The sequence below is a fragment of the Ptychodera flava genome, chromosome 11 (genome assembly GCF_041260155.1).
Source record: "Ptychodera flava strain L36383 chromosome 11, AS_Pfla_20210202, whole genome shotgun sequence".
In the NCBI taxonomy this organism is placed as follows: Eukaryota; Metazoa; Hemichordata; class Enteropneusta; family Ptychoderidae; genus Ptychodera; species Ptychodera flava.
Window position 1 is genome coordinate 32,768,986 of NC_091938.1, and position 144,179 is coordinate 32,913,164.

At 38.0% G+C, this 144,179-nt stretch overlaps 6 protein-coding genes across 6 annotated transcripts; 4 read left to right on the forward strand and 2 right to left on the reverse strand.

Annotated features, from left to right (window-relative positions):
• Nucleotides 1-17,594: 17,594 nt before the first annotated feature.
• On the reverse strand, nt 17,595-25,030 carry LOC139144117 (uncharacterized). Its single transcript, XM_070714786.1, has 8 exons — nt 24,605-25,030; nt 23,658-23,819; nt 22,484-23,405; nt 21,662-21,902; nt 21,139-21,235; nt 19,582-19,890; nt 19,121-19,375; nt 17,595-18,293 (listed from the first exon to the last, which is right to left on the reverse strand). Exons 3-6 carry the CDS (start codon nt 22,645-22,647, stop codon nt 19,610-19,612), a joined length of 783 nt encoding a protein of 260 aa, XP_070570887.1. The 5' UTR covers nt 22,648-23,405; nt 23,658-23,819; nt 24,605-25,030; the 3' UTR covers nt 17,595-18,293; nt 19,121-19,375; nt 19,582-19,609.
• Nucleotides 25,031-42,419: 17,389 nt separating this feature from the next.
• Nucleotides 42,420-43,187, reverse strand: LOC139144490 (piggyBac transposable element-derived protein 4-like). The gene has a single exon (XM_070715189.1). The coding sequence runs from the start codon at nt 43,185-43,187 to the stop codon at nt 42,420-42,422; it is 768 nt and encodes a 255-aa protein (XP_070571290.1).
• Nucleotides 43,188-63,746: 20,559 nt separating this feature from the next.
• LOC139144491 (tigger transposable element-derived protein 2-like) lies at nt 63,747-64,178 on the forward strand. The gene has a single exon (XM_070715190.1). It carries the CDS (start codon nt 63,747-63,749, stop codon nt 64,176-64,178), a length of 432 nt encoding a protein of 143 aa, XP_070571291.1.
• A 180-nt stretch (nt 64,179-64,358) lies between these two features.
• On the forward strand, nt 64,359-65,348 carry LOC139144492 (jerky protein homolog-like). The gene has a single exon (XM_070715191.1). The coding sequence runs from the start codon at nt 64,359-64,361 to the stop codon at nt 65,346-65,348; it is 990 nt and encodes a 329-aa protein (XP_070571292.1).
• Nucleotides 65,349-73,038: 7,690 nt separating this feature from the next.
• On the forward strand, nt 73,039-104,630 carry LOC139144495 (uncharacterized). The gene is made up of 11 exons (XM_070715192.1): nt 73,039-73,237; nt 79,512-79,757; nt 83,987-84,120; nt 95,699-95,830; nt 96,757-96,900; nt 97,085-97,187; nt 97,341-97,420; nt 101,682-101,915; nt 102,208-102,637; nt 103,717-103,826; nt 104,151-104,630. Exons 1-11 carry the CDS (start codon nt 73,039-73,041, stop codon nt 104,229-104,231), a joined length of 1,893 nt encoding a protein of 630 aa, XP_070571293.1. The 3' UTR covers nt 104,232-104,630.
• Nucleotides 104,631-108,281: 3,651 nt separating this feature from the next.
• Nucleotides 108,282-111,049, forward strand: LOC139143121 (uncharacterized). Its single transcript, XM_070713274.1, has 3 exons — nt 108,282-108,796; nt 109,885-109,994; nt 110,317-111,049. The coding sequence occupies exons 1-3, from the start codon at nt 108,439-108,441 to the stop codon at nt 110,395-110,397; spliced, it is 549 nt and encodes a 182-aa protein (XP_070569375.1). The 5' UTR covers nt 108,282-108,438; the 3' UTR covers nt 110,398-111,049.
• The last annotated feature ends 33,130 nt before the right edge of the window (nt 111,050-144,179 follow it).

Here is a 144,179-nt window from a genome sequence, read left to right on the forward strand (position 1 = left end):
CTACCAGTATTGTCAACAACATCTTAGACTAAAACTTTAATAATACCTGCATCATACCAAGCTCTGAAAAACAAAGGCTTTTTGTCTGCAGTGACGATATATTTATTGAACCACAATGGTTCATTAAGGATTCTTTTTGGTATTTGGCGTTGATGAGTGGATCTGACTATGATATAATAACATCTGTTTATAAAATAAAGGCAAATCTTTCTCATGAAAGTCTTATCAAGGTTTGAATGTACAAAGTCTTCAAAAGAAATATACGGAAAAAAGCTTTGCAAGTAACATTTCCACCTTCCGCTCGGATACCCAAGAAACGTTTTATCCAAGCAACTTTCAAAGCTTTTACATGACATTCAAAATCGATCATATTTAAACCACCCGACTCTTTCGGGCTTGTAACTATTTCTCTTTAATTTTGTCTTTTTCCCTGACCACAGAAAATTAAAAATAATAGAGGTTACCTCTCTGATTATATGGTCAGGAACAGGTAGAACTGAGGCAATGTAGATTAGTTGTGGTATGGCAAGTGTTTTGATGATAGTTACTTTGCCAATAAGGGATATGTTTCTCTGAGACCAAATAATCAAAATCGTTTTTAAATTTGCCACTCTGGGTTCAAAGCTTAAGTTATTCTTTTCCATAATGCGATCGTTCTGGTGAACCACACGCCCAAAGCATGGACTGGACCATTTGCCCATTTCAACCTAAACGGTTTCTTAAGAAGGTATTTAGGTGGCTTACCAAGCCACAGTGCCTCTGTTTTACCTGGGTTCAATTTGAGGCCAGCTCCCCAATAGAAGGCAGTCAATATATTAAGCGCATGTTGAATGCTTATACAATCTTTCAAAAACAAAGTCGTGTCATCTGCAAGTTGCGATATTTTGACTTCTGAACTATTGATAAGTAAACCTTTTATGTTTTAGTACTACGGATTTTAATTGCTAAGGTTTCAACAGCTATAACAAATAAGAGTGCACTAACAGGGCACCCTTGTCTAATGCCTCTACGTATAGAAAAGAAAGCTGTAGTGTGACCGTTATTTGTGACACAACTACTAATGTTATTATATAAAAGTTTGATCCAAGAACAAAAGGTTTTGCCAAAATTGAAAGCCTCTTAAGAGCGGTATAAAAAGGGCCATCTAATAGAGTCAACGCTTTCTCGAAGTCGACAAATAGTAGAATACCGTTGATATTTTTAGTCTTGCATGAATGAAGCACGTCACAAATTAAACGTATATTCTGTCCAATGTATCTACCTTTAATATAACCACATTGGTTAGTATCAATGATTTCAGAGACGACACGTTGTAGCCGGTTTGCAAGGAGTTTGGCAAGAATTTTGTAGTCGGTATTTAATAACGTAATGGGTGCCGATTTTTTAATACGCGAATGTCTTTATCCTTTTTTGGGATCAAGGTGATTATATTCTTCTTTGTTCTATTGAGAGCTGTTTGTTATTAAATTAGTAGCGAAAACTATCATACACTAGATTTTTAATATCGTCCCAAAATAATTGTAAAAATATGTGGTAAGACCGTCGGTGCCTGGTGATTTCCCAGTCGGTAAATTTCTCAGGGCCTCTGAATATTCTTCTAGAGATATTTCTTTTTCGCAAAGAGATTTGTTAACCTCATTAAACTCGGAATATTTTGTTGATTGAGAAAGTTACTTTCGGCTTCAGTAGTGTTTTCGTAGTCACTTGTATGAATTTCTTGCTCAGAGTAAAGGTTATGATAAAATTGAACTCTTCCTCCAGAATGTCATTTGGATTAGTTAGGATATCCCCATTGTCTTTAATTAATGTTCTGATATTCTTAAAGAAGCGTTTCGCTTTTCGAGTGAAAGAAAGTATTTAGTGCAGCGTTCGCCCTCTTCTACCCAGCGAGCACGTGAACGAATCATGGCGCCTTTTGTATAATTACTATTTATCATTTCTAACTCTCTACGTGTTGTGTCATACATTTTACTTGTGTTCTCATCAAATTTTCAGAAAGTAGATGCTCTAAATCAGTTAATTTCTGATTTAACTGGCTTTCTTCTTTTTTCAGACGTTTTGACGAGTAATTGCATAAGAGATTGAACACTGACGGATATCGCATTTTATCAAGTCCCAAAGTAAATTCTTATCATCTAAGTTACTGTAGAGCGTCTTGCTATTGTTTATTGTGTGACGAAGTGCCGTGATGTAATCTTCCTCGTTTAATAGAGCTGCGTTGAATTTCCAATAACCTTCCCTCTTGTTTGAGGGTGACTATGTTTTAATTTTAAAACAATTAAACTGTGGTCTGTTTTAATTGCGGATTTTATGAGACAATCACTTACTAGGTACATAAGATGCGTTGATACGAGCCAGAAATCCAGTCTACGTTGTATGACTGGGTTATGTTGTCGCCAGGTGAAACGTTTTAAATCTGGGTTCAATACACGCCAAATGTCACACATATCATACGACTCAATCATTTCAACAATCTCTTTAGCATAACTTGATTGCTTATCTGAAGTACCACCTGATTTGTCAATCGGAGGAAACATACTGATGTTAAAATCCCCTCAATAACGACAGGTGTGTCTCCACAGTTACTGAGCGAATTTCGTATCTTGCTAATGAAAGCTTTCTGTTCAGACGATTTGTCTTGAGTAGGGGCATAGACATTTATATTAGTGTAGAGCATCGAGCAGGTCATCTATTGTGACTTCAAGAGGAGACAGCGACCGTTATCATCAGTTTTTTTTATTATGCAAGGTATAACCTAGATTAGGAGGGAACAGGATAGCAACTCCTCTTGCGTTTGAATCGCCATGTGACCAAAATATGTCACCACTCCACTCATTTTGCAATACCTTTCAATATTTGTTGTTGAGTGTGTTCAAAACCTTCAGACTTGCTGGTATTTGGGTGGGCGTGCTACTAAACTGAAATCAACATTATCTAAACACCCAGTGATTGAAGCTTTATAAGAATCAATAATGGTGTTAACATCCGAAACCTACGAAATGATACTTCTGTCAAAATTTTACTTAATATTGTTCCTTAATGCCATTAATGTCTCTCTCCGTGTAGATTTTTATGGCAAAAATTTCAACATGTAATAAAGAAAGCAAAAGCAGATATGGGACAACCCTCCAGTAAACCTTTTCCAAGGAGAAGATGATTAAAGAAAATGGTTCGAATGAAGTTGATAAAATTGTCCCTAAAGTTAAACATTTCAAGAACAATCAACATGAAATTTAACTCTACAGTATCAAAATCTTTGTTAAAAAATAATCGAGAAACACCTACCTGGCAAATTTTCAGTTTAGTGTACACTCGATATCATCACAGATCGACCTAATATTTTTGTTCTGTAAAGCGACTTTTCAGGTAGTCTGTTTGATCGTTATTGACATTTCTATCGAGAACAGATTGTAATCAAGCAGATAGCCAAAAGAAGTTTTCCTGCCAGGGAGACTTATTGATCTAAAATTTTCAAGATACCCTGTCACTGACACTTGTCTGAAATTAAAGAAGAAGAGTGCTAGCTTGACGTGATTTCTAAGATAATCTTTCAAATTTTATTACTGTGGTGTTAATATGGCCAACATAGTGCCACAATTCCTTGTAACATTGTGCTGCTTACCAATCCACGAGCTCCCATGAGCTTTGTCATATCTTAGCTTAGCGAAATATTTCGTCTATGCGTCATTGAAGAAAGGCAAGTCGAGCAATTTTTTGTGGACATCCAAACTGATTTGAATAGTCGCATTTTCTTAATTATCATTATACTGTCACTTGAAACTTCATCTGGGGAGTAAGATTGATCATAAAACCCAGGAGTAGCTTACGACTCGAAGTATATCATCTGAATTTTACAACGTATTTGTCATTCTTAAATTTACAATATAATTCACCATTATTACGACACTTTTCATCTAGATTTCAGAAAAATTCTTACTCTCGCTCTGGCTCTTACTGTACCACCCTTACCTAATCAGCATTGAGTTGCTCAATCTCAAATTTCACTTTCCCGTACACATTTGTACACCTTCTAGTCAAGTTCAGCACATCTTTGCTGTAACACAGGTATGAAATTACGTGAACTTTCATTAATTTTAGATTAAACTTCAAGATAATCCTAAGGATAATCTTTAATAATGATGGAAATATCGCATCGCGGCTATCGCAGACTAGGAGACAACTGGCCACTTATATTAATACTCATAAGTTTACATTACCGATCAGCTAGCATAAACAGAAACTAGTGATGACGCCTGAAGAGTTACGGACCGACTATTACGTTAGATTAGTAACCCTTTAAACTGAAAACAATGTTTGAATAACTATAAGTCACTGACGTGTGTAAAAAGATGATTTGGTAAATTTGTAATTAAATGGCATGTGCGGAATACGGGTTTTTCAATCTGTGGTGTCTACGCATCGAATGGTGCTGCACAATAGAAAGCGTTGTTTTGTTAACCTAAGATCATTTTTGATGTTAAGTGCATGTATGAACGCCTAATAATAGCTGGCGATTTTAATTGTTCACTTAATAAGAGTTTGGAAGACAGCTCGGATTGTAACTATTGATAAATAAGTCCCAACCTTAGGAAAAGTGCTGCAGTACTTCAGTTTGGTTGGTATTTGGAGAGTAAACGATTGGATATTGTCATAAAGTAACAAAAAATTCAAACTCCCTCATTCCGGAGTTCGAGAAGCATTTGCGTACTGCTAAACAAACATGATCGATGAGCCGTCTGACTCTAACATTTAGGCTTATAGTACAATTGAACAGCGTTTGGAAGATCTTTTCACCGTTCGAGCCGAAGGTGCGCAAATACGTTTCAGGGCAAGCTGGTCCAAAAGGGAGAAAGAAATACTAAGTTCTTTTCAGGTTTGGAGAAGTCAAATGCCTCCAAAGGAGATGAATGTTCTCCGTACAGCCCATGGTACCTATGTAACTGATGAGGAGCACATTCATGAGGGACAGAAGAACTTATATCACAATTTATATAAAGCTAAGCGGAGAGATAGTTGCCTTGATGAACTTTTGGAGGATGCACCTGTTCCACAGCCATCCAAGAATCAGTCGGATGTTTGCGAGGGAGAGCTAACAGAACGAGAATGCTTTAAAGCAATGTGTGAGGGGCAGGAGACAGAAGTTGCAACAGAAAATGACCTGAGGGCACCTCAGAGGGGAGTAAACATGTGCACAACATTCGATGACGTCACTGCACTATGCATTATGCAATGATGTGTAAGGATAGGAACTGTATGTCTGCCCTGAGGACAGTTCAGATATATTGCGGCCAAAGGGCAGCTTGATTGCTATACACTAATATACTTTCAGGATAGGAAATGTATGTTTCCCTGAGGGCAGCTCTGATATATTGCTGCCCTCAGGGCAGATTGATAGATATACACACTAATATACGTTTCAGGATAGGAAATGTGTGTTTGCCCTGAGGGCAGCTCTGATATAGTGCTCCCCTCAGGGCAGATTGACAGATATACAATAATGCAATGATGTGTGCGCATAGAAAATTTATGTCTTCCCTGAAGGCAGCTCAGATATATATGCTTCTCTCAGGGCAGATACATTTCCTATCCCTAAAGGAACATGCATTTTCTCTCCTTAAAGTATTGCATATTTTTATCTACCAATCTGCCCTGAGACCAGGAATATGTCAGAGCTGCCCTCAAAGCAGACTACATTTCCTATCCTATCTGCCATCTGCCCTGAGGGCAGTATTATATCTTATCGACCCTGCCCTCAAGGCAGACATGCAGTTCCTCGGTGTCGTAATTGAATGTTGTGAACATGTTTATTCCGCTCTAAACTGCCCTGGGGCAGCGCTGCCCTCAGGTCATTTTTCAGTTGCAATTTTTACCGCCTGCTGTGTAAGATGGATCCCTACACATATCCAGGATCTGACGGGTTAACCAGAGAATTTTTTTCTGGAATGATATTATGTGAATATGTATTGGTATTTTTAAATATGAGTTACAGGTGTGGTTCGCTATCCTTATCCCAGAGACATGGTGTACTTACACTCCTGTTTAAGAAGGGCTCCGAGCACGATTTAAAAAACTGGCGTCCAGTGTCTATCTTATAAATACCGATTATAAAATCGCTACAAATTTGATTTAAGAAAATGTAATGATAGAGTGGGCGATATTAGCCGGACTGACAATCCTGTGAAAAACTTTAGGAGTGTACGTTGGATATGATGATTCTCTCTGTAAGAAGTTAAACTGGGATGATAAGTTGAAATCATTAGGAAAAATATGGAAGTGTGGCGAGGGCGGCAACTTAAGATTTGTGGTCGTATTCTCATCAACAAGTCTCTCTCTGTTTCAAAAATTATGTATCTGTCATCAGTAATTGTTTTCCCAATGATATTCTCTGTGTAGTACAACGTCTTGTTGATAGTTTTGTAAAGGGTAAAAGAAGAATTTGGAACAAAGTTCTTGAATGCCTGGCCACAAGCTGGGAGGAGTCAAGCATATTCATGTGAAATGCAAAGTTAAAGCAACGATGGCTCTTTGGGTTAAAAGATTAATAATGTGTAACGATGAGACATTGGCGATTTTGCCCTGGTCACATTGTCGTTTAGATAATTCCACCAATTTATTACATCAGCATACAATTTAGCAAAAGATCTTTGTTTTCACCACTACTATACTCCCAGAATCTTATGTAAATGTAATGAATGCCTGGTATGCGTGAAACACAATGCTTATCATGTAGGTAACCGTACACTACTTAGTGATCTTTTAAATTCAGGAGTTTCTATGCAGTTCACTCTGCGGGTAATGGCTATGATGCGATACTTAGCGATTCTAGGATTTCAGTTTACAAATTAACTTTCAAGGTGTTGTATGCTCATCTCATACAAAGAAAGGCATTCACTATATGCATGTGATGAACTCTTGAAATGGTTTTCTAGTTTAAATATTTTTCCACAAAGTCAGAGAGTGACTGTAACAAAATTTGAATGCGAGTGTACAATCTGACAAAAGAAACTTAAGCTAAGAGAGTTTCAATGGAAACTTGAACAATGATTAATACCCTGTAACAAATGTTTGTACTTTAGGACTTTATGATCTGTCCAAACTTTGTCATCAGATTGATTCTTTGAATTTAGATTTATCTATTTTCATATCGATGTGAGATGTTGGGATAAGCTTAAATACGTCATCTCCAGATATTTAGATTTTTATATTGAAATAACACCATCAAGCATGATAACATTTTCACAAGCTTGTGAGAACATCAACCTAAAAAAGGCTTGTCTTTCAACTCCTAATTCGCCATGGTAAATGGAGCATCCATAAAAATTGGATGACCTATGAAAATATACCGATTGAAGTTATAGTTAAAATGAGTGACAACATAGATAAGCAGCTGGGTGCAAAGGCTGATGTATTGGAAAGTTTTCAGAAGATAAAGAGTTTAATGTAAATTGAACCTTCTACAACATGTCCATTTCACATTGTATTAACTGTCACTTGGATATTTGCGTATCCATATCACTGTAATATTACTTATCCATGTATTTGATATGAAGGCTCAAAATAAACGATAAAAAACCCTATAAGTCATTGTTAGGATGATCATTAAACATGGATTTTCCTGTGCCTAGCAAATCAAATCGCGATTCCGCAATACTAGCCCGGGGCATGCAGCATTTTAGCAAAAGTTCTGACGAACAAGTTTAGCCCTGATGAAACATAGAGCAATGATGCAATGAGAAATCCGAAGTTTGCTCTTTTTATTCACCCTTTCACAGTTATTGTAATTTTTCCAACCTGCAATGCGACAAGAAAATGACGCAAGAAACTTCAAGTAACCATGCATGGCCAGATTTCTTTCGGCGAGGAGCAATGTTCAGTAGTACCAGTACACTTAGACGTGGTTTAAGTCTGTGATTAAAAATAATTCAGTGAATGCACTGCATGAGAGAAATTGTTTTTCTCACCGCGAGATAGTTGAGTTATCGCTGCTTTAGGTGCCCGGACGTGATTCCGGAGAAACTTACTGCCGTTCGCTTTCTCTTAAGTTCACACACGCAAATGCACTGCAAGTTCAGATACAAAGACAGCGAAGTTCTGATTTGACTGCGATCAAATTCACTAAAGAGTTTCAAAGAAGTATCATCAATGACATCCGCCTCTTTAAATGACTTAATTTAACACTTCTCATGCCAGCGTTCACATTTGGATAATGAGCGCTAGCGAGTAAAGATTTCGCGGTCGCAAGAGCACGATAAGATATCGCGATTGCAGTTCAGTGCGGAAACGTTAGCGTGAAGTTTTGCGTCCTATGTTGGTTATGTCGGGTAGAGACTTCTTGTCTGCACCAGGTTTTTTTTTCGCATTGACAATTAGGCTTTCGACGCCAATGTTATGTTTTCGATGAGGAAAAACAGATTTAACAAATATATAGCTTATTACTAACACTTCGATGACCAACGTTTCCGATTCCGCACAGAGGATCTCTTCCAGGGATATAAAGAGAGAAAAATAACAGTTGAAAATAAAAGATAAATTAAATCTGAAAACTGTTACATTAATCGAATCATAAAATCGTTGTGATAAAAATCAGGCTAAAAAGGGGATGGTGTAAAATTTGATGACCTCACAAAGTCAAAGAAAAATGTTTAAAGGACGTAACACTGAATAAAATGTGTGGCAGTTGGGTGTTAAAAACACAACGAAAACTTACTCAGCAGTAAAGTTTGAGGTAACGACGTGAAGAGTTGGCCTGAATAGTGGAAATCAAAACAAAAAAAAAGACTCGAGCCATTGTTATATTTCAGCATCACCCTAATTTCCTCATAAATTGTTAGTGTTTCGTAACGCGGACTGGTATTTTGTGGCCGCATAAGAACGGGTTTGAGTTCTTGTTGTCGCATTTGAAGTCACCGCTAAAAGTTATGTTGTAGCCGGATGGTAATCTTCGAAACTTTTTATTTTCTAACTATATGTTTTTTCACGGGGAAATAGTTGTCCCGAGGGGTCCCTGAATGACTTTCCGTAATTTAAAATCATAATATCACCAACTTGAACCAAGTTAGAGAAAAACAATTTTTCCTCTGTACAGAGGAGTTGAATGCATAAAATTAGAAAATAGAGCTTGTGGCAACTTTAAAAAACACAAACGGACACCTGAAGCCCTTCCTGTAGTATTAGAACAATGCATGTGGGGAACATTTTGTACTCAAACGCACCCACTATAATATGGAATGGTGTAATACTATGGAGTTCAACTTGCTATGTTTTATTCAGCCCAGCAACGTTTGTTGCAAATTTGATTGTATTTTTATCATTCTTGAATTAATATGATCATAACCAACTTTGCACAATTTGACAGTGATTTGTTATGGTTCTGTAGGCCCAACTCCCCAGACGATTTCCCTCTATTCTCGCAGCGGAACATCCGGGTTTTTATGTCACGATGAACGATTGAGTCATATTTTTGCGTCAAATCAAATTATCGAAATGCGAATTTTTCGACTGAGATACTCTACAATATGTTCAACGTTTCAATGTACATGAACGTTTAGTTCTGTTGTATGTCAAACAATTCAGGGGAAAGAAATCAGTCCCCTGGGTGGGGAGGGAGGGGTTATTGTGCAACGGTTTACTTTATTTGATTTTATTAATTTTGACTGTGTTATTTCAAATAAGAGTTCAACTCCAAACCGTCTGACTGCTTTCTTTATTACTACAAGTAATTTTATTAATTTTGATTGTGGTATTTCAAATAAAGATTCAGACTCCACACCGTCTGACTGCTTTCTTTACTACTACAAGTCCATATCACCTTACAAATCTGTGTGTAAATCATTGCAATTGCTCCAAAAACATTGCCAACTTGCTAATCCGCTGTCCGTATCAGAGGATTAATTGATTAGCCGAACACCACAGCCGTCCCACACGCAGTAAAATAAGAAAAGGGTTGAAGATCACAGACACAGTGTCACGATGGCGTCAGTAAAACTAGTGGACGCTTAAAATATTCATGAATTCGTAAGTAAATAGGAAGGTACACAACTTATTATTCATCATAAACATTAGGGGCCTAAAGGAGCTCTCTAGTGACCGGTCTTTGAGAGAAAGTAATGAAAAAAGTCAGAAACCTGAAAGCCACAACCTCGCGACCGGTCGTGCAGAACAAATGTTGGCAAAAATTCAACACTTTACACTTACAACCACGACCTTACGATCGGTCGTGGAGAAAAATTACCACCTGGGAAAAAGTCAAAGCCTGAAAGCCACAACCTCATGACCGATCATTGACAAAATGTCGGGCTAAATTCAAGACATTACAGCCACGACCTCACGACAGATCGTCGAGAAAAATTACCAGGAAAAAAGTCAAAGCTTGAAAGCCATAACCTCATGACCGGAAAAAGTCAAAGCTTGAAAGCCATAACCTCATGACCGATCGTTTAGAAAATGTCGGCCACGGTCGTGGACAGAAATGAAGTCAAATACCTGAAAGCCACGGTCGTTGAGAAAAATGTCGTGAAAATTCAACACTTTACAGCCACGACCTGGCGCGATCGGTTGTGGAGATAAAATTTTGGGAAAAAAATCGGAAACCTGAAATCTACGACCGTAGACGCTTAAAATATTCTCGTGAAGAGAAATTGAAGCTTCTTGTCTGTGATGAAATTTACTAGGCTACCGTCCAACCGATCAGGAGAGAAAATGTAGAAAGTTAAAAAGTCACTAACAACAGCCATGTGAAGAGACAGCTCAGAACAATTGAAATACATCTGGATGGCCTGAAGCAGAACAGCAGCGTGACAACATTTTTGATGACAGAGATTACGTTCCCGACTACATTTCCTACCCTATGACTTTCAAAAGCTAAGTCCATGCTTTTAGCTCATTTATGTGCTGCCGTCGTGGAGTTGCATGTTTGAAGAATGAAAATGGTGGAAAGTGCAAAACAATACAGCGAAAATATATAAAAGTCAGCATGGACCCTCTGTTGTGCCGCGTAACAACCTAAACGCAGCCGCTGACGTTTTACAGACAGCACCTTAACAAACAAAAAAATGAATAAAAGTTGATGATTCATCTATCTAGTTCTCGGAAACTGAAGCGAGGGCTGTCCGTCTTTTGGGAAAATACTATAACTTACGCTAGACATAGACGCGGAAGAGAAAAACACACTAACATTTTAAAACGATAACGGGCAAGCAAATGTCAGCAAATTCGTAAGCCTTGTAATAGTCGCGCCAGCGGCTTACTGACTACGCATGCGCATATTTATAATATACTATGCGAGTAACCGGAAGCGTACACCCTTCTTTCGTGGGCGCCGCCATGTTTTTTTTTTGAGTGCTTGTTAATAAACAAATTCGAAACGTGCAAATTATTATTTTATAACATGCCATTTATAAAACATATCTCCCTTATTAGCCAGTAAGTATTATTATCCACCTTGTCGCTGATACAAAATATCGTTGATATCACGAATAAAAAGCACAGGCGACCCATTAAGTATTACTGAGTTTTTCACAGTTTTCTCTATCATTTTCTCTTCTTTCTTCATGCTCTCAATGATCACAGTAAATAAAATAAATGGTTATATAACCTAACCTAGCCTCTGTGACTCTTTATTTATTTTACACTCCATTACAAGGACGTATATCTCTCATACACACATGTTGTGATTAATTAGTCAACACAACTAATTATGCTAATCCGTGGACTTATCAGGGATTTTACGGGTTAGTCAACATCGCGAAAGATAGGAATGGTTACTAAAATTGGAAGGTAAGAAGCTCTCCTGAAATGTTTTCAGAAATTACCAAATTGCAGCCGGTCATGACCATTTATCCAAAATCTACTGCAGCCAATGTATTTCGATGGCCGAGGAAAGCCAGCTACTCTAATTTCAAGCGTGTATATGGTCGCGAACAGTGCAAACCCTACCAGTGCCTTGCCTGCGGCTCATGGCATGAGGACGTCCGTAAAGCAGGAAGTCGGAAGTTGAAACCTTTGACCTTTACGTTGTTTAGATGTGGGCAAACTTGTAAACATATTTCCCAGGGACCAGTCTGCTTTTGATTGGGGTCAAAGTTCGTGTTGTGAAGCGTGGTTCTCTCGCTCGATCGATCGCGTTGTGTTGCCAAGGTTTTGTCTGCCATCCACCGCAATAAACAGTACTAGCCAAGGTAAGCCCATGTTTAATCACACTATCTATGGTTTGAGTATGACAAAAGTGTCTGAAAAAATCGATTAAAACTGATTCAGTTCATTTTCCCGTGGTGTGCGCGAATCGTTTGACATTCACAAATGTACATTGTGTCCACTCACGGTCCGCGGTTTGATAAGGCACTTGTATCTTAGCTACAAAATTGTAGCTATACGGTGCACTGTGAGGCGGTCGGTGAGTTTGGTATTTTGCGACCTCGCTCACCAGTAGAGCTACAATGCTAAAGGCCCTGTAGCGTTCAAAAACACTTCTAGGACGCAATTACCCACCTCAGGTAATGGCGGCTCACAGAAACACGCTCAATGTTGCACAGTTTTTGGGAACGCGATCGACGTGTTTGAACAAATACCAAACCCCATAACCGTGATTTACATCACAATAAGTTCATATTTTCTCAAATAATACAATTAGCTAATAATGAACTGGGTACATTAAAATATAGTACTGAAGTTGTTCACAAAAAGACAACTCTTGCTTGTTTAACCCTTTCACCCCCAGTTCCCTGTATACAGGTCCAACTTTACCATAGAAAACAATGGATTGGGACAAAACATAGTGGGGAAAGGGTTAATAGAGAAATAAGCTCAATAAGCTGATTTTTCAGTTGTATCATTTGGGAGATTTATTGTGCTGAGGACTTCATTTCTTTAACATGTTGTCATAATGTATTCTGGTTGTTCCACAGGTTTTAGTGATGGAAACACTTACAGCAGATTATATCAAAGTACTGAAGTGGACTGTGGAAAGAAAAAATGTTTTCTTCTGTGGAAGTGCTGGTACAGGAAAAACAACTCTGGTGAAAAAGATCATAAGGGCCTTACCAAGAAGAGCAGTTGTCACTGCTGCAACAGGCATAGCTGCTAGCCAGTATGACAATGCATTTACAATACACAGTTTTCTCGGCATCGGAACCAAGAACAATTCGCTTTCAACAGTTTTGTCGAACATCAACAATAACCCAGATATTCATCATCGTATCAACAACATAGATGCTATCATCATTGATGAAATATCCATGATAAGCAGTCAACTGTTGGAGCTTATCAATAGCATTTTGCAGAGTGTTCGTGAGAATGAGGAATTATTCGGTGGCGTCCAATTGATTGCCTGTGGTGACTTTAAACAGTTGCCACCTGTTCCTTCTAAAACTGACATCGGTGATTATGCTTTCAACTCCGAACTGTGGTCACTAACATTTAAGCACAGTGTGTATTTGACCTGTGTTTTCCGTCAGGAAGATCATGAATTTGTGGACATTTTGGAAGACATCTCTAATGGAAAGTGTAGCGAGAAAACCATCCAGGTCCTTTCAAATCACAGAAATGAACTTGATCCTCAGAACTTCAACATGGAATTCATTCCAACAATATACACTCACAATGTTGATGTTCGGCATCACAATATGAGTAAGTTACTGGAACATCCAGGTGAAATCCACACGTTTAAGGCAACTGATACAGGCAGCAGAACAGTCATCAACAAGCATGTACTTGCAGAAGAAAAGTTGCATCTGAAAGTTGGTGTACCAGTAATGTTGATTTATAACTGCTCAGCAAGTTACGAAATGGAACCACAGGCACGGTAGTTGGTTTTGAAGAAGGCTTGCCAGTGGTCTGTTTTCCAGCTGCCAATCAATATGTTAGGGTCGGCCGAAAAACATGGAGAGTTGAGGCTGGTGGCATTGGGAGTCAAGTGTGTTCCCGTACTCAAATACCCCTCAAGCTAGGGTGGGCATTCACTATACATAAGTCACAGGGATTGAGTTTAAACGCAGCTGAAATACACTGTAGAAACGTGTTTGCTCCTGGTAAGTAGAATCATTGTGTTTGATGTTACCGGTCTTTGGACACTTTACCTTGATAGAAACAATAAACTTGCAAGTGATATTATTTCTTTGTTTTCATTGCAACATTTCATGTTTCTGAAAAAAGAAGGAAATTTCATTCATACTGATATCAGTTTCACCCCTTGAGTGCTGTAATTTTTCCCGCCAAAAGTTAGGTGCAAAATTTAATAACTTTTGGGAATTGTTCTGTAATCTTAAAATAATCTTTGAAAAAAGTTGTCTGGTTGAATTTTGTAAAGGCAACAAAAATCAACTTTGGTGCTCAAAATTTGTTTCTTGCAACCCCCCCCCCCCCCCACCAACAAAAATGTTTCATGGTATAGTTGCAGGCGATGCCAATTAAAAGATAGAATAAGAGTCTACCTAAAAATGTTGGAGACATTTGAAGCTTTACTGAGTAATTTTATTGGGGTGCAGCTCATTTAGCTTAACTTTGTCAAAAAAAAAGATCTTGCCTCAGAGAAACTTATCAACAATAACAATTGTTATTCAAGAAAGTAGAGGATAGATAATGGACTAGATGTTCAAAGGTATAGCTACTATCAATTTAACATGGAGTACATTTCATTAACCCCTGACAATTATTAGAACTATGTTTTTGCTTGGAAGAAATCATCATTTTTTTCACTTTTCACAGGGCATCTGTATGTTGCACTGTCCAGGGTGCGTACACTCCAAGGTCTACGTCTCGTAGGTTTCAGCCGTAGCAGTGTAACAGCACCACCTCCCGAAGTGTTAGCTTTCATCGATAGCATCCAAACTGGCAGCCAGTATGTTCCCAGCCATCGAAGAATCAATTTAACCACCGGTGATGATGCTGATGATGCTGATGACTGGCATGATGTCAATGATGATGAAGTCAACTGGGCCAACAGTGTAGAAAATCTGCTATCAAGTGACAGCAATGTTCACTCTGACACTGAGGACATCCACCAAATTCTTGACACAAGCGATAATTACTTTTCATCCCCTCCACTGCATTTCAATTTAAAGTTTTTCCTGACATCGCTGACAGACGACTCCATCTTCTCCAAAAATCCAGAGTCACCAGCTTATCAGGTCAATACATGTACTATTTTACATGACCTGCAACAACCAGGCAAGTTGATGTTGGTAAAAGCTTTCATTGAAAATCGGTGGAGACAAATATACACCATTATGAAGAAATACAGTAAAGGAACCCTTGATGAGGCAGATTCTCATCAGAGAAAGACCTTCACCATGCATTTTGAAGAATTACACCTCATGACAAATTACACATGACAAGTGAATCTGTGAAGAGGGAGTTTGAAACTGTATGCGGTGTACCCCTTACAGCCAACCACATTGACTGTATGGCCACCATGTTAATGGAAATTAACAAATTGCTGATAAAAGAAATTGCTGACATCATGAAAGCAGAAAAGCAATCAACCTATCTACTGTTGAAACACCTGACATACTAGAATCTGGAAAATTAAAATTTGCTACATTGGAGGGTGGGCAACACGAAAATGCCTGAAGAATTACCAACGTTACCTGTCACTTTACAGCTCATCTTTGGAACATAGTGTCCGCACTTCCTTGCATAGACACTATGAGAAGAAGACCATGGTAGAAAGTCTCATTTGGACATCCCATTATGCACATGAGCATACACAACATAGAGATTCCCTGTCAGTAACTGACTACAAACAGTACCGGCGAGGAGGCCTCCTCCACATCTCCGATGCAGCATTTGAATTTTATGTTGCTCTGGAGAAGGAGCGCATAATGCTTATGAGCAACAGCAACTTCAACACTCACAAAGCCAATCTACTGATCTGGGTTCGTAGTGAATTATTGAGGAACACTTCTTTAAGGGAACAGTTCATTTCAATAATGGCTCCACCAGAAGACGCTAGTCTTTTTCGGGATGGACAGTTCACCGCAGAAGGTCTGGTCCTCATACGCGAGATTTGGCAGACATAATACATCATTATGTCAATATGGGTGCTGCCCAGTTTGTACAACAGCAAAGATGCGCACTTAAATTAAAGAAAACTGAAGCCCACAGAAGAAAGTGATGCAGCGGGATCAAAAGTCTTCTGAAAAGAAAACCAAGATGTGCATCGACAAAATCAAGGAAGACTGTAGCGAAAATAAAGGCAATTCACATGCAGCAGTCTATGCCAAAGTTGTAGAGAATCCAAAATACTTCACATCCCGTTTGTACACGAAAGATGAAATAAGAATCTTTTTCGGCTTGTATGATTTACGGTTCGTTCAGCGATACAGCAAGGACAAACTCAATGATATTTTAGTGAACAGAATCAAATCCTGTGAAAGAATGCCAAAACCGAATAGAGTGTAATTAAATCACTAGGTACAAACACATGGCACTACTGCACTGTTCAGTTTTGTAGCGGTAACTTGCTGGATCCATGCCCAAATGAGGTAACAGAAAATAAGGTAATATATAGGTTATGAAAGCGATCATTTCTTTAAAGTTTGTTTGAGATCCATGTTTATCGTGAGATGGTGAAGATATCTTGAGTTTTACCAAATTTTGGGAAGAATTTTCTACATATTTGGTAAAGAAATATTCTCTGAAACTACTTGTCCATTTTTTCTCAAAATTGAGTTTAATGCATAGAAGGGTGATATCTTTCTTATATGTTCAACTTGTTACAAAATTCATTTTTGGGTTATTAGTCAAAATTAGTCAAAATTCTTTTCTCTCCATAACTAAGGGTTCTCCACAGGAATACATTTCTACAACAAAAGAATATGCAAATTATGCATTATTATGTAAACTGGTCATCCCTCTGTTTTTCTAAGCTGTGGTGAACACTGCTACTTATCAAAATGCTATGAAATCAAGGTTTGATAGATGTCTTCATTGTAGCACCAAAATATTTTGCAGGAGATACTGAAAATATTTTATTGCAACCAATTTTCATACATTTGTTACCACGTTTTGATTATTATAATGGAGCGGACAGTGAAATTTTGAAAACTTTGACATTGATTTTGTATATTTGAAAATGTCTGTGTCCTTGACAAGTCTCACTGTATAGAGAATATCTAACTGTTCATGCTTTGAATGACTCCAAACCAATACATCAGTTTACTGTAAATACTTAGTATTGGGCAATTTCGAAAGGTTTTGTACATGGAAATAATTTCTTGTATTTCACGGCAAAGAAATTTGCCTACTGTTGACTGAAACTATGCAACGTATTACATCTCATGTTAACTGATCAGTCACTGCTGTAAAGATTAAGGTGATTGTCTACATAGCTACTGCAAATTGTTTTAATCAATACAAAATGATGAGTCACACTGACTAATTATTTCAAAGCCTAAAAACACATGGAAAAAACATATTTACAACCATTATGGTCTACAGTAAAAAGGCAGTGATGCTCAACAGACCTGTAATATTACATTTGTATTTCCATAAGCTCCGTCCAGGACGTTGCAAAGCAGCACTTTGAAATGGCAAAAAGTAACTTTTACAAATTTAAATCTGACTTTGGCATGGTTCACAGAGAACTGTAAAACACCTCTTTATTATTTACAAAATAAACAGCCTTTTGTTACTGTCTAGTACAAGTAAGATTCCATGCAATGCCAGAATAGTTGTTTAATTTTCTATATTTACTGTCAGACAGTAATAAACACAGTTCCTCATCAATCATGTTCTCTCTGTTTTCTTTTCTTCCCTTGTAAAGTGGAAGGCTTAAAAAAAGAAAATTGTTCTACTTTTCCAGAATTACATTTTGTGGTACTTGCTGATTGCCCCAAACATATTGCATTGATACCTGGGCCATACTGCAAGTAAGAAGGGTTGTTATTTTGGCCATTTTTACCTCGTTGTTGGCAGAAGATATTCTCGACCAAATTGCTGTTTGCCCTTGCAGCAACAATCCCACACCCAGGATATTTTGAAAAACTTGCACTGCATATCTCCCTTAAACCTAACAACATTGAGCTAATGTCGAATCTAGCCTTGTCGGAGAGTAGCATCTTATTCTTTTCAGAAGCAGACAAACCAGAGAGTGAATAGACACTTCTTTCCCATCTTCTGAAATATTCCAATATTTCGTCATTTTCCACCAGTCTTGGGTCATGTGTTGAAAGGAGTGGGTTCCAATCCTTGAAATTTGCAATTAGCTTGCTGGTATTGCTGAGCAAAAGAATAACTGCATCTAAATCCTGCAATTCAGTGCCTGCTGCTCCCTCACACTCCCGGTATTTCTTGAACTCCTGTAGAATCAAAGAGATTAGTGAAATTACTACAAAACATATGACACAAACTGCATTGTTTGGTGTTATTTTAATGATATTGTTTGAAACAAGTCATCAATGATGACAGAGTTCACACTAGTTCTATGTTGTTAACATCTCTGGTACTTGGTGTTAATTGTTAAAAAAAGATGACTTTTTACAGATAATTGTAAATTGTACTTATTGCAAAACTTCTGGAGAGCAATTGTGGATAAGCGTCAAGAAATCATATGATTATACATGTCCAAGTACATTGGTCCTTTAACCAGTTTGGATGAAATTAATTCAGGGTGTCAAAGTATTACATTTTGACAAGAAAAAATGTGACCATAGTGACACCTGGTGGTCATTTTAACAAAGCTACAAAATATTGAAACAAACATAATGAGTGTGTACATGTCATGACACAATAACCCTGTACCATCTTTGAACAAAATTACAGTAGCTCATGGCTGTATTACTTAAGGTTCTGCAGATGAAAATTATCAAACAAAATGACTGCCTGGTAGCCATTTTGAATCATATCATGACCTAAATACATAGGTGCCCACATGAACATCATGATACAATGGCCTTGTGCTACATTTAAAAGAAATTCAATTACTGGGTCTGAGTTGGGGCTCAAAGAATGAAATTGTATGTGACAAAAGTCAGGTTTGCTTATATGTCATGACACATTAGCCTTTTGCCAAATTTGAACAACATTGGCTGATGCATGTCTGAGCAAGCCATCACCCTGGCCTGTTTGAAACATAGCGCAATAGAAAGTGACTTGCAGTATGGCTAGACTAGTCTTGCATTCCTACCTTCATTAAATATAACATGTCTCTATTCAACACATCCTCAGCCAAATGGTTGCGCATCCGAGATGCAGGGCCTAGATCTAAATGTTCCGGTGTTAACCTGTGATGCAGAGGGAGACTGTGTTTATCCTGGTCAAATCTGAAGGCATCTTTCCAGTACTTCCAAAGAATTTTGCCATTGCCTTGCTGAAGGGTCCGTGTCGACCTGCCAGTCTCCGAACTTTTCTCAATTCCATTTCGAATTTTTTTGAAGTTGTGCTGAAACATTAAAATGACATTGTGACCAAAATATCATTAACTTGCTCTACTTTTAACTTTAAGTTGGTTTAAACTTATATTCTAGCTGATTAAAGGAATTTTATGTATCACTACAAATGTATTTCAATATCTCACAGGTCTGTTGTTAAATAATGTCAAAAATGCATCTTTTAACCTAACATTTTATAGACACTAATGGCACCTACCCAGGGATCCATGTAGAAAATCATAGGTTCATGAGTGTACAGGTTTAGAGTTGTGAATTTCTCCCTCACAGGATCCTTCCCTTAAAATGCAGTTGGACAAAGGAACGGTTTGCCTGTCCCCATCCAAGCAACAGAAGGTTACATGAAAACCCCCTTTCCGCAACCACTTTACAGAATTCCAAAACTGTGTGTATAACGTAGCTGGATCCACTTCCCTTGTTGGCCAGTGAGCAATTGGAAATCTGAATCCTGTATTACCCAGGAAGACCATTTGAAGCACATGGGTTGCTGTGACAGTGGTATCCTCTCCTAAAAAAGTAAACCGATATGCATTATCAGAATTAGATATACCATATTAATTACGAAGAAATATGTTTACTCTATTAATTTGATTGATGGACACACCTACGTAGTGTATTTGAGTTTATACTTTCAATACCATTGTATTTCTAACCTTAAAGCCGCAATTTTCAATCCTACGTAGTGTATTTGAGTTTATACTTTCAATACCATTGTATTTCTAACCTTAAAGCCGCAATTTTCAATCCCAGGTTCTCGTATTAGTGGGATTCTCCTCCCAGTCAAACACTTAGCCAGTAAGAAATTTGATTTCTATAACATTAATTACACAAACTGATCTCAACCTTTTGGTGCCTTTTGTTTATCCCACAAACTGAGTTTATACAAGAGTTTGATTTACGGTCGGTTCAAATCGCCAACGGTCATGATTCCCCACCACCAACACTCAAATTTCCTAAAAAATCCTCTTCCAGACACGTTAAAATTTGAATATAACCACTGAGTTTGGTCAGTTGCAGCTTCGCGCTGACCGCTTGGCAGTCTATCTGTGTTTTTAAGGCTGGAAAAGCTAAAAAGTGGCTTTTTCTGGAGTGTGTGCCTGTTCGATGTCCACTTACACAATGAACGCAGGCATAGCTTTGCCCCCTTCTGCCTTTAACTTAACCCAAGAAGTCAAAGCAAAATCATTAACAAGCTAGAACCATGTACATATTCAGTGCTTTCGTAAGTTTTTAACAATAGGCTGAAAGAGAATATCAAGCGGCTAGTAAATGTCGCCGATAACAAGGGGAGAGCTTGAGAGGGGGATGTGCCCCTCTTGCCCTAAAAAATGTAGAGAAGTGAATGTCCTAATATATAGTGACATGGCATATTAAAGCTCAAGTAGCTGCATCTTTTCTGTATTTTGATAATGCAAAAGCACCATCCAATCTCTCAAGATATGTATTTAATTCTAAGTCATTCAGCCGAGGTACCTCAGAAATAATTACATTTCAAACAGTGGCAGGTCACCAAACTCCAAGTACACATGTGTAAAGACTGGTGGCAGCCAAATTTGGTTCGCTAGCCAAAAATGATTCTTGTGTTAAGAGCCAAGTTGTGTGTTGACGGTAGTGCATTGAAACTTTCTGTGGCCAGACTTAAATGTTTCCTTAGTTACTTTTGGTTTAAAATTATTACAATAAAAATACTACAAATTGATACAGCTAATGGTGCTTTTAGGGTTACAGTTGGCCTCACTTTTTTATTAATAATTACCTGATATTATCGTCTGCATATCATCATTTTCATCTCCAAGACAAACAAGTCCAACCACTTCTGCTCCTTCAGCAGTAAACTTTATTTGCAAATCTTCCTGCAACAGAGAAAGTGTACGAATAAAACAGATTAGAATAAACTGCATTTCCCATTTACACAATACTGGCCTCTGCTTCACCATGTTTCTCAACTACAGTCACAGGCTGCACAACTGTATTAATATTATTGAGTTTTTCTTATTAAATTATAGCTAATTGTCCCAATGCCTGCAAACATAAGGGATTAGAACTCATTTACAGTCGACAAGTTGTGAGGTATGGCAGTTACATGAAGATCACCAAGTGCCACTGTTTCTGACTAATTATTCTGTTTCTGACTGATTATTGTGATAGTGTAGCCAAGGTAATAAGATGGTAGTACAGAGTATCACAGTCAGTCATTTAGAAAAATGCTTTGAGGTGAAGTCAACTATAGTACAAAAAATGCACATTTATCCATGCTAAATGTTAGGAAGGTATCAAACCTGAATTGCCATTTCATCCAGTACTATTCCTCCATTTCTGCCTTCAATTGGTAGACATGTATTGTCAGCTTCCCGTACCATCCATTCAAGTACTGCATCATTTAATCCAGGATTCTGATCAACGCAATTTTTATACATACTTAGAAGTCTCCCCGATGGTAAAATCAGCATCCCACTTCTCTTTAATTCCTCATACGCACGAGGACTTCTCATCCATATCGACAGACACATCCGGATAATTCTGGGGAAAAAATTCATGAAACTAATGTTCTGACTTTAACATTTTGGTGTGAGCAGAAAATTAAATAAAGCAAAATGTATTCCTAATCATTACTATCACACAACAGAGTAAAATAATACTTTAGAAAAACCCTCCAGGGCTCTGACAACCCTGCTCTGCTGGCTTGTGTCCAATTTTTGTATGTCAGCAAACACTGCATATGATATATGAACAGCTGAAAAGTAAAAATAAAATATGACAATCCCTGTATACCACACAGTGATACACTGTTAGTGTTTTCATACAAATCAGACAACCAAATATAGGCTGGTGTCAAAGCTGTACCAGCATGGAGTAGGGAGGTCTTTGAGTGGAAAAATGTCAAAATGCCTGTTCCAAAAATTGAAGTCAGTTGATCTGTATGCCTATAACAAATATTTTACCTTACCTAACATAATACTATGAAGTACCTAACGCTAACTTTGTTTTATCAGGATTTTGCTAATAAAAAGTGCGAAACTGGGTTTATAATTAGGTAGCCATTCTGTGTAAACTGTACTTGGGCCGTAGACTGACATAAAGACTAAAAGATTGACACTTACTTAGGATGCCATCTCCTCCCAGTTGCACCTTTCGTCTGTAGCATTTTCTTTTGTTCATCCCAAAGTAATAACAAGTCAGGATTATTTCCACAAGCTCCAGTTTCTTGAGCTGATGTGAACAGTGTCACAAAATCTTCATGAGCATTATTTGAGAATAGAATCATTTCTTTCTTTACAGTCTCACGAAGCCTTTGTTCCCTTTTTTGTGCATTCAACCTGTCTTTCCTTTCCTCAGAATTTTGTCCTTAAGTTCTTGCTCACTCATGATCGATTCCTTCTTGAATTTTGATACCCCAGTAGGCGTTTCTCCCTCGAAGAGATCCTTCCCACAGTTTTTCTTCAGTGGGGCACAACGTTTACATGTTATTTCTGCATGTTGTATGGATAACAACATCTGACACCCAGTTGATCTGTGTATTAGCGACGATACTTCAGTGTTGTTAATGTTCTTCAGTAAGGTCTCTGTTCTACCGATAACATCACCCTGAGTCGATCGTGTTTCTCTCCTGGAACACACTTCAAAACCTGGGCAAACTTTGGATTTAGCAGCAATCATGAACAGAGATAAGAGTTCGTATTTATCGCCACTTAAAATGGTTGGTATACCATTCCATTGAGATACCTTTCTATTAAGAATATGAAGAGACCATGTCCAGTCTTCATACACTTTCAACTCCCGTATGACCCTCTGGCTACCGTAGGAGATGTTATCGTCGATAAACAACCATTCTGCCGCGAGTGTCGACGTGTCAGTTAGGGGTGCATCGCTAGCGCTGTGTCGGTTTTGAGTCTGATCATGATGACCTCGGGGAAGCCATCCAAGTTCACTCACGTCCAAAGTTTTCACGTCAGACCAACTAAGTTGATCAGGATACTTACGAAGCATCGCATTTGGGCCCTTTTGAGATTGAAGTAAACGTGACTAATACATCTGTCAAGGAAATTTTGTGAACAAAAAGCATAAACGTCTCCACGCGTACGAGTACACCACTCCACTTCGAACGCATATTAAGTGGAGGAATTGCTATAACAAACAAACACACAATGTCAAAGTTCTCGCCGTGCTACTGTGGACGGAATTAAAATGATATACCAGTCATTTCATATGGATGGAATAACTGTAATATAATTATTAAATGTTACATAGAAAATTCAGATTCAATTCAAAGGATACCATCGTTTCCCATCCACGTTGAGTTTTCTATCCTTCACTGTGTTGTGCAACTGGCGAACAATCGCTCCTTTCTGTGCCGGAGAAAGACGGCTGTCCTCAAAGGCCATTATCTCTTCGACGGGAACAAATTCCCCAATAGCCTCATGGAAATTTTTGCATAGCCTATAGGTGACGAAATGAAAATTCGGAAAGAAAAGAAAAAAGAACTACAAGTAAAAGAAAAAAATTCAGTGTACACTTCACTACACTACACTACCGCGTCACGGTCCTATATAATTCTAGCGATACAAGTGCGACAATGTACGTTCCCTTTGTCATAGATACAGAAGACATGCATGAAATACAAAAAGAACGAGGCACCTTGACGAACTGGGTACTGTCACAAGGGGTCTGCATTCAGATTAGCATTTAACCACAGTCCCTATCCTGTCTTTGGATACGAACATTCCATCGTTCGATTTGAAGTATGCTTATTAAACCGACAAACAAAGTTTTAGGCTATCCGTGCGCCGCTTATTTCGGGAAGCACATGTACGCTACACTATGTAGGCCTAAGGCGTGATTGAAAATCGATGAATTCCTTAGACGAGTGGCGACACAACTCTCTTTTATTAGGTGGAAAAAGTAACCGGCGAGATTAACTTATTGACGCTGTACAGTCATAGTCATGAGCTTGGTTTCTACCGTATGTCAGAAAACAACCGACTTTTGCGTCAAAGGCCTGTTGCTGGTACGTACTTTGAAAAAGAAAATAGCGATATGTTACCGCAAGACATATAGTGCTGCAGAGAAATGACGGTGCCTGGTTTAAAAAATTCACAGTGGGCGGCAAAAATTCTCCAGCTCGTGCTTGTGCTAATTAATGTTTCACGACGCATTGTAAATTTTACTTGGCTTATACACTCTCCGAAAACGATGACGTGAAGCATACATCTAACTTAACTTACCACGTAATAAAACGGCCACTCCGGCGATCTTTTTCTGCTTGGTCGGTCGATACTCTCTTGGTGACATTTGTTACATCGAGCAGGGCCATGTCTGCTTAGTTGTGTTTGAATTTCGCGCTTGGCAACGACACTTCCGCGTTCCTTCGATCCAACTTCCCGTTTATTTTTGAATAATGAGCAGTGTTTGTTTGCGCATATCATGAATATATAAGCGTCCACTAGGTTTACGGACGTCCTCGAGACACATTTCCCAAGATCTTCATACCTTCCCCTTTTTCATTAACATCACTATCTTTCCGATGTTGACTAACCTCTGATAAGTCCACGGATTAGCATAATTAGTTGTGTTGACTAATTAATCACAACATGTGTGTATGAGAGATATACGTCCTTGTAATGGAGTGTAAAATAAATAAAGAGTCACAGAGGCTAGGTTAGGTTATATAACCATTTATTTTATTTACTGTGATCATTGAGAGCATGAAGAAAGAAGAGAAAATGATAGAGAAAACTGTGAAAAACTCAGTAATACTTAATGGGTCGCCTGTGATAAAAAGTAGAAAAAGGGAGAAAACTTGCGCATATGAACGGGGCATACACAAAGAATGCTGGGATTGAATTTTAGAAAAGCGCCCCCTGTGTCAATAGTTAGTTAGTTAGTTTATTATAGTAACATGAGGTCAAAATTACATATTCTTTACAACAAACGTAACAATGTGAACAAGAAAACCTCCCAGCCTAATGGACTTATATGTCACTTTAAAACAAAAACAAAGGATAAAAGGGTGTACATTACACAACAGCAAAGGTATAAATTACCCTAAGTGAGCCATACAAACTTTCTTTTCTTCGAAGAAATGCTTTTTCAATATATTTTGCTGTGTTTCTAACATAATATTGTTGAAATATTAGCTTTAACTTTTCTGTTTCTGAAATATAACTAACGTGAACTTCTGTAAGACATTTCATATAAATTGACCTTAGATCATCATAATGAACAATACAATAGAAAGTGAGTCTCGTTTTCAATAGGCACGGTTTTGGACTACATCACATTTATCATGCTTTCCAAAGCCCCACACTGAAGAACAGCAGTCAAGAACAGGGGTAACGCATGCATGATATCATTTTGTGTAAAAAGCAAACCCAAAGTTTTTCAAAACTTTCACTTTTGAATTCAAAGCACCCGGTGCTCTATTGGCAGCTTGAGACAAAGTCGCAGGTTTCAGAAAAATCTAAGAATTCATTTAATACAACCCCAAGATATTTATACTTCTGAACATACTCAATTGAATTAACACCGAGATGAAAATCAAATACACTTCTTATCATTGTTTCTTTCCTGAAATGGATAACTTTTGATTTACTACAATTAATCAGAAGACGCCACTTGGAGCACCACTTACTGACATGGTCAAGCATTGTTTGCATATCAACTTCATTATCAGAAATTAAAACTATGTCATCTGCATATAACAATATACAGACATTATACTCATCAATAGAAATACCTTTGTTCAGTGATTTAAGCTCAACTACCAAGTCATTTATGAAGGATGAAAATAAGAGAGGGTGACAAATTGTCTCCCTGTCTTACACCCATTTTTGAAGCAAACCAGTCTGTGTACATTTCATTTACCTTAACACATGATGATGTGTCGGAGTACATTGCCTTAATACTATTATAAATTTTACCATCAACACCATGGATTAATAATTTATACAGAATGCAGATCTATCAACATAATCAAAGGCTTTCTTTAAATCTATAAAAGTAGCAAAAGTAGAAAGACCATTTGATAATCTATTTCTGATAATGGAAGTAAGGGAAAAAATGTGATCCTCACACGATCTGTCACTTCGAAATCCGTTTTATTCATCTACCAAAATATTCTCCTCATCAAAATACTTTACAATTCTATTATTTAATATTGAGCTATATAATTTCGCTATAACTGATTGCAAGCTTATACCCCTATAGTTTAGAGGAAGCCGTGGATCGTCAGTTGTATTTTTTGGAATAGGAATTTTAATGGCATTTCTCCAGTCAGAGGGGATTTTGCCGGAATGAAAACAAATTTGCAAGAGCTTATATAACACGTTTAGGGATTCTTCATTCTGTAATACTCCATAACGTATATTGTCAATAACAAAAGTTGTACCCCTCTTCGTTTTCATTACAACTTATCGTACTTCTTCCAAGTTAAAATTACTATTTAAATCGGCATTACAAATATATAAAGGGTCATCGAAATGTTGTTTAAGGACTTCCTTATGATGTAGCATTCTTACATAGAACTCGTCATCAAAATTTTCATTTTCTAACTTACGATACATAGAAGAAATATCTCTATACCAAACATTTAAAATATCTTTACTGTTATTACTTACAGAACCTGAATTAACATAAACCTCGTGAGGGATATTTGACATACGAGCTGGACAAAGTTTACCCACATATTTCCAGAAATCATTAGGATTACTAAAACAACACGAGTCAATCTCAGAAATAACATCCATCCTAAATTTACGTTCGTAATACCTCAACTTTTTGTCAAATGCAAGTCTTGCACTTTTGTAGTTCATCCGCAACCTGCGCATTTCAGCTTTACGCCCATGAAACCGAGTGAAATGTTTTTCTTTTTCCTTCATTGTATTCCATAAAACAGTTAACTCCTCATTCCAAAACGGTTTACGGGGACGCATCGGTTTCTTAACTTTACTGTTACTTATAACAAAGAAGGAAGTGTATTCTTCATTTCATTAACTATACAATCGCATAAATTTCTATAAATACAATCGATTTCTCGTTGAGACTCTCTACAATATTGAATCTTGTCTATTATTTCCAGAATGGCATGCCTAGCAATATCAGACGACAGAAAATTAGCAGGGACATTTGCATTTGAAGCTGTGGAATGTTGACTCTGATTTCAGGAAACATTACAAAAATGGGACGATCGCAAAAATCGAAATACAAAAGCGAATGGTCAGGAACTTTACATCTGTCATTCAGCATTCCTTGCAAATTATTTTCATTGATCAATGACAGCATATCAACGACACAGAAGTTTTCACAAAATTGAAAGCGTTCATGAGGAACACATATGTAGTCCACTACTGCTTTACCCCTTCCCGATACAGAGGTAAAATTGTCTCCCTGAATATTACATCTACCATTCAATGTACATAATTTTGCGTCTTGTAAAAAATCGCAAAAGCTACGACCATGCTGGTTCAAAACTTTATCAATGACCTTCCTCATTGGAATGTCATCAATATGCTCAATATTGTCATTCAAATTACCAAGACGCGAATTTAAATCGCCACAGATGAAAATAGAATCGACATCATTATCATATAAATACAATTGACTCAACATGTGTCCGAAAAATTCATCTGCATCTCTTCCCCAAGGGGAATTTTCAGGGGTTAGATAACAAGAAAATAAAATATAGCTGCAAGCAGCAATGCCGGGGCCAAAGCAATCTTAAGTGGGAAAAAGAAGGCAAATGTAATCAGAGAGGGCAAAGGTCATTACCGTTACACGTCTCTTTTTGCAACAAACTTTCTTTCCTTGTGTTACATCTGTCAACAAAAAATCTGAACACTAGGTTTATTGCTAGCTCAAAATTAGAAATGTGCACAATTATGAGGTACTGCATGTGGCATCATAAGGTCTAAGATCATACCAAATATGAAGGGTATAGGACTCTTGGTTACTGAGTTATGGACAAATATGTATATTTATGGAAAAAAGGTCATCGAAATTAGATATGTGCATATTTAATGAGGTACAGCATATCTTACCATAAGGTATCCCATCTTACCAAATATGAAGGATGTAGTCCTTGTGGTTACTGATTTATGGACAGGTACGTATATTTGAGGTCAAAGGTCATCGAGGTCATGTGATATTTTGTCAAAAAAATTGTATCCCATAGTTATCCCTATATACCAAAAATCAGACCTCTAGCTCTGTTGGCTTGCCCAAAATTAGATATGTGCATATTTAATGAGGCATGACCTATGGTACCATAAGGTCTCCCATCATACCAAATATGAAGGGTGTAGTCCTTGTGGTTACTGAGTTATGGACAGATATGTATATTTGAGGTCAAAGGTCATCGAAGTCATGTGACATTTTGTCAAAAAAAATGTATCCCATAGTTATCCCTATAAACCAAAAATCAGACCTCTAGCTCTGTTGGCTTGCCCAAAATTAGATATGTGCATATTTAATGAGGCATGACCTATGGTACCATAAGGTCTCCCATCATACCAAATATGAAGGGTGTAGTCCTTGTGGTTACTGAGTTATGGACAGATATGTATATTTGAGGTCAAAGGTCATCGAGGTCATGTGACATTTTGTCAAAAAAATTGTATCCCATAGTCATCCCTATAAACCAAAAATCAGACCTCTAGCTCTGTTGGCTTGCCCAAAATTAGATATGTGCATATTAAATGAGGCATGACCTATGGTACCATAAGGTCTCCCATCATACCAAATATGAATGGTGTAGCCCACTTGGTCACTGAATTATGGATAGATATGTATATTTGAGGTCAAAGGTCATCGAGGTCATGTGACATTTTGTCAAAAAATTGTATCCCATAGTTATCCCATTTACCAAAAATCAGACCTCTAGCTCTGTTGGCTTGCCCAAAATTAGATATGTGCATATTAATTGGGCATGACCTATGGTACCATAAGGTCTCCCATCATACCAAATATGAATGGTGTAGCCCTTGTGGTTACTGAGTTATGGACAGATATGTATATTTGAAGTCAAAGGTCATCGAGGTCACGTGACATTTTGTCAAAAATTGTATCCTTTAGTTATTCCTATTTACCAAAATCAGACCTTTAGCTCTATTGGCTTACCTAAAATTAGATATGTGCATATTTAATGAGGTACAGCATATGTCGCAACTTCGTGACAGGATTGGTTTACAACCGCACAGCTGTGAGATTAATGATGTAATGCCGACCCATACTTTAGCTGAATTTGACCAGGTGTCACCTGGGGATATAATTGCGTTAGTGAAACAGTCATACCGAAATCTTGTGAACTCGACATTCTACCACATGGAGTGTTGAAGAAATGTGTACACATCTTGGCACCTTTCCTTGCGGATCTATTCAACAATTCGTTCACAACTGGCATCGTTCCGAGTCATTTTACGTCAGCGATCATTCGTCCATTAATAAAGAAAGTAGATCTTGATCAGAACATTCTGAAGAACTACAGGCCGGTTTCAAACCTCCCTTTCTTATCGAAAGTCCTCGAGCGGGCTGTTGTTCAGCAATTGAACCAGTACCTCACTAGATTTAGTCTTTTCACAAAGTTTCAAAGCGCTTACCGGGCTAACCATAGCACAGAAACTGCTCTCCTCCGTGTTCACAATGACATAATGCTTGCCTTGAATAACAAACATGATGTGATTCTCATCATGTTAGATCTATCAGCGGCATTCGACACAATTGATCATGAAATTATGCTTCAGAGACTACAATTTCGTTTCGGTATAACGGGCAAATGTCTATCTTGGTTTCGTTCGTACCTCGTTGATCGCCAGCAATGCGTCAAGGTTGGATCTGCATCATCCCCATTTTCTCGCATGAAATACGGTGTTCCGCAAGGATCTGTTCTCAGCCCTCTCTTGTTTACACTCTACACTGCACCTCTTGAAGACATCTTCGTACTCCATGGGATTGATTGCATGATATACGCGGACGATACGCAAATTTATGTCATCTGCAATAGACCTGACGATATTCGTAATAACATTGAACTCTGTGTCGACGACGTCCGCAGCTGGATGAAATCTAATATGCTTGTACTGAACGACAACAAAACTGAAGTTATTCACTTCTCATCACGTTTAAAATCTGATATGACAAAGCTAGACAGTCTGAGAATTGGTCAATGCGACATAATCCCTTCAATTTCAGTCAGAAATCTTGGCATTACTTTAAGTCAGGACGGTAGCATGTCTGATAATATCAATATGTTGTGCAGAAATGGTTTCTTCTCTTTGCATAGAATAAGTAAGATTCGTAAACTTCTTGACAGATCTACAACTGAAAAACTAGTCCATGCATTTGTGACTTCCCACTTAGACTATTGTAACAGTCTTTTGTTGGGTATCCATAGAGGACAACTTGCTCGACTACAGTCTTTACAGAATGCTGCGGCGAGGTTAGTTTCTCGTACGCGCAAATTTGATCATGTCACACCCGTTCTCAAAGATTTACATTGGTTACCTGTAGAGGCCCGCATCAGATTTAAAATTCTGTTGCTTACATTCAAAATTATCCATGGAAATGCACCTATTTATCTGAGAGATTTATTAGATTTATATATACCTGCCAGAGACCTGCGATCGAGTGACAAATTATGTTTAACCCAGCCCCGTGGCAACCTTAACAAGACATATGGACAGAGAGCATTTCAGTATGTTCACCCTTACTATGGAATGATTTGCCATTTGAAATTAAGACCGCCAGAAGTGTAGATAGTTTTAAGCGCAGTTTGAAAACGTACCGTTTTACTCAGTTATATTTGTTATTTTCTGTTTTAAGTTTTTAGTGTGGTTGTATTTTCAAATTATTTTATACAGCTATGTACAATGTGCTGAGACGTATGTGTAGTGCATTTTAAACAATTTTTAATAATAATAATAATAATAATAATAAACTTACCATAAGGTATCCAATCTTACCAAATATGAAGGGTGTAGTCCTTGTGGTTACTGAGTTATGGACAGATATGTATATTTGTGGTCAAAGGTCATCGAGGTCATGTGATCTTTTGTCAAAAAATTGTATCCCGTAGTTATCCCTATATACAAAAAATCATACCTCTAGCTCTGTTGGCTTGCGCAAAATTAGATATGTGCATATTTAATGAGGCATCACCTATGGTACCATAAGGTCTCCAATCAAACCAAATATGAAGGATGTATCCCTTGTGGTTACTGAGTTATGGACAGATATGTATATTTGTGGTCAAAGGTCATCCAGGTCATGTGACATTTTGTCAAAAAAATTGTATCCCATAAATATCCCTATATACCAAAAATCAGACCTCTAGCTCTGTTGGCTTGCCCAAAATTAGATATGTGCATATTTAATGAGGCATGACATATGGTACCATAAGGTCTCCGATCATACCAAATATGAAGGGTGTAGCCCTTGTGGTTACTGAGTTATGGACAGATATGTATATTTGAGGTCAAAGGTCATCGAGGTCACGTGACATTTTGTCAAAAAATTGTATCCCATAGTTATCCCTATATACCAAAAATCAGACCTCTAGCTCTGTTGGCTTGCCCAAAATTAGATATGTGCATATTTAATGAGGCATAACCTTTGTTACCATAAGGTCTCCCATCTTACCAATATGAAGGGTGTAGTTCTTGTGGTTACTGAGTTATGGACAGATATGTATATTTGAGGTCAAAGGTCATCGAGGTCATGTGACATTTTGTCAAAAAAATTGTATCTCATAGTTATCCCTATATACCAAAAATCAGACCTCTAGCTCTGTTGGCTTGCCCAAAATTAGATATGTGCATATTTAATGAGGCATGACCTACGGTACCATAAGGTCTCCCATCATACCAAATATGAATGGTGTAGCCCTTGTGGTTACTGAGTTATGGACAGATATGTATATTTGAGGTCAAAGGTCATCGAGGTCACGTGACATTTTGTCAAAAAAATTGTATCCTTTAGTTATTCGTATATACCAAAAATCAGGCCTTTAGCTCTATTGGCTTACCAAAATTAGATATGTGCATATTAATGAGGTACAGCATATCTTACCATAAGGTATCCCATCAAACCAAATATGAAGGGTGTAGTCCTTGTGGTTACTGAGTTATGGACAGATATGTATATTTGAGGTCAAAGGTCATCGAGGTCACGTGCATTTTGTCAAAAAATTGTATCATATAGTTATCTTTATATACCGAAAATCAGACCTCAAGCTCTGTTGGCTTGCCCAAAATTAGATATGTGCATATTTAATGAGGCATGACCTATGGTACAATAAGGTCTCCCATCATACCAAATATGAAGGGTGTAGCCCTTGTGGTTACTGAGTTATGGACAGATATGTATATTTGGGGTCAAGGGTCATCAAGGTCATGTGACATTTTGTGAAAAAAATTGTTTTCAATGGTTATCACTATATACCGAAAATCAGACCTCAAGCTCTGTTGGCTTGCCCAGAATTAGATATGTGCATAATCAATGAGGTATAGGATGAGCTGGTCATGTGACATTTTGTTAAAAAACCGTAACACTGATACATGTCCTTGTGTACCAAAAATCAGAACTCTAGCACTAGTTTGAAGGCTGGAATTACATATGTGCATAATCAATGTGGTAGAGAAACATGCCAGGGTCATAGGTCAAGTTCATCCTCAAAATATTGATTTGCAGTTTGATCCCCTGTAGGTCATTGTTCAGTAGTCACTAGCCCCGGCCCCCCACGACTCTCACATAGGCCAGAATAAGCCATTGGTATAGCTTAGCTGCAGAGGCATAGGGGAGGTCAAAGGTTATTGAAAAATCAGAAAAATAATACTTTAAAAATCTTCTTCTCATAAACGGCAAGGTGAAAATTCCTGAAATTTGGTATGTAGCATCTAGGTGGTATGGTCTAAAAAGTTTCTTAACAGATTTTCGATTTTTCGATTTTTATGCAAATAAGTTGAAATTAAAATTTAATAATTAATAACAGCCAGGTCATGTATCCAATCAAAATATGAAGGGTCAGGTGCACCAGTACTCAGTATGCTTAATATGGTACAATAAGGTCTCCCATCATACCAAATATGAAGGGTGTAGTCCTTGTGGTTACTGAGTTATGGACAGATATGTATATTTGAGGTCAAAAATCATCGAGGTCATGTGACATTTATCAAAAAAATTGTATCCAATAGTTATCCCTATATACCAAAAATCAGACCTCTACCTCTGTTGGCTTGCGCAAAATTAGATATGTGCATATTTAATGAGGCATGACCTATGGTACCATAAGGTCTCCCATCTTACCAAATATGAAGGGTGTAGTCCTTGTGGTTACTGAGTTATGGACAGATATGTATATTTGAGGTCAAAGGTCATCGAGGTCATGTGACATTTTGTCAAAAAAATTGTATCCCATAGTTATCCCTATATACCTAAAATCAGACCTCTAGCTCTGTTGGCTTGCCCAAAATTAGATATATGCATATTTAATGAGGTACAGCATATCTTACCATAAGGTCTCCCATCTTACCAAATATGAAGGATGTAGTCCTTGTGGTTACTGAGTTATGGACAGTATGTATATTGAGGTCAAAGGTCATCCAGGTCATGTGACATTTTATCAAAAAATTGTATCTCATAGCTATCCCTATATACCAAAAATCAGACCTCAAGCTCTGTTGGCTTGCCCAAAATTAGATATGTACATATTTAATGAGGCATGACCTATGGTACAATAAGGTCTCCCATCATACCAAATATGAAGGGTGTAGCCCTTGTGGTTACTGAGTTATGGACAGATATGTATATTTGGGGTCAAGGGTCATCAAGGTCATGTGACATTTTGTGAAAAAAATTGTTTTCAATGGTTATCACCATATACCGAAAATCAGACCTCAAGCTCTGTTGGCTTGCCCAGAATTAGACATGTGCATAATCAATGAGGTATAGGATGAGCTGGTCATGTGACATTTTGTTAAAAAACCGTAACACTGACACATGTCCTTGTGTACCAAAATCAGAACTCTAGCACTAGTTTGAAGGCTGGAATTACATATGTGCATAATCAATGTGGTAGAGAAACATGCCAGTGTCATAGGTCAAGTTCATCCTCAAAATATTGATTTGCAGTTTGATCCCCTGTAGGTCATTGTTCAGTAGTCACTAGCCCCCGGCCCCCACACGACTCTCACATCGGCCAGAATAAGCCATTGGTATAGCTTAGCTGCAGAGGCATAGGGGAGGTCAAAGGTTATTGAAAAATCAGAAAAATAATACTTTAAAAATCTTCTTCTCATAAACGGCAAGGTGAAAATTCCTGAAATTTGGTATGTAGCATCTAGGTGGTATGGTCTAAAAAGTTTCTTAACAGATTTTCGATTTTTCGATTTTTATGCAAATAAGTTGAAATTAAAATTTTAATAATTAATAACAGCCAGGTCATGTATCCAATCAAAATATGAAGGGTCAGGTGCACCAGTAATCAGTATGCTTAATATGGTACAATAAGGTCTCCCATCATACCAAATATGAAGGGTGTAGTCCTTGTGGTTACTGAGTTATGGACAGATATGTATATTTGAGGTCAAAAATCATCGAGGTCATGTGACAAGAGATGATGTGACATTTTGTCAAAAAATTGTATCCAATAGTTATCCCTATATACCAAAAATCAGACCTCTAGCTCTGTTGGCTTGCCCAAATTAGATATGTGCATATTTAATGAGGCATGACCTATGGTACCATAAGGTCTCCCATCTTACCAAATGAAGGGTGTAGTCCTTGTGGTTACTGAGTTATGTACAGATATGTATATTTGAGGTCAAAGGTCATCGAGGTCATATGACATTTTGTCAAAAAAATTGTATCCCATAGTTATCCCTATATACCAAAAATCAGACCTCTAGCTCTGTTGGCTTGCCCAAAATTAGATATATGCATATTTATGAGGTACAGCATCTCTTACCATAAGGTCTCCCATCTTACCAAATATGAAGGATGTAGTCCTTGTGGTTACTGAGTTTTTGACATTTATGTATATTTGAGGTCAAAGGTCATCCAGGTCATGTGACATTTTATCAAAAAAATTGTATCTCATAGTTATCCCTATATACCAAAAATCAGACCTCTAGCTCTGTTGGCTTGCCCAAAATTAGAAATGTGCATATTTAATGAGGCATGACCTATGGTACCATAAGGTCTCCCATCATACCAAATATGAATGGTGTAGCCCTTGTGGTTACTGAGTTATGGACAGATATGTATATTTGAGGTCAAGGGTCATCGAGGTCACGTGACATTTTGTCAAAAAAATTGTATCCCTAAGTTATTCCTATATACCAAAAATCAGACCTTTAGCTCTATTGGCTTACCTAAAATTAGATATGTGCATATTTAATAAGGCATGACCTATGGTGCCATAAGGTATCCAATCTTACCAAATATGAAGGGTGTAGCCCTTGTGGTTACTGAGTTATGGACAGATATGTATATTTGAGATCAAAGGTCATCGAGGTCATGTGACATTTTGTCAAAAAAATTGTATCCCATAGTTATCCCTATATACCAAAAATCAGACCTCTAGCTCTGTTGGCTTGCCCAAAATTAGATAAGTGCATATTTAATGAGGCATGACCTATGGTATCATAAGGTCTCCAGTCAAACCAAATATGAATGGTGTAGCCCTCTGGTTACTGAGTTATGGACAGGTATGTATATTTGAGGTCAAAGGTCATCGAGGTCACGTGACATTTTGTCAAAAAATTGTATCCCATAGTTATCCCTATATACCAAAAATCAGACCTCTAGCTCTGTTGGCTTGCCCAAAATTAGATATGTGCATATTAAATGAGGCATGACATATGGTACCACAAGGTCTCCCATCATACCAAATATGAAGGGTGTAGCCTTGTGGTTACTGAGTTATGGACAGAACTGTGTAATTGAGGTCAAAGGTCATCGAGGTCACGTGATATTTTGTCAAAAAAAATTGTATCCCATAGTTATCCTTATATACCGAAAATCAGACCTGAAGCTCTGTTGGCTTGCCCCAAATTAGCTATGTGCATATTTAATGAGGCATGACCTATGGTACCATAAGGTCTCCGATCATACCAAATATGAAGGGTGTAGCCCTTGTGGTTACTGAGTTATGGACAGATATGTATATTTGAGGTCAAAGGTCATCAAGGTCATGTGACATTTTGTCAAAAAAATTGTATCCCATAGTTATCCCTATATACCAAAAATCAGACCTCTAGCTCTGTTGGCTTGCCCAAAATTAGATATGTGCATATTTAATGAGGCATGACCTTTGTTACCATAAGGTCTCCCATCTTACCAAATATGAAGGGTGTAGTGCTTGTGGTTACTGAGTTATGGACAGATATGTATATTTGAGGTCAAAGGTCATCGATGTCATGTGACATTTTGTCAAAAAAATTGTATACCCTAGTTATCCGTATATACCAAAAATCAAACCTCTAGCTCTGTTGGCTTGCCCAAAATTAGATATGTGCATATTTAATGAGGCGTGACTTTGTTACCATAAGGTCTCCAATCTTACCAAATATGAAGGGTGTAGTTCTTGTGGTTACTGAGTTATGGACAGATATGTATATTTGAGGTCAAAGGTCATCGATGTCATGTGACATTTTGTCAAAAAAATTGTATACCCTAGTTATCCGTATATACCAAAAATCAGACCTCTAGCTCTGTTGGCTTGCCCAAAATTAGATATGTGCATATTTAATGAGGCATGACCTATGGTACCATAAGGTCTCCCATCATACCAAATATGAATGGTGTAGCCCTCTTGGTTACTGAGTTATGGACAGATATGTATATTTGGGGTCAAGGGTCATCAAGGTCATGTGACATTTTGTGAAAAAAATTGTTTTCAATGGTTATCACTATATACCAAAAATCAGACCTCAAGCTCTGTTGGCTTGCCCAGAATTAGATATGTGCATAATCAATGAGGTATAGGATGAGCTGGTCATGTGACATTTTGTTAAAAAATCGTAACACTGATACATGTCCTTGTGTACCAAAAATCAGAACTCTAGCACTAGTTTGAAGGCTGGAATTACATATGTGCATAATCAATGTGGTAGAGAAACATGCCAGGGTCATAGGTCAAGTTCATCCTCAAAATATTGATTTGCAGTTTGATCCCCTGTAGGTCATTGTTCAGTAGTCACTAGCCCCTGGCCCCCCACGACTCTCACATAGGCCAGAATAAGCCATTTGTAAGCTTAGCTGCAGAGGTATAGGGGAGGTCAAAGGTTATTGAAAAATCAGAAAAATAATACTTTAAAAACGGCAAGGTGAAAATTCCTGAAATTTGGTATGTAGCATCTAGGTGGTATGGTCTAAAAGTTTCTTAACAGATTTTCGATTTTTCAATTTTTATGCAAATAAATTGAAATTAAAATTTTTAATAATAAATAACAGCCAGGTCATGTATCCAATCAAAATATGAAGGGTCAGGTGCACCAGTACTCAGTATGCTTAATATGCCCTGCAAATTTGAAAAGGCTGCGCGCAACGGTTTTGGAGATCTAGCTTTGCAAAGAATTGTCGGAAGAAGAGGAAAAAGAAGAAGTGATCCAGAGTAAATACAATAGGGGACAAGCCCCATAGGGCTTTGTCCCCTAAATATAGCTGCAAGCAGCAATGCCGGGGCCAAAGCAATCTTAAGTGGGAAAAAGAAGGCAAATGTAATCAGAGAGGGCAAAGGTCATTACCGTTACATGTCTTTTTTCCAACTAAACTTTCTTTCCTTATGTTACATCTGTCAACAAAAAATCTGAACACTAGGTTTATTACTTGCTCAAAATTAGAAATGTGCACAATTATGAGGTACTGCATGTGGCATCATAAGGTCTAAGATCGTACCAAATATGAAGGGTATAGGACTCTTGGTTACTGAGTTATGGACAAATATGTATATTTATGGAAAAAAGGTCATCGAAATTAGATATGTGCAAATTTAATGAGATACAGCATATCTTACAATAAGGTATCCCATCTCACCAAATATGAAGGATGTAGTCCTTGTGGTAACTGAGTTATGGACAGGTATGTATATTTGAGGTCAAAGGTCATCGAGGTCATGTGACATTTTGTCAAAACAATTGTATCCCGTAGTTATCCCTATATACCAAAAATCATACCTCTAGCTCTGTTGGCTTGCTCAAATTAGATATGTGCATATTTAATAAGGCATGACCTATGGTTTCATAAGGATCTCCATCATACCAAATATGAAGGGTGTAGTCCTTGTGGTTACTGAGTTATGGACAGATATGTATATTTGAGGTCAAAAATCATCGAGTTCATGTGACATTTTGTCAAAAAAATTGTATCCCATAGTTATCCCTATATACCAAAAATCAGACCTCTACCTCTGTTGGCTTGCCCAAAATTAGATATGTGCATATTTAATGAGGCATGACCTATGGTACCATAAGGTCTCCCATCATACCAAATATGAAGGGTGTAGTCCTTGTGGTTACTGAGTTATGGACAGATATGTATATTTGAGGTCAAAGGTCATCGAGGTCATGTGACATTTTGTCAAAAAAATTGTATCCCATAGTTATCCCTATATACCAAAAATCAGACCTCTAGCTCTGTTGACTTGCCCAAAATTAGATATGTGCATATTTAATGAGGTACAGCATATCTTACCATAAGGTCTCCCATCTTACCAAATATGAAGGATGTAGTCCTTGTGGTTACTGAGTTATGGACAGGTATGTATATTTGAGGTCAAAGGTCATCGAGGTCATGTGACATTTTGTCAAAAATATTGTATCTCATAGTTATCCCTATATACCAAAAATCAGACCTCTAGCTCTGTTGGCTTGCCCAAAATTAGATATGTGCATATTTAATGAGGCATGACCTATGGTACCATAAGGTCTCCCATCATACCAAATATTAATGGTGTAGCCCTTGTGGTTACTGAGTTATGGACAGATATGTATATTTGAGGTCAAGGGTCATCGAGGTCACGTGACATTTTGTCAAAAAATTGTATCCCTTAGTTATTCCTATATACCAAAAATCAGACCTTTAGCTCTATTGGCTTACCTAAAATTAGATATGTGCATATTTAATGAGGCATGACCTATGGTACCATAAGGTATCCCATCTTACCAAATATGAAGGGTGTAGTCCTTGTGGTTACTGAGTTATGGACAGATATGTATATTTGAGGTCAAAGGTCATCGAGGTCATGTGACATTTTCTCAAAAAAATTGTATCCCATAGTTATCCCTATATACCAAAAATCAGACCTCTAGCTCTGTTGGCTTGCCCAAAATTAGATAAGTGCATATTTAATGAGGCATGACCTATGGTACCATAAGGTCTCCCATCATACCAAATATGAAGGGTGTAGCCCTTTTGGTTACCGAGTTATGGACAGATATGTATATTTGAGGTCAAAGGTCATCGAGGTCACGTGACATTTTGTCAAAAAATTGTATCCCATAGTTATCCCTATATACCAAAAATCAGACCTCTTGCTCTGTTGGCTTGCCCAAAATTAAATATATGCATATGTAATGAGGCATGACCTATGGTACCATAAGGTGTCCCATCATACCAAATATGAAGGGTGTAGGCCTTGTGGTTACTGAGTTATGGACAGATATGTATATTTGAGGTCAAAGGTCATCGAGGTCACGTGACATTTTGTCAAAAAAATTGTATCCCATAGTTATCCTATATACCAAAAATCAGACCTCTAGCTCTGTTGGCTTGCCCAAAATTAGATATGTGCATATTTAATGAGGCATGACCTATGGTACCATAAGGTGTCCCATCATACCAAATATGAAGGGTGTAGCCCTTGTGGTTACTGAGTTATGGACAGAAATGTGTAATTGAGGTCAAAGGTCATCGAGGTCACGTGACATTTTGTCAAAAAAATTGTATCCCATAGTTATCCTTATATACCGAAAATCAGACCTCAAGCTCTGTTGGCTTGCCCAAAATTAGATATGTGCATATTTAATAAGGCATGACCTATGGTACCATAAGGTCTCCCATCATACCAAATATGAAGGGTGTAGCCCTTGTGGTTACTGAATTAAGGACAGATATGTATATTTGGGGTCAAGGGTCATCAAGGTCATGTGACATTTTGTGAATGGTTATCACTATATACCAAAAATCAGACCTCAAGCTCTATTGGCTTGCCCAGAATTAGATATGTGCATAATCAATGAGGTATAGGATGAGCTGGTCATGTGACATTTTGTTAAAAAACCGTAACACTGACACATGTCCTTGTGTACCAAAAATCAGAACTCTAGCACTAGTTTGAAGGCTGGAATTACATATGTGCATAATCAATGTGGTAGAGAAACATGCCAGGGTCATAGGTCAAGTTCATCCTCAAAATATTGATTTGCAGTTTGATCCCCTGTAGGTCATTGTTCAGTAGTCACTAGCCCCCGGCCCCCCACGACTCTCACATAGGCCAGAATAAGCCATTGGTATAGCTTAGCTGCAGAGGTATAGGGGAGGTCAAAGGTTATTGAACAATCAGAAAAATAATACTTTAAAAATCTTCTTCTCATAAACGGCAAGGTGAAAATTCCTGAAATTTGGTATGTAGCATCTAGGTGGTATGGTCTAAAAAGTTTATAACAGATTTTCGATTTTTCAATTTTTATGCAATAAGTTGAAATTAAAATTTTTAATAATTAATAACAGCCAGGTCATGTATCCAATCAAAATATGAAGGGTCAGGTGCACCAGTACTCAGTATGCTTAATATGCCCTGCAAATTTGAAAAGGCTCCGCGCAACTGTTTTGGAGATCTAGCTTTGCAAAGAATTGTCGGAAGAAGAGGAAAAAGAAGAAGTGATCCAGAGTAAATACAATAGGGGACAAGCCCCATAGGGCTTTGTCCCTAATAAAGGAGTAACCGGACACTTTGTTCGTAAAACGAACACCAAGAATAACATCAAAGGATTTATCATAACTGAAACAGTGTAATCACTATACACAGAACATTTCACAAAGCATCCAACTCTACCAAAACTTCTCCGTGCATTATGATGCACAAGTGATCCTATCCAGCGATGACCATTTAACACTGAGGCGACGGGTTCCCACAAGGCCGATCTCATGTTTCCATGTTTGTCGGTCGGCAGCTGTCAGTTTGAGCAGTTATGGTCTGAACTACCCTGAGCTGACATGTGATCTTTACTGTGTTGATGTATTCGAGGTTCGTACAGCCTAGGGAGCCGTATGTAAATGTCGAATACTATTTGCATAATAAAAATATTTTTATTACGCATTTGAGAGATTACAGACCGGGGAAATCGACTGTTAGCTACTCAGATGCATTTTTCATCGCACACCGACTCGCTCTCTGCCAAAACAGGAACTGCTCTGGCTGAGACCTTGTCTTGCGATCGTCCGATGCAATCATCGTTGTAACTCGATCTTTACCCAAAATGCAAACGTGTTAGACTCAATCATTCACTTCACAACCACACACAAAAGTACATCGTACTCACCGATAGCTTGCGAGTGAATGTTTTTTTATTTCCATGTCAACTGTGTAATAAAGGGTTGTAATACCGACAAATGTTCAGTCCGTGCATAGTCAAGTTCTGCGGTCCTCTGCAAACGGCATTCACACATTGTGCTCTCGCCAGCACGCTTGCTTGTACCGTGGGTGACACAGTGGTAACTGGCAGGTGAGGCAACAGTTGATTGTCTCATGAACACGATTGGGACGAGTTCCATGGCCTACTATCCGTCCTGCACGTCGACACATCACGCAACTACGTCTTCCGTCCGGATTGCGACCCATTCGATGACCAACTCTTTCAACATTGGTAGGAATGAGACGTGGAGCCGTCAGACTAGTTCCTCTTGGGGGACGTTGCCGAGATGAGAAATTACCGATCAGCTGTTTTGCTACTTGGGCGCGAAACATGAGCTGACGTCTGTATCTCGATCCACTTTGACCGTATCCATGAACTGATGCCATGTTGTGGAAAGCGTTCATGAGTGCCTTGTTCAGCTCGTGGTAAACACAGCTCTGTGCCACCGTGGCGATGATCGACCTGGCGTGTAGTAAGCCAGCTGTTGATCGGTCAAGTCAACACCTCTGAAGTACTGATTGTACATTACAGCAACGATCGGGCATAGTACTTCAAGTCGTTCAAAAGCACCGGTTCTTTTATCTTTACATCGGCGCCTCACTAGCGCTCGATTCGGTCTCCGTGCAGAGACTGCCGTACTCATAAAGTTCACCATTTTTGTGTCTTTCCAGGCACATACTGTCATTGCGCCGTCTTGAAATACCGAGAAACTACCACTTGGCCATCGCTCTTCGTCGTCAGCATCAGGCGGTACGACTTGTGGATCATAGTTTTCGGCATTCTTTACTTCATCGGGTAAGCCTAAGGTGTACATACTGCAGGTTCCCGTGGCAGCAATATTATGCACGTAGAGATGGTCAAACAACGGGGCAGAAGTGTAATATGAGTCCATAATGACATGATGTCCTAACTCATAGTAAGGTCGAATCAGCCGGGAAACAATTTTCCCAGGTCTATTTCCTCTGAAAACTCGGGGGTGGTCTGCAGCATCGGGATCAAGCGGGTGATGACAGTTATCAGCGACAGGTTGATGGACTTCGTCGTTGAAAACGTAACCCGTGGCGGACTCACTGAGAGTGTAAACTCTCATTCCATATTTGTGCGGTTTTGCTGGATTGTAGAGAACATTCTTTGTGTGGCCCCGGTAGGGGATGACTCCTTCGTCGATTGCCAGTTCGCACATCGGGCTCCGGTGCATTCTGCTGTTTGCATTCACTCGATCAATGACATTTCGTACTTTCAACATTCTATCCCGTTTCTCACTTATTTTTTGGGCTGTATACATGGCTGTGTTACGAGCACAGTAGGGCTGTGTGCTTTAGTATAAATATCGCATCAGTAGCTTGAAGCGATCACGGGAAAAAGTTCTCTTGACGAAATTATGACCGAAGCAAACATGGTCCGACCAATACAGCTGGATTTCAGGCTGCCAGCAAATTCCGAACAGCACCATCACTCCAATGAATGCTCTCATTTTGACAACTGTCGTCGGTGTCCAGGCCGATCTTTGCCGTTCCCTGGCATTTGCCCTTCTCCTCTGTCTAGCGTAACGATTAGTGCATCGGGTAATGAATCTTATCAGATCCTCGTCGAATATTTGCAAAAACCATTCGACTTCTGAAGCATCGTCTGGCAGCGGGTTGATAAGCCCCGGCTCTGGACCAATGAACTCCGGTAAAAGATCGAAATTACCAGTTTGTAGGTCTGTGTATGGTCTGTTCACGGTACCACCGGCAATACTCGTTTCGTAGTATTCCTGTCTACGCTCTATTTCTTGTTGCATCGTGGTTTCTCACTGCCTGTAATATACAAGCGAGAGAAAGAGATGAGCTTTACGAACCAATGTTTGACGTCAGCGGCAACAGATGTGCCGTCTAAAATTTCTAATGTTTGCGTACAGTATAAACACTTTGAGGTCACACGAACGGACGCATGTTTCCCAGGCAGAGAAACAGTAAACACCGCCGATGACAAATAACATTCACTCGCACTTCATTTTTCATATGTATTTCATGATTCTATTCAGATAATAAATTCATGAAATGCATTTTTCTTTGATATGTAAATAACGAACACCCCAGGTTGCTACACATTGAGGTATTTTCTCACTTTGCCCAATATTCATGGATCGTTCTTGAGAGAACCGATCGTCTGGTTATTGATAAAAACCAGATGTTCGCGCAATCGGACGGCTGAGCGAGGTCGTGCAAACCTTAGTAGAAAGGAAGCAGTCGCCGCAGTGTTAACTGTATGCAATTATCTCCAGACAAATGTATCTCATTTATTGAGATAATGTCCGCGTTTATACTAAATAAAATTTCACTTCTGAAGTCACTGTTCCTCTCTGTCCACCTGCCGACGTTTGATGAGCGATTCTAGTCCATTGAGTGATGTGTCCTATTCCGATCTATCTTCTTGATGTGTTACCTATCTGACACTCCTTCCGCTAGCCGTAATTCTATACTCTTTCCCATTTGGCAGCTCACTTAGTATTTTTTTTCGTGTTTAACTCGACCAACCGTTCAATATGGGTCTTGCTAGAACGAAGATAGACTTTTTATACAGCGCATTATCTTTAAGGCGTTGTTTCGCCTGAAGTACGAGTTTCTTTTGGTCAACATTTTCCAGTGCAAATTTGACAAGACCTGGCGATCCTATCCGACGACTTCGTAGTCGAACGGATTCTACAACCTTTACTTTTGTACAGATATCTTCATCCAGTGCATTTAACAGCGCTTTGACTTTATCATTTACGTTCTCTCCTCTTTCTTCCTTCAAGCCTGCAGCGATAACACTGACTTCAGCCACGTCGACAGAGTTGACAACTCGGTCATTACCCTGGGCCGGTAGAGTGTTCAATTTTTGCTCAAGCTCAATGAGTTTAGCATCAATTCTTCCAATATCAAGCAAAAAGTCATCTCTCAGGCTTTTTATCTTCAAATCAATCATGCTACACAGATCATTTTCAATTTCTCAATCTTGCTATCGATCGAGCAACGAATACCTTGTTGGCCAACCTTCAACTGACGCAACAAAACCATTACGTCAGAGTCAGCTCCAGTCGCCATGTTCAGCTCACTGTCTGTCTCAGACCCTGTCGAGCCTGGTCGTGGTCTTTTCTCTTTGTTCGACGACATTCTGACCAAATGCCAACCTGAGAAGTTAGTAGATATCTTCACAAACACTTCAGGCAGCAAACTGCTCACCGACTACTGTTCTATGTACAAAGTAGAACCGATATGCTCACTACTCCGTCCTTTGTGTTAGCACGCCCTCTAAGGTGGCGATGGTGGCGTCGGATAATATGGATAGTGTATAATACTGGCATACATGATGACATCAGTCTATATTGAGCTGCCTGCAGAGGTGTTCGTTCGGTTGATGCTGTCCGAGCCTCACTACAAGGAGAAAAAAATTCTCCTTGTCTGTGACTTGAGAAGCTACCACCTCATTGACCAAGGAAGTTTGTGTAGATGCAGAGGCAGGAAACGTGATACCTTGCCCTTCAGCTTTTTCTGTGCAGGATTTACAGAAGTTTTGGTTATATTCTCGAACTCATCGTTGGCAACTTTTGTTACAAAAAAGGATACAAATTGAATCCTTGTTTTAATTTTGTAGAATTGATTAAAACCAGTCGCGTAGCGTGTTCATGTAAAACATTTGCTCATTTTGAGCATGATGTACGAACTTTGACATTATATAACATCAAGCCCTTCATGGTGTGACTCAATCAATTATTCCGCTGATACCGACTGCGAATTAGCAAGTTGGCAATGTTTTCGGAGCAATTACAGTGGTATATACACAAGTTTGAGAGGAGATAAGGACTTGTCAGTAATACATAAAGCAGTGAGACGGTGTGTAGTCGAAATCTTTATTTGAAATACCACAGTCAAATTTAATAAAATCAAATAAAGTAAACCGTTTCACAAAATACCCATCCCTCCCCACCATTCCACACCCCAGGGGACTGATTTCTGTGCCCTGTGACAACATCGGAAGCCATGGTCCATAGGCCACAAGCACACTGTATGAAAGAGACGACACTCAGGAGAAATTGAGCCACTTGCGCAGATAAAGACCTCTTTATTGCTTGGGTCATAGACCCTCGAGGGTCTATGCTTGGGTTTAACTCAAAATTTCGTTGTTTGTCTGGAAAGATATCGCTGAATGTAAAGAAGACAGGTTTAACGTCATTAAAACCTGCACGTTCTACCATATATGCTTCAAACGCTGACTTCGAAAAATGAACAATTATATGCGTTTCGAAGATTAGCAAGTAATTACTATATATTCGTTACATAAGAGAATTCCTTTGAATGACGCTTGTGTCACCAGCTGTTGAATGCGTATATATTGGTGTAAAGGTCTTTTGTCTTCAGCCTCGGTCGAAACTTCAAGATGTCAACTCAAGTATTTTTATGTGCATATTCTCTAAATCTTGTAATGTAGTTTTATAGGTCTTGTAAGTTCGCTGCCTTTTGACAGTACGTTGTAAGGGGGAATTATGTAATAAACGTGGTGAGTTTTCAGCGTACACAGTATGCTCGTGGGGTGTGTGACGACCACCGCATACTAGTATTATCTCTGTTGTGTATCGTTTAGTTATCATTTCTCGAATTTCAGTATGGAAGAAAGATTTCGAAATGAGAAAGAATAGAATCGTATAATTTTGAGTTCAACTCTAAGGTATTTATCATATACCTCAGACTGATTTTAGACGGAAAAGTGAGCGAGCCCGAAGTACAGCAAATAACTTAGTACACATGAGCATTGCATTCGATTGAACAGCTTGATCGAGCCTGACACTGGTCTCTGGTTTCAGATAATCATTCGCGTAATTCCTTTGGAATATACGGGTGTTACGCTCTTGTGTTTTCGTTATTTTGATTATTATGTCGCAATCATTGAAAAAATGTTGATTCCATGACATTTAGTCTGCTTAGCGAGCAGTCTGCTTGAAGCACTTGACCCCCGTTTTGCAGTAAGGCATGAAAGTACTCTTGTGCTCTAGAAAGTTCAAGCGGTCGGATCTGGATATTGAATACGGACCTCCATGTTGGTGACTGAATTGAAACGCAAGAAGTCAAAGTTTTCGTCAATCGGATGTACTCTCATAATTTTCCTGATTTTCTGACAAAATTTTTCACGTCAGACACAAATTTCGATCGCGAGAGGAATATCGGCTGCGCAATCGAAGAAAACAAAATATAGTTTAAAAGCACCACACTCAAAATTGACGACTGGACCGCCGGTTAATGTGACGTTGAAAAAACAAGAGAATCCGTCCTATATTTGTGTCAAAACTTGGCTTGAACATGTGAGAATTGTTAGTATTCTCCTTTATCCAGATTTTTCCTGTATTATGGAAAACGTTTTAACTTCAAAAATAGTTAAATGTTGACCTCACTGTCAAAAAAGTTCATTGTAATTCTTTTGATTTACTGCACAGGTTGCAACACACATTTAGGTGTAGAAGCGGCCGGAACGTTAACCCCTATCATTGTATCTGCAAACACAAACAGAATGTTGCGATGAATGCAAGAGCACATCACAGTGTCTATACTGGATATACAGTGAAACTATTTGTGTGATGTACCCGTCCACATTATTGATGAAAAAAGAATCAACATATATTGGTTACAATGAAGGTAAGTATTGATTACTGTCTGATGTGCTGTTTCCATTCTTTGATTGAAATAAAATGTATGTATGTATGTATGTATGTATGTATGTATGTATGTATGTATGTATGTATGTATGTATGTATGTATGTATGTTTGCATGTCTCAGTCTATCTATCTATCTATATATCTATCTATCTATAGTATCTACCTACCTACCTACCTATCTATCTACTATACTTTGTCTTCCTTTTTCCATTTCATGGGAGCAATGTTTTTCTACAAGATGCTCAAGGAATCGGCGATCGACTTGAAACAATGTGGATTTGTAGTTTTGTAGCATCTATGGCCTTCGATCTTACAACCCTTCAACATTGGAATACCAACTTTTTACCAACTCCGACACGCTGCGAAGTAATCGGACACACCATTATAAACTTCGTCATACGTCTGCTCTGTTAGAAAACGTGCACTGAAAGTAACTGACTTAAAGAAAGTCTTGCAAATCTTGTAGATCACGTATTTTTTTAAGTTCTCACATACTTTCGATTCGTTTCTTGTGCATAGGATGACAGTATCTACTGTAATCTTAGGATATTACTATTGTTAATCTAATCTGAAATTCAAGGCTTTCACAATTGTGCGGAATCGTTGATCCGTAACAAATCGGCATTTATACTATTCTTTCAGACTCATGTTCGGACTTTCGGTAGAGTCCAATAAAGCCAACCAATGCTCGATAAAAATACATTCGCGAAGATTTATAACGCTTACAGGCAAGCCTTGCCACTTCGATGCCTGGTATGCATGTTTTTTTTACACAAACAAAACGTTTTCATATCATTAACAGGAAGGAACCTAATGACTGGATTGTTTGTACAGGATAAACAACAGAAAACCGAAACCGAAATATATCTGACATGTAAGCCTTGAGACAGATTACTATCAACAGTCTGGGGTGCAAATTAATGTATTTACGATCAGATGGCTATTGGCTCACACACATCCAAATTAAAGTCAGGCACACTATTACGTAACAGAAACATTATATTTATTATTCCCTTGTAATTGGACAAGAATGTATGTGTAGAAAGACATGCATACCAGGCATCGAAGTGGCAAGGCTTGCCTGTAAGCGTTGTAGTTAGGGAAGCAAGGAGTGTACATGATAACACCAAAGCAGATCGGGAAAAGCACAAACAGGAATTTAATGGAGATGGGTGAATCAAGAAAAAAAAGATACTGACATAGAGGATAAGGAACACATTGCCAGTAATTCTAAGATGGTTTTCGAGAAAGATTTAAAGGAAATATTCACTTCCTCAATATAATCAAGGTGCCACTAAATTATAAATAGATTAATTTTGAACTGAATTCCATAGCTGATATTCGGAAGAAAATATTTTGACAATTGAGATGGTGTCAAATTATTCTTGCAAGCCAATGATATCAATTACTTTGAAAATATCTACAACAACGTGAAGGAAAATACACGAACGACAGTATGAGTCACCGTTGAGTTATACTTAGGTAACTTGATAAGCTTCTAAATAATCGAGTGCGTGCATACAAAAATCAAAAAATTGTTTTTAAAAAGAAGGATGCGGACAACACGAAAATATTTATTAAAATTGATGAAACCTTTGCGTCTACTTATTTGAGCATTATCCGAGATCAGACGGACCAAAAGTAAGTTTTCGACTGTGTACTATTTGCAACTTGACCAAGCATAATTGTTCCTCAGACTTGCGCACACCAACACGAAACATTCACTCTAACGTAATAAGAAATACTCAAAAGTGATTGCATCAATTGACACAAGTCGTTTGCCATCATAATGATAAACGGGTTGTTCGATTCATTATCCAATCCTAGATCTGATGACATGAAACTTATATCGTGACCAAAAACTGGTGATACCATTATTAGGGAAGTTAAATGCCATTTGGGGAAGTGGTGTTAGGTGTTTTCCTCTCTTTTGTTACACACCAAAGCATAGGGGATCGTACAAATGTCCACCTCCAGGGGTTGGGGCGGGGAGTAGAGGTGCCTTGGTCACGTATTTGTCCTTTGACAATCTTACGCGAATTTTTGTCGCTATGATGGGTCTATTATTTGATGCGTTTGATTGCCTAATGCGCAAAAGCAAGCAAGGGTAAATTACTAATCTGTGGACGCTGTCACCAGATTATCACCGGATTAACTTTGACAAAGTCAACAACGAACGCGCCAGCAAGATATAACAAAAGGAAGGGGCGAAACTCTGAAAAGCTGTGTCCAGATGTGGTCCGTAAAACTTGACACTTTATATTCATGTATTCAGAAACAACCAGGAGGCAAAACAAACTTGAATATTCATTTATAAACGAAGGAAGACCTCCACTAATGAATGCATACTATGTGTCTACGCACCATGGCAATGTATATTGGGGGAATTTTCTATATACTTCAGAGTGTCCTGACGAAAATTGCGTTGGTGGACGTGTCGAACTTAATCGGTAAGACTGGTCCTCAAGTCAACCTTTCAGTGTAATTTTTATTATGGTAAGTGAACATTTACAGTTTTACTAGATTGATCGCCAAACAAACCGTGCTTTTTGCACAACTGTGGTTATTCTGTCCACAGTCGCTTTCGGTTTAATACATGGCGATGGCTGCTGTAAACGTTAACTTTGCAACCATGTAATTGCCGGCAATGCATCGACGGTCCGTTCATGAGCCTGTGTGCCACCACCATGGTGCTACCATTGAGGTAGAAAGTCTTTCTTTCTACCTCCATGGTGCTACTCCATGGTGCTATCGATATGAACGAAATGTATCCCCGATTTCAGCTATCTGATGTCGCAACGTCAAAGTTACATTTCGACAGGTTGTGCAAACCATTTCCTGGAGTCTCCAGGAAAACAGGGAAAAACAGGGAACTTAGACGTTATCGATGATATAGTATCTGCAACCAGCAAGCGCATTGGCGCAGCTCAGAAAGGTGCTATCGTTCGGCAATTATTCCCGTCAGTCCGACGTAGCAGAATGAACATAAACGGAGAGCGTTGGTATCTTTACGCTCAGTTTTTGTCTTCTGAATTCATAATTTAATTTATCTTACACTTAATATACGGACGATACGGCAATAACTTATAAATGCAAATGTACGTCCATCGTCTCGTAAGCTACGGCGTGAGTGTTGATATCGTGTCCCTTACCAAACCTTCAGATCTGTATTCAGCTGCCCCAGCTCTGATTTCAGTCTGCCACAGCTCTGTGCAGCTCAACTGCAGATCTGTTTTGGTTGTCTTGAGCTGTAGTTTGTTGGCAGCAGACTGATAATTTGAGCTGTCTACTAAGTCAATGCAGACAACTGTCAGCTCTGTGCAGACCAAATTCAGCTCTCCCTAATGTACTTCGTTTACATTTGTATAAATGGATCATTCTGAAGACTGCTTGCAGCTCAAAGAAGGATGCCATGTCAAATTGTAATGTATATCACTGTTGGCCAACAAACATTGTTGATGACCACAGTTAAATCAAAACTTACAATATAAGCATTATCTTTGTGACGAATTTGATAAACACTCTACTTGATCATTTTAATCTGCACCAAGTTTGTTCTAGTTTGGTAAACACTAATGGGATTAACACAATGATAATGGTGAAATTTGCACCCGAACATGTAGATATATGTGAAATATATATCTTGTTTGGTACTAACAAGATTTTTTACTGTCCTAAGTGTATAATGTACAGTATATTACAATGAAAGAAAGCTTAGAAATCCCAGTATGTTCGTACAAAATGATACATGATTTTTTTTAGTTTTAAATTTTTATTTTGGTTAAATTGTAATATTGCAAAATTCTCTTCAAGTCAAGTCATAAAGAATATTTTCAGGCAGAATTTAACACAGTCGTCCAATGATGAAAACAAAAGGATACCAAATATCATAATCACTCAATACATAAACTTAATCTACATAGTAAGTTATATGTGGTATGTATGTACTGTAAATACCACATAATCCTTCAGAAAAAGAAAAGTCAAAGGATTAATGATTTGAGAAATACTATTTTTTGAAAACAAAAAATTAGATAGGTCGAATGGTGTGTGGAATGCGCAAATTTATCAAACAATGCAACATTACCTTGGAATATGAAATAAATGTACTGAAAAACATCAATGCATGAAGGTTATTTCTCTGGATAAGTTTCAAAAAAGCCATGACGAATTTCTGGAAAAGAAACTACAATTTTTTGTTTGGTTTACAAGTCATACCACCGAATAGCTGCAATGTAGCCCATGGGCCCTGTTCAAGGTTTTTCTGTGTTGCCGTGTAGCACTGTGCACTAAAGGCCATTGCCCTCAGTCATGTGGCGATCAGAAAGTGAGTCCTACGTTGAATCTACATGCAAACACATTTAGAAGGGTAATTGGCTTAAAATCTGACTACTCACGATCGTTACTTGCATAATCATACATGTCGGAAGGCCATAGAGGTACACTGACTGATTTATAGTGTATAAAAGTTGGCGTAAAAGTAATATACTTCCCATTCTCGCAAAACTAATGTTTGAAAGGCTATGGCAGCAGCCAGGAGGTCACAGGTCAAACAGATCATCATGTATTCGAACTTTGACCTTACAACATCACATGTTGTAAAACAAGACTTTTGATTGGCCAATTTTGTCAAGGCTGCCATTTTGAACTCCAGTGTTGAACAGTTGAATGTGTGAGTCTGCAGGTATCATTCACTCCATTAAGCCACGGTTTTTGGGAGAAATCGTCGATTACCTCTCTCAGTGGACGATGAAGGGAACACAGAAGAGGTTTAGGAGAACAACTGTAATGTTTGAAGGGCGTTGCCTGCGTTAGACACTTAGAGTTTATGTAAGTTAAACTTCGATCAGTGGATGTCCGTTATTTACAGTGTAATTGGCCGTGGACATTTGAATTTTCCAGCCTTTTACAACTGAGAGTTTGCTACTTCGACACTTTCCACATCGTAGGGGACTATTTCAAACCAACCACTGTTCTTTGAGAAGTTGAGAACATATGGCCACAAGAAGTGATCTATGTTCATTTTGATCGTTATGGATTAGTACTTATGATAGCAACTCTACTGCATGCAGTGCATAGGAATAACATAGTATAAATCGGACATGATACAGTTTTATTCTCGTCTCAGTTGCCGACCATTCGATGTCTTAATGATGGAAGAAATGTTTTCGGACTTGATACAACTACTCTCTCCAAGTAGTGCCGGTGGTGGCTTGGTTTGTACTGTGATTCATTTCTTTTGCATGTTTTATTGTTCATTATCGCTCTTATCATGAAGGACACATACCACAGACTCAGCCTTAATCCTGATTTTTACATGTAGCAATTGAACATTGTTTACCATGATGTTTATTTTGGCTGAAACTCAACATCTAATGATAAAACATAAATCAAAGTTCTCATGTTTTCCATGTACACTTCACTTTAAGGAAAGGCATTTTGAAATATATAAAGTGAATTTTATTTGTCAACAAAGTACATGTAACAAAAGTTTCAAAGTTTTTGAATAAGTTTTTCATGGTTAAATTTCTTTTATATATGTGAATTTAACATAAATATTTTTTAACTGATCAGTTTCTATTTGATACACATTTTAAAAATTGTGATCTGTTGATCTTACCGTGGGTCTTTCAAAGGACAGATTTTACAATTTACAAAACAATCATATTCCATTATCAGATTGTTCAGAAACCAAGTCATTCAAAACAAAGCTTCAGAACAATAATTGCTATGGCCAATTTCATATCATTCAGCAATTCAAAAAAAAAAGAAATCTTTTTGTATGTACATCTGCATGAATATTGAGATAGATGCTTCCTTACTTCACTATAATAATTTTTGTCCAAAATTTTCCTGCAGTATAGCACCTCATGTAATTTTTCAATAGAAATTTTAATTCAGAGACGATGAGTAAGTATACTGATAATTGTTAACTAAACTTTAGATTTTTGCTCAGAACTATTGCAGTAGACTTTATTGTCCTTTAGGGAAACATGTTTTGATGTTTTGATATTAATATAGTTTATGTTCAAATGTGTTTAATCCCATTGTAGCTTGTTGCTGAAAATATGCTAATTTTCTATAGATGAAATTTATACTGAATTTTCTACTTTTCAGTGATTTTCATACATGATAGGATTCATTTAGTGAAAGGCAAACCGGTAGAAATTCAGTTCTCACCTTTGTGAGATTTATAGTTATGATGCAATATTTTTCATAAGTCAACTCGGCTCAGTTATTTCAGAAAGATACATTTTATGTAAACACTTTTTTTAAAAATATATGTTATTTTATTAATACAAATTTTGTTTAAAATTTATATAGCTCTCAACTTGTTTTATTTGTGTATGAAGGTGTTGTCTGCTGATTTTACCACACTTGTATTGCTTCTTTCTCCTCTGTAGAGGTCCAACTGTACCAAAGAGAATATGGACTTTGATCAAATCACTGGATAAAAAAGTTAAGGTACATTTTATCAAAGGCTGAATGCACTGGATTATTTTTTGTATGCTGAATCTTAAAAGTACAAATATGAAATCCATTGCATCAGCTTCTTTATCAGTAAAGAAAATGGCCCAATAAAATTGCATTTCCCCATGCACCATTTTTGGAGCCTCTTTGTAGGGCATTATACATATGCCACCACAAAAAGCCAACAAATTGTTGTTGGCTGCAGTGGGTGTACACTGATTTGCCGTAGAGCCATGTTTAATCCCATCTAGCTAACTACTTGTGACCTCATTGTCATGAGCTCGGCCTGTTAGCTTCCTTGACCTTTGATGTCTACCCCCTTCCCCAAAGCTGCAGGTTGTCTGTGAGAGGTCTGTCTCAGAGCTGCAAGATGTCTGCAAGAGGTCTGTCCCAGAGCTGTGGGTTGTCTGCAAGAGGTTTGTCCCAGAGCTGTGGGTGTCTGCAAGTGGTCTGTCTCAGAGCTGCAATAACTAATTATATATTCACAAAATCAGCTTAGTGCAGCTCTGTCCAGAAAGCTGCAGTGAGTCTGTTTGTGCAGATCTGCCTCAGCTATTCATCAGCTCTTTGCAGATCTGCAGGTTTCGTAAGGGGTTGCCTGCTGGCTTTGTCAACTTTTACAGAGGTGTTGGTCAATTATATCGATATTCTCTGTATGTGATCGTTAAATAACATGATTTAGCGGGTGACCTGGCGCCGTCAAACACTGGATTGTCCGTGTTTATAAACATCGCTGTGCCTGACCCATAAACTACGAATCACAAAGCATCTTGGGTAATTGTTTACCTCTATCCACACGTGACCTATATCGATCATTTCTATGGTCAAAGGTTTATTGTTCCGGCTTCCGGTCTGACGGACCACATCGGAACACTGACTCCATGGCTTTCATATTAGCGTTCACCAGCTCAAAGAAATAAACGACGAAGTCATAGGTTGGCCTGTCCGCATTTCATCATGTCAGAAAACTGTTAGCGTTCGTAAAATTGGGAAATGTTTATTATAAAGAAGGTTTCTGTGGACACGGCTTTTGAGAGTTTTGCCCCTTCCTTTTGTTATACCTTGCTGGTGCGTTCGTTGTTGACTTTGTCAAAGTTAAACTGGTGATAATCTGGTGACAGCGTCCACAGATTAGTAATTTACCCTTGCTTGCTTTTGCGCATTAGGCAATTCAACGCACCAGATAAACAGATAAATCGCCTAAGACTGTCAAAGTACAAATATGTGACACAGCGAAGCGGACCATAGACAGTATTGGCTATGAGCAGACGGAGGAAAAAGAAATCGTTATAAAACCAGTGCTAACATAAGACCAAGAGAGCAAAGGTTAGCAGTATAAATCTTTATTGGCAATACATATCATATTCAAACGTATAAAAATAAAATAAACCATAGCAAGAAGAAACATGTACAGAGACCAAGACACCCATCCCCGCCCGGACATTTCTACGACCCCTATGCCTAATTCGCCAAGAAAGCAAGGGTATATTTCTAATTTGTTGACGTTGTCACCATTTTTTCACCGGATTAACTTTGACAAAGTCAACAGCGAACGCACCAGCATATGCCTTGCTATTATACCTTATTGGTAATATACCCTTGCTTGGTGTGGCGCATTAGGCAATCAAACGCATCAGATAATAGACCCAGCAAAAGTGACAAAAATACGCGTAAGATTGTCAAAGGACAAATACGTGACACAGCGATGGAGAAAATTTAATCGTTTCAAAACCAGTGTTAACATAAGCCATAGATCCTGGAGCGGGACAAAGACACCAAAGGCAGGCAGTATATATCTTTCCTGGCAATACATATCATAGTTAAACTTGTTAAAACAAAGTAAAGCACAGCAAGACGAAACCTATGCTAAGCCCAGGACACCCCTACCCCCACTATCCCTGGGGAGGGACATTTGTACCTTGACGACCCCTGTGACAACTGATAATTTTGGACCACTTGCTATCAAAGGAACGTATAATGTTTCACAGAAAAAAGGCAGGAAAACTTACAACATGAATGTAAGATGGCAGGAAAAATTACGACATGAATGCAAGATGGTTAAGTACGTTGTACTTATTACAGATTAACATCACAGACTCTTATTTTTCCAAATGAATTGCAAAATCATTCAGTAAGCAAATATTTATCCTAGCCAACATTCCTATAAACAATAAAATAAATCACTTGTGAACAACACAAATCATTGCTGATTCATCTCATCGGAATCATATTCTGGAAGATATACTGTGTGAAAAAATAAATTATGATCGATTTTCTACGAGAAAGTAAATTCTCGTCGATTGAAGGCGAGAACCAAATCATTTTCTTGTATTCATTGCAATAATTTTATTTATCGCAGAAATAGGGCGAGGAAATTGAAATATCGTCAAATGATTGCGAGAAAACCTTATTATTGCTTATTCAGTTATGTCGGATATTTCTCCACAAGGCTTACCAAACATCGGCAGCTTATTCTAGAGGAGGCTTTAACCCTTCCGCCACCGTGATTTGAAGCAGTCCACTGTTTTGTATAGTAGAGTTGGAACTCTACAGAGGGAAACGGGGGAGAAATAGTCTATGTAAAAAATGTAGGAGTTCTACTGATGAAAATCGACTTGTGTTCTTCAACAAATTCAAAACAAAGCATTACTATAAATTCCCTCGAGAGAGAGCGAAACGGGCTGAAAGAGATAAGCTTTCAACACTTTAAATCTATGTTGTAAGTGGAGAAGTTTTATCACTGAGTACACTGATCACAATCGACTGTTGTTCTTTAATAAATTCAAAACAAAGAATAATAGGTTGTTTCTCTATAATCTAACACTTCAGACGTATACACTTAAAAAACTAAAAGATCTGTGATAAAGATAATATAATTGCTGATGCTCTATCAAGAGTGTCAAAAGTTATAGTTGAAGTCAGAGTTGTCGAATAACAGTTGGTGATGTTTCCTGTAATTCTTCGAAACGTCACTGTCAAATTTTTCTCTTCTGTGGGGAAGATGCTTTGATACCATCTCTATTGTTAATGACAGTTTCCACGTACCATTTATTTTGCGTGACCAGGTAAACATGGTTTTGCACGTTATTACGTGACCAGGTGTGTTTATGAGTTATTTATTTTTGTTATATAAATTGCACACGTGCTGCCATGTTGTTTGTCGTCTGTGAGCAGTCTGATCTGTAGAAGTCCACGGCTACACTTGCCTCTGATTATTTAATGCTGAAAGTATTATGTTGAATTATCTAGGGTCCAGACTATTCTTCTTAGAATCGCTCAAGTGCCCTTTAACGTCACATGGTGTCCAATAGCACCCTAAAGTTACCGTACTTCGTATGAATGTTATTGTAGTCTGCGTCCTCTACAACGTAACTTGCAGCATAATGAAACTCCATTGGTTACAGACGAACGTCTTCAAACACTTTATAGTTATTATATGGTCCTACCAGATGTTTCAAACAGTGATTGGACTAGTGGTTTGAACATTAAATGTCGGTGCTGATTTTTAAAAATAAATCTTTACCCACATGTAATTCTTATCACGAATGTCGGCGTTGTATCCCTCACATGGTAATATTTTTTTTTTGGAATTGTTATTTTGTTAATGTGTACGTGTGTTCGAATTACGGTTCTAGATGGCATCTATATTATCATTCTAGTAATTTATATTTTGACTTACATGGGAATCTTTTGATCTAAAGATTATTTTATTACACTCATGATACGATAAGTTGCAGAGTAAAGGGACATCATCATGACACTCTACATGATCTTCACGCAGACAAACCGTCACTGATGACGTATAATGCAACCGTACGTGCAGGAAATTCAGCGAACTTTGGTGTGAACCCGGCATGTGGAAACAAAGTATCATCAGAGGATATATCAAAAAACGAACTCGTATTTCCTTGTAACCCAACGTTTGCCCGTTACATCAGCATTGAGCAGGAACAAGAATTATATCCACTGAGAGTTTGTGAAGTTGAAATTTATGCAGGTATGTGGATTAATAGTTCTACATATTGCTAAATACCTAAACGTCGCATTCCGTACTTGCCTTTCTTGTGCTCGTTACAAGTATACAATAGATAATATAACACGCAATTCTCGAAATTTCTTTGTAAGGGCGTCTCAAATCAGAAAAGTGATGCTGCCTATTAAAACCATGTTTCACAAACAATCAAGCACAGTCAACCAGCCAGTCAGCTCTAGAAAAGTAGACAGACTGACAGACAGACAGACATACGGATAGTGAAAAGTGTGTAATGCAATCCTTGACTACATACTCAGGCCAAATTACTCGGTGTACATTCAGTATATTGAAATATACGTGGACGTCAGATTATGGCATGCGTTAAGTTGGCGATAGTCTACACCGCTGTATATTGAAGTGTGCGCTTACACTTTTACGGCCATGATACAAATTGTGGACTGTAGTAATATTAGAAAGGCTAAGGCATGCGAGGGCATGATTGCAATATGACAGAAGTCTCCAAAACCCGTATAAGCGCTGTAAACGTTTTATCGTTTTCCTTATGGAACAATAATTAATGAATTTATTGTACAAAGATTTAGATATAAAAAGGTGCTAACGACATCAAACTTATTGCAAATAGAGTTACACCCGTGGTCATTTTATATTAGTGTTGATGAAGCCCTCTAGATAGAGACAATAATTCTGCTTGTATAAAGACAAAACAGACCCTGCTAAGGGTTGTAAATGAGAGCTAACGATTGGCACTCTTTGTTAAAAATTGAGATATAAGGTACCACTTCTATTTATTAAAGACTCTACGCGATAATTAATTCATTGAGGCAACATACTTTTATAAGCTCACTGCTATATCATCAAATAAAATTGCATGTCCCATGTAGACAGTGTGTCTAGGGAAATTGAAATAAACAAGACTTGTACATGGACCAGTGCATGGTAATGTTACATTGTATCTCAATCTTGAACACAGGGTGCCAATCGTAAACTCTCATTTACAACCCCAGACAGAGCTAGTTTTGCCTTTGTACAAGCAGAATTTCTGTCTGTATCAGAGTAGCCTTCGTCAACACTAAAGTGGCCAAGATTGTAATTGTTCGAAAGAGCGTTGGCCGCACCTCATTGCTGATGGATAGACATAATTATGCCATTTATATACCTGTTATTAGTGAGTCGAGATGCCAAGCCGACCAGACCGTTTCCGGAAATCGTCCTTTGCAAAGTGTCGATTGAAGCATCGATTTTATCAAGCTTGAACTGGATAAGCCTGTTTTATGAAGGTTTTCTGTTTTCAGCTAGATTTAAATAGCAAGCAAATTTGTAGAAATATCATAATATTGTTAGAATCTACCGGGTCGCGACTTCAATTATTTAGAACGGACTTTTCTTAGCGATGGACCGGGGTGATCGAGAAACACAGGATGCGAATATATACTTTTGAGTTCTCTTCTCTTGTCTACAAAAATCCATCGACAGTTATGACAGTTACTGCATTTATATTCAGGGTCTTTGTTGAAAAAAATAGTAATCTGCTGCCAGAGCCTTAATTGGTCCCCAGAAACATTACTGCTGAAAGTTTTAGGAGTGATGTGCACAACAGAGTTGTATTGAATGAAGAATGGTGCAGACTACGTAACACTAAAACTGGATCGCACAGTAACGACTGGCGGAAACCTATCAAGTCAGTCTCGACTGATAGGAGACTGACTGAAGGCTATTTATCCTAGAATACATGTATTTCTCGATATTTCGTGATACAAATAAATTTCAATGCATTCTGATGTATTTTATCAAAACGGAAGTTGATCAACTTGTACTGGCAATGAGGCCGAGAATCGAGATTGTATATTTAATTGGGAACAAAACTATTCGATTTATTCACCAACACAACCTGAATGAGTATTTTCTTCAACATGAGAAATTAAGTCGTCGCCTTTCCTTGACATTTCGATTTCGTTTGAAAATACTCTGTCCCCAGTAGGTAAGAATGCCCGGGTTTTGCATCGGCTGTACTGGCCGACAGATCGATATTTCTTCAGCTATTTTTTCAGCATTTCTACAAGATATCGGCAACTAATCTTTTTAGTGAGCGGGGCACATCTCTCTACGTGTGCAAGGAACAAGTAACACGTGGTTTAGAACATAATATCTGACAAATTAGGAAGAATATTGATGATGAAAATACTGTGGTGGATTCACACGCAGAAAGACTGAGTAAATTCAATCAACAGCGGATGGAAAGAATTCGGAAAAGACGATTATGAGAGAGAGAGTAGGTAATCTCTTTAGATTTTTTTCGGTATTAAGATCCAAAATAAGTTCAAACGACCAGAGACTAAAGATAGAGACTAAAGAGTTTGTACTCCACACACGCCGATTAAAACTTCACGCATATTTCTGATATCAAGCTTACCAAAATCAGTAAGGTTTCCCATTCGGCGAAAAATGATCGTGTCCCAGTGGAAACCGGAGTGAAAACCAATCTGAAAGCCATTTACAAAGCCCTTGACGGTTCAACATTTATGCCTTTTTGTCTGCACTGACCGTGATTAGAGGCATTCATAAAGCTCTCTTGTTTTCGATGTTCTGAAATATCGTTCATTTACCAACTAAAGAAATTTTTAGAAGGCTAAATCATCGGATCGAATTAATAGAGATTGAGAATTTCCAAGTTTCCGTCGGTGGGTCGCAGTGATAAGGGTAAAATAAAATTATTTTTTGAGAAAAACATGTTGTTGAATAAAAACAGTGGTCGAATTGATCGGGTAAACAGCATCACAAAAACTGACACTTTATTTAACTGATTCCATTGTTTATGCAAGGATACTCAGTATGAACAATACTTAATGCAAATACGCACAGCCTGGTGTGAACGTGCGTAGTGGACAATGCCATACCCATCGAAAGATAGTCCCTTCCATATCACGTGATGCAAGGGCCGAGCTTGGTAATGATTACCCATGATTCAAATTACATGGAGTTCATGAAGCCCTGAAAATGCAACTTCCGGTGCTATTTTTATCCGTTTTTTGAAAAAATCGCGCGATTTATAAATGACGAAAAAGACCTTTCCAGAATAAGCGACCATAAAGCTAGCACATACGTAAAAATAATCCTTGGTGAACTTTCCCCTTAACGCAACGCACGTGCATAAGCAAAGAATAACACGCCAATCAAGGTGTTAGAAGATGTAAATTATTGTAAATTACATTGAAGAGGTAGCAAGAAAATCGCTTAAACAATGTTTTATGCATAATAGATAAAATAAGATAGATAACATAACCACGTACTTTGACGTGGGCGATGGGCGACCGACGGCTTGGCTCATGTAGTTCATTTTCCCGTCTTTAAAAATGGAGAGACCGTCGGTAGGGCGTTCAGATTACACTTGATTTAATAGTCGCGCCAGCGGCTTACTGACTACGCATGCGCTTATTCATAATATACTATGCGAGTAACCGGAAGGTACCCTTCTTTCTCATGATGGGCGCCGCCATGTTTTTTTTTTTGAGTACTCGTAAATAAACAAATACGAAACAAATTACTATGATATAACATGCCTTTTCTAAAATATACCTCTTTTATTAGCCAGTAAATGTTATTATACACCTTGTCGCTGATACAAAGTATCGTTGATATAGATAAACGGAGAAAACTGTCGTGCATATGAACGGGGGCATACGCAAAGAATGCTGGGATTGAATATAGAAGAGCGCCCCCTGTGTCAATAATTAGATTCAAAAATTGCAAGTTTTTAGACGGAACGCTATAGTTTTCAGCTTGCAAGTGGAAGGTGGGCAGTGCGGTACCATTGCAATGATAATTATTGCATAATACGTCCCTTGTTTAACGCCATAGGCTGTTATCATTGTAAAAATTGCCAATTTTTGTCCAAAATTTTACACGCTACAGAAAATCTATACCTGCCCTGCTGCAGGGTTGACGTCATGTAAGTACGTGAACTGCTTTCATCAGAGGGAAACTGGGCATAGTTTTCATATAAACGTTTATGAAGTAACAATTACAGTTTATCATGAATCAATACAAATAACATTGCCAATCTTAACCCCTGGCGCGACACCAAGGGCTGAGCCCTATATAATATAAGAAATATAGAAATATGTCAGAGGACACACTCGCCACTAAAGACACGTTGTTCTATTCTCGCGCTGGTTTTGTTGACGAATATTAAAATGATGTTTGCGTACGGCAACACGGTCGCGTATTACAGCGAAAACGGATTCGGCGTGGACTCTGTCGTGCCGCGCGACAAAATTAACGCAGCCACTGACGTTTTTTACAGAGAAAACACACAGACAATGTAGCAAATGTCATGATTTTTTTTTCTATCGAAAAGGCGAGCTGGTGTTACCAGGATGTACTTTTGAACGTGTTGAACAAAAACCGATGATTTTATCCAACTCACAAACTGAAGCAAGGACTTTCCGTCTTTAGCTTACGCTAAAATCGATACTGGCATTTCGATGGCAGCAATCTATATTGAGCTGCTTGATACGGTATTTGTTCGATTGATGCTGTGCCAGTTTCGCTGAAGCTACCACCTCGATTGACCAGGAAGTTTGGGTAGATGCAGTCGCAGAAAACGTGATACCGCGCCGTTCAAGCTCTTTCTGTATTTTTGGTTTTATTCTCAACTCGTCATGAGGAACTTTTTGTAACAATAACAATACGAATTGAATCGTCTGTTTGATTTGTGGGGTTGATTAAATAGGCGGTGTGCCTTTGATGATGTTTAGTTTGGGTGTTCTGTCTAAAACAAAAAAAAAAAAAAAAAAAACACGTCTGTGGCTGCGTTTATTTTGTTGCACCGCACAACAGAGAGTCCAAGCGTTTTCGCTTCAACAAGAGTGAAGGTACTACAGAAATGCTTGTTATTGCGCGTATTTACACAAAGTATTCCTTTACGCGATACGGTAAATTATTGAACATATGTGATAAGGCAGTTTACCAATAAAACAACTCAGATGCGTAGCTCGAGGTAAATGATGAGAATACGTCACGTATATTTTCGTATATGGAACATACCTTTATGCAAGTACAGTAAAACGTCGATTATCCGAACGTCAATTATCCGAATTGTTCGGTTATCCGAACCGCCACCGTGTCCCCCTGAAATAAGTCATTGTGTCCTGTCACTACAAACAGACTGCCGCCGCCCAAAGTTGCAGCAGTTCATACAGTTCTTTGTACTTTATCAATAAAGTTATTTCTTTAAACAACCTTACCGCCCATTCGCCTTTTGTTATAAGTTTTAATGTGTGAATGTTATGAACCAGTTGAGTGCGATCGCATGACGTGTGAAAATAACACCTGGACAGAGTTGTCAACGATGTGGCCACATTCATGCTTTGTCGGCCTCATTGAAAGGTCACCGCCGAAGTCGCCCAACTTGGTCGGTTTCTACGCCAAACGTTCGCGGCATTTACATCAGACCTTAGAAGTGTTAACTAGCTTGCTGGAAGGGTATAAAGTCTGGAGTTTTGAGCGATGTTGGCATTCGTAATTCCAAGAGTGATCTGGTAACATCGAATCGATAATCTCTCCGTGCTTCCGCTATAAACTTTCTGCAGCTTCTGTCAACGTCATAATGGCTACGTCATCAGTGAAACGTAAGCGTCACGTGCTTGACCTCGACACCAAGTTATCCATCATCGATCGTCTTGAAAGCGGTGAAAGTGCAACCAAACTTTCGCGTGAGTTTGGTGTTGGTAAATCGACCATTACCGACATCAAGAAAAGTAAAGCAAAGTTACGTGACTTTGCCAGCAAGATGGACACCGACGTCGGCCTCAAACGGAAGATCATGAAGACCGCGAACGACGAAACCCTCGAGAAGTCCGTCTTCACGTGGTTCACCCAGGAGCGAAGTAGAGGCACCCCGATAGCTGGGCAAATCATCACAGAAAAGGCAAAGTGGTTTGACGAACAGTTACATGGTGAGCAGTCACAGTTCAAGGCTAGCATAGCATGGTTGAAAAATTTCAAGCAGAGGCAAGATATCTGTCCAGAACGAAAGTGAAGTCAAACAATTCATCCGAAAACTCCATGAATCATCAACAAAGAAAACTACACATTTAAGCAACTATACAACGCCGACGAATCAGGGCTTTACTGGAAACTTTTACCAAGAAAGACTTTAGCTGCTTCCAGTGAAAAATCCGCGCCTGGTTTTAAAGTTAGCAAAGATAGAGTTACCGTTATGGGTTGTGCTAACGCGTCTGGTACACACAAACTTCCGCCGGTCATCATCGGAAAATCTCGCAACCCTCGATGCTTCAAACATGTCAATATGGACAATCTGTCTGTTCGCTACTATCACGAAGCCAATGCCTGGATAAGCGCTGAGTTATTCTCAACGTGGTTTCGCGATGATTTTGTACCATCCGTCCGCCATCATCTACGCCAGAAACAGCTGCCTGAGAAAGCGCTTCTCCTCATCGATAACGCGCCATCACATCCCAGCACCGATGTTCTTCAGAGTAACGACGGTTTGATCACGTGCATGTTTCTCCCACCGAACACGACACCATTGCTTCAACCCATGGATCAAGGCGTGCTGAATGCCTTGAAACGTCGCTACAAGGGGAAAATGCTGCGGAAAATCGTGAAAGAAAACTCCAACAACATATCGCTGACTGAGTGTGTGAAAACTGTCACACTCAAAGACACTTGCTACATGATCGCCGAATCGTGGCGCGAACTCACCGTTGACACTCTCGCTAATGCGTGGCACAAACTCCGAATAAATATCGCCGATACGCCAGAAACTGCTAGCACCCCCGAAGTCACCAACCCAGCTTCAGACGAAACCATCGAAGAAGTTATCAACGCACTTCCAGCAGACGATCGCGTTCAAGCGTCCGAGTGGTTCGATGTCGACGAGAGTGACCCCGGCTGTCAAACACTCGCCGATGAAGAAATCATTCAGGCTGCCCAGAAATCAACAACGGACATCGATGCATCGGAAGACGAGGACGATGACAAGGAAAACACCGAACCCAGCGTACCCATACCTACCAACGCCGAAGCAGCTGACATGTTCTCCCGATGTTTGTTATGGCTAGAGGCACAACCGAACTGTGAACCGACGCAACTTTTGCTGCTCCGTAGCATGCACCAGACAGCCGTCCGAAAGCGCCAAGAGACTGCCAAGCAGAAGTCCATCACATCATTTTTCAAGAAAATGTAAGCAGGACACTTTATTAAGTCTATGAACTCATAGAATCACAAGCTTTGTCTGTTTGAATACATGTATTTTATTGAAACGTAAATCAAGGTGCATTTGTACGTGTAATATGTTGTGAAAATTTAGGTTATTGTTTGTGTTTATATTGAGCTGCTGTTCACATTGCAAGTTTTTTTTTATTTTCTGTGATTTACTACATGTAGTTTCTTCATAGCTGTAAATTTTATTTGCTGTCTTCAAGTCTACTATTAAAGAGAAATAAAAATAAAATGAATGTAATGAATACGATGTTTTTTTGTCTTTTGATTTGGTGTGTATGATTGTATACATGTACTGTATGGCCTGAAGTGACCCAGACTCCCTAAGATTGCATATCCGAACTGTTTGCATAACCGAACAAAAATCATGTCCCCCTAGGCGTTCGGATAATCGACGTTCTACTGTATGCATTTGTGCTCATCTGAGTAGAATACAGGAATACACTTATGCAAACCTTTGAAGACTAAATGCAGAACTAATATACATATACACATTCACACCATGGAATTTGTACGTGGTTCAGAGCATTTTTTGGTTTTGATGGATATTTTTTATCTCATTTAACAAGTGCACAAACAAGAAATGTTGCAAAGACCTATTTTAGATGAGAGTGGTTTTCAAAAAATACGTTGATCACATGATTGAATTTGACCGATACAGATTACGAAAATAAAGCTTCGGCACAGTGCCTGAAGTTAAAGCCAGGTCTTTTATGCGCTATGTTAAATTGCGTAGGCTTGGTGCTATGTGATGATATTTAGAAGATGAATATGCTTATGAATTTCCGGCAGTTTAGTAAAAATGTGACGTACCTACAACAAACACTTTTTGAAAACTATGGCCTGATCGATCCCATTCCAGTACAACAGAAACATCAAGCCACCCTCATGAGACCTAATTAACAAGTGCAATATCACTCAGACAAATAATGCCGGAAATCATAATTATCTTTCCAAGAGCAACGAAATGTCAAAAACTAAAGGTACAAAACAGTACAATAAAGTGAAGAGCAAGAAAACAATGATATCAATTGCGATACAATTAAAGAAATTTCTCTCTCTTGGTCGAAATAAGAAATGATGGTGCACTACGTAGATTTGTGTAAAATTATTATAACGTAATCTAAAAATACATTTTAAGAGATAACAAATAATTGACTCTTTTAGCCGTGTTCTGACTGGGTGCAACAACATCGTCGAAATCTTAACGTTTTTGATCGGTAAACACCAACGGATTAACTCTTAACCCGTACTTGCGTCCATACGCCGTCATTTCAGTCTTTCATTTTATGTGTTTTTAAAATATAAATTTATGCCAACAAAGTGGAAAATACAAATCTACATCATGTGAATGTGTCAAGTGATGGAAAAATATTACAAAGCAACTTGTCCGGAAAAAAATCAGTCATTAAACTAAAATGAAGAGAAAGAGCAGTATACGTTTTGGGCGATACGCCGGCGTAATGCGACCAGTACAATTCAATATATGTATGCGTAACAAGGCACCGTAGGTCAAAACTGTATGGCACGAAAGTATTTCCATCTTTGATATTCCTTCCTAATTTGACTGATGAAATGTCCTAACTTATAGGCACTATTGTATTTGTTCTCGGCCAACGTTCATAGACTTGGACCGTTCGCCAAAGGGCATAGTCGACGAGATGTTTGCGAAAGAGTCAATAAATATTGGAAGCGCGACCAAAATCTATGCATTTGGGAGACACAGTGGAATGTTTAGGCGGTAACAGAGGCGATGAAACGTTTCGGACATCATATTTTTATATTTAGGCAAACACTTGTCGGTTCGATGTGCAATGGTATGTAGATGACCAGTTATTCTATAGGTCTCCAAAACTAGTCAAAACAATATTTCTACAACTCACTGATGGTGTCTCCCCCTGTCCTTGAACCCGTGGTCACGACTATTGTTTTGATGTATTCTTTTGGTTGATGAGTGCTAGATTACTGTATCAAATTTGTAGTCACAAGTGACTGAATCCTGTGATTGTTAGGTAATTGATGACGGTCACGTTGTAGGGGCGAGACGACAACAGTCTACGCCGGGGCCAAGGGAGCATCATCAGTAGGCAGTACATCGCATGCTTTCTGAGGATAGACCGCTGGTTTCCTTAGCCACCATGCAAAATCCGACTTTCAGCAATGTTCCTGTCCTGTTTCGGAGGATAACTTTCGAGCTGCGGTACCAGTACCAATGTTGAGGTGTAGATATCTGAATCTTGTGTGTTCGAAAGGCTTCGAGATTTACATAGAATACCACAGACAAATAGAAAGACAGACTAGCAACGGGTATTTTTTCAAGGTGTGAAGCGGTTACGTAACCCCTTCACGTGCGCCTCGCCTCAGGTAGCTCTCGACTCTCTTTTCCGAAGAGTGCCGACCATGCACCCTTCGGTAGTTTCGCCAAATTTTTATGCGAAATTATGCTCGGCAAAGTTCGTGTTGTTGCTGTCATTTGGTGCTGAGCGGAATTGAAGTGCTGGCGAATATGTAAAGTTTTGAGCTTCGGGGACATGACTTTTACCATTTTTAAAAGTCCTCTCACATTTTTATGAATATATTATGAGTGTGTTTGAACCCAATTCGAAGTCTTTTATCGATACTGTAAATTTTTACTCAATGGTTCACGGTCAGTCATATCCGATTTATCTTTTATAAGTTCGTCATGGTAGGACGTGTTATGAAACTGCTGGAAAATTCAAAGCTAGGTAGTCATATTTCTGCGAGTCGCTTTCACAAGTAGTCGCAATAAAAAAAATACGCAGAGTATCTGAAGTCGGTATCATTGCATCGTCATGTTTAGTATTGTTTGTACGACCAGTTTGAAAGTCATACATTTTCTAAACGGTGAAATTCATATTGTCATTCAATATTGAGTTTCGGATATGGGGTACGTGTTACAAGCTTAAATACGGATTGAGTAGACAAGTTTAGATAAATGAGTAGGTAATTTTTTTGTTATAGTTAAGTAGTAAGTCACCCGGCTTTTGATGGCATAGCTTGTTGAATGTGACCTCAACTGAGCTTTATGTAGTTATAAGAGATGGTAGAGGGTACTATCCGCAAAAGAGGGAGTAGGTCATCTGGTCATGCTCTTGGGTTGTTGTTTGCCATGCAATGTTATATACTAGATGTCCTTTCGATGACGTGTGGGTTTGATTAACGTCTGAACTCTTGTTGAAGATCAGATAGGTATGAGACCTCTTACCCCACCATGGAAGTATGTTGTGAAATATTTGACGTTCATTTCTGGGTAAAATATATATTATATATAAGTTAAAACCGTGTAAACGTTCAGTGCTTTGGGTTCGATGTATATATGTTGTCTAAGATCAACTGATTTTGTTTTGTTTCCGGTACGGTAACCCTTGACAGGGGGCCTAAATAGGCTCTTTGCATTTTCAACCTGCCATTTCCAGGTCCTGTCTCGGGGCGCTCTATGGCCTATTGCTGGAAAGTATTGATAATTGATAAAAAAGACTCTGATAAATTTATCTCAGTATCGAAGTCTTGCCCTTGGAAAATAGATGCTCCGGGTATTTTTGAATCATTCCAGGCGTTTGGATTACAGTTGGACTACGTTAAGGGCGCTCCTAGACAGTTTGGCATGTTGGTACTGCTTTAAGTAGTCTTGATATCGGTTTGGTGCCACATGGGAGAAGTTTGCCAAACCGGGTAACCTACACAAGCATGCTGGTCACTGCGACGATTAACAGAACATAAAGTGAATAAGTCTGAAATTGTTCATTTGATGAAAAACGTGAAATTGTCTGAAGTATCAGATATCGGACCCTGAAACTAGCTTTAAGTCGTGTTCAAGTTCAAAAATATGCATAATGCCAGAAACACGATTGGAACTAATTTGGGATAATTGGATATTCATATTTTTCAAATTTCTGAAAAATGTAAGGTGCCCTATAGTTGAATGTTACAACATTACAAATTACTTATAAAAATAAGTGTGTAACGTAAAAAAAGCAGATGAGGTTACATTTGTAGATAAAATCGACATTAATTTACCATCCAATTATCCCAAAATAGTTCCAATCGTGTTCAGAGTGAATGAAAGTTTAGATTATTTCACGGAATTTACTATCACCTTTCAATGATATCTCTTTACATGATCAATACTGCATGTGGATGATATCAAAAGTCTCTAAAAGTGAGGGAAAATTCTGTCTTATTTTGTGACGAGTACGTATGGGGTTTATGGATAATTTCTGAAGTCTCATAAAAAACATAGTTGACCATTTTGAACTGCCCGCTCACCCTCCCACCCTTCTAAAGAATATTGGATCATTCCGCCCAAGTTATCAACATTCACATCCCGATCAAAATACTTAGAGAGCGTTCAGTTATTATGGCCGGGGTTGGGCCCAGAAATTCTTCCTGCGCATCAGTTAAAATAAGTGAAACTCCTCTACCCATTGCAACAAAATCATTGATTACCCCCCCCCCCTTTAAGATGACAATAATTTCATGACTCCCCCATTGCTTGAGTAAAGGGGGGAACTATAGAATTAAAAAAAATGCTCAGATTTTTTCAAATTACCCTCCTTACAAACTCACAAGGTGTTAATGTTCAAATTTCCCATTCTTAGTTGCCATATTTTCTATATTTTTGAAATTACCTCTCAAAGGGATTGAACAGAAATTAGAGGTGGATTGCAATATTTTCGTGCAACCATGTGTATACAAAATTTTGATATTTGGATTTAATTGATAATTAGCTGTTGATAATGTTGATTCACTATACATGGTAGTCTATGAGAAAACTATTATGTCATACTTTTCAATACAAAACTGTATCTATGCATTTATAGATATTTGATAAATAAAATAAATGTATTTAATTGGAATAGGGTTGTTACAACTGGTATGTAGACAAAAAAATTGACTTTAGAATTTCCCCCAAAATGTTCACCCACTATACATGGGAGTCTATGGTAAAATTGTGAATAACCACTACACATGGGAGTCTATGATCAAATTGTGAATAATTTTTCCATAAAGAACGTGCTATACTTCTGCATATACAGACGTCGAATAACACAATTGTACTTCATTAGAATATGATGGTTAAAGGTGCATATATGCGTACGGTCAAAGGTCAGGTAATCAAGCAACAGGTGTGACTGAAGGTGAGCTAAAATACTCCCGAAATAACCGAGATAAATGACACAACTTTCTTACTACGTATTGCATAGGAGCTAAATAAGTATCTTATCTGTTACCGAGGCCAATATGGGCATATTTCTTGATCAATACAGACTAAAAATCGGACTTTTCTGTGTTGGTGGCCTGACACGAGGGGACAAAGACAAAATACCGGTATGCATGCAAGCCCCTTTGTTATGTAACCCAGGAAAGCTGAGCCTTGCCATTCGGATATGCTTCTTTGCATTATTGATAATCGGTAACGTGGAAGCTAACCCAGGACCTAAAACGACCCGGTCAAACACGCAAGAGTGTGCAGTCACCAGAGAAGACGTGGAAAATATATTGGAGAAATTCAACGACACTTTGAACGACGCAAAAGAAATAAAGGAGAAATTTGCAACTTTTGAGACTAGGATGAACAACAGAGAAGACACACTGCACAGTCTGGAAGGAGGAGGTAATGAAAACTCTAAAAGAATTTATGATATAGAAAAATATTGATGAACAGGGTTTAAAAGAACTAAAAGAAGAGCTGATACGTACAAGAAATGAGTTACATCAACGCAAAGAAAATGAGGACCAAAGAATATGGAGTACCACAAGACAGAGAAAATGAAGACTGGGAGACTTCAGAGACAAAAATAAAGGACATTGTTAAATATAAGCTTGATATCAATGATAGCATCTCCTTTGAACGTGTTCACCGCATTGCCAACGCACCATTGGTTCGTGGCTTCCGTCCTATAGTTGACATGTTTACATTCTTTAAAGACAAGCAACATATTCTAAGTGGGGCATCGAAACTGAAAGGGAGTAATATTTCAATAGATGAAGACTTTGCTCCTCGAACGAGAGCCACAAGAAGAAAATTATTCGCCTGTCGTCGTGAAATCCTGGAACAGGATAAGTCTGCCAGAGCATGGGTAAAATACGACAAACTGGTCGTGAATTCGGAATCTAAAGGCCGCCAAGTGTTTGCCTACGATGATCTCACTGGTCATCCAGACAGCACTATCAGAGACAGAATCCCATTCATCTCGCCCATAGGAGACTGGCCAAGCCCCTTTACAGAACGAACATAGAGAACATCAACCTGGTTACACGTCATCGATTTTACAGCCTGTTGGTAACACGAACTTAATATCCCATATTGCTTGGAACGTCAGAGGACTCAAATACAAATGGCGGGATGACAATTTCATTTCATTCATTAGAAGGTATGATATTATTAGTCTAGTTGAAACTTGGGCAACCGAAAAGGGTGCTTTTTTCTTGGAGGGTTATGTTTGATTTGAAATAATCCGTTCAAGTCTTTCCGGCAGAGGTAGGCCAAGTGGGGGTATTGTATGTTTCGTAAAACAAGCTGAGTAAACATGTCAAACAACTCAATCGAGATTTAGATTTAACTGAAGTTTTATTGCTAAAATTGGACCTTTTATAATAAAGCAATTATATTGGGTACGATTTATGTCACGCCCCAGGACTCGTCAAGATATTCCAACGATGATATATTTATTCATATTGAAAATGATATGTCCTTTTTTCGAAACCAATATGATGATTGTCAATTTATGTTATTAGGTGATTTTAATGCACGGACAGGTGGACTTGACGACATAATTTTACTTGATACAACCGACCATCTGCCATTGGATGGAAATACTTATGTAAATGATGATGTTGAAATCGACAGAAATTCTTGTGACACTGAAGCAAATGTATATGGTAAACATTTGATTGATTTATGCAAAACAGCTTCTTTGTATATTGTAAATGGCAGAGTACCTGGCGACCAAGCTGGAGATTTCACACATATGTCAGAGAGAGGTCAAAGTGTAGTGGATTACGTCGTAGTCTCATCCTCTTTTTTTTCAAGTATTGTAGAGCTTATAGTTGGCAGATGATTAGATTCTGACCACTTTCCATTAATGTTAAATATAATGTAGATTTAAGGTGTGTGGTGTAGTAGCCCAAGATTTTCAAACTCAACCCATTTCGAGCAAGACCTTCACCAAATATTCTTTTCTATTTGAAAAATCTGTGAGTGAGTGCAGCCAACCAGAACTGCAAGCCATTGTGATGACATTCCTCGAATCAGTGAACAAAGATGATGACGACGTTTAGACCACTGTTTGCATATTCAATGAGTTATTTTACAAAGTTTCAAAACCCTTGCAATATGGCAGAAAATACCATTCACCAAATTACGGCTGGTTCGAGAAGGAATGTTGTCGCACGAGAAGCAAGGTTTACGCTAAACTGAATAACTACAGGTCAACTCATAGTCACCAGGACTTGATAAATTACAAGACCATGAAAAGAGAATACAAACAGTTGATTAAAACGAAAAAGGACACTCATAATATCAACAGAATTGCCGAGTTGACATCATTACTCAAGGCAACTGATTCGTCCAAGTTTTGGTCCTTCTTTAGAAAGTCTCGTTGAGCAACGCCCAAGTCTTTTTCAAATAGTGAATGGTTCAACATTTTAATTCTCTTTTCAACCCAGAGAAGGATAAAGAGAACAAAAATTTCAGTGAGCTATGGGAAGAAATGGAAAGATTTGTCCAAGACACCATGAAGGGGGAGTTGAATAGCGCTCAAAATAGCAATCAAGATGACATTGCAAGTGAAATTATTGATCAACAAATATCAGAAGAAGAGGTTAGACAAAGTATTAATTTTCTTAAAAATACAAGTCCCCAGGAATCGATGGTATCGCAGCTGAATTCTTCAAGCAATGTAGTGATCAAATCAGTCCTCTTTGTGCAAGTTATTCAACAAAATTTTCGATAGTGGTACATTTCCAGATTCATGGTGCGAGGGGATAATATTTCCGATCTTTAAAAAAGGTGATAAGTCAAAAGCAAAAAACTACAGAGGCATCACATCACTACCCATCATTAGTAAAATCTACACACGTATTCTCTATAACAGACTTTGGTTTGGGAAGAAAACGTTGCTCCTTTGAGAGAAGAACAAGCTGGCTTTAGAAAAGGTTACAGTACAATTGACAATATTTTCATTTTACATACTCTTATTCAAAAGTATATAAATGTTAGAAAAGGGAGATTTTATTGTGCCTTCATCGATTTGAAAAGGCCTTTGATAGAGTGAATAGAACTGCAATGTTTTATAAATTGGGGAAAGCAGGACTTCGGGGTAAAGTGTTTAAGACACTTGTGTCAATATATGATACAGTGAAATCATGTGTATTGAGCCATGATGGATTGACAGAGTTCTTTGACTGTCCGAATGGAGTAAGACAAGGCTGTATTCTCTCACCTTTTCTGTTTTCGTTTTTCATTAATGACATATACGACGAGTTCAAGCAAGATTCATGGATAGATGGATGCTCTCTTTGTATGGTTGAGCTTTTCTACATTTTATTTGCAGATGACTTAGTACTCATTGCAGAGAGTGCTATTAAATTACAAAGACTTCTCAACCAACTCCAGTTATATTGTACACAATTCAAAACTAGGGTAACCTTGACAAAACAAATATTGTTGTATTTAGAAAGGGTGGACCACTACGCAAGTATGAACGATGGTTTTATAAAGGGAAACAAATTTCAGTCGTTCTTATTTCAAATATTTGGGTGTTGTATTTCATCAAGTCGTCTCTGGAGTAGAGCGCAGGAGGTCTGGGCTGACCAAGCTACAAAAGCACTATTTATGTTAAATTCAAAAATACATTTTTAAAGGTTGACGCTATTCAGGTATGTTTTAAAATCTTTGATTTAAAAATCCTCCCTATTTTACACTATGGAAGCGAGATTTGGGGGCATATAGAAGGTTACAATATTGAAAAAGTACATGTTAAATTTTGTAAACAGCTAATTAGACAAAAGAAATGTGTGATAAATGCTGCAGTGAGAGGGGAAGACCTACGCTGAGATCAATGAGATTATTCTAGATGGTTAAGTACTGGTTTCGTATATTAAAAATGAATCGTAATAGATATGTATTTCAGGCTTACCAAGAGCAGTTTAAAATGGCAGAACAAAATAAAAGATGCTGGGCAACAAGTTTAAAAGTATTCTTTTTTCATATGGGTTTGCAGAAAGTTGGCTCAGCCAGGGAGTAGGAAATGAAGTTGTATTTTTATCTCAGTTTAGACAACGTTGCAGAGATATTGATGTCCAGAATTGGCATGATCAGATAAATAGTTACAACAGATTAGCTACTTGTACTTATTTAAGAATTCGCTTTCTTTAGAAAATTATTTTCACATTTCCATGAAACCAGTCTTTTAAAATGTATTTACATCCTTCCGTATATCGTCACATTCATTGAATATTGAAAGAGGGCGACATGAGGGTCTTACCAAAGAACATAGAGTTTGTATTTGTGATAAAGTGTCAATTGAAAACGAATTTCATTTCTTGCTAGTTTGTCCTATGTACACAGAACTCAGGATAAAATACATACCTGATTGCTATTACATTTTACCAAATATCAATAAATTAATACAATGATTACAAAGTAAAAATTCTGATATTATCAGAAATTTATGCAGATTTTTGTTTTATGTGTTTAAGAGACGGAGTGAAAACTCCAAAGATACTGTAACAATTTTTGCTTGTCGGAATTGTTTCTTTTTCTAAGTGTTGACCTTTGACTGTATTATTTGTGTGGTATTTTGTATGGCATAAAGGGCCGGTGGGCTTTAGCGCAAATAAAGATAACAATTCAATTCATATTATGCGTACAAGAAATCTGATTTTGGAATTTCATTGAAAATGTTCATCCACTATACATCGGAGTCTATGAGGAAACTATGAATAATTTTTTTCAAAGACAAAAATAGGTAAACCTGTGTATTTATGTACTCTCGATTATTAATATTAATGTACTTGATTAGACAAGGGTGGTAACAAATGGATGTGTTCGCCAGAAATTTGATTTTGGAATTTCACCGAAATGTAGATTCACTGTTCATGATAGTCTTTGAGGAAACTATGAATATTTTTTTCCAATACAAAAATAGGTAAATCTGTGTATTTATGTACTCTCAATTACTCATTCACATTAATGTACTTGATTGGACTAGGATGGTTACAAATTTATATTGTGTGGAAAAAATGGGATTTTAGAATGTCACCGAAATATTTTGACATTTAATTTTTTAAATCTATTAGGAGACTGTAAATAATTTTTTTCCAAATACAAAATTGTCTAAATCTGTGTATTAACATATTTTCATTTTCATTTTTAAGTACTTAGTTAGACTAGGATGGTTTAAGGTTGATATGTGTGCAAGAAATTGGATTTTTGGAATTTCACCGAAATGTTGATTCACTATACATTGGATTCTATGAGAAAACTATGAATATTTTTTTTACAATGCTAAACTAAATTAATTTGTGCTTTTATAGGTGTTTGATAATTGATACGTACTTGATTCAAATAGAGTATTTGAATGTTCAGATGTTGACAACAATTATGATATTGGAATTTCACCTAAAGTATTTCTCTTTTCATGGTAATAGTAGTCTACAGGTAACTGTTAAATAATTTCCCTGACAAAACTTGCTATATCTCTAATATGTACGTAATAGGAATTGTTCATTGCCCTCAGTGAGCTTGATTTACAAAAGACATGCCTCAGAGTTGCCAAGTCAAGATGTTCATGTGACAGATAATTATACTTTTGTTCAGATTTACAGTTAAATGACTTCAGAGAATGAAATCATGCAGCAAATCATTTTTATCTCCCAGAATATTTCTGAACACTGAAACTGCTTTTTGACGGGATGGATACTTATGAAAATTAAGTGACCCCCCTCTGAGCTGTTTGAAAAATACATGACCCCCCTTTGCAGTTTTCAAATTTAAGGTGACCCCTGGATTTTGCCGGCCCATCCCCGGCCGTAATGACTGAACGCTCCCTTAATACAATGGTAATATTATTGAGCGGAGTGATAAGGTTTTAAATATTACATCATTGAGTCCTGACAGTTCAGTGTTAGCATAATGTATGCAGTATGTAGTGCGCCCTTTCTTGTTGACCGTTTGACAAGCTGTACAATATTAATAAACGTTAAACGTTAAACGTTAAGTATTCTCCCTAGGAATAACTAAAACTGTTGCAGCTAATTTACATAACAATTAGTTTAATTGTTGCTGTGATACGGGTTTGCGGACCGAGGTCGTACGGCGGAAGGGCCATAGCATGCAAGGGCACATACGGTCGAGGTTTTGAAATCCCGTATCAGGGCCGTAAAAGTTTTATCATATGCCTTACTGAATTATTTTGTAGCTCAAATAGTATTTAGAATAGTTTTGGACACAAAAATGCGTGCGATATCAAAGCTCCATCGCCATTTGTGTCTATGTTTCAGAAAGGTTCATAAACCGCATGACAGTAATTTAAATGTATGAATGTACCATTCGATTATGAAAATAGTTCTTCCCAGGAGATTTTCGTCTAACATGGAAATAAAGCATATATTATTATTGTCATTTGTATGTAATGAAAACTACTCAAGAGAGGCATGTAATAACAACATTATAGCCCAAAAAGAGACTATGTCATTCCAAATTTTCTCCACACAGGAACTGGTCTGATTGGGATTATAACATGTCTACGAATACTACTGGTCTTGATGTTTTTCACAAATTTTAGATCAGCCCAATGTTTTTGACACCTCTCACGAAGCACGTTCGTGATTATACATAAAATTGCGGTTCTCACCTATATCCTATTCTAAACTACAAAAAGCAGCTACACTGCTACCACTACACCGTTTCGGTCGCCCAGAAAAGTGTCTTGGATATCCAAATGAAGCAAATGTTTTCGAGCATGATCGATAATTGTTCTCAATCATGCATTACTACCAGACATGAACACTAGTCTGGATGATCACTGATGGCATCGGTGACATGGGGCCTTAGTTAGTGACCACTACCTATCTGACTTACAGATTGATATATGGCGGGTGCCACATGTGGGGCAGGATGCGCTTACTATTTTCGAAACACCTGACATCACTTCTTGGTCTTTTGGCCAGAGGTCCATATATCTTTCTTTCATGAATTTGACTTTGTTTGTGTACTGTCTATTTACTGTCTGTTCTGTGCTGTTTTGTGTCTATGTTTACAACTATTGTCTTACAAATTCTGACCTGGTGTTATTGGATTATGGATTGGTATAATTGCGATTAATTTACCATTTTACAGACACGTGTTTTCCAGCATAGAGACGGTCGGTTACGAAAATTCAATATTGCGACGGCGCAAACCGCGCGAGTATGATCACTGACGCAAAACCGTGCAGTGTAGTTCACGTCGGTGATCATGTGAAATAAATCATTTCAGCATTTGACGCATTGATGATACTTTTTGTTTGAAACTTTTTTGAGTGAATTTGATTGCCGTAAAATCAGAACTACGCTCTCTTTACATCTGAACTAGCGTTGCATTAGCGCATGCATGGAGGCGATCGGCAGTGAGTTTCTTCTGGAATCACCGGCACCTAATAAAGCGATAACTCAACTAAGTCCTGGTCAGAAAAAAAAACTCACGATTTCTCTCATATATTGCATTCACAAAATTACTTTTTATTTACAGACTTTGAACAAGTCTGAGGGCAGTGGTACATCTGACAATTGCTAACCGCAAGAAATCCGAGTGCATGCTGTTTCTTGTGTATTTTTTTATTCGCATCGCAGGGTGGAAAATATTACAATGCTTGTGAAAGGGTGAATAAAACAGCGAAGTTAGGAATTTTTTCTGCATTCGCTTTCATTAGCGCTCAATTAAAACATGAGGAAGGCTATAATTATTGAAGTAAATTTGGTATCCTCTCCAGATTTTACATAGATTACTTTTTAAGCTGCAGTACTTGTCACTAAATTGTATCATTAGACGAAGGTTAGATTAACAAAATGTAACAATAAGATCTAATTCAGATACATGTTTTAAGATATATTATTGGAAGTGTCCATATCATCGGTTTCAAAAATATTAAAATTATAATTAGGTACATAAAACAAGCTCATTAATAGGATCGAACCGCATGTCCCTGTCAATACCAAGTGCAACATTATGTAAAATTAAAGTGGTAGCCCTTTTGTGACTAGAAATTGGCTATTTCATTGCTTAAATTGATTGATTTTAATAGATTGTAAGTACATACATTAACAGGTTGCGTTTGCGAACCAAATAATCCTTTTTGCACCATACATGTAGTTAAACCCGCTTGCTGACTTAATCTTAAATTCTAGCAAGATGTTTATATAATGATTGCAATTTAAAAGAAGACAAAAGACAGAAACGTCTCATAATTTTCTAAACACCTCAGTTAATCATGATACCAGGCCTTTTCGACCCTTGCTTTAAAGGTCAAGGGAATGTTACTGATCGTATGGCCACTGCTTGCTCTAGCCACGGGCCCGTGCAGTGATGCAGTATTCCAATTAGTTGAAAAGTGAATTGCAAACTATAAGGCAATGTTCATACTAGTACAAGTAAACTTTCAATTGATACGATGAACTTGAAAGTTGTGTATGCTTTCAAAAACGCATTGCATTCAGATAATTGGATTACGACAAATCACGAATCTATTGATTGTTTAAATGAGCTAGTTGACGCCAAAGTAGGTTATCAATCAGTGTAACTAGCTGACTTCGAAGGTACTAACATGGACGATTGCTCATAGAAATAGGATTGCATTATGCCATTAAAATGAAAAAAATGTAATAGTTCTTGCATTTGTATTGAAGATTATTTCCTTTATTTTAAAAAGTGATTTTACTTCGGCTCTCTTCAAAAGGGCAGCTCGAGTTAGAAATACGTTTATTATTATTTGTAACAATGACGGTTTTCGTATTGCAGCTACAACGCTACATTAACGTCACAATACACTTGACCTTCGTTTGGTGAAGAACCGCGCGAGGATTAACTGCAGATAAAAATATGTTTTCAAAATTTTAATATCACTAGATTTGGAACCGCCAACTGCAACATGTGATGACGTCACAAGAATAACGCTGCCTGGTATCAACTACACATACATAGATTCATTTCCGATCGTCGTCACAGATAATGTGGATGAAGAAAATCTCATCAGTCGTGAGTGTACACCGACATTAAATGGTACTTTCTACGCGGGTGAGACAGATGTTAGATGTATATTCGAAGACATTGCTGGCAACAAAGCCACCTGCGAGTTCGTCGCTACTGTTGCCGGTACGACTATTTTTTAACAATGAAATTTTCCATCAAATCAACAATTCCCAATCGCACTCATTGATATCATGACGCACGATAGTGTGACGACGCGTGGAGTTGTTGCGTGCTAATTTTCTTGCAGTCTCTTTTGGTTTTTAGATCTGTGGTCTTTGCAATTCATTTCAAAAGTCAAAGTTCAAAAAAGGATCCCTTTGCTCTTTATTGAAAAGTAAATGCAGTCGATTTTAAAGTCTCGATTGATGAAACTCTTTCCGACTTATTCGTAGTTTTACTGTGATTTGCTTTATTGAAACGTCATTATGTCAAAAGTAAGAAAGGCGTCAATACAATTTCCTTTAGCCATTATATTCATTTTCAAACTACTAAACCCTGTGAAAAGTATCTTGATCCTCTAAAAGATGTTGTAAAATACTTAATTAGAAAATTATCCATTGCTATTATCCAACTACAATATATGATCCACTCAATTGCCATTGCATCATTCAGCTAGCCGAAGGCTTAAACAAGATTTATTCTATTTTCGAAACGCAAAAGATCTATACCATTCTTTAGCTCCCGAAGATATTAATTTTGGCACCAAATAAAGAACCTTAAACAAACGCGCACTTTAATAATCCAGTACGTAAAAAGAGGGCCACCTATGTGTGATAAAATACAATCAGTCATTCACCCTGCTAGTAAATAAATTCGACAAAATACATTTTCAAGGTCCTCGGCATGTGAGTTCACCCAGGACAAAGCCACTATTATCTTGGACACAATTACGATATTTAACAAAATTTTATAGTTACAAAATCACAAAATAAGAGTGAATAAAATTTAGATGTTTATTTAATTTACATGAAAAGATTACCCATCTACAGACACAAAAAAGTGCGAACAACCGAAATAAGGTTTTCACCTACCATTTAGTTCTCCGCAAGTCAAAAACACAAAGAGCTAATAAACATTATCTAAACTATAAAATACAAAGCAATAATCAAAACATACCAAAAATTATAAGTAATAAAAATGTAAAATCTGTCCAAATGATGACTGATAAAAGCGTAAAGAGTAAAAAATTTAGGTATTGCTCCGTCTAACACTTAGTTATGTAATTTTAAGCTCCTATCTTAACTGCACATATAGAAAACTTCCCTCAACATATTTCGATGCGAAATTTAGATGGTTGTAAATTATTTGTATGATAGACATTATTAATTCAAACAACAGGGATTTCAAGACAGATCATTTTGGAAGTACTATCGCAAGATTTGTAGATCTGACTGTTTACAAATATGATGTAAAACTGGTACAACAGTCATTTTCCTTCAAGGTAATACATTAAAAGGTCCATGTGACATTTGTGATTTACAAAGTAAAGGTAGTGACATACCTTATAGACACTTTATGATTTGTGTTTCTTGTTGTCAATTAAAAATGTTCCAACGCTTATAAAGTATATATTTCTGAAAGCCATTATATTGGGGAATACAACCGTATACAGTACACAGTCATTATTTTCTTAATAGTCACGTGACAAGTGTTTTGCTGAACCTTCCAAAAATCGGCATTTCTTCCCTTTAGCGAAGATGATGAAAGATTTCCAGTTTTCAAGTGTCAACACTTGGCATGTGAAATGCTTGTAACACATATGAGCAGACCAACATTTCCACAACTGTATGTACTGACTTCCTGTCATGATAGAGAAGTTATAACATTGTTGTCTCAAAATTGTAAATTGTGATGCAAGTGATTTCGGTTATTGCTGCTGAAAGGATGCTTCAACCTCACATGTCTACTGTAGGCATCACAATGAAACGAAAATATGTGGTGTTCGAACACGATGATGTGTAGAGATGGAAGAGAAATGTTTTTTTACTTCTTTTCGCAGCCCCTAAATATTGGCCAAATCTTTTAGAGCCCTTTTGTTCGAAAAGCAATTCGAAGGCTTCCCCGCCTTAATTTAAATAGAACTTTCTCGCGCATTGCGTTTGAAAGTGGCGTAGTAACGGCGAGCCTTCGCATTTTCGTAGTTATTTCACATAATCGTTTGAAATTCTGTTGAGGAGTTATTCCCTTCTCCATTCCTAATATGCACTTTGGTGGAAAATTAATCGTAGCAAACAGCTGAACCAGTCTACTGATAAATCAATCACCACAGATAAAAACATATACACAAGAAGAGTAAACGAAAGAGCGTAACAAATGTAACTCCCAATGGTTATTCTCTGATTAAAGAGGAAAACCATAACCACGAGCCAAACATAAATCCTACGTTGACTCTCTTGAACGCAGGAAATTTTGTACATAATAAATGACATTATATACATTTAGAGCTGAAATGTTTGGAGAAATCGAATTATATCCATATATATCTTGGTATATAAGAAAATGTTATAAATGGTAATCGAGAAAGCTGTCAATTGGGATCATAATATTTTCACTGTACGGGTAAACGGGCGACTTGCTATTTTATGTCCCATATAAACACCAGATATGAACTATGTTCCCGTCTTAGTATGTTTCAATAGGTTGTGACTGCATAAAATTGTCAGCAATATCACGAGCAATTCTCATGATGAATGATATCATTGATTCGTTTTAATGTCAAATAGATAATGAAATAAAAATGCAAAATTTCTTTTCCTGCTTTAAATAACATTGTATCATCACTCTTCGAAGCAGATGTGAATGCCTTTGGTAGACTTTGGTTGGACTTCTTCAAGTCTTACATGCAAAATCTTGAATTATATGCAAATTAGTAATTCTCTAATGGCTTTTCATCTATTGCAATAATGGCCCTGTCACACCTTCAAGATATAGCCAGTTTATGTCAACGTTTATGGCAAATGCGCTGGGCGTACGTCTAATACGTTATGAGAGAGTTTTGTATAACTAATTAACTAATTATAATTTTGTATAACTATAAGGCATGATAGTATATGCCGTAGCACGGCGACTTTTGTGCATGCAGGAAACTTTCGACGCATGCCAGCCTATGGCTTATATGTCCCCACACACAGACCATAAGATGTAGGTGATATCTCTTTTGCTCTGATTGGTCCTCAGGTGACTACATAGTGTATCCTGATTGGTCCATTTAAATCTACCGTGATTGGTCCGCTCCAGGATCCGCATTTTACATCAAGCTCGACCTGTATTTCCAATGTATTATTTGCATATAGAATATAAAGAGTCAACTTAGTCACGAAAACATCGTTAGTTCAGCAGTAAGCGTTTTAGAGGAATTTTGATACGTCAGCATACGTTCGTAAAATTGTCAAGGTGTGACAGGGCCCCAACATTTGTCGTCGGTACACATATTAAGTTTCATCGGCTTTTTTCAAAGTCCTTCAGTGTTACTTCAGTTATTGGAAAGTAACGAAATACGGGTTGAAATAAGTAAATCTATTGACTTTTTTAAATAGTGTCACAGTATTGTAGTGTTTTTAATATATAGTCTGTTTCATCAACTTTGGTCAGGTCAATCACGATACAAATTCCTAATTCAGAAGGTTCGTTCAACATAAAAATAAATAGGTAATTGACATGAAATATACGGACCAACGTAACTTTGTGATATGGATATGTTTCATAGACTTGAGTGTGGTGATTTTGTGCCAATACTGTCACAATACTCTCCATGAAGAACAACTTGTAGACAAATATTCTATATTCTATATGACTTTATAGTATCATTATGTAAGCCTCATCCACAAAACTATAAGTACTGAATAAAATTTGACAACATCTTTGAATTAACTACACTGAAATCGGTTCAACCGTTCGTGAGATATCTTGTTCACAGACAGACGCACTGGCATTTATAGGTACAACGTTAGTGCAAGTGTGTGAAAATGTAAGGTAATAAAACAACACAATTACCGAAAAAGGAATAACTCGTGTGAAAATTACAATTAACATAGCGTCATAGAACAAGGGAATTTATATGTCAAATTTTCTCCTTTCCTCTCTTACTGATCTAGCCGTACACTGTCAAGTTAAGCCAGCAAAAGGTATGTTATTTCAATTGTGCAGTTATTATTATTTACCTTCTTTTTGAAAAGAGTACAAATTTGTGAACCTTCCCTATTTCTTCTAATTAGTAATTTCACACTACTACTTCCAAAGTTACCTACGCAATTGATGCTTTACAAATATAATGTTGTCGGATATCTATGTTATCTTTGTCATTTGTAATTTACCACCAATTGTAGTATAATGGCAATCATTTTCAACTTCAGGTACATCACTGTTTGACATGTACAAGGTGGATTGCTACCATGTGGAACTATTGGTAGAAAGGTCATTTTGTGAGAACAATGACTCAGCTCAACTAGTTTACGCGTTGAGAACGAGCACAGGCAGTTTCTCAGACGTAGGTGACTTGATATATACATCTGCGGAGAGTTCATTTCCAAAGATGTGGTTTCCAAGTGGGAAAACAAGAAAACGATTACATCGTAGACCTCGTAGTAATTATCAGTGATGTGTGTGGAGAAATGGGAGACTTCCTTTAAATGCAACAGTGAGTTGGTATTTTATTACAATACTTCCTGATTTGTTCTTGTTTGAAACCATCCAATATGAGAAAAGGTCCGTTTGTAGTTGAACTATTCTTGGTGTAGGGGTACTTTGGCTCTCTTAGCTCAAAATGGAAGCCGGGAACCCTTTTTCCTAAGCTATGATTTTGTTCACAAAACTGACCAGGGCAACACATCTGCAAAATTAGCAATATGGCAATCGCTGAAATCATCGAAATTGCCTGGTTGTAGTTTAAACACCATCGGGTAGGTCACTTTGGAACCGTAATTCAAAACGTTTGACGCAGACCCCTTTTTCTTTAGAAATTTTGTTTAATTGATTGATTAGAAAAATAATAAATACACTTTTAACGTTGACAAGACCCAACCTTAAAGCGCCAATTTAATTGTTTCAGTATATCTGTCTCTATACAATGAAATATTGTGTTTGTGGCAGCATCATGTCCTGTACTTGCCACGCCTGTCCTGTAATTTGATGGAAGGGGCAAAAATCGGTGATATTTAGAATCTTTCTCCTTTGATTCGTATATTTTGTACGGCAAAACTAAAAGGTACACCTTGGCGGGTTAGTACGTCAGTGAAATTCAAATTGGACCAATCAGATAGCTTGTTAGACTCACAACACTATGCCAGTTCTCAAGCGACAATACCACAGCAAGATGCAGTCGTGCCTGTGACTAATACGTGTTCACAGATATCGAGACTGCAACAAAAAGAATCGTCGAGTCACTGTTCATGACAACGGATCATACTTTAAAATAATAAAGACACCATTAAAAGATGTCAAAACAATGGGAAACTCGAGTTACTTTGACAGCAACGTAAGGAAAATGACACGTTATTCCAGTACTTTCTTGATTTTTGACCCTGCTCACCCCCATCGCCTAAATAGAATAGTCTCACCATGTCAGCAATGGTTTATTTTCAATGACGACCACGGTCGATGTTTTCATTCTCTGAACATGCAGTTGCTTTTGTTTGAAGCAATTATCCTTTCATTTGTGAAGCCTTTTTCCTGGTGACTATTACAATCACTGCTATGTTGTTGTTTTCACAAGATGTATACAGTTTGATACTGGAATATTGAGTTGCCTTTCCGTGTAGGCAATATGCATGCCATTCCAGTTCACATTTACTCAGATCAGCAGCATACATGTACATGACGTCTTTGTTTCAAGTTTTTTTTTCGACGCTGAAATTTCACCAAAATGTCACTTCTGTATTCAGAGATTGTGTAATCAATTTCTTTGGATAAAGTCGATTTGGAAAGCGATAGAAACATCCAGAGGTGTTGAAAAAAATCGTGCATAAAATTAGCATAAATTAAGCGTCAGTGGCAGAAAAAAATTGGTTGCTCGAGCCCCTCCCCTAGTTTTACCGCCGTTCAGTGTTGCCGAACCGGGGGCTTATAGTAAACTCGGACGAGTACGGTTTTGTTCGTAGTTGGACGGTTACTGTCCGTTGTTTACTTTCTATAGCTAGAAAACTATCAGAATTGAACCAAAACCAATAACAACTTTTCCAGCCGCGGAAATTCAACCATGGCGACAGTCTCTCTGTATTTGTTTACTTCCGGGTTCCCATGTGTCTGCATTTACCAACATAGGCTCGTAAATCTCACGAACTGATTGGAAATAAGTGCTTCCGCACAGATGTGTAGTTGAAGTACTCTAGTGGAACCTTCTTCTCATAAGACAAAAGTGAATGTTGCGGCAGACAAAGTTGTCGTGAACTGATTCGTAAAGGCAAAAAAGAACATGGCAAAATACGCCAAAGTAAATTTATCCAGGTTCGAGCCCCACAACGGTAACATCCTCAGTTCGGGCCAAGGCAGGGCTAACAAGCTATCTGATTGGTCCAATTTGAATTTCACTGACGTACTAACCCACCAAAGTGTGACCTTTTAGTTTTGCCGTACAAACTGCGCCAATCAAAGCAGAAAGATGCCAAATATCGCCGATTATTGTCCTTGTCATCGAATTACAGGATAGGTCTAGTAAGTACAGGACATGATGCTGCCACAAACCCAATATTTCAATTGTCTTGCATTTATTTGGTGTGTTTTTCTTGTCTTGAAAATACAGATGTTGAACTCCCGGTTTCTCCCCTTGTCTGAATATATAGAGGGAGTGAATAAGTCTAACCCTAACCCTACCCCTAACCCTAACTTAAGCCTAACCCTAGCCCTAACCCTAACTTAAGCCTAACCCTAACCCTAACCATCGGAAATACATATCAACAAACAAACAAACAAACAAACAAATAAATAAATAAATAAATAAATAAACTGCTCTCTATTGACAAATATTAACAAAATAGCTTTTCGCTGTTATTTTATTAAAAATAACAAATAAACAAACACAAACACATACACACAAACAAACACAGACACAAATAAACAAGAAGCACGAGTTTCCTGTGGAGCTATTTTGATAAATGTGATGGGGTCACTCAGACTCAGCGACTTGATCAAGAACATGTTTAGTGTATTTGATCAATCTACGTTTTGACGCCCTATGTTCATTAGCTGCTGTCTACATGTACGTCGTATTCATTTCAAACATTTTAAGCTACGGTGAAAGTTTATGAGTCAAGCGGAAAGTTTTCTTCCTAAAATCAGCATTTTCTCTACAGCAACTGTAGAAATCAATACTTAAAAACAATGTTAAGAATCACTTAGCTAACTGAGGGTCAGGTATCACAGCACAAAGGAGGATCATGGCGACATTAATAAATACAGATAATTTTTTAAGATTCTCTCAGCTACAGGAGGGTCAGATACCACATCACAGAGTAGGATCATACGCACGAGCAATCCCTTTGCGCGATTTCATGTTGAATTTCCTTGACTGAAGAGAGCAAATCGTTGAAAGAACTGGATCGAGATGTTAAGCTTCCATTGGCCCTGGCATGGAAATCATATTAATAAGCAAAACTGGTTCGGACACAGACATCATCATCCTATCAGTGTTTCAATATTTCTAGGCAGTTGATTTCCTCATGTTGCTAGTCAATGTAGAAGCAATACAATTATATACGTGTCATGTTATTGCATTTAATCCTAATATGAATAATCACATTTTGGAATTACGGGAGCTACACTAGAATCAGAATCGATATGAAATATGCAAGATTTTTTTGTACGGTCAGTAGCAACTATTTCAAAATTTTATACTAAGCCACAAGTCTATTAATAGTAGATATCACCTGCCTACATGAACAAATTCGCATTCAATCAGTTCAAACTCCAACTCGTTTACCCTTCATGCCACAAAGTACGAGTTTGCCCTTTCAGGACATATAATAACTGTTCTATAATTCTATAATCTATTCTATAATCTATAATCTATAATTCTATAATACGGTAATAATCTTTACGGCCCTGATACGGCTTTTCCGAGGTCGTACGGCGGAAGGTTCCGAACGTGCAAGGGCCCGTACGCCGTACGACAAAGGGCCGCAAAAGCCGTCTCAGGGCCGTCAAGGTTTTATCATATACCTTTATGGAATGATAAATGTGTAGTTTAAATAACATTCAACATAGTTTAGGCAATAAAAATGAGTGCGGTATCAAAAAATCTTCGCCATTTGTGTCATTATTTCATAAATGTGATGGCCGCTTCCTGTCGCATATTGCCAATATAATGACGTCATTTATTCACTTGCAGAAGTCTAAAACGCGAAAAGCAACGTACATACTATAGTACGTTACCAACAGAGGCTGAAATCGTGGTGTAAGAAGGCCAAAGCGTGATGTCAACTTATTATAATGTATACTGAACAGGCACGCACTTAGTATACACAGGATTTCATTAGAATTAGAAATATCAGCCAATGTCACCGTCGCGGCTCCACTGTCGCCACGCGCAACTACGATCTGAGCGAGCAGATGTTTTCCTAATCTCGCGCTGGCTTTGTCTACGAATGGAACGTTTGCGGATATAGTACCGCGCGTAGCAACCAGAATCGAGTTAGTTCAGAAATGCACGCGTAGCAATCAGAATCGAGTTAGTTCAGAAATGCACGCGATTGCCCATATTTGGGCACGGGTCGGGGCGTGATACATAAAAAACATGCAAGGAAGTATGGGCGCTTTCCCTAGAGCTTTACACAGGCACGTGTATGTAGGTATATGATAACACATTTAAAGGCATCTAATAGTGGGTTAGATGTTTCCCTCACTTAACCAATGGTCATCTAACATCCCAGCATGAAAATTTAGCTTTGGATAGTATTCAATTTTAAAAGTGACCTAACCCAACTTTTTAGAGTAAACGTTCAATGCACATAGTTGCAATGGGGGTGTGTAGACTTCTTCCTGTAAACTGTGATCATATATAGACTGTAATAGATATTTCTAGTCGCTTGGTATTCATGCTTAAATAACACTGCCTTTCTCTCCTTCTTTCACGCTTTTCAGTTAGTGTAACGCATTCAAAGCCTGGCAAAGTCTACATAGCAAAATCATACACAGAAATGTCCAAATACAGTACAAGTATCGCATAACCTGTCGCATTTTTTCGCATCCGCATCGCATCGCATTCGCATACGCATCGCATCAGTATCACATCGTCACTTTCCTACATCGCATACGTATTGGATCAACAGGGAAAAACGTAGATCGCATTATTGTCGCAGCCCGAGGATGCGTCGCATCGTATTGCATCATTATTTTCTTGCATCGTATACGCATCACATCATTCATTGTCACAGGCCAAGAATGCGTCGCATCTCTTCGCATCGATCGACTATTTCAGGTCACTTTGCATGCCCTAGATCGCAGCGTGACAAAAGTACATACATCTCATTGAAAGCACAATGTATCCAATTGTCACGTTAAGCCGATTCGAAAGTCATAGGTGTATTTTTTTAATGTGGTAAATAAGTAGTAACGCTTACTGCTCAAGAATTATGCCGGGTAAAGTATTTGTGACATAGTGCCATGTCATTATTATTCATTAGCTATCATTGCTATTTATGAGGGCATGTATATCTGGCTTTGCCAACGTGTATGCTCGGAAGAGTCTCCAGCACGCCTCTAGATATTGTACCGTAGCCCAGTGTATAGTGGCATAAAGTAGCATTTTTAGATTACGCTCTGTCCCAATTTTCCTTACATCCCTTCAATATTGGAATACCAGCCTTGCCAGCCCGACACGCTACACAGTGACCGACAATACCATCATAACCCTTGTCATATCACAGTCTTATATTTCTGTTATGACAGTAAGTATGACATTTACTATCCCTGTACGTACATGTCTCATAATATCGTCCCTTCTTCGTGATTTTCTTTTTTTTGGGAATGAGCTTCTCAACCTTGATTATCCTAATGTTTTATCGTAATAAAGGTATCCATTTCCGTATTTCTGCAAACAAAGTTTATGGACGATGTCCGAAAAATTTGCCAATCTTTTGATGTAAGTATGCTTCCATCCAAAATGAACACATTGGTTATTCATATTCTATGTTGTGAACAAATTGCCGAAGTCGCAGTTTATATATTTGAAAAGATATAGCTTGACCAGTGTATAAGAATATTTTCGCAATAAAACCATCACGTTTTCGTCGATGTACGATGTTCGAGTACATTTACCCAAGTTACCTACACTTGTACATTTGTGAGGAAAGTATACCCTTCAACTTGGTTCACATGAGATATTATTATTCAGAACACATCTATCAGTTTTATGTGTGATGTTAGGACGGATTTGCAAATATCGCGTCATTTTTGTTTTCTTTGTTATTACCGTTCGATTTATGCTTTAAGGAACAAGATTTCCTCTTTTGCCGATATAATGTTGTCTAATGAATGAAAATAATATTTACGACCAGCTTCTTACTACCCATTCTTTGTAACTGAATTTTCCATTTTGTTATAGTATTATATGGTTTTTTTCAGTTTTATAATAGATCTGCTGATCAGGTCGACAGAAATATAATTTTGATACAGTAGCACAGTTATGCCTTTTGTGTAGAAATCAAGATAAGTTTATAGATATCGCATTATTTTCACTTTCGTCATGGTAACAAAACGCAATCTTCCTATCAGGTAGACGTACAATTATCAGTATAACACAGCTATCCTATAATGTCAGGAAAAAATAACCGACAGATATGTTATTAATCCCCTCTTTGTTCGACGTCAGTGACACCTTGTCGATATCACGTCCTTTTTTTCATTTTTGTAGTGAGAAGATACATTGCGATCAACTTTCTAATGTATTTGTTTTGTAAAACTTTTTCTCTTTATGTTTGAGAGGAAATTGGTCCCCAATGTGATGCTCTCTTGTCATTTTGTGTTGCATAAAGATGACTCCTCTTCGGTTCACAGGATACAACATGTCATTTGTTATACTCTCATGTACAAACATGGATGGACAGATTTGCAAGTGTGTCGGCCTTTTTATTTGCTAGCCCACTCAATAAATTTTCAAACATATTTACTGGGAAACGACAACAATACTTGTTAAGAATTGGGCGAAAGCCAAGCAGTATTCCGACAACAACCGTAAATCTGACTCCACTTTATTGTAAATTTCCTTACAAAGTATATATGAACAATTTGCCCTTAAACATTTTAGAATGTCTGTTGAGGTACAATTCTGTTATTTCTCTACTTTTGAATGTGTTTCTGGGAGAATTCAATCTAGTACATATGACTCGGCGTGCAAACTCTGACATGCTTTCATTTGATCAAGGTACAGGTACAACCTCGTTCTTTCCCTATAAAATGCCACTTGACATCATTGATGTGATTTTTACAAGCACGATTGATGAGTATACAATTGACGCGTACATGACAGCTTTTTCCCATACAAATTTCTGCGAGAGCTTTTGCCAGCTTAATGAGTTGGTGGGTGTGTGTGTCAATATGTACGCACTGATAACAATGAATTTTAAATTTGACGCCTGAATCAAGCATGGCCAGTGATTGGACAGAAACGCTGTTCAATTTATCAGAACACCCCCACTGTAAGTAAAACGTTTGTTTATCGGGTCCTAGACGCCACTTTTTGTACAACTTCAGACTTGAGTTGAGCACCTAAGATTTCTTACCTAAGCAGATAGTTTAATCAATTGCGATTGAAATGGATGCCATCGACATTGGAGTGAACAGCAGAGTTGAAGCACTTGACGAAGTGAAGTGGTGGCGAAAAGCAATGGACTGACTCTATAGCTTCGATACTAGACGATACTAGATTCTGTCAAATCGCAAGAATATAGATCCGATATATCGGAGATTTCACCGCCTCACAGTTCTGGCCAAACCCGATTTCCAAGGACTGACTCTAGCTTCGATACTAATCGAGACTAGATTTTGTCAAATCGCAAGTAAATAGGGGCCTATCCGATATATATCGGAGATTTCACCGCCTCACAGTTCTGGCCAATCCCGATTTCCAAGGACTGACTCTAGCTTCGATACTAGACGATATTTTCTGTCAAATCTCAAGTAAATATCCGATATAGGCTATATCGGAGATTTCACCGCCTCACAGTTCTGGCCAAACCCGACTTCCAAGGACTGACTCTAGCTTCGATACTACACGATACTAGATTCTTTTAAATCGCAAGTAAATATCCGATATATATCAGAGATTTCAGCCCTTTTTAGATCTAGCTAAGCCAATCTAACTTCAATCATTAGTGGCCGTAGCCTAAATATCGGATATCGTATAAAATTAAAGTGCAATGTCGTGGTGTCCTCTCAAGCACGGTACCTCTATACGTACGTGTGTGGAAGGACTGCAGCACAGTCAGTGACAAAATACTCAGAGAAAAAAAAAAAACAATGTTTCATCATGGATGTACTACCTCCATGGGTTAATGGGCGCTGAATGGTATGATATTCGTAGCAGTATCCATCGGAAAATTTTCACTAGCGGTTTACACGTGTCGCATGACCATAAGTTTTCTTTCTCAAAGAAGCAGGTCTTTAGTCAAGATTTGAAAACTTCACTACTTGATACTGAACGAATATGTCTAGAAATCTATTCCACAAGGAAGCAGAGGCCTTCATACGTGCAGTCGTCGCTCTCGTTGTTTTTCCCCCAGGCGAATTGGGGTTGCAACTGAAAAACCCTGAGTCGTGCAACGACAAAAAGAGTCATTGTTTTTTCCTTCGCACGTACGAGAGAAATGGCTGCTGCTACAGCGACATACAAGAAAGAATGATCATTATAGACTTTGAGTCTTGTTCGTTTAGTTTACATGTACGGACAGATGAAATAAAAAAACATTAGCATATACGCTGACCCGCATATAAACAAGACTGGTTTATGATATTGTACAACTGTGACCGTCTTTGGTTTAGACCTATTGGAGGAAAATCTATTTGCATTTTTTGGCGTTCTCTTTTATCGATTAGACTTTTCTGTGCAAGCAGCAAAAATACCGTAACATCAAAAATAAGCCACAAACTAGGAGAGAATGTTTTTAGTTGGGTTGTGGATACTTTCCCCTCGCCTGAAGAGGCAGAATGAGCCTGATGGGCACTGCTAAAGCTGTACCACTGTCAATCGCGACGTACTTGAAGTTCGCCGGCAATGTTAGCCGTGAGTTGCGTACAGCCTCCGTGTGTTCCCGGCGTTACACGGGTTAGCCGGCATGTGAGGGGTATGTGAGCATTGTTTTGTGTGTCTGTTAACATAATAATGATAATTAATAAGTCAGCATATCAAAATTAGATTACAATATATCAAAATTGGACCACATCAATATCTTACATGGATACATTATACCTACATTAGATAAAAAAAGAAAAACCCGTTTATACCCGCATGCTTCGTACAGGGTTGGGAGAGAGTTGCCGCGGCCGGTATACGGGCGGAGCAAATCTTTATGTCCGGGAACGCTTGCGCTTACAAGCAGGCGAAGTACGTCAATTTTTGTTTGAGTGTTAATCCCATTGACCGGAATGTTCTGCCCCTGTGTATGCAGGACACTTGTCCATAATAACGGAGAAAACATCAGTGTTATAGTCATTCATGCAAGTAGCCTGATCATGAACAGGACCATTGATACATGTCGTACCGATCGACATGATCGCAACCATAATAGTCGTCGCTGACGAGTAATGCCACGGTGCTACTGTCAGCGTAGAGCGGATCATACGCGAGCGCGTTCACGTATAGCCGTGGTTTTATGGGACTTTAGAGGGGGTGTTAAATACTCAAAATTATCGTGTGTCTCAACGCATTTATTTTCATTTGCGACCATAAACATGGTGACTTACATATTTTACAACAACTTAACATGCACTTTTAATAGTTTGCTAGTATCCGTTCGACTCAAGGACACAATGGACCATCGTTAGGTGAAACTACCAAAAATCTAGTTGTGGACTTGTCAGGTGGGAGTGCAGAGAAATACTTAGAAGAGCCAAGTGTAGAAATTGGGACTTAGAGGAGATAATTTGTTTGCATTCCTGCCAGCCTGATCAGAAGCAGTCTTTGTAGTTTTATCGCCCTCGTTCACGCTGAATATTCATAGACGTGGGCACTATCCGGTTCTCGGGGCCTGAACCGGATAGTGCCCACGTCAAAATTTGTATGGCCAAAAGTTGGAATGTTTGCAACTGATGAAATCCATGATGATGCGATGCTCATGGGGTCCGATCCGCGATGCGATAGGTAGACGATGCGATGCAGATGCGATCGTTATGCGATGCGGATGCGAAATGATATGATTGGTATGCAATACGCATTCTGTACATTTACAATACGCATTCTGTACAGCGCTTGTCTTTGAGTTTGGAGTTTCATTGTTTGGCACACACGGATTTCTTGACTGTAACGGACACACAACATCAAAGGATGTGAAGATTGCCGCACGTTCTCTTATAGTACCGAATATTTCTAAATTAAAAACACTGTAGTAGAGCTTTACCTCTCGAAAAAGTGACGGTTACAGTATGATACTGATTCAAGAGTATGATTTGGCCAAAACTTCGCAGCCTCGTCAACCACAGAGGGAAGCTCACAGAGCATACTACCTCACAATGGTCAACCACTCCGCAAGCTTGGTTCGACCATTTTAACAACAACCGGCATTATTTGTCCGGATAAGTCATTTTTATTGGAAACATCGACATAATGCAAACTTGGAGTTAGTATTTATGGAATTTGGTGACGAAATTACATGTGTCTTGAATCCAGAAACGTAGCTCAAGGCATGCTTCTATTTCGTTATAAGTTCTGACCGACGACTCATCAGTTTTAAAAGCAGCACTAATTTGATTGTAGCCCACGGGCCGTGTTGCCATGGTCAGTGCTACACAGCCAACACGACAGAAAAAGAGGGCGCAAGACCCGTGGGTAGCCCTATAGGACGAGTATAGCGAGAGTGTTCAGTTTGGTTACGCCGGGAGGCGGTGTAGCCAAAACCGGACACTCGCCATATCAATAGGGTGCAATTATTGCACTTACAGTTTTGATTGCTTCCTAGGAATTCAACGTCGATCAATATCCAGTGATACTCATTGTCGACGACTGCAATGCAGTAAGTTGTAGTTTCTGCAAAAACATACCGAAATGTTCTTTACTCAGTTGTTTACTGTCGATGCTGCCAATCAAAATATATTTCTTTGCCTTTTGTAAGTATGGGCTACGAAGCCAATCGCTTTATCACCATCAATGTCTTTGTATTTCGTCAACTATCAATCCCTTGAGATTACTGCTCGTTGCCTTTCCACGGACGTACGTTCTTCCATTTGTATTGTACATTCTTTCGATGGATTACCAAGGCGATAAATATAAGTTGAGCTTTGTATGGCAGAGCTGTGTTACCGGTAATACACATGAATCTGTTGCCACGCAGAGCTACATATGCGAAGGTATGACGATAACCGTTAGTCAAGTGTCACACAGATATGTTTTTATTTTGTCTTAGACTTGCTCAGAGTCATATGCATGGCTGAAGGAGACTGCGCATTTTTGACAACTCATATAACCGAAAAAAAATCTTTTTCTAGAGGGAAAAGTTCTGTTAGAGTCTTGCTAAAAAGGACTTTGTACGTATTGGACTCTTCGGTCCGGGGTTTGTTTCAACATCTCCCGAGGCACTTATCCGAAAAAGTAGCATAAAGGGTATTGCAGCAGTGGCAAATAAACCATTGTTTTCAGATACGTTCTTCGTATTAAGTTTCTGGCATGATGCTCTACACTGAGTTAAACCAGCAAAATGTCCAATTTGCTCTGTATTTATTTATTTGAAAGCCCATTTTCGTATCAGTGTACCTTGGAGAATATCCAAACACTGTGCTGTGAAAATTTACCTTCTTTCGCCAGTTGTTGCCCATACAATATTACAGAAAGGACGGGTCGAACTTCCGAAGCGACCTGCTGCTCTCTCTCTTACGACACCTGTCGTGATTATTATTCGTAATATTTATATTATTTTTCTCAAAAGGTTTACGCTGGAAATGACTTGCGATCTAGTGATTTGCAACAGTTAGTAAAGCAGATACTTAATTCAAATGACACCCAGGATTCCATAGCCGCTTTGTATGTGGTAGCCAAAACTGTTGGAAACACATCGGAGGTAAGTTGCATTACCGCATTGACATCAGTTTGATCATTTTTGTGTCTCACAGCAGACATGTGGGTATCAGGACAAAATTATCTTCTTTTGGGTTATGTGACACCAACGTTCAAGACAAAATCATATTAGTGTATAAACATTTAGTGTACTTCGTACCATCACGGGAAAGCTCCATTAACTTAGGAATACCCCGCTTCTCTACTTAGTTATCAGAGGATTAATTTTACCGACTGGATGAGATAAAGGTAACAATGGAACATTAACACCTTGGGGATTAAAAGTCTTCTGTTTGTCATCCGAGTTGGTCAGGCAAGGACCCGGGTTTCAGGTACCATGCAAGTTAATGCAGTCTTTCCCTGATGCGAAACTCGCTCAATTACATGTATACGGTGGTTTTGGTCATCATTAACGATGCACAAAATTGGTTTGCTAAATCACATTGACCCTTCATTAAGAAAACCAATATACGACTATCATACACCTAATGTAGAACAATATAGCAGGTTCCTCTTACGTTTACACAACGCTGACTCATACTTATTTCTGTTATAGCTTTCCAATTCTTATCAAATATACTAATACCGTTAATTTATTTTGATATGACTTCATGTTAAGCGGATAATCTGCTCTGAGGATATCGAATAAGACAGTCAATAACATGCATGAAAATGCATGGAGGGAGAGCGATGTGTAATTGTATCCCGAAGACAAGTGGGATGTTGTCCATTCACCTATTCTAAGAGCTCAAACCAATCTACTAAAATCGTTCACTTGGTGATGATCGAAATACCTGCTACAAACCTTAACTTTTTGATCAGTTTTGTTCAATGCTGTAAAATATATGATGAAACACGTATCCGCACAAGGTCTTCAAGCAACCACATGTAGCGATCGAACAGTGTGCTATCATTACTTTATCTTTTCAGGCAAAGGAAGAGCTAATAAATGCTCTGGCTATCATTCTCTCAACTGCAGAAGATTTAAGTGTGGACACCCTAGAACCAGCATCACAAATATTAGAAGATATCACGTCAAAAGGAGATGGTGACGGAATGTCGCTGGATACAAAGGTAGTCTCTTAGATGAAATGATATGAGATATATGATAAACAGTTTTGTGTAATGGGCGTTGCATACCAATCATATGATTCCAACAAGTAAAGACGTGTCTACATTAAGCTTGAAATTAGTTCTGATCAAAGTCAAGATTCTCATACATGGTTCTAATTTCATTGTAATTTACAAAAACAAACAGGTAGCAGTATCCTTGGCATTAAAAAACGTTACAGAAGCGCTGTTATCAACAACTGTTGACGGGACCGATATTTATACACGACAAACTCAAAGAATCGTCTCAAGTAAGTCAATCTTCATGTACTAATACCTTTTTTTTTATGTTTATTGTCAATGAAGCATTTGCATGATACAAAAACTTCAAAATCACACAAATTGAAATTAATAGTAACGCTATAATCACCTATTCTGTTTTTCACACTAATTTCTGTCTGCAGACATCGTCGACACCTCTTCAAACCTTTTTGGATCAACGATCCTTATGAAATTGCAATATGAAGAGCAAGCAAAAGATAAAGTGAGTACTAAAAGCAAATTGCTATAATTATTCCTTGAAGTACATGTTCTTTGGAAAGTTTCAACGGCAATTTTCGGCCGAGTTGAGGACCATTCACATATTAAAGATACAATATTACGTACCAAGATATAGACGAAAATATCTTTCATAAACTATTAGTCTCAATTTTCGGAGAACACACCAGACTTTTTACTCTGGTTGACAAATAGGCTGTACAAAAAACTATTACCAAAATTTTTAAAGATATGTACTAAATGCATTGAAGGCCCAGTATGGCCAATTTAGGTACAATTTGCCATACTTTTGCTTGAAACGCTAATTTAAATTTATGTACCAGGTAATGATACTGAATCGCACAATATGCCTGCCCAAGCATCTCGGCTTACAGTCGTACATGATTTAAAGTAAAATTAGTGGAAAGTTATTTCTCCTCAGGTTTTTTAGTTTGTCAGTTTGTTAACAAACGAAACGATATGTAATCACACTGTCGCGCGTGCTCAATCACAGTTCAATCAATCAATCACCAAAGTATATATAGCGCCGACTCCAAAAAAGGTGTTATGCTTTGTGACACTCAATGGCTAAACCACCACAGTACGAAAGTTATGCCATGGCGTGCACAGAAAGCCATGCTACTTCAAGTGGTACTCATTACTTATTATGAAAACATACAGCAACGAACACAAAATATCTTGCAAGCAGTACCAAGAGTTTTTGTTTTTTTCATGACATTGTATACTAATTCCAAATGAAAGAAATGTATAACATCGAACTTCACGAGTATCTAATTATAAAGGGAACTATATAACGACGGTTCGACTGGCTAGCTGAGATCAAGTTCCGATTATGTAAAAGTTAAGATGCTGTGGCAGCGGCCATGGCATGTTCGCCTTTCAAGAGTTTTCAAGAGTTGAGGAGGAAGTTTACAGCTGTTTTCAAACTGCGTTTATGTGAAGTCTCAAAAACATGCGAAGAGCCTGGCGGTCTGCGGTATCCAGGTAGCTACAGTACCTTATTTATCGCTGATATATTAGCCGTGCCATGATTGCATCTGGTCGTTCAGTTTTGACTTACGCAGAAGTTTATACTGACTGGTCTAGACTATCAAACGGCGATATCCCAACGACATTCGTGACAGTCCGCCAAAGTACGTTTCTTCAATTTGGCAATCGCCTCATCACTGATTTTTACATCAGCACCTGGACCGGAATTTTAAAATAACCGCCCAACCTGATCCACCGACCACGGCCAACGACTGTTTGCTAGCTGTATATACCGCATATAATGCTACAGAATAGGAAGCTACCCTCCACTGCAAAAGATTTATACCCTCTGAAGCAAAGTAGTACGTGTGCGAACAGAGATGTAAAATCCTAAACGCACCCTAGGTCATTCAGCCAGTCATAGCAAGACGCATAGATGTGCTGTTTTGCTTGCGTTGGCGACGTTATTATGGTCCGAGACATCTTGCTTGCTGGATGACAATTCCAACTTTTCCCCACACAGAGACTGGGCAGTTTGGATTATTCATACCTATCTTAATCCTACTGTTCGTAATGTTTATGTAGTAAAACACATCTATCGCACACTTTAACCCCTTGACTACCAAGGCCAATGTATTCCTATATACCAGGCCCCTTATGTAAATATTGATAAAATCTTGGGTGTGGTCATTGCATGAACACTGCTTAGAGTAAAAATTAAGTAAGTACCAATAAACCATATATTTTCTGAATCAGCATGAAATTTCCAACTTTTTCATACATAAATTTTGTATTTCCAGGTCACGTGACCGATCACATGACACATCACGTGACCAGTTTGCAAAGAATATGAATATTTGAAACATCAGGACGTGTTTTGAACCCATAAAATGACGCAAATTTGAATACAGTTGCAATTTTCATGGAATTGTCTTTACACATATGTAATATTAACTACCCTTTACTCTATTTATAGATGTACACCCTGTACTCTATTTATAGATGTACCTATTTAAGAGTTTTCTCAAAAAAGGCAGAGTAAATTAACCACAAACATCAGCATCTGACATGATTCTGTATTTGAAGATCAACACATTTTATATTTGTAAACACCTGCCTTATGTCTTCCTTGCAAAACAATCATTTGAAATGGTTATAATTTATCGAAAATAATTCACAATATTTAAAAATACATTTTAGGGAACAACATCTCACATGACCTAACACATGACCAGTCATGTGACCAGTCATATTGATAATATGGCTGCTATAAAATTTCACTGGCTTATAGTAAAAAATTGTATTTCCTTTAGTTTCATTCACGAATATTGCTGTTAACAGAACATATTTACATATAAATAATTTGTTTTCCATAAATAAACATTTCATTTCATTAAAAAAAACTAACCATAAACATCTTCGCGATCGTCCGTACTTCTGAAAACTGTAAACAATTAGTGCGACGCTTCTGTGATCAGTCTGACCTTTCAGGGTCGAGGTCATGGGTCACGACATTTGCTTCCGGATTTTGGCCATACTCGGACGTACGGGGGCGCAATCACATTCAGGCCAGATCGGAATACATCAATCTTAGTTGCGCTGCGTGCCGACGCCGAAATTACGGGATTTTTAGCGACAAAAACAAAGCAAATACGCCTATTTAACTGTGCCGGATATTTCCGGCACTCAAGGTATATGGTAATTCAATATGGCGCCGGATATATCCGGCGCCATAGGTAGTCAAGGGGCACCTTTCCCGGGTTCTTGAACCCGGTTGGTCAAAATTTGCTGTTCTGGCCTTTTTGATCACCCCTCTTAAAATGCTTGGATAGTTGACTTGGAAAACAATTAACATTAAAAGTTTCATTAGCAATTAAGCCAAACACCGGAGACATCATGAGACACGAACAATCGCAACAACACCAGTTCAAAGAAAAGTCAAATTGGACTCCACGAACAGCAAAAACTACAAAAACCTGAAAGCTATCTGAAGCTGCTAAACTGGCACTTCTAGAGATACCCTTTCAAACAAGGAAACAAAACATGTCGCGTGCCCAAAGAATCGCGATAAACCACCTTGCAAACAGTAGACAAATTACCATAAAAACCCTTCGACAAGGGTCGGGTTTTGTTTTGTTTTGTCAACACAAAAGATTACGTACATGAATGCGAAAGGCAATTACGCAACACTAAGTATTATACACAACTAGCCAGTGACGACACAGAACAAACAGTAAACAAAGTACACGAACTATTAAACAAAATGTACGAGAACAAGCACATCGATCATGATACTTGTAAGTATCTTGATTCAGAAAACATAAAATCCGTACCCCGCAGTGGTACGTTTATTGCCTAAAAATTCACAAACCTCGGCAAAATTCTAAAAGACACACTATTCAAAACAAAATTTACTGAAGTAAAGAAACATAGAACAAACAAATTAAACCACCAAACGGACTCACAACGAGACCCAAACATTAATATACTTGCCTCGCTACTCGAAGAGCAAGACCACTAAAATGCATTAAAATAATTTTTCACAAACACAAACTAAGGAAAGAATCTACACTGCGACTGATGAGAAACCACACTCGGGTTTCGAAACGCAAGCGTCAAAGGGCCACTCTATCAACTCTGTAACACAATAGGTCCGGCTGAGTCTCGCCATAAGCTTTCCCCACACAAACAAAGCATTACCGTACACACTGATCCAAACTTCCCTACAAATATCCGAGGCGAAACAAACATTTTTGTTAACACAAACAATCGGATAAGAATGTAGGAACATATTTTTGAAACGAATCAAACACAAACTCGACACAAAAACATTTTGGATAGTTAGGTGGGAGCCTCTTTCACACTTTTTACATTCATTGCTCTTGTGTGGGGGGTTGTCAACCTGATGTAATCGCAAATCCTCAGATTTCCATCTGATATAAGTATGTACGTAAACAAGAAAAGTAAACTAATGAATTTTAATAGACGGGGTGGCTATGACCAATTTCAAGCCAGATTGGTCACAGCCACCCCGGCTAAGTCTGTGTTGGGAAAAGTTGTCATGCGTCATCAGTATTCATGTTCACAGTCACGCGCACAAAATTGTCAATAGCCCGATCAAGCAATATTTACTGGGGCTGTAAGATAATTCAATCACACAACAAAGCCCTTATCTTCAAATAATTTGCTCTTAATAAAATATTTAAGCCTTAATTCTTTGAACGCACGTTGAAAACTATGTGTACACATATGATTTTCTTATTTTGTCAATCTTACAGGCTACGACGATTCTTGCAAATTTAGCGGAAGCTCTTGACGTTGTGCTTGATGTTGCAATGCTCACACTGAATTCTGAAGAGGAGGATAATTTTACGTTGGTGACACAATTCATTGAAGCGAGCGTAGAGAAAAGTCGGCCATCTTCCCTCCGGAACAAACAACTTACATCAAAGTTTGGAGGCTTTACTCTGCCAGACAGTCAAGAAAGCGGGAATCAGACACGATCAGTAAAGGTGACAATACGTATTGCTTCCTGTCCATCTCCACTAATAAGAACACACTACACTCATGGTATTCCCCTAATGAAAATTCAATAATTTTTTTTCCTTTTTACGACACTCAAAGCAATCGAACGGTACATAATCTTAAAACCTCCCTGTAACCTTTGTCAATGCAAACGTAAGCGACAAAACTAACCTCCGTATCTGACATTTCGATATATATAAATTATGTATAACCTTAAAGAAGTGTAAGTCGTGTTTATTTGCTTCATTTTGTAAATTATTTTTGACATTTTTGTTTCAGTTTCTGTCAACGATTGTAAACACGCATCTGTTTGACTCACCGGATGTATTTAAACATTCACCAGTCGTCTCCATGGAGATAAATGACGAATACGGCGTGCCACGTCCATTTGATGGCATCTACACAATCAATATTACCAAAACCGACGTCATGGCAGCACACAGTAACACGACAACCACGGGAGCAAGACGGGGTATATCAAAAACCGAACCTGTTGGATTTTCGTTCAACCTCACACACCCTAGCAGTATGGTTTCCATGACACTTGAATCTCACGATCCATCAGCTGTGTATGGAGTATATATTCGAGAAGGTCTGATGGCTAATGAAACAATGCACGATGGAGGATGGAAAATACCTGGTAATCCTGCTAAAACTGTGGTACACAATGCAACGCATGCTGGGACGTACTTTGTTTTGCTGACACTAGGTTTGTAAAAGATATTGTGGATATAGGTCGTGCCTGTAAAATAAACCATAAGATTACTGCATATGAGTCATAAAAAAACCACACGATTACTGCGTATGAGTCACATAAAGATTTGGCTTTTCCTTCAATTTTGTTCGAACTTCAAAATATACCAGTAGTGTATCCTGATACAATGTGCATCGTAGAGTGGGTTTTACTACAACTATAATATATGTTGTTCCGGGCAATTGTCCCTTTTTGTCAATTGTGATGAACATCTGAGACACCTTGACCGAGGGTACTTAAGATAGCAAATTAATATCAACTTAACTTAAACAGGCTTTGTCAACTTTATATGATGCATCTGCATGCTTCCAAAGTGTTATGGGCTCTTTCCTGGGGGTAAAAGCTGGTTTTGAAATGTCAGGAACTGGCATTTTCAGCCCTACTAAAGGAGCTAAGCAAGATATACTACGTTCACTTAATCTTAAATTTGTTAATTGAGTTCCTTTGAACAAAAATATTGCCACTACAATATCCTAGCATATATCCGCACCTATTGACAAATCAGTACGTCTCACACAGCAATTCTCTCCTTCATTAGCCTTGAACGGCGACATCAGAATTAAAGCACCTTGATGGTGATCGGAGACGAGAAGTTTAAACAATTTGACATATGTTCTTAGTGAATTTGAAGTGCCAGTGCCTCGACATGCTTTGTGTATTTCGAAACAATGAGACAAATGTTAAAGATGTTTTCTAGTCAGCCCCTGAACCGAAATCTTACAGAAATGCATGTGAATTAGCACGGATAGAATTGTGTTCTGGAGTTATTTTTTGTACCATTTCCCTTTCTGATGCGGGAAGTGAAGAGTGAACGGAATATTCAAACTGTTTTCACGTGTTTCTTACTTTTAACAATCAGTATGGTTACATAATACAAGCATTAACTAATATGAAGGATTTAGAAAAGATATACTTTAATGGATTTAAAATCTCATATGAAATCACTGTTTAGATGGTTTAACACTTGTCAACAAATCTTTAGTGAAAGTTTGGAGCTTATAAAAAAAATGTTTTCTGTTTTTTCGACTTTATAGAGTATCCAAGAAGAGATCCAGATCTACATGACATATGGATTACTGTTTCTGTCAATATTTGCAGCTTTTGGAATGACATCACCGGCCAATGGAACAGTGAAGGATGTTGGGTAAGACTTGTGTGTCCCTTTATTCCCCTTATTCAGACACAGTACTTGGCTACACAGTGCAATGCAATGTTGTATGGCGTACCGCGTCATTAATAGAATCAAGATCAGTTTACCTTTTTTTCATATGAACTGGCTCACTTAAATGCTACGATATACTCATTAATTTGAATACAAGACTGTTAACACTTTATCTTTTGGTTTTGAATAATACTATAGAAAGTAGAAAGTTATGCAATAATTTTTGAAAATAAGAGCCATTTATAAATGTGCACAATTCCAAAGACACAAATACAAAAAAAATATAAGGTGCGTTTCTATTTGCAGCCTGAGAGTTCAGCAGATGTCAACGTACTGATCTGCAAATGCAATGGCTTGCCATCCTTCAAGATGCCTGATACAAATTGATGCGTTAACAGAGGAAAGGATGTACAAATATTTTCTTCTACTTCAATAAATATTTTGTATTTGTGTTCTTGTGCAACATTCGGGAAGAAAATGTCGGTCGGACGGAAGACGCGAATAGTTGTCCAAGTTGATGTACACTATGTCGTTGATGTATCGTTAACTTTCATATATAATGAATCAGCATTGTGTACATTCAGCTAGTTTTAAATATTCATGACATTAGCTTATACTTTATCGAAGGAAACTTTGCATTGATCAAGGCCAATGAGGCAGAGGCGCATTTGCATACATTATTTAAGATTATTCTTCACATATTAAAACAGAAATCAGACAGGAGAAATTAAGAAAAATAAGAAAGATGAAAAATAGAGATCTTGAATAGCAGTGTAAATTAATTTAAAAAAAAATTCAATTGTAGGATAAATGTTTAAAAATTAGTTTGTGATATTTTCATGTTATTGTATAGTTAGCCATCAATGATTCATATTTTTGTGTGCTTTTCATGTTATTATACAGTGATTTTACCAAGGTAGCATTAAATTATATCAACCATCCATTAACATGCTCTTGTATTTTATCAATGAAAAGTTTTAAATGTTATGCTCAGTGTACGTGTATTTGATCAGCTTTAAAGTGTCAAGGTCATCTTTGCGCATGTCCATATATTTCGAATAACTGGATGGTATTATGGAATACAAACGTCTTATATAGGCCTGTGTTTGTTGAAGAAAATCTGATCGTACAAAATATCTAAATATATGACATAATTAATTTTAAATCTAATGTTAACTTGAAACGGTGTTAAGAATATTTCAAATATACTTAATTTTAATATCATTTTTTCAAAAGACATTGTATGTTGAATATTGTCTATTACGTCTGCATAAACTGAATTCCATACATTGATTAAAAACTGAACTCGGTAAATCTTGAGATAAATCATGCATCAAAGGTAAATATGTGCATTAAAGTAATAATGAAACAATTTTGAAAATTGACCTTTACATATTAAACAGACATTTGAGATCTAATTGCATGCAAAAATAAGTTTAAGAAAAATAGAGATCTTGAATGTCAGTGTAAATCACATAAAACAAAGTTGTTTGAAGGATAAACATTATTTAAAAACTTATGTGTGACATTTTCACGTTATTGTATATAGTTAGACATCAAGGATAAATAATTTTGCATGACGTTTTTCATAATATTATTAGTGATTTTACAAAAATTGATATTCAACTCCGCTTATAATATGTTTATTTAATCAATGATAAGTGTTTTTATCACATGAACTGGCCCGTATCGCTACCTGTGACCTACACCGATACAGATAAAAAATCTATATTACCCCTGTTGTAAGTCATCAAACTGAACTTTTTTCCTGCAATTCATACATGCATGCCGCGACACAGACTGATTTGTCGTGATCGATTGCATTTCATGGCATTTTACAAACAGTTGACCTGATAATCCAGACATGGAAACATAGAAGATATATCCAACGAAATTTCCAGTCGCTCAAGCTTTACCCATTCCAAAGAATCGAATGAGGATACCGTCGATCGTTGTAATGGCTCAGTAACATCGCGGCTCCAGTCAAGTCGTAAGGCTCAATGGTCGTACCTGGCGATCGCCAACCGACGTCGTCCCTGGCGATCCTGGTTGGCGATAAACCCGAAAGATACACCTCAATGTAAGTTCAACTAAGTAAATGAGTACCGTTTACTCTTCGGGAAAGAGATATAGAAGGCGCAAGCATAAAGTCAGTCGACAATTTTTTTTCATCAAGCTAAAAAAGTTCCGTTACATTCTCTATCAGAATCAAATCTGCAGCATGGGCTGTAGAGAAGACATAAGCTGTCGAGCTGTAGCCCTGACTCTGCAGTGCAGCGCTGTGGAATCCGATGTATTTAGAAAGTTGACTAGGACAACACTCACAATAGAACAGAGTTTCCGTCAAATAACAAAATCAGGATGTATTTAAGGGCGATATATGTGTCATTGCAAACATCTGAGTCCGTAAGACGGAAACGTTGACGACCGAGATGGGAATATTGACAAGTTGACACCGGCGGAGACCGGTGCGTCAGCGTTGTGCCCATCACAAGCGTAGTACACTCTGTGTGTCATCGAACGGAATCTTTCTGGCTCGCGAAGGTCGTTAACTTGTGATATTTTAAAAGCTACGGCATCTCTAGGAATGAGAATTATTCTTTCGATCGTGTCGTTGCATTCACTTCATAAATATATTTCTAAATATTCTAAATAACTCAAAATACTATCATAATGGCTATCCATCGCTTGCGCGGTAAAAGCTATATTGGCCGATGGCCGACTTCCCTTGGCATCGGTCCAGCACGAGACAATGATTGACACGTTCATGTGACCGAATCTGATTGGTGGAGATACCATTCGATGTATCAAATTCTCAACTTGCTCGGATTTCTGAATGAAAGTGTACCTCTGAACATTTGCACATCTCCTTGGTGACGGGCCGCTTAAATTAATGAAATGAAAGTAACCCGCGTAAATAAAAAACTAATCGCGACAAAAATCATGCAGTTTGTGACAATAGTTTTGATCCATCCAAATCAAAAGAAAATTAAGAAGACTGTTCATGTGATAAACATATGATATAAATTATAAGTACATAATTCGGGGAGCCGCACAACTTCTCGCCTTTGGCTCGAAGTTGTACGGCTCCGCGAAAAAAACACTCGTATACGATGACGTCAAACAGAGAAAAATACCATGGGATTATATATAAATATATCATACTCTGTATACGTGTATATGATCATCTTCAAAGGGCCAAGGTCATCGGTGCGCATGTCCATCTATTCCAAGTCGTATATATGTGTTTGTTAAAGAAATCAAATCGTACAAAATATCCAAATATATGATATAATTAACATTAAATTTAATGTTATTTTGATAAGGTGTTAAGAATATTTCAAAAAGCTTAATTGGAAATCAAATCGCGATCTTTCGAAAGGTAGTGTAGATTTGAATATCGCCTATTTCGTCTGCATAAACTAAATTTTATACATTGATTAAAAACTGAACTCGGTAAATCTTGAGATAAATCATGCATCAAAGGTAAATATGTGCATGAAAGTAACAAATCAACAATTTTGAAGATTGTCTTATACATTTTAACATAGACATAGTATTACATTCAACCTGCATTGAAGACGGTTGGTGATATATCTGATCAAAGTAATTATGCACTATGGATAGTGCTCTTGCGCCATTTATCTATTCCCTTTATTTTCACAATTTGTATCGACAAAATACTAACTGAACAATACCATTATCTTGACTGGCCCACTGGGCTAAATGCTTGATAAAACATTATATATACACATATACTGATTCTGTACATATGTCAAATACGTTAAGTATACGCGTATGTCAGTGTATACTAATAAAATGCATGAAGTATAGTGTACACTTGGTGTGCAAAGATCTGAACTACGTATACTATTGATCTACATGGATGTACGCTACGCATATCAACGTATTGAAATATTCGATATATTATACAAAGATATATATTGCGTATTCAATTAATATTGTGTTCCATATACGTCAATATTTATATATAATCCCATGAAATTTTTGACGTCAAACAACGAAAAATTCAGGGATTATACATTTATCACATGAACACTCTCCGAACTCTACGTTAGATAAAATGTGACAAAATAATTTCGTAGGATAGCAGAGATATTCCATCGAGTAGAATTTTTGCTGGCCGGATTACTTGCTTTCCTCTTTGCGCATAGCTAAATGTGAACGGTCGGTTACTCCTGGTGATATGCAGATTACTTTTATTCATAAATGTGAGTCAGGTTTGAAGGCTACCATCTCCACTAATAAGAACACACTACACTCATGGTATTCCCCTAATGAAAATTCAATAATTTTTTTTTCTCTTTTACGACACTCAAAGCAATCGAACGGTACATAATCTTAAAACCTCCCTGTAACCTTTGTCAATGCAAACGTAAGCGACAAAACTAACCTCCGTATCTGACATTTCGATATATATAAATTATGTATAACCTTAAAGAAGTGTAAGTCGTGTTTATTTGCTTCATTTTGTAAATTATTTTTGACATTTTTGTTTCAGTTTCTGTCAACGATTGTAAACACGCATCTGTTTGACTCACCGGATGTATTTAAACATTCACCAGTCGTCTCCATGGAGATAAATGACGAATACGGCGTGCCACGTCCATTTGATGGCATCTACACAATCAATATTACCAAAACCGACGTCATGGCAGCACACAGTAACACGACAACCACGGGAGCAAGACGGGGTATATCAAAAACCGAACCTGTTGGATTTTCGTTCAACCTCACACACCCTAGCAGTATGGTTTCCATGACACTTGAATCTCACGATCCATCAGCTGTGTATGGAGTATATATTCGAGAAGGTCTGATGGCTAATGAAACAATGCACGATGGAGGATGGAAAATACCTGGTAATCCTGCTAAAACTGTGGTACACAATGCAACGCATGCTGGGACGTACTTTGTTTTGCTGACACTAGGTTTGTAAAAGATATTGTGGATATAGGTCGTGCCTGTAAAATAAACCATTAGATTACTGCATATGAGTCATAAAAGAAACCATACGATTACTGCGTATGAGTCACATAAAGATTTGGCTTTTCCTTCAATTTTGTTCGAACTTCAAAATATACCAGTAGTGTATCCTGATACAATGTGCATCGTAGAGTGGGTTTTACTACAACTATAATATATGTTGTTCCGGGCAATTGTCCCTTTTTGTCAATTGTGATGAACATCTGAGACACCTTGACCGAGGGTACTTAAGATAGCAAATTAATATCAACTTAACTTAAACAGGCTTTGTCAACTTTATATGATGCATCTGCATGCTTCCAAAGTGTTATGGGCTCTTTCCTGGGGGTAAAAGCTGGTTTTGAAATGTCAGGAACTGGCATTTTCAGCCCTACTAAAGGAGCTAAGCAAGATATACTACGTTCACTTAATCTTAAATAAGTTAATTGAGTTCCTTTGAACAAAAATATTGCCACTACAATATCCTAGCATATATCCGCACCTATTGACAAATCAGTACGTCTCACACAGCAATTCTTTCCTTCATTAGCCTTGAACGGCGACATCAGATCATTAAAGGACCTTGATGGTGATCGGAGACGAGAAGTTTAAAAAATTTGACATATGTTCTTAATGAATTTGAAGTGCCAGTGCCTCGACATGCTTTGTGTATTTCGAAACAATGAGACAAATGTTGAAGATTTTTCTAGTCAGCCCTGAACCGAAATCTTACAGAAATGCTTGTGAATTAGCACGGGTAGAATTGTGTTCTGGAGTTATTTTTTGTACCGTTTCCCTTTCTGATGCGGGAAGTGAAGAGTGAACGGAATATTCAAACTGTTTTCACGTGTTTCTTACTTTTAACAATCAGTATGGTTACATAATACAAGCATTTACTAATATGAAGGCTTTAGAAAAGATATACTTTAATGGATTTAAAATCTCATTTTTTGCTGTGAAATCACTGTTTAGATGGTTTAACACTTGTCAACAAATCTTTAGTGAAAGTTTTGAGCTTATAAACAAAATGTTTTCTGTTTTTTCGACTTTATAGAGTATCCAAGAAGAGATCCAGATCTACATGACATATGGATTACTGTTTCTGTCAATATTTGCAGCTTCTGGAATGACATCACCGGCGAATGGGACAGTGAAGGATGTTGGGTAAGAATTGTGTGTCCCTTTATTCCCCTTATTCAGACACAGTACTTGGCTACACAGTGCAATGCAATATTGTATGGCGTACCGCGTCATTAATAGAATTAAGATCAGTTTACCTTTTTTCATATGAACTGGCTTACTCAAATGCTACGATATACTCGATTATTCGAATACAAGACTGTTAACACTTTATCTTTGGGTTTGGAATAATACTATAAAAAGTAGAAAGTTATGCAATATTTTTTGAAAATAAGAGCCATTTATAAATGTGCACAATTCCAAAGACACAAATACAAAAAAATATAAGGTGCGTTTCTATTTGCAGCCTGAGAGTTCAGCAGATGTCAACGTACTGATCTGCAAATGCAATGGCTTGCCATCCTTCAAGATGCCTGATACAAATTGATGCGTTAATAGAGTAAAGGATGTACAATTAGTTTTCTTCTACTTCAATAAATATTTTGTATTGTTGATCTTGTGCAACATTCGGGAAGAAAATGTCGGTCGGACGGAAGACGCGAATAGTTTTCCAAGTTGATGTATCACTATGTCGTTGATGTATCGTTAACTTTCATATATAATTAATGAGCATTGTGTATATTCAGCTAGTTTTAAATATTCATGACATAAGTTTATACTTTATCGAAGGAAACTTTGCATTGATCAAGACCAATGAGGCATAGGCGCATTTGCATACATTATTTAAGATTATTCTTCACATATTAAAACAGAAATCAGACAGGAGAAATTGAGAAAAATAAGAAAGACGAAAAAAAGAGATCTTGAATGGCAGTTTAAATTAATTTTTAAAAAAATTAGATTGTAGGATAAATGTTTAAAAATTAGTTTGTGATTTTTTCATGTTATTGTATAGTTAGCCATCAATGATTCATATTTTTGTGTGCTTTTCATGTTATTATACCGTGATTTTACCAAAGGTAGCATTAAATTATATCAACCCATCCATTAACATGCTCTTGCATTTTATCAATGAAACGTTTTAAATGTTATGCTCAGTGTACGTGTATTTGATCAGCTTTAAAGTGTCAAGGTCATCTTTGCGCATGTCCATATATTTCGAATAACTGGATGGTATTATGGAATACAAACGTCTTATATAGGCCTGTGTTTGTTGAAGAAAATCTGATCGTACAAACTATCTAAATATATGACATAATTAATTTTAAATCTAATGTTAACTTGAAACGGTGTTAAGAATATCTCAAATATGCTTAAGTTTAATATAATGTTTTTTGAAAGACATTGTGTGTTGAATATCGCCTATTACGTCTGCATAAACTGACTTTCATGTAATGATTAAAAAGTGAACTCGATGAATCTTGAGATAAATCATGCACACGAGGTAAATATGTGCATTGAAGTATCAAAGTAACAATTTTGAAAATTGACCTTTACATATTTAACAGACATTTGAGATCTAATTGCATGCAAAAATAAGTTTAAGAAAAATAGAGATCTTGAATGTCAGTGTAAATCACATAAAACAAAGTTGTTTGAAGGATAAACATTATATAAAAACTTATGTGTGACATTTTCGTTATTGTATATAGTTAGACATCAAGAATAAATAATTTTGCGTGACGTTTTCATAATATTGTTAGTAATTTTACAAAAATTGACATTCAACTCCGCTTATAATATGTTATTTAATCAATGATAAGTGTTTTTATCACATGAACTGGCCCGTATCTCCACCTGTGTGACGTACACCAGCACAGATAAGAAATCCATATTACCCCTGTTGTACGTCATCATATTACCCCTGTTGTACGTCATCAACCGGAATCGGAACTTTTTTCCTGCATGGTACCTTTCTACCTGCACGTCGAGACGCGACGAACACAGACCGATTTGTCGCGATCGATGCCGTGTGCTCATGACAATTTTACAAAAAAGGTGACCCGACAAATCCGCACATGGAAACATAGACGGCATGTCCAACGAACTTTCGAGCCGCAAAAACTGTAGCTATTACTGAGAATCGAATGGGGATACCGTTGATCGTTTTTAATGGCTCAGTAACGTCGCGTCGTGGCTAGGCTCCAGTCGAGTCGTAATGGCATGTGGAAGTCGTACCTGTATAGTACCTGGCGATCCCGGTTGGCGATAAACCTGAAATCTACACCTCAACGTACGTTCAACTGAATAAATGAGTACAGTATAATCTTCGGGAAAGCGACATAGGAGGCAAAAGCATAAAGTCATTCGACTAACAACGATAAATGTCCTTCATCACACAAAAAATTCCGTAATGTAGCTCGGAATCAAACCCTCAGCGTAAGGCTGTAGCGAAGATAACTCTTCAGTGCAGCGCCGTGGAACCCGATGTATTTCGAGAGTTGACTCAGACAACACACACATCAGAACGGAGTTTCCGTCAAGTAATAAAATTAGGATGTATCTACGGGCGAGATATGTGTCACTGCAAACATCAAAGTCCGTCAGACGAAAACATTGACGACCGAGATCGGGATCCGATTTGACACCGGCGGAGACCGGTGACGGCAGCGTTGTGGCCACACACAAACAAACAATACATGCGATGTGGTCTACTATATTTGTGTCATCGAATTGAATCTTTCGCGCTCGCCAAAGTCGAAAACTTGTGTGATTTTTTCAAAAGCCACAGCATCTCTAAGAATGAGAAATACTGTTTCGATCGTGTCGTTGCATTTTACTTCATAAATCTATTCGTAAATTACTAAATATTGTAAATACTATGGCTATCCGTCGCTAGCGCGGTGAAAGCCATGTCCGCCGATAGACGACTTGCCTGGCATCGACAGCGCGAGACAATGATTGACACGTTCACGTGACCGAATCCGTGTGTCTGATTGGTAGAAATACCGTTCCATGTATCAAAATGGGATTTATGAATGAAAGTATCTGCTGGGTGACGGGCCGCTTTACCCTTTAAATGAAAGTGATCCGCGTAAATAAAAGACAAATCGCGACGAAATTCATGCAATTTGTTACAACAATTTTGATTCCTCTGCGTCAAAAGAAAAATAAGAAGACTGTTCATGTGATAAATATATAATCCCATGGTATTTTTCTCTGTTTGACGTCATCGTACACTCGTTCACATGAGCTTACCCGTATCGCTACATGTGACCTACACCGATACAGATAACAAATCCATATTACCCCTGTTGTAAGTCATCAAACTAAACTTTTTTTCCTGCAATTCATACATGCATGCCGCGACACAGACTGATTTGTCGTGATCGATTGCATTTCATGGCATTTTACAAACAGCTGACCTGATAAATCCGGACATGGAAACATAGAAGACATATCCAACGACATTTCAAGTCGCTAAAGCTTTACCCATTCCAAAGAATCGAATGAGGATACCGTCGATCGTTGTAATGGCTCAGAAACATCGCGGCTCCAGTCAAGTCGTAAGGCTCAATGGTCGTACCTGGCGATCGCCAACCGACGTCGTCCCTGGCGATCCTGGTTGGCGATAAACCCGAAAGATACACCTCAATGTAAGTTCAACTCTTAGAAGTAAATTAGCACCGTATACTCTTCGGGAAAGAGATATAGAAGGCGCAAGCATAAAGTCATTCGACTATTTTTTTTCATCACGCTAAAAAATCCGTTACATTCTTGATCAGAATAAAATCTGCAGCATAGGGCTGTAGAGAAGACATAAGCTGTCGAGCTGTACCCCTGACTCTGCAGTGCAGCGCCGTGGAATCCGATGTATTTAGAAAGTTGACTAGGACAACACTCACAATAGAACAGAGTTTCCGTCAAATAACAAAATCAGGATGTATTTAAGGGCGATATATGTGTCATTGCAAACATCTGAATCCGTAAGAGGGAAACGTTGACGACCGAGATGGAAATATTGACAAGTTGACACCGGCGGAGACCGGTGACGGCAGCGTTGTGCCCATCACAACTTGACACAAGCGTAGTACACTCTGTGTGTCATCGAACGGAATCTTTCTGGCTCGCGAAGGTCGTTAACTTGTGATATTTTTAAAAGCTACGGCATCTCTAGGAATGAGAATTATTCTTTCGATCGTGTCGTTGCATTCACTTCATAAATATATTTCTAAATATTCTAAATAACTCAAAATACTATCATAATGGCTATCCATCGCTTGCGCGGTAAAAGCTATATTGGCCGATGGCCGACTTCCCTTGGCATCGGTCCAGCACGAGACAATGATTGACACGTTCATGTGACCGAATCTGATTGGTGGAGATACCATTCGATGTATCAAATTCTAAACTTGCTCGGATTTCTGGATGAAAGTGTACCTCTGAACATTTGCACATCTCCTTGGTGACGGGCCGCTTAACTTAATGAAATGAAAGTAACCCGCGTAAATAAAACACAAATCGCGACAAAAATCATGCAGTTTGCGACAATATTTTTGATCCATCAACATCAAAAAAAATTCAGAAGACTGTTCATGTGATAAACATGACATAAATTATAAGTATATAATTCGCGGACCCGCACAACTTCTCGCCTTTGGCTCAAAGTTGTACGACTCCGCGAAAAAAAAACACTCGTATAGGATGACGTCAAACAGAGAAAAATACCATTGGATTATATAAGATATCTCGTACTCTCTATACGTGTATATGATCATCTTCAAGGGGCCAAGGTCATCGGTGCGCATGTCCATCTATTCCAAGTCGTATATATGTGTTTGTTAAAGAACTCAAACCGTACAAAATATCAAAATATATGATAAAATTAACATTAAATTTAATATTATTTTGATAAGGTGTTAAGAATATTTCAAAAAGCTTAATTTGCAAATCAAATCGCGATCTTTTGAAAGGCATTGTAGATTTAAATATCGCCTATTTCGTCTGCATAAACTGAATTTCATACATTGATTAAAGACTGACCTTGGTAAATCTTGAGATAAATCATCCATCAAAGGTAAATATGTGCATGATAGTAACAAATCAATAAATTTTGAAGATTGTCTTATACAATTTAACATAGACATAGTATTACATTCAGCCTGCATTGTAGACGGTTGGTGATATATCTGATCAAAGTAATTATGCACTATGGATAGTGCTCTTGCGCCATTTATCTATTCCCTTTATTTTCACAATTTGTATCGACAAAATACTAACTGAACAATACCATTATCTTGACTAGCCCACTGGGTCAAATGCTTGATAAATACCGTTATATATACACATATACTGATTCTGTAAATCTGTCAAATACGTTAAGTATACGCGTATGTCAGTGTATACTAATAAAATGCATGCAGTATAGTGTACACTTGGTGTGCAAAGATCTGAACTAAGTATACTATTGATCTACATGGATGTACGCTACGCATATCAACGTATTGAAATATTCCATAAACGTAGATATATATTGCGTATTCAATTAATATTGTGTTCCATATACGTCAATATTTATAAATAATCCCATGAAATTTGGACGTCAAACAAAGAAAAGTTTCATGGGATTATATATTTATCACATGAACAGTCTCCGAACTCTACGTTAGATAAAATGTGACAAAATAGTTTCGTAGGATAGCAGATATAGAGATATTCCATCGAGTAGAATTTTTGTTGGCCGGATTACTTTCTTTCCTGTTTGCGCATAGCTAGCTGTGAACGGTCGGTTACTCCTGGTGATATGCAGATTACTTTAATTCATAAGTGTGAATCAGGTTTGAAGGCTACCAATCAGGGAGCCGGTGTAAGTCACTGGGCTTAAATTTTGATACAGTGCAGAGGAATCGTCTGTCAATCACTTAACTGCCGGGGTGGGCCGGTCGATTTGCAATTTGAAGAGAGCTTCGACCGTCTGTGTTTGTTTTGGTCTGTACGATTATCGCGTGAATATTTTTTAGTACTTTGTGCCCTGTGGGCACAAGGTACTAATGTGATGGCGGGGCCCAATATGGCCAACATAGTGGGCCGTATGCTGTGGACGCAGGTATCTCAGAAACGCTTCGGTAACTTTTTCTGAAATTTGGTCTGGTGGTCACTTGGGCATGAATCTCAAACGGTCTTTTTTCTTTTTTTGATTAAATCATTTTAAAGTCACTTTTTTAGCTTTTTTCTGAAAACCACTATTTTCACTTTTTCCTCAAAACCACTGATTTGATTATTGTGATGTTTGGCATGGGTGTTCGTATAGTTGAAATACCGTCAGAAATGTTCAAAATTTGGTGATACATGCCTTACATTATTTTTAAACAATATTTTTATCCATTTTTATTTTATATTTACTTGATATTGCCTCATTTTCGCTAAAGCTACCGTCTGCGCATGCGCACAACTGTAGGACAAAATCTGAGTTGAAGAATCGAAACGGACGCCATCTTGTTTCTCGGGCACACTTCTTACGTTGTGAACGTTTCACTGTGTATTTCAATAGGTTCTATAGTTATGAAGTTGACAGTGATGCACTTTTGCAGCTGTCGTGTATTTTTTTGGTACGAAAGGCGCCTTTGATCGACTGAAGAATGATGGCCTCCATAGGCGATAAACACTGGCAGGCATATCAGTTCTACTGAGGAAGTAATCCACTGGCCCGTATAGGTCAGGGGCTCACTTAGGGGAGAACCACTTGATTTCTGGGGGGTATGGAGGATTTCGAGGAAAAAAATTGTCACCAGGTGAAATAAAAGAAAAAAATTAGCCTGTAATGGCTTGAGAAAAAAATATTCTCATAACAGACAGAAATAAAAAAGGAATTGTCACAATACTGTTGAAATGAGCAAAATTTTGGAAACTTCATTCTCATGTATTCTTTGCTGGCATGCTGCCAAAGGCACGCAAATGTTTTTACCACAAGTAATTCTTATGTGTTTTTTTCCAGCACTTATGATATAAGCATTCACTACTGTACACCTCGGTGCACTCGATGTTTTCCCTCCCTTTTCTGACCCAAGAAATCATGTTTCAGGATTTCTGTTGCAATATCTCAATGGTATAGGCAATATCTAGATGGGACTATTTGACTTCTGTAAATCGTGAAAATTTAAAACATAAGATATAGGAGTCAATAAACTAGTGTTAAAACCAATACATTATTTATATAAAATATAAATATGTTAGAAAGATTACAAGTTGACAATGAAAATTGAGGAACAACAAATATAATGAAATACAATGTGTGAGCCTTGTTTCTCTGACCACAAAAGATAACATCTCCTCTGAGAACTTAAAAGGACTTGACTGTTTTAAAGAAAAGCAGGTATAGTACTGATCACAGTTGATTTGCCAAAAAAGTGTTCTATAATTTAAAGTTGTATATATAATAGACTTTCCATTTTGTTTGACATTTGTTGGAATGTAAAATGAATAAATAAATAAAAACATCCTGTGATATGTGAAACACTGGCTTAAATTTGAAAAATTGCACTGCTACTCCATTTGAAAAAAAAAATTGATGCAGGTCTGACTGTAGAAATAAAAAAATGCTGTCTCTCTAACAAAAAAAAGTTCCCATACCCACTTCCTGCATACCCCCCGAAATCAAATGGGTCTCCCCTTAATATGCGCATGCGCACATAACAAGTAAGCGTTGTTTTTCAAGGACTTTGAAAAATCAAACCGACGCCATCATGTTTATCGGTCAGTTGCGAATTTTGACGTTTTAAAGGTTTTTTGCGTATATTTGATTGCTGTCATGTATTTTTTGGCACGAAACGCTCCTTCAATAGACAGAAGAATGATGGCCTCCGTACTCGGTACTCCCCAGTACCGGCGAATCCATTGCTTTTAATAGCGAGGCAATCCACCGGCGGCCCGTACTACTAATAGCTGGGTGAGAGCGAGGGAATGCTCTGTCCTTCTACCTCCGGACTCCATGTCATAACAAACTAGCGTCTTTTTATGTTGATGTACTGTCCTTTCGACACAGCGATAACTTTTAGTTTTCTGTTGCTTATTTTGGGTAATTTCGACAGTTGTGCATAGAATTTGACATCATTTTTGACTTAATAACCATCGATGTCGGCAACTCTCTCGCTAGCCCTGCGTATCATACGATGCTGTGTGTTAGGAACACACACGGGGAATGCACTGCGTACACTGCGTACGTACGCAGGGCTAGCGATAGCTGTGATATCGCAGCGGTACTTGTGGCGTGTATCGAACGCGATCGGGTCATTGAGGTCATCGCCACAGTCCCGCTGCGAGCCAACGCATAGGCTTCGTCGGCAGTTTACTATGAGACCGACCGGTATCGTAGATTTAGCTCGCAAAATAATAAAATAGATAAAGCATCCAAAAAATAAAAGTATACCTACTGCATCACTGACTATCTGAGACTCATCTTCTACTCCTGCTAACGAGCCCGACCTTGACAACATGTATTTTCGACCGTTTTTCGATGAGTCGTCGATGGTTCCTGCTTGAATTTGAACTTTTGACCTCCAACGTATTCAATGCGTTGTACGCGCGATCGAGCAAACATCGTAGAACCGTCGACGGCTCACGGGAAAATGGTCGAAAATACGTGTCTTATCTTCAAGAAAGTTAGCGGGCGCACAGAATGAGTCTCAGATAGTCAATGATAAAGATGATACAAGTTTATTTATTCAAAGGCTAATATAGTTCATTATTTTGCAAGCTAAATCTACGACACCGGTCGGTGTCGTCGTAAACTGCCAACGAAGCCTATGCGTTGGCTCGCAGCGGGACTGTGGCGATGACCTCAATGACCCGATCGCGTTCGATACACGCCACAAGTAGCGCTGCGATATCACAGCTAGGCTAGCGAGAGAGTTGCCGACATCGACGGTTATTTACGAAAAGTGAATAAAAGACTGGCATTTTTGGAAGCGATCGAGTAGCTGAGGTGGGCAGGGATACGACTTGGGCCCAAGAACGCTGAATTTCGGCAGTAATTTGGCTTTTAATACGTCAAGTCCCAAAATGGATTTGAAGTCACCGACCCTACGTACGGGTCATTGCAGGGCTGTGGTGAGCGGGGCGAATAGCTGTAGCGGAACACACAGCATCGTACGCAGGGCTAAATCCGACATGGTAATTTGGCATGATCATCAGATCATACATGATCCGAGATTGCACTTTTGCAAGATCACGATAACTAATGTTGTTTGTTTCACTGTCGTTTAATACCTATATTTCCACTAAAAGACCAATAGAATTTCCTCCTGGCTTCTTTGAAATCGTACACTGGCATGCATGTAGTTGTCAACATCACTATGCTAGACTCTCATACTATGAATATATCGACTGTCACTGCATGTGTGCAAATCACTCCATATCATATCAAAAAATGTAGTATTGCGACGTTTGAGCTGCCAGAAGCCAGAATTTACAGTTTACGAGAAAGTTATCTTACATGTAAAACTCAGTTCTACTGTGAACAAAATGCAAGCTATGTTGTATAACTATCATGAATAGCATAATATTTTGTACCTATCACCGTGTCAGAAAATCAGAAGGAAACAACCAGTCAGACAAACTGTGGTCAGGATGATACTGTCCAATTTTAATATTTGTCTCTCGGCACACACCAGATACTCATGACTGTAAAACAACATTTCCATATAATTGTATATTCAGTTTATATATTTAGTTTGCTTTTCACCATATTGTATGTCCTTCCTGCACTACATAATTCAAATTAAATATTGTTTTTGGCCTATACATACCGGTACTTGAGGGGTAAGCTTATTTAGTCTCATACATTAAAGATGCACTGTTGACCTACAGAGTCCAAACTTTTTATCATTGTATTGTAGATAGGTGTACACTCCAAATACTAAGTACAAGTGTGGTGAGTGTAACAAGCAAATGTTTTTTAGTCAATGGTTCATATCAAGGTTGTTGATACTTAGAATCCACACTTGAACTTATGCTGGAGCGGTAACCAACCAGTTCAAATAACTTTCATTTATGTCAAAACAATTTGACTTTTTGCCAAATTTCACATTTATGGCAATTAATAAACAGTGAGGAGGTACAAAGGACGTCGGTGCCCCCGGCCCCCATGTTTTATTCGGCACCTTATCGCTAGAAATTGTTGTTTGAACAGTAAAAACTTTACATTTAAAGGTAATTTTGATAATTGAACACCATAACAAAGTAACGGTAGTTCTATTTTTGGAAAATGAGGTGGCCCTCAAAAGGGCCGTTTATGGTTTGGGTTAGATCACAGATGGCCAACCGGCTTACTGACTTTGCCTGTCCTCACTGCTGTCGTATATCACTGCTACACACGACGTTTGCGTTTCGGAGACTGAGGAGACGTTGCTCCTCCAATATTTACTGCAACGTTGATCGTGCAATTATTATAAGTTGCATTACCAAATACTCCACGGACTGCTGCTGTTGCCGCAGGATGTTGAAACGCGGTCGCGGAGGAGACGACGTTGCTGCTGACGTTCGATGTTAACGTTGCCCCAGAAATAACCAGTCGCGGTTCTGCGTTGTTGGCGTCGTCCGGTCTGTCATTTGGTGTTCTCACATTCCGGCCGCTGGGAGTATGGAATCGACAGTGTGAGAAAAATCAATCCCTCACTCTCAGAAACTGTCTCACACTCTGCAGTGGATATTACACGAGCTCTGATTGGATGATAAGAAGCCTTTCGTTCAACGCGCAAAAAATTATCCAATAGCACGATGAGTACCAAACGGACCGGAACTACAAAGTAAGCAGGTCAGAGTATGAGAGTATGAGAGTGTGAGATTCTATTATTCTTTCTGACGCAGTGCAGATTGGTTTTAAACGTGAAAACGTGAAAGTCGCGAGAGAATCTCCGACATCCGCTGCTGATCGTCGAGCGAATTCACCGCAAAATGGTTCACGCTTTGCACGTTTCGGTGATCGAAGAGCTGCTGCATGAGTTTCGTTTGGGGAACTCCGCTTTCATGCAGACATCTGATGGTTGTTCGTCTCAGGCTGTGGTTGGTTTTTTACTATCGATACAGGCTTTTTTACAGATCGTACTCAAGATGGTATCTAACTTGTTCGCTACCGTTTGTTGACGTTTGAACCAAATATATGTTTCTGGTTCGTAATTTATCGCCAGATAGAAGGGCGCGTCGTTCGCTTGATGACTTGGCGGTCGACGGAGCGCATACTGTTTCTACGCGACAGGACAGCGACAGCGAGAGCGGTCGTCAGCTATAGCGAAAGCCTTCGGTGGATAGGCCCTTGGTTGTTCGTTCACTTTCCCGGAAGATCTTGTCTTATTTTCCCTCTCGTTGAATTCTAAGAATTCGGTGTTGTCAGCGGTACGCTTTAAGGCGATTCTCCCCACATCATCTGTCTGCTCTCTAAACAGCCTCTGAACCCGAAGTGTTTCTGGTTGTTTAGCCAAACGAGAAATAGTAGCGCTTCGGGGAAGTGTGTGCCGATCACACATTTTTCAAAAAGGAGCTCCTCCTCGCGTTCCGTTAATCCTGCGGCTGCATTGGTTTATTGCCTTTGCCCTGGGTCTTCAATTGGGCACGTTTTGCTCTCAAAGTTGCCTGCGAATTGCTAAATTCTTTATCGCGGCTGATCGAGAATTTGTAACCATTCTCACCGAGGAAGCGATCTATCCCACGCTGGAGGTCCTAAGCGAGTCTGATTCGTACCGTAACCATCTTTTTGACGGACGCCAGCGTAAAAGCTGCCGAGATAGCATTCAAGGACATCTGGTGGAATTTCGGATATCGGCCTTGTTTCTGAAGGTCGCATAATACGCATCCACTTGTTGAACTGGTTTATGGCACAATCAGCTCTTGTTTGTCGGTCTCCCGGTCTCCGAGAACTCGACGTAGCGCGATCGCGATGGCTGAATGTTAGAGGAAACGGTCCGCATATTTTCCTCTATACCAAAAAAAAAATCATCTGTTCCAGTTGCTCCCAATTCCTCCGCGAGACGGAATAGCCCGCGAATTTCTTCGTCGAGATCTTCTGGACTTTCTTTGGCCATTTTACCGTGATTTCTGCTCAGTTTTCGTAGCAGCGAACGTCAGACGCACCTTACCGACTGGCACAATACTGAGAAAGGCGCAAACGACAAAAAAAATTGTCCTAATGTTCCCGCTATTTTCCGGCCCCATCGCTAGTCGTCAGCAGTTACTGTCTGCAGCCTGTCAGGTTTTTAGGATATATTATTTTTAGTACAGTTCAACACCTTGATATTTATCCAAGCATGTCAAACTTTCAGGCCATTCTGAATACAGCTTATCACAAATAAGTATCACTTTATTTTTTCTAAAAATTGTTTACGGAAATCACGCTAAGCTGGTCAGGTAAATGCTTCGCAAGCTCAGCCGGCCCTCGGAGCCGGCCGCGGTGAGACGAACGGTATACTATGCAGAAAAAAGTTCCGGTTGATGACGTACTACAGGGGTAATTCGGATTTTCTATCTTTCCTGTTCTACGTCACACAAGTGACGATTCGGGCCAGTTCATGTGATAAACGTATTATACTGAACGTATATAAAGCATTTTGTTCAGTGGACTTCGATGCGGATTTAGAAAATAAACGAACGGATTTTTTTATACGATATATAAACTTGTAACATTTTTTTACAAATAGCAAGTAAAACGTAGTTACGCCGAAAGGTCGATGGACTTCAAGTTAAGGAAACATTCATCATATCGTTTTGAGCATCTAGAAACAATTGATTGTCTTGTGGTATATAGCCTTTTCTCAACTTGCAAAATTTTGGTATGAATTGCAGTGTTTTGAACATCTGCATAGTGATCTAACACGTAAAGCGCAATTGACAACGATATAAAGTTTGAAAAATGACGCCAGGGGAATTATTACATTCAATCATGGCAACTATACAAAGGTCAAGATGAAACGTGAAGAATAAATTATTGAATAATTGTATTGCAGTAAGCGTCATCTAATCTAAATAAGGGATTTCATTATTGAAGAGCTAAATTTAGCATCATGATTTTGACCTGAGGATAAATATGCTTCGTTATTATTTTTGGATTTCATTAGACGAGAGGTGAAAACGAGAGTAATGAACTTGAGGTAGATTTCGCCAAAAATTACAAGTGAATATTCTCTAAGATTATATGTATTGTACATGTAACGGTCAAGCTTGTGATCGACAGATAGAGAATATTTAATGGCTACCAAATTATAATAGCAACACAGACCAAATGCTTTGAAAGGTTCCATCTATTGCTGTCTTACTCTTCGGACCTTTCTAAAATAAGCCTCCAATATGAGCCACTTCTATCCTTCTAACACTGTGATATGATAATGTCATGAAAAGTTATGATGCATTAGGTTGTCTGGCTCTCATTTTTTTACTTTATTATATAGATTTATTTTCGATGTTCTATTGGTTGTATTCACAGATTATATAATACTATTATATAATGAATGTTGATGTTACAACGATGATGATGATTATGATGATGATGATTGTTGTTGTTGTTTTTCAATTTTATGGTCATTAACATTGTTATTAAGGTTATTATTATTAGTTAATCCTTTAAACTATTAAAATCATAGTCATAATACATCTCTGGCTGGTCCATTTAATTTGACACGGATGGATCATGAGTGCTTGAGTATGTTTTTGAAATTTGATGAACAACTTCTTGACATATCAGCGTAATTACGAGAATTCATTAAATATGAAAATCGGCAGTTAATTAACATGATACTACTACATATCTATGCACAACATTACACCACCAAAAGATAAATATCTGTGCCATGTTTCATCAAATCTGGTGCAGAATTTCTAGACATATCACACTAATTATGAAAGTTTATCAAATATGCAAATAAGCAATTAATTGACATGATACTGCTTAATGTCTTCATTTAGTATTACAGTACTGAGAAATCAACATTTGTACCATGTTTCATCCAATTTCATGCAGTGGTTCTGGAGATATTCCACTAATTAGGAAAGTTTATTAAATATATATATGCAAATTAGCAATTAATTCCCAAGACACTGCTAAATGTCTTTTTACACTAATATATAGACTGCGTGCTAACGATCTGAACCAAGTTTCATCAAATTTGCTGCTAGCGGTATTTCTAGACTTATCACCCTAATTACAAAAAATCCATCAAATATGTAAATTAGTAATTCATTTATGCAGTGCTGGCTGTGTGCAATCAGCGCTCTGTGTGACGAACATCTTTACAAAGTTCTATCAAATTTTAATGCACTCGCTTTAGAAATAGCTCTTTTTCAAAAAGTCATTGTCAATGACATAGTGTCCGTCACATGGCCATATTAGATTGGATCACATAAAAATCGACGCGCACATGTATTACATAAGGAGTAATCCTTGTACCAAGTTTGAATGAAATCGCTCCACACTGTAAAGTTAAGTATTCAAGGATAGAACACAAATTAAACGCCCTTTGAAACGCCTCCAGACGTTCAGAAATTTAACACAACGTGTTCAACCACGGTCCCTCCACAAACGGTCAAGAAACGCTTTTGTTCAAAGGTGCTAATCACCTACACAGTTGCAACAGTCCGCGTTGCGGTGGACGCAGGAAGCGAATGACGTCATAGGCAAGTTAGCGTCTTGTTTCAGTGGCGTCTTGTGACACGGTCCCGCTCCGGTATCCTACGATTTTCAGTCAATCAAGCTACTTTATTTTCATCTTTCTGCACTGTTTCGCATGTATTTGAAGACTGGTTGGAAGATGAGTAAAACAGTTTCTTGAAGATCTAGGTCACTATCGAGAAATCTTGGGTGATATTTTATGGCTGAGTTCAGCCATAAGGTGATCTTGAACGACGCCATGCATTTCGGAAACACTGTGAATTTTACTCCCCCGTTTGTTTTTTCACCTTTAATAAAAAATGTCAGTCATGCACCTCCTAACAAGGCGAAGACTTCGGAAAAATAGGGAATCCTGTTGTGTTGTTATTTTGAAACCTAATTCGACAAGAAAACTAGTCTTTTTTGCCGTGTTTATATTTTCAACTGAAAACAAAATGGCGTCGTTTGGGATCGACGAGTCGTATCTGCATTACATTGGAAAATCCTAAAATGTCTTCCTTAACTCCCGTTTGATATCGATTTAACATGATGATTCCTCAGTCCCAAACTTTGAGAGTTCAATTTGAAATTTTTAATCGTTTTCAACAAAATTCAATGCACGAAATCAAGGAACTCTTACGATCACCTTGTTTTTGCAAGGTGCTCCCGTCGACCGTGCGTCGAACCATTGAGAGTTGGCGTTATGGTAATAGTGCAATGTTTTTCCCCCCTTTTTTCTCCTTTATCGATCGTTCAGAGGTGTCAAGTGCGTCCCTACCGATCGTTCAGTCTTCTCAAAAGTTCAATTCAACATAAGGTGCAGTCTTCGGACTGATAGGTGTCATTCAAATCTCATGCTACCTGACAAACAAACGTCACATTGGGTTTCATCGGCACGTTATTTTTACAAAATATGAAATGGCATTACAGAGCAAGCAGCAGTCATACAACATATTAACAGGTGATTTGACGTAGGATATTTGACTTTGATTACCTAAGTCATTTTTCATAAATGGCAAATTGTATTATATCAGCATGTCAGACACACCAATGCTTTTAGCTGATTGCATCAGTCTACGATAACGCCATACAAGGAGCTGGCAAATTTGAATAAAATATTAATATTCATGTCGTTCTGACCAATCAGAGATCGTATATACCACGCACAGTAAATTCACAGTAGTTACTTCCGGGTTGCAAACGTCGATAAATCCTTACTAAGAAGTCGTTACTATGTAAAATTTCAATCAAGTTTTTCATGTGTAATGTGATATTAAGTCTTTTTTGATGTTTTCAACTTAGATTATGATAATATATCGCCCAGTAAATGACAAATGTGTAGCACAGCGCCCGTGGGCAAATCATGCATCGTCATGCTTGTTCACCGTGGGACAGCAACCTCGCGTAGTGCGTACTGTAGGCATGGCAAAAGCATATGTATAGCAGCATGTTCCTGGTTTTGTGGAGTGGCCGTGGCATGGCTGGCCGCTGGTAGAGTAACTACGCTTAAGCTATGATGACTGGACATCGGATGACAGGAACACACAAAAAATCCCAGAAACTCATGAAAACACTACAGAAAACTTGAGTGATGATGTAGTCTCTCGCACATACGACTGGGGGGGGGGGGCGAATACAAGAGAGGTCCGGCCAGTTACGAGTTCGCCCAGTTACGAGTTTGACCAGCTGGTCCGCCAGTAGGCCAACTCGGCCAGTAGGAGTATGGTTATATGATAAAACGACAGTGTTTTCTTATTTTCTAGGTCCCGCCAAAGTTATTATGTGAAAGCGATGTCTATGTCATTCATTAGCGTGATGCTTGCAAACTTCCACCGTCGTGACGCTTCAATGCTAAGTACACGATGACATCGGCCGCACATGTGCAACAGTGTGGTGCATTGCTTTCCATTAAAAAACCTTTAAACCTAGTACGATTTAATACCGTCAAACCATGACATAAAACGTTATTCATCCAACGATCAACAATTATTGTCACTGCCTACACATTGTATCTCTCGATCGTACGCCCTACTCGCGTTCTGCAGAAACGCTGAGGCCGAACAATTGATTTTTCCGTAGTGGAACGTCTTCCTGTTCGTGTTGTTTTCTGAATGTTCAAACAAAATAACATCAAAAAACTAAAATTGGCATGCGTATAAAAGAATTTGCTGACTGTGAAGAGAATATATACGCAATCATATGTAAGTGGCCGACCTCTCCTGGCCAACCTCTCCCACTGGCCGAGTTGGTCAGCACAGCTGGCCGAGCTCGCATTTGGCCGGACTCTCTGGTTACCGGGGGGATCGCAAGCGCAGCGCCAAAGGCGAGCGAGTAACCCTAAGACAGACAGACAGCTACAGCGCGCGATGACCGTCATAATTATCAGACTGTTTTAAAGGCATCGTCTTGGTGACTTTTAACCTTATAGTTGATAGTTACCATGCTTGTTTGCGCTAAAACGGGCGGTAGCACGTCTTTCAGACCGCATAGAGCCTGAATGCAGAGGTTGATTATCAAAATCAGAGGTGAGCTTCAAGATCGAAGGTCAAAGCATGCGTAGAAATAGATTGTGCCATTTTCCACCAATCAACATGATCGACAGAAGGACCTTCTGGAGATATGTGTAAAATTGCTATAGAGCTTCCAAAAGCAGTCACTGATTGGCTAACAAGTTACTCATGAATATTTAAGTAGCTTTCCCTTTATGGCGTTATCGTAGACTGTGCATGAGAGGTCTTGCTGGCCGTGGTTAAAAACGACCAGAGTTTGCACTACGCATAAGTACAATCCAATTTTGTTTTCAATAAACCCTTTAAGCCAGTGATAAAAAGTTTGGTCTGGTTTCGCAAGATAAAATGCATCAAGAATTAAACATAACAAAAGTGAACGCGTTTGTCAAAAACTACTCGAACGATAGATCAGTACTAAGCACGTTCAAAGTTCTACAACTTCATACCAAGATATAAATAAAAAGATCATGGGCCTGCAAGGAAGTAAACTTCAACTGAACACATTGGGACACCTTTGAGGTCAGGGACTTTCACAGGCGTCACAGGCGGTGTAACAATATTCAATTGCTGTTGTAACCTATACCTTCACCAATGCTAAAGACCACTTCTTGTCGGCTTGAAGGCCCTGACATTTGCGTTTTCGAACACTTTCCACCGTATCAAATGTTAAAGATGTTACATGAACCAATTTCAGCACCCTGGATATATTAGTTCATATAACATCTTTAACATTTGATACAAAGTTATTATATGTACACAAAGCAGCAATGCTAATAATTTTCCTTCAAATGTTCACCAAGGTTGTACCTGGTCCATTGTATGACTCGGATACCGTAGTGGTGAAGGCTTCAGTGTCGATGAGATCATCGGGAATTAATTGCCAAATAACGACATTCCAAATGAATCAACATACTATTTTTCTCCATGGGTATTTGAAAAAGAAGAAGAGTCAATTAAATGACAATGAATGACTTAATAGCCTTCTTTATGTTCCATACAATTAATCCACTGAAAACTCTGCAAGGTATTTGTAAATTATGTATTTTTAGAATAAAGCGTACTTTCATAACACTCATCCGCACGCGAAATAGAGTGGGTCGGATGGTGATTTTTTACATTTAATACATCTTAACACGGTGCCAAAATAAAGAATCGATATTTAATTCAGCGACAATCTAAGCTCATCATGAACTGCGTATATATTCTCACAAATTAAGGGAGGAAGAAGCACCATTTCCTTTAGCCGATCTCATCACATTTCCTTGTGTGTATGTCCTAGCACACTGGAAGAAAAATAGTTGAGTTACATTGGTGTGGTGACTACAAACTCGACAAGGCGCCATTGTACAGCCTACAACTGCGGCGGAAAACATCTTACATCGGAATACAATGATAATAAAAATAAGCGTGTCTCAGTATACCGTCTGTATGCCTTTGAATATCAGGACACAAATACAAGAATGCTACAGTTTGCAAGAAATATTGACATCCATCAGCCGTATTCTTAAATAAATTCTTAACTATTGGTAACAAAACTGAAAATTGCTTGTTTGTCATTCTATCAACGGTAAATTTTGCCATCAGATGCTGTTGTTATGGCAACCATGGCATTTTTGAAGGAAGGCGATGCCCATACATGCACAATCGGGATGTATCGGTCTCCAAACAGAGGTACAGATAAAACAATCATACGTAAAGTTCCTTAATTGGGCGTTCAAAACTGGAGGGACGGTAGACGGTTGGCTATTTTGGTGTTGTTTAACATAAAAATTTATGGTACAAGATCATGTACAAATTCTCAAAAACATAGGGGTACCAATATATGAGATGTAAAGTAAGCGTTTGACAAAATTCAGTATCTCTTCATAAAGTTTCATTTAAGGCTGAAAGCATATTACATTGCTGTCACCTTCAAAGGTCAAGTTCACCATAGAAAACATTATGTCGAACTAGAAAACTAAATTTTTTGCATTTTACAAAACGTATATATCGACTAATATTTCCATGATTTTTTTTGGTTAAATACTAGAATTATCATATCTCTATCTATCTATCTATCTATCTATCTATCTATCTATCTATCTATCTATCTATCTATCTATCTATCTATCTATCTATCTATCTATCTATCTATCTATCTATCTATCTATCTATCTATCTATCTATCTATCTATCTATCTAACTATCTATCTATCTATCTATCTATCTATCTATCTATCTATCTATCTATCTATCTATCATCTGTATGTATATATATATATATATATATATATATATATATATATATATATATATATATATATATATATATATATATATTATATATATATATATATACCGACCAATATATTTTCCTTTCTTCAGTCTTTGCTAAGATGGGCAACGCTGTTTCCGAACAGATATTCAAATCCTTCGGCCAGTGCCATCAGTTAAAAAAGCAGCATTGTTAATGACATTTCTCTACATGTGTATCAAGATGGCAGCGTTGTACACTATTGTAGGCATGACTCCAGTGGTGGTAAAGGTTTCAGTGTTGTTGAAACAAGAAAAGTTATATCAGAAGCAGGAGGGGTGAAAAACTTTGCGATTGTAGTTGATTGGTGTTGACATCTGCTGAAAACGGCGCAACACCAGAAGCATCGAGGGAAATGCAATAAAAAAAGCTTAAAAGCAATAACACTCGGGAGCATAAGTCGAGTTCAGCACTTTGCTCAACTAATTTTGTATCGGCATTTCTGAACGAGAATTAACTTTGCCTTTAACCTTTACACCCCGCATATCCTCTGTAAAGATATTATTTGTTCCGAGAAACAATGGAATTGGGTTAAACCATAGTTGTGAAAAGGTAAAAGCATGACAATTCTTCAGGCTATTCCTCGAACCAGAGAACGTCAGACTAGCTTTTCGGAAATAAAAGAGGAGAGGAAAGAGAAATGATACGCTTCATTCACAACCTTTAACACTGAAATGATACTACATAACAAAGCCGATGTCACGACGAAGTGTCATTCTTTGATGAGTTATGGGATCAATTGGTTTTCACTGTTATCCTTTCCATCAGTAATTATAATTGGTAATAACGACACTCTAAATCAATCAAGAAGTCAATTTTTTCGATGAATATTTGATAAAGAAGAAGAAGAAGAAAATTAATTAAATGAAAATGAGGAACTCAGTTGCCTCCTTTTGTTCCATGCAATTAATGCACCAGAAACTGTGCAAAGTACTTACCAATTACGTATTACATTAATTAAGTAAAATTGACCGTGTTTCCTTAACATTCATCCATGTGGGAAACACAGTAGCTCGGATGGAGACTTTTATTTTCAATACACGTTAATCACCCAAAGTAAAGATCTTAAGTCGATGTTTACCTAATGATAACCCAAGCTAATCATGAACTTAGTATTCCCACCTGTTTTGGGAGGAAGAAGTAGCATTGTCTTTTAGATCATCTCCTTACATTCTCCTGTGTGTATGTCTGTGAGTATGTCCTAGCACACTGGAACAAAAAAATTAGTATCATTGGAGTGGTTGCTGAAAATTCAAAAGGAGTAATTGTTCAGAATACAACTGCATCGGATCATATCATGAATCAAAAGAATGAATAAGCGTATTGCAGCATACAGTATTGTGTACCAGCTTGAAAGCTGATGACACAAGTATGCAAGCATACGATAGTTGGCAAAAATATTGACATCTAGCAGCCTGAAAATTGCTTCGTGGCAGCCATTTGGAATCATGTCTTAAAAGGAACTCCTGAAGGTATTTATCAGTCGGTATCAGCTCAATTCTATCAATAGTGCGTGTTGCAATCTGGAGCTGTTGTGATGCTAATCACGGCACCTTTTTAGGGATACTTATATATGGAAAACCCGGATATATCGGTTTTAGTTGAAGGTTAGAGGTTACTTTCCTGTACTCAGAGTTACTCAATTAGATAGGGCCTTCAAAATATACTGATTCTTTACATCTGTCAAATATGTTAAGTGTCAGTGTATACTAATAAAATGCATTAAGTACAGTGTATTCTTGGTGTGCAAAGATCTGAACTATGTATACTCTTGATCTGCATGGATGTACGCTACGCATATCAACATATTGAAATGTCCTTATACAAAGATATACATTGCGTATATAATTAATATTGTGTTCCATATACGTCAATACCCGTAAATATACTGAACGTATATCAAGCATTTTGTCCAGTTGACTTCGCTGCTGATTCAAAAAATAAAAGAACGGATTATGCGATCTATTAACTTGTAACATATTTTTACAAACAGCAAGTAAAAAGTAGTTACGCCGAAAGGTCGATAAACTTCAAGTTAAATGAAACAATCATTATATCGTCTTGAGCATTGAGAAATAATTGATTGTCTTGTGGCATGGCCTTTTCTCGACTTTCAAAATTCTGGTATGAATTGCAGTGTTTTGAACCTGTGCATAGTGATCTAACACGTAGAGCGAAATTAGCCAACGATATAATGTTTGAAAATGGCACCAGGGAATTATTACATCATTCAAGCCCCGCGCCCACACAAAAATTGACCAATTTGGGATTATGGCTTATCAACCAATTTCATTGTTCCTGCTGTTTTTCCTTAAATGTTTGGTTAGTCCTATGTACTTGACACCTTTCGGGAAACTTGTACCTGGTTGGTCTAAAGGGCTCTTCCGATAATTTTTTATGACCCCTCGTGCTGGTGAGGTGTTAAACTTCTTTTTAACAGTAGTATAGTCTCAGCTATACACAAGTGATCAGTATTACAACAGAAAACACAAAACTCGAAAGCTATCTAGAAGCGACAAAACTCGCACTTCTAGAGATACCCTTTCAAACAAGGAAACAGAACATGTCGCGTGCTCAAAGAATCGCGATAAACAAGCTTTCAAACAATAGGCTAATTACAATAAAACCCTTCGACAAGGGTCGAGGCATCGTCATCGTAAACACAAAAGATTACGTACACGAATGCGAAAGACAATTACGCAACACCCAGTATTATACACAACTAGACAATGACGACACAGAATAAACAGTAAACAAAGTACACGAACTATTAAACAAAATGTACGAGAAAAAACACATCGACCATGATACTTATAAGTATCTCGATCCAAAAAACATAAAAATCCGTACCCCGCAGTGGTACTTACTACCTAAAATTCACAAACCGCCGCCCGAAAACTCAACGTTTGCAGGGAGACCAATAATTAGCGGCTGCTCTAGTCCCACTAACAGAATCTCAGAATTCTTGGATTACTTCATAAAACCAACCAACGTATTTAAAAGACTTAACAAACTTCATACAAGAAATTGAAAAAACGAATGTCCCCCAACATGCATTTCTTGTAACACTCGACGTAGTATCTATGTACACAAACACAATTCACGACGAAGCGATTCGGCTAGTCAGTGAAACATTAAACTCACAAACCTCGCTTCAAACAAATTACGGTATCAAAAAACCACCAACGGAAGACTTAACAGAAATGCTTTCACTAATTCTAAAACACAACAGTTTTGAATTTAACAAGCAATACTTCCGTCAAACCCGCGGTTGCAGCATGGGATCGAATGCGTCTCCAGAAATTGCTGACATTGCTTTTCATGAACTTGAAAAGAGAATAATCGTAAACAACTGCAACAACATTCATTTCTGGAAAAGATTCAGAGATGATGTCTTTGCAATCTTTCTGGGAACACAAACCGAACTCACTAACTTCATTCAAAAAATCAACACAATGCACCCAACGTTTAAGTTTTCATACGAAAACTCAACACAAGAAATTACATTCCTAGATGTAGTAGTTTTCAAAGGTGCAAGATACCACAAAGAAAATATCCTCGACATCAAAACACATACTAAACCAACAGACACATTCCAATTTCTACATAGAGAATCGTGTCACCCGACAGCAACATTTAATGGCTTTATCAAAGGTGAAATCCTTCGATACGCCCGCACTTGTAACAACAATGACGACTTTACTAAAAAAGTCGCTTTCTTTAGAAACAAACTACTCGACAGAGAATACAAAAACAACGAAATCACGAATATAACAGATAAAATAAACCACAGTATTCGTAACACACTAACAAACCGTACAATTACACGTAAGGAAACAGCAAACAAACTCATCTTCAGTACAACTTACAGCCCTACATAAAACAAAAGATCTTAAGGCAATTCTTTTGAAACATTGGGCAGAACTGGAGAAGGACTCAACTCTAAGGAATCTATTTCCAGAATCACCAATCATTGCCTACAAGAGAAACAAAAACCTAAAAGACACACTAGTCAAAACAAAATTCACAGAAGTAAAGAAACAAAAAACAAACCAAACCAGACCACCAAATGGACTCACAACGAGACCCAAACATTGATATTCTTGCCTCGCTATTCGATGAGCAAGATCACTAAAACACATTAAAATAAATATTCACAAACACAAACTAAGGAAAGAATCTACATTGCGACTGATGAGAAACCACACTCGGGTTTCGAAACGCAAGCGTCAAAGGGCCACTCTATCAACTTTGTAACACCATAGGTCCGGCTGCGTCTCGCCATAAGCTTTCCCCACACAAACAAAACATTACCGTACACACTAATCCAAACTTCCCTACAAATATCCGAGGCGAAACAAACATTTTTTATTAACGCAAACAATCGGATAAGAATGTAGGAACACATTTTTGAAACAATTCAAACACAAACTCGACACAAAAACATTTGGATAGTTAGGTGGGGAGCCTTTTTCACACTTTATACAGACAAGCGTGAGCATCTAGCGACTGATGAAATCTGCTGATGATGTCATGAATATGTAATTAGGTGAAAGTGGCCGTCGACACGTCGCGACTGGCAGTGGCGCTGCACTTGATAAGTCTTAGTCGGGTGGTTACCGTATAACTGGAACAGCCGATCGTTTGCTGAGACGATCAAAAGGTGTCAAGTGCGCCTCCGATTAAAGTAGTAAAGTAAACTATGCATAACTAATAGACGGGGCCCAGAACGTCGTTTCAGGCCCAAACGACACTCTGAGCCCCGTCAAGTTCTGTGTGGGCGCAGGGCTGTCATGATTCAATTATGGCAACAATACAAAGGTCAAGATGAAACGTTGTGAATAAATTATTGAATATTTACATTGCAGTAAGCGTCATCTCATTTTAATAGGGGATGTCATTCTTGAAGGGCTAATTTTAACATCATTATTTAGACTTGAGGGTAATTAGGCCTAGTGATTATTTTTGGATTGCATTAAACGGGAGGAGAAAGCCAAAGTAATAAAATTATAGCAGATTTTACCAAAAAATTACAAGTCAATATTCTTAAGAGGACATGTATTGTACATTTGATGGCCAATTTTGTGATCGACCGATAGAGAATATTTAACGGATGCCAATGACAAAGTGATGAAAGCATCGCAGACAAAATGCTTCAAAAGTTTCCATCGATTGCAGTCTATTATTTATTTATTATATTTAACTTTGATTACGTAAGTCATTATTCATAGAACCCAAAATCGTTAAAAACGGCAAATTGTATTATATCAGCATGTCAGACACACCAATGCTTTGTTCTGATTGCATTAGAGGTCTTGCTGGCCGTAAAAATCGACCAGAGTTTTCACTATGCATCAGTACAACCCCATGATGTTTTCAATAAACTCTCTAAGCCAGTGATAAAAACTTCACGCGCAGTTTGTGTGTTTTTGCAAGATTAAAGGCATTTGGAATTAGAAACATGACAAAAGAGACAACATTTGTAAAAAACAAGTCGAACGATAGATTAGTACTAGGCACGTTCAATGTACATGGAGACACCTTTAAGGCTTTCACAGGCGTGTAACGATGTTCAATGGTTTTGTAAACTATACGTTCACGAATTCTAACGACCACGTTTTGCCAGGGTTAAGTCGGAATTTTTGCTTTTTCTAACACTCGAAATAATAATTTACGACTTGTTGATAGTACCTGTTATTTCAATCTCCCATTCCTACATAGCCAAAATCAAGACATTGCGCAAGATTGTGACTCCAGTGATAAAATTATATAAAAGGATCAACGTTACAGACGTCTGTACAAACAAATATTGGGATGTTTTTGCTGATATGACAGAGCACGCAACATTCTACCAGACGGATTGGTAGCGTCAGTAGACGACATGATAAAGTACAATTAGATCTGCGAGATTCTCTCTATTAATCTGTGGGCCGACCCGGTCTATCGTTTCAAAAATGTTTTATTATTGAGAGAACTTTTTTATCAACTCCATTCATAAATCCTAGCTTAGGAGCTACAGAAAAGTCAATTTTCAATCCCGTTTGCTGGGGCGTTGCGCTAAATTTGACCGAAAAGTCTCAAAAAACGAAGCAGATGCAAATAGGGGTAAAAGGTCAGGAGCTTTGTTCCCGATAGTAACAAACGTTCTCATTGGCGGCTGCGGCAACATTCCCTGCACATGGTCCAATCAAACAATGCGTTATATAGTCGCACAAAATGGCCGCCCCTGTTGATATGCAGTGTGTATGCCACGTCGTGAAGACGAAAAGAAAGGAGCCTATTTGTTCCTTCACAGATAAATCATGGGCTAAATTGCTTCAATGTACTGAAGTATGGAAGGATTCTGATGGTTTGGAGCACGCAATAGCGTTGCAGGTAAGCGCTGAATGCCGAGATCGGGCGGGATTTCACCGTGTATGCTATCAGTGTTTCACAGATAAACACCGGCTTACTCAGGCACGGACACGCAAAGAGAAAGGTACTCTGCGAAAAACGCTTTTAACAAGCAAATCAAGTGAGCGACGGAACTTGATAACGATGGTCAATGCCATGTTTCTCCTAAAAAGCGACACCTTCGATTCAACCCTACTTCCACCTCCATATCGGCAACAAAACGCCGAATATACATTTGTTACCACCGATATGCATTTTGTGCAGACGTCGGAAACAAAGACGTGATCCGATAACAAGAAAGAAGTTAACTGAAAAACTTACTTCATGTGAAACTGACGGACGTACATTATTAAAGCCGCCAATATAGGAAAGATGAGAAACTTTTGATTCAACTCAGAGGTCAAGACTTAGTGAGTATTGAAGTGAAGTATCATAGATCATATTACAAAAGTTATACCAGATGCGTAACGAACACGTATCAGAAAAAACAGAGGAAGACAGCAGTATCATGTACGCGCCATCCTTTAGAAACTTTGCGATGAAGTTATACAGAAGAGAATCATTGAGGACAGGGAGTGCATTTCAATGGACGTGATGAGAAATATGTTTATTTAAATGATCAATGAAAATATAAAACTCGTCACTGAAAAGAAGACTGCAAACAAGGTTTGGTGAAAAACTTTGTGTTTATTCGACCTAATTATCGGCAATGCGAAGTACTGATGGCAACAAGGGAAGATTCTGCTGCAGATTTTCATATCTTGAATATTACCAATACAGATTCTGAAAGTGAAGAGAGTGGAAATGAAATGGATCACAGTCGATGACAACAAGCTATGATAACAGCCAAGATGAAAGGCTTGAGATGATTCACACTGCAATGAATATTCGAGGTATTCTTGATGAAACTGAAGGCGTTAATAACTGGCCTCCAAGGGAAGAAGACCTTACAATACAGCAAAGTAGAAGTATTGTGCCAACAAAGCTGTTCAATTTCCTAGCTTGTGTACTGGCACATCCCAGGACTTTCTTACAAGTGAACATGTGGATGTCCAAGCAGATGTAGAAAAAAAAATTGTTATCGATATGTCATGATTTAATATTCTTGTCATCTCGAGGACGGAAAGTCACCCCAAAACACTTGTCTCTTGGTATGGCAGTGCGTCACATGACAGGGTCTTCATCTTTGATAGGATTGCTGAATGGTTTGGGCCACTGTATTTCACATTCATCGGTTTTAGAGCATGACACAGCACTGGCTCTTCAACAACTTCACAGTGATGGTTTGCCACCAGGATTTTGTCAAGAAGTGTTTACCACCTTAGTTTGGGACAATAATGATTTTGGTGAAGAAACTCTAAGTGGTAAGTAGACTCAGATACACATACTGTAGTTAGCTTTTTATTTTAAAGGTTTTGATTTTATGACAAGACACCATGGAAAAAAAACAATAAAAAATGACTTTGAAAGTATTGATGTCCTGTTACTTTTTGTAGTTTTACTACAGGGAGATAATTGCACACTTATATTGTAATTTTTTACAATATTTTTTTTCATTTATTGTAGGAAAAGGTACAACTCACAACACCAATGGAATCATAATTCAAAGGAACACTGGAGATGAAGCTAGTACTGCTGTCAACCTTTCAACTGCAGTTGCCATTACAAAGTCAAAGCAAAGGACACTTACTGCTCCACCAAGCAACATTATTGAGTACCATGGTAAACCCCGCCATGGCCCTGCACCGTCAGGTTGTACATTGTGAAAAACACAATAATCATCACAGTCACCATGTATCATGATGTAATGGTCTTATATTACAGTTGTAAGTACTTTAAGTGCACACTCATAAATGAAATGTTGAAATGAGACAATGACAAAGACAAATTAAAGCTGCAAGCAGCGTTTGCGGGGCCCAAGCGGATAACATGGTTGAAAGATCTTGCACTAATGATATTATGTGCAAAATTCGATCTTGGAAAAGTATGATTTTGAACATCATCTCATAGTTACTGTACGTGTCAGTGGGAATTGCATGTTTTACGTAAAATCCAATATGGCGGCGAAATATGAAGGATGTAGCACTTGTGGTTACTGAGTTATGGACATATACTCATATTCAAGGTCAAAGGTCATCGAGGTCACGTGACATTTTGTCAAAAAAATTGTAATGCTTAGTTATCCCTATATACCAAAAATCAGACCTCTAGCTCTATTGGCTGGCTCAGAATTAGATATGCGCATAATTAATGAGGTACAGGATGTGGTGTCATAAGGTCTCCCATCATACCAAATATGAAGGCTGTAGCACTTGTGGGTACTGAGTTATTGACATATACGTATATTCAAGGTCAAAGGTCATCGAGGTCACGTGATATTTTGTCAAAAAAATTGTATTGCTAAGTTATCCCTATATACCAAAAATCAGACCTCTAGCTCTATTGGCTGGTTCAGAATTAGATATGCGCATAATTAATGAGGTACAGGATGTGGTGTCATAAGGTCTTCCATCATACCAAATATGAAGGGTGTAGCACTTGTGGGTACTGAGTTATTGACATATACGTATATTCAAGGTCAAAGGTCATCGAGGTCACGTGATATTTTGTCAAAAAAATTGTATTGCTAAGTTATCCCTATATACCAAAAATTAGACTTCTAGCTCTATTGGCTGGTTCAGAATTAGATATGCGCATAATTAATGAGGTACAGGATGTGGTGTCATAAGGTCTTCCATCATACCAAATATGAAGGCTGTAGCACTTGTGGTTACTGAGTTATGGACATATACGTATATTCAAGGTCAAAAAGGTCATCGAGGTCAAAAAAATTTTATTGCTAAGTTATCCCTATATACCAAAAATCAGACCTCTAGCTCTATTGGCTGGCTCAGAATTAGATATGCGCATAATTAATGAGGTACAGGATGTGGTGTCATAAGGTCTCCCATCATACCAAATATGAAGGCTGTAGCACTTGTGGTTACTGAGTTATTGACATATACGTATATTCAAGGTCAAAGGTCATCGAGGTCACGTGACATTATGTCAAAAAAATTGTATTGCTAAGTTATCCCTATATACCAAAAATTAGACCTCTAGCTCTATTGGCTGGCTCAGAATTAGATATGCGCATAATTAATGAGGTACAGGATGTGGTGTCATAAGGTCTCCCATCATACCAAATATGAAGGGTGTAGCACTTGTGGTTACTGAGTTATGGACATATACGTACATTCAAGGTCAAAGGTCATCGAGGTCACGTGACATTATGTCAAAAAAATTGTATTGCTAAGTTATCCCTATATACCAAAAATCAGACCTTAAGCTCTATTGGCTGGCTGAGAATTAGATATGCACATAATTAATGAGGTACAGGATGTGGTGTCATAAGGTCTCCCATCATACCAAATATGAAGGGTGTAGCACTTGTGGTTACTGAGTTATGGACATATACTCATATTTAAGGGCAAAGGTCATCGAGGTCACGTGATATTTTGTCAAGAAAATTGTAATGCTAAGTTATCCCTATATACCAAAAATCAGACCTCTAGCTCTATTTGCTGGCTCAGAATTAGATATGCGCATAATTAATGAGGTACAGGATGTGGTGTCATAAGGTCTTCCATCATACCAAATATGAAGGGTGTAGCACTTGTGGGTACTGAGTTATTGACATATACGTATATTCAAGGTCAAAGGTCATCGAGGTCACGTGATATTTTGTCAAAAAAATTGTATTGCTAAGTTACCCTATATACCAAAAATTAGACTTCTAGCTCTATTGGCTGGTTCAGAATTAGATATGCGCATAATTAATGAGGTACAGGATGTGGTGTCATAAGGTCTTCCATCATACCAATTTGAGGGTGTAGCACTTGTGGTTACTGAGTTATGGACATATACGTATATTCAAGGTCAAAAAGGTCATCGAGGTCACGTGATATTTTGTCAAAAAAATTTTATTGCTAAGTTATCCCTATATACCAAAAATCAGACCTCTAGCTCTATTGGCTGGCTCAGAATTAGATATGCGCATAATTAATGAGGTACAGGATGTAGTGTCATAAGGTCTCCCATCATACCAAATATGAAGGCTGTAGCACTTGTGGTTACTGAGTTATTGACATATACGTATATTCAAGGTCAAAGGTCATCGAGGTCACGTGATATTTGTCAAAAAAATTGTATTGCTAAGTTATCCCTATATACCAAAAATCAGACCTCTAGCTCTATTGGCTGGCTCAGAATTAGATATGCGCATAATTAATGAGGAACAGGATGTGGTGTCATAAGGTCTCCCATCATACCAAATATGAAGGCTGTAGCACTTGTGGTTACTGAGTTATGGACATATACGTATATTCAAGGTCAAAGGTCATCGAGGTCACGTGACATTATGTCAAAAAAATTGTATTGCTAAGTTATCCCCATATACCAAAAATCAGACCTTAAGCTCTATTGGCTGGCTGAGAATTAGATATGCGCATAATTAATGAGGTACAGGATGTGGTGTCATAAGGTCTCCCATCATACCAAATATGAAGGGTGTAGCACTTGTGGTTACTGAGTTTTGGACATATACTCATATTTAAGGGCAAAGGTCATCGAGGTCACGTGATATTTTGTCAAGAAAATTGTAATGCTAAGTTATCCCTATATACCAAAAATCAGACCTCTAGCTCTATTGGCTGGCTCAGAATTAGATATGCGCATAATTAATGAGGTACAGGATGTGGTGTCATAAGGTCTCCCATCATACCAAATATGAAGGGTGTAGCACTTGTGGTTACTGAGTTATTGACATATACGTATATTCAAGGTCAAAGGTCATCGAGGTCACGTGACATTTTGTCAAAAAAATTGTATTGCTAAGTTATCCCTATATACCAAAAATCAGACCTCTAGCTCTATTGGCTGGCTCAGAATTAGATATGCGCATAATTAATGAGGTACAGGATGTGGTGTCATAAGGTCTCCCATCATACCAAATATGAAGGCTGTAGCACTTGTGGTTACTGAGTTATTGACATATACGTATATTCAAGGTCAAAGGTCATCGAGGTCACGTGATATTTTGTCAAAAAAATTGTATTGCTAAGTTATCTCTATATACCAAAAATCAGACCTTTAGCTCTATTGGCTGGCTGAGAATTAGATATGCACATAATTAATGAGGTACAGGATGTGGTGTCATAAGGTCTCCCGTCATACCAAATATGAAGGGTGTAGCACTTGTGGTTACTGAGTTATGGACATATACGTATATTCAAGGTCAAAGGTCATCGAGGTCACGTGATATTTTGTCAAAAAATTGTAATGCTAAGTTATACCTATATACCAAAAATCAGACCTCTAGCTCTATTGGCTTGCCCAGAATTAGATATGCGCATAATTAATGAGGTACAGGATGTGGTGTCATAAGGTCTCCCATCCTACCAAATATGAAGGATGTAGCACTTGTAGTTCCTAAGTTATGGACGTATATGTATATTTGAGGTCAAAGGTCATCAAAGTCATGTGACATTTTGTTAAAAAAATTGTTTTTCGTAGTTATCCCTGTATACCAAAAATCTGACCTCTTGCTCCATTAGATTGCCCAGAATTAGATATGACTCTTACATAGGCCAGAATAAGCCATTTGTATAGCGTAGCTGCAGAGGTATAGGGGAGGTCAAAGGTCATTGAAAAATCAGAAAAATAATACTTTAAAAATTTTCTTCTCAAAAACTGCCTGGTTAATTTCCTTGAAATTTATTATATAGCATCTAGTAAGTATGGCCTATAAAGTTTGCGAAAAGATTTTGTGTTAGTTCTGGAGAAGAAGATTTTTAATGATTAAATTGCGATTTTCGTAAAATCCAAGATGGCGGCCAAATCATGTGACCAATCCAAATGTCTTTCGCAAACTTAAAAGAGATCACTCTAAGGATGGCATGAGTAAAATTTCAGTGAAATCGGTGTGTTTGTTCTGGAGAAGAAGATTTTTAATGATTAAATTGCGATTTTCGTAAAATCCAAGATGGCGGCCAAATCATGTGACCGATCCAAACGTCTTTCGCAAACTTGAAAGAGATCACTCTAAGGACAACATGAGGAAAATTTCAGTCAAATCGGTGTTTTGGTTCTGGAAAAGAAGATTTTTAATGATTAAATTGCGATTTTCGTAAAATCCAAGATGGCGGCCAAATCACGTGACCGATCCAAACGTCTCTCGCAAACTTGAAAGAGATCACTCTAAGGATGACATGAGTAAAATTTCAGTTAAATCGGTGTGTTGGTTCTGGAGAAGAAGATTTTTAATGATTAAATTGCGATTTTCGTAAAATCCAAGATGGCGGCCAAATCACGTGACCGATCCAAACGTCTCTCGCAAACTTGAAAGAGATCACTCTAAGGATGACATGAGTAAAATTTCAGTTAAATCGGTGTGTTGGTTCTAGAGAAGAAGATTTTTAATGATTAAATTGCGATTTTCGTAAAATCCAAGATGGCGGCCAAATCACGTGACCGATCCAAACGTCTTTCGCAAACTTGAAAGAGATCACTCTAAGGATGACATGAGTAAAATTTCAGCTAAATCTGTATGTTGGTTCTGGAGAAGAAGATTTTTAAAATTAAATCGGTATTTTTCGAAAATCCAATATGGCCGCCAGGTCGCGCGACTATTCAAAATTTCTATACCCAGGTGCACGAGATCTCATAGGTACCTATTAGCCCTGCAAGTTTTAGAAGTTTGCGGTAAGCGGTGTTTGAGTTCTAGGTCGACAAAAAAGAGCGGAAGAAGAAGAAGAAGAAGAAGAAGAAGAAGAAGAAGAAGAAGAAGAAGAAGAAGAAGAAAGTTGAACTCCTATAAAACCAATAGGGGCCCAGCCGGTTGGCTTGGGCCCCTAATAAAGCTGTTGTTGCTCATCATCTTCAGAAAACATTTGAAGAAGCTGTTGCTGTCCTCCGGTTTTAAGGAAAGATTATCATTATGGTTGATGCTCTGGCGATGATAAATATAGAAAGTAAAATACCGGCTTTGTTTGGAGAATTTGCATTCAGCATATTTTACCAGTTGAGAGCAATTGCTGACAAATATGGTGCTACGAGAATTTACTTTGTTATTGCTCCGTACAGAGAACAGTCTATAAAAGAAACACAGAGACAACCTAGGGCGACCACAGGTACTCCTACCGAATTTCGGATCACAAGACTAACTCTAAATATGCCAGAGAAATTCAAAAAGTATCTTGACTGTGGTAAGAATAAGGAATCTCTCCTACTCTGAATCATGGAAAGAATATGAATCAGAGTGCCTGCAGGGTATCACCATGTATGTTACCAATGGCGAGTTATGCTACAGGTTGCAATCTGCAGATGGTGTCATGGATATAACTGAAATACCAGAATTGTATTGTGACCATGAAGAGGCTGACACAAGACTACTACTCCATGCTCAACATGCATCATACATTGGGGAGGCAGACAACATTATCATTCGCAGTCCTGATACATATGTCTTGATGTTAGCTGTGAGTTGTGCTCATCAATTACAGGGCCAGCTGTTCCTTCGTCAAACCAGCACAAATGGTAAAATACTGCATGTGAACAAAATATCAGAGTCTTTGGGAGACAAGACTGCCCTGGATCTCCTCAGCCTTCATGTGTTCTCTGGCTGTGATAGCGTGAGTGCTTTCAAAGGCAAAGGCACGAAGAAGATGATAAAACTGCTGCTGGGAAGTGCTACCTACACTGGTACATTCCACGAGTTCAGGAATGTCTTGGACATTGTCTGATACTCTGATGACACAAAAAGAGTCCTTTATCTGTGATTTGTATGGACAAAGCCGATGCAGTAATGTGAATGAAGCAAGATACAATTGCTTTCGTCTTGGCCTACAAAGTGATGGTGCCCTCCCTCCAAACAAACACAGCGTGAAAACTACCAAACAGCAATCTACAGGCGATGTTTGCAAGCCAAAATGGATGCACCAAGCCCACATGGACATGGATGGATAGTGCAAGACTCAGATGTATCAATCCAGTGGATGAACTTCCCCCTGCACCAGATTCTATCATCATGATCAATTTTGTAAGCTGTATAATGCAAGAAGTCTGGATGCTCATCAAGATGTTCGTGTAGAGAAGTGGAATTGTTTTGCACAGAGCTGTGTCAGTGTGTTTCCTGTACAAACACAACAAACATTGATGAAAGTGAACTGGGAATGAAGAGAGTGATAGCTTCTCAGACATAGAAAGTGACATTGAATGAACTAATTAACTGTATGGGAGACAAAATAGAATGCTCAGTCATAGTGATAATAAATTGGACGATACTTGCTAATGACAGAGAAATATGAGGAATATATCTGTGTCTTTTAGATGCAGGAAATTTCAAATTTCAAATTTTTCAGCCTATCGAAATGTATTTCTGCTGATTGATGCATTCACAAAAACAGAGAGAATAAAAACCTGTTAAAAGTCTAACAAATGTGGTCATTTCTCCTTCACAAATTTTC

What these genes read in the sequence shown, in the direction of transcription:
- LOC139144491 (XM_070715190.1), top strand. Translation starts at nt 63,747, where the DNA reads ATGGCTACGTCATCAGTGAAACGTAAGCGTCACGTGCTTGACCTCGAC.
- LOC139144117 (XM_070714786.1), bottom strand. Translation starts at nt 22,647, where the DNA reads ATGATTCTATTCTCAAATAATGCTCATGAAGATTTTGTGACACTGTTC. An exon ending in TGGATGAAATGGCAATTCAG is followed by an intron (nt 21,236 to 21,661) that starts GTTTGATACCTT and finishes TCTCTGTTGCAG; the next exon opens with GAAGATTTGCAAATAAAGTT. An exon ending in TATGCAGACGATAATATCAG is followed by an intron (nt 19,891 to 21,138) that starts GTAATTATTAAT and finishes TTACTTTTTTAG; the next exon opens with GAGAGGATACCACTGTCACA.
- LOC139144492 (XM_070715191.1), top strand. Translation starts at nt 64,359, where the DNA reads ATGGGTTGTGCTAACGCGTCTGGTACACACAAACTTCCGCCGGTCATC.
- LOC139144495 (XM_070715192.1), top strand. Translation starts at nt 73,039, where the DNA reads ATGGTTCAACATTTTAATTCTCTTTTCAACCCAGAGAAGGATAAAGAG. An exon ending in AGAAGAAGAGGTTAGACAAA is followed by an intron (nt 73,238 to 79,511) that starts GTATTAATTTTC and finishes TAATATCACTAG; the next exon opens with ATTTGGAACCGCCAACTGCA. An exon ending in GCACAGGCAGTTTCTCAGAC is followed by an intron (nt 84,121 to 95,698) that starts GTAGGTGACTTG and finishes TTTTCTCAAAAG; the next exon opens with GTTTACGCTGGAAATGACTT.
- LOC139143121 (XM_070713274.1), top strand. Translation starts at nt 108,439, where the DNA reads ATGGAGATAAATGACGAATACGGCGTGCCACGTCCATTTGATGGCATC. An exon ending in CTTTGTTTTGCTGACACTAG is followed by an intron (nt 108,797 to 109,884) that starts GTTTGTAAAAGA and finishes TCGACTTTATAG; the next exon opens with AGTATCCAAGAAGAGATCCA. An exon ending in GGGACAGTGAAGGATGTTGG is followed by an intron (nt 109,995 to 110,316) that starts GTAAGAATTGTG and finishes TTCTATTTGCAG; the next exon opens with CCTGAGAGTTCAGCAGATGT.
- LOC139144490 (XM_070715189.1), bottom strand. Translation starts at nt 43,187, where the DNA reads ATGTGCGAACTGGCAATCGACGAAGGAGTCATCCCCTACCGGGGCCAC.